This window comes from Brachypodium distachyon, chromosome 4 (assembly GCF_000005505.3).
Source record: "Brachypodium distachyon strain Bd21 chromosome 4, Brachypodium_distachyon_v3.0, whole genome shotgun sequence".
NCBI classification, from domain to species: Eukaryota; Viridiplantae; Streptophyta; class Magnoliopsida; order Poales; family Poaceae; genus Brachypodium; species Brachypodium distachyon.
This window is the reverse complement of record NC_016134.3, coordinates 37,776,273-37,898,168: the sequence shown is the minus strand read 5'-3', so window position 1 is coordinate 37,898,168 and position 121,896 is coordinate 37,776,273. Positions and strand designations below refer to the sequence as shown.

General features: G+C 45.8%; 14 protein-coding genes and 1 pseudogene across 18 annotated transcripts; 9 read left to right on the top strand and 6 right to left on the bottom strand.

Moving 5' to 3' along the window:
• Positions 1-564: 564 nt before the first annotated feature.
• LOC100823516 (protein transport protein SEC23) lies at positions 565-10,023 on the bottom strand. Its single transcript, XM_003578194.4, has 14 exons — positions 9,839-10,023; positions 8,370-8,942; positions 8,052-8,267; positions 7,725-7,898; positions 7,042-7,203; positions 4,816-4,958; positions 4,069-4,144; positions 3,805-3,980; positions 3,621-3,702; positions 3,304-3,381; positions 2,398-2,559; positions 2,047-2,310; positions 1,776-1,880; positions 565-920 (listed from the first exon to the last, which is right to left on the bottom strand). Exons 2-14 carry the CDS (start codon positions 8,877-8,879, stop codon positions 780-782), a joined length of 2,289 nt encoding a protein of 762 aa, XP_003578242.1. The 5' UTR covers positions 8,880-8,942; positions 9,839-10,023; the 3' UTR covers positions 565-779.
• A 2,875-nt stretch (positions 10,024-12,898) lies between these two features.
• On the bottom strand, positions 12,899-14,306 carry LOC100830860. The gene is made up of 3 exons (XM_003576561.4): positions 14,147-14,306; positions 13,855-14,061; positions 12,899-13,742 (listed from the first exon to the last, which is right to left on the bottom strand). Exons 2-3 carry the CDS (start codon positions 14,050-14,052, stop codon positions 13,191-13,193), a joined length of 750 nt encoding a protein of 249 aa, XP_003576609.1. The 5' UTR covers positions 14,053-14,061; positions 14,147-14,306; the 3' UTR covers positions 12,899-13,190.
• A 2,360-nt stretch (positions 14,307-16,666) lies between these two features.
• On the bottom strand, positions 16,667-18,560 carry LOC100830550 (annotated as a pseudogene).
• Positions 18,561-21,418: 2,858 nt separating this feature from the next.
• On the top strand, positions 21,419-22,291 carry LOC104585110. Its single transcript, XM_010241084.1, has one exon. The coding sequence runs from the start codon at positions 21,419-21,421 to the stop codon at positions 22,289-22,291; it is 873 nt and encodes a 290-aa protein (XP_010239386.1).
• Positions 22,292-37,517: 15,226 nt separating this feature from the next.
• LOC100823207 (cyclin-dependent kinase inhibitor 6) lies at positions 37,518-38,729 on the top strand. The gene is made up of 3 exons (XM_003578193.4): positions 37,518-37,750; positions 37,899-37,997; positions 38,483-38,729. The coding sequence occupies exons 1-3, from the start codon at positions 37,662-37,664 to the stop codon at positions 38,550-38,552; spliced, it is 258 nt and encodes an 85-aa protein (XP_003578241.2). The 5' UTR covers positions 37,518-37,661; the 3' UTR covers positions 38,553-38,729.
• Positions 38,730-38,976: 247 nt separating this feature from the next.
• Positions 38,977-50,966, bottom strand: LOC100822900 (prostaglandin reductase-3). The gene is made up of 18 exons (XM_003578192.4): positions 50,116-50,966; positions 49,666-49,839; positions 48,977-49,158; positions 48,454-48,559; positions 47,175-47,251; positions 46,302-46,389; positions 45,326-45,515; positions 44,539-44,665; positions 44,372-44,452; positions 43,435-43,536; positions 43,167-43,262; positions 42,955-43,029; positions 42,379-42,498; positions 41,955-42,083; positions 41,131-41,208; positions 40,621-40,707; positions 39,670-39,756; positions 38,977-39,578 (listed from the first exon to the last, which is right to left on the bottom strand). Exons 1-18 carry the CDS (start codon positions 50,168-50,170, stop codon positions 39,528-39,530), a joined length of 1,905 nt encoding a protein of 634 aa, XP_003578240.1. The 5' UTR covers positions 50,171-50,966; the 3' UTR covers positions 38,977-39,527.
• A 151-nt stretch (positions 50,967-51,117) lies between these two features.
• On the bottom strand, positions 51,118-63,999 carry LOC100822589 (prostaglandin reductase-3). Its single transcript, XM_003578191.4, has 18 exons — positions 63,732-63,999; positions 62,574-62,747; positions 61,727-61,908; positions 60,692-60,797; positions 60,291-60,367; positions 59,594-59,681; positions 58,658-58,847; positions 57,559-57,685; positions 57,399-57,479; positions 55,527-55,628; positions 55,268-55,363; positions 55,052-55,126; positions 54,622-54,741; positions 54,180-54,308; positions 53,711-53,788; positions 52,934-53,020; positions 51,980-52,066; positions 51,118-51,769 (listed from the first exon to the last, which is right to left on the bottom strand). Exons 1-18 carry the CDS (start codon positions 63,784-63,786, stop codon positions 51,719-51,721), a joined length of 1,905 nt encoding a protein of 634 aa, XP_003578239.1. The 5' UTR covers positions 63,787-63,999; the 3' UTR covers positions 51,118-51,718.
• A 10,179-nt stretch (positions 64,000-74,178) lies between these two features.
• On the top strand, positions 74,179-79,786 carry LOC100822279 (probable protein phosphatase 2C 69). Of its 2 annotated transcripts, none has more exons than XM_024463047.1 (9): positions 74,179-74,879; positions 75,328-75,499; positions 75,934-76,087; positions 76,151-76,214; positions 76,866-76,973; positions 77,192-77,317; positions 77,398-77,642; positions 78,644-78,846; positions 79,550-79,786. In XM_024463047.1, the coding sequence occupies exons 1-9, from the start codon at positions 74,670-74,672 to the stop codon at positions 79,723-79,725; spliced, it is 1,458 nt and encodes a 485-aa protein (XP_024318815.1). In that variant the 5' UTR covers positions 74,179-74,669; the 3' UTR covers positions 79,726-79,786. The 2 variants fall into 2 exon arrangements, with proteins under 2 accessions (XP_024318815.1, XP_003578238.1); XM_003578190.4 differs by lacking the exon at positions 79,550-79,786 and adding an exon at positions 78,963-79,355 and having other exon boundaries at positions 74,183-74,879.
• A 3,014-nt stretch (positions 79,787-82,800) lies between these two features.
• LOC100830243 (probable BRI1 kinase inhibitor 1) lies at positions 82,801-84,634 on the top strand. The gene has a single exon (XM_003576559.3). It carries the CDS (start codon positions 83,105-83,107, stop codon positions 84,020-84,022), a length of 918 nt encoding a protein of 305 aa, XP_003576607.2. The 5' UTR covers positions 82,801-83,104; the 3' UTR covers positions 84,023-84,634.
• A 1,837-nt stretch (positions 84,635-86,471) lies between these two features.
• Positions 86,472-90,017, top strand: LOC100846859 (protein disulfide-isomerase SCO2). Its single transcript, XM_003578185.4, has 3 exons — positions 86,472-87,042; positions 87,132-87,258; positions 89,703-90,017. The coding sequence occupies exons 1-3, from the start codon at positions 86,629-86,631 to the stop codon at positions 89,774-89,776; spliced, it is 615 nt and encodes a 204-aa protein (XP_003578233.1). The 5' UTR covers positions 86,472-86,628; the 3' UTR covers positions 89,777-90,017.
• A 201-nt stretch (positions 90,018-90,218) lies between these two features.
• On the top strand, positions 90,219-91,028 carry LOC100821971 (calmodulin-like protein 1). Its single transcript, XM_003578189.4, has one exon. The coding sequence runs from the start codon at positions 90,295-90,297 to the stop codon at positions 90,844-90,846; it is 552 nt and encodes a 183-aa protein (XP_003578237.1). The 5' UTR covers positions 90,219-90,294; the 3' UTR covers positions 90,847-91,028.
• Positions 91,029-92,403: 1,375 nt separating this feature from the next.
• LOC104584686 (polcalcin Che a 3-like) lies at positions 92,404-93,494 on the top strand. Its single transcript, XM_010239938.3, is given in 2 exon segments — positions 92,404-92,745; positions 92,748-93,494. Coding segments are annotated over 2 exon segments (318 nt in total). The 5' UTR covers positions 92,404-92,598; the 3' UTR covers positions 92,919-93,494.
• A 2,419-nt stretch (positions 93,495-95,913) lies between these two features.
• On the top strand, positions 95,914-96,661 carry LOC100821051 (probable calcium-binding protein CML15). Its single transcript, XM_003578186.3, has one exon. It carries the CDS (start codon positions 96,065-96,067, stop codon positions 96,353-96,355), a length of 291 nt encoding a protein of 96 aa, XP_003578234.1. The 5' UTR covers positions 95,914-96,064; the 3' UTR covers positions 96,356-96,661.
• A 9,914-nt stretch (positions 96,662-106,575) lies between these two features.
• LOC100821653 lies at positions 106,576-108,182 on the top strand. Its single transcript, XM_003578188.4, has 2 exons — positions 106,576-107,416; positions 107,755-108,182. Exons 1-2 carry the CDS (start codon positions 107,006-107,008, stop codon positions 107,785-107,787), a joined length of 444 nt encoding a protein of 147 aa, XP_003578236.1. The 5' UTR covers positions 106,576-107,005; the 3' UTR covers positions 107,788-108,182.
• On the bottom strand, positions 107,437-113,562 carry LOC100846549 (probable LRR receptor-like serine/threonine-protein kinase At1g67720). 4 transcript variants are annotated; one of them, XR_002960534.1, is made up of 10 exons: positions 113,118-113,562; positions 112,480-113,029; positions 111,895-112,361; positions 111,659-111,794; positions 111,433-111,504; positions 111,280-111,348; positions 111,122-111,193; positions 110,914-110,985; positions 110,704-110,795; positions 107,437-107,576 (listed from the first exon to the last, which is right to left on the bottom strand). XR_002960534.1 is itself a non-coding variant. In XM_003578184.4 (9 exons), the coding sequence occupies exons 1-9, from the start codon at positions 113,191-113,193 to the stop codon at positions 110,768-110,770; spliced, it is 1,542 nt and encodes a 513-aa protein (XP_003578232.1). In that variant the 5' UTR covers positions 113,194-113,562; the 3' UTR covers positions 110,447-110,767. The 4 variants fall into 4 exon arrangements, 1 of the variants encoding a protein (XP_003578232.1); XR_002960533.1 differs by lacking the exon at positions 107,437-107,576 and adding an exon at positions 109,442-109,994; XR_002960532.1 differs by lacking the exon at positions 107,437-107,576 and adding an exon at positions 109,442-109,936.
• Between the last annotated feature and the right edge of the window lie 8,334 nt (positions 113,563-121,896).

Below are 121,896 nucleotides of genomic sequence, written 5' to 3'. Positions count from 1 at the left end.
CCATCTATTTATCTTAACGAGTTTTTAACGAGCGCTCACGAACTCTTAACGAACCGAGCCAAACAATGGTCAATCGTTAACGATAACGATCTTAACGAACCGAGCATCTCGTTAGCCAGCCCTAGCAGCTCTGCCCCACATTAACAAGCAAGCAGCAGCTCAACGGCTTGTACTTGGAGGAGCTAGAGGGGTGGGGGAGAGCAGAATAGGGAGAGGAATGGCACTAGCAAGCAAGCAGCAGCTTAGCTCCGTTAGGGATTTGAGGAACATGGCCACATGGGTGGGGAATTTTTGTAAAGGCAGGGGGATTGGTGGGGCCCGCGTGCCGGAAGGGCCGAATTGCAAAATCACCGCGCCTAACTGTTTCGTGAGACGTACAAATATGTAGGAATACCGTACCGGTGACCATATGTGAGATATTTTGTCAAGTTCAGTAACCGTAACTTTCAATTTCCAAAATACATTGATTAAATTGAGAATACAAATCAAGTACAGTTACTCGGTTGCATTTTACTCAATGGCAAACACCGCTTTTTCCTAAAGAGAAGACAGGTAGATAAGATATAGAGATGAAGCTGCATTGTTTAAACGATGGCATCTTTTTACTGTGATCACTCTTACTCTTATTGTACTAAAGAAATAAATTATAATCAAATAGTATACGCATGAACCTCACACTACAAAGTAGAAGACATCATAGACAAGAATGAAGAATGTTTCTTACTGTACAGCAGAAGAGATGATTGGGGGTTAAAAAAATCTGCTCTAGCAGTCATATCCTATTGGACTGATAGCCGCTGGAGATGGTCCATGAAGACCTCGAAGCTAACATCATCCGTGAAGATGACGTCCCCTCCAGGAGAAGGATTATCAGAGTTATATGCAACGGATGGATTTAGCTTTGCCAGTAGAAATCGAGCCTGCAGGTTAGAAGGAAAGTAATATTTATCATTTTCCAGTACAAGAAAAGGGCTAGTTAGCAATAGAAATGCAATCAGAAAGGGCTAAGATATTGGTTTGCAGCCCTTGCGCATAGAAACCTACCCATGTACTCTCTCCGTCCTACATTAAGTGACTCAAATTTGTCAAAATATGGATGTATCTATGCTTAAAAAGCATCTAGATACATGTAAGAGAAAGTCACTTAATATGGGACGGAGGAGTATGTTAGCAATTGGTCATATGGACATATGGTATCTTTCTTATCCAGACATAGAAGTTGAGCTTCTAAGACAAAAATAAGTCCATTGCTCACACTGTAATACACCAAAACTCAATATATCTACCCAGAAGCATTGTGTGAGCATTCGTCCAGAATAAGTGTCGCATTTTTTTTCATCAAAATGAGCGAATCAACACAATGGTGTGTCTACATACATACGCATCTAAACAAAATTGTGACGGAGTACGAAGTACTTGGATGGCACAGTGTGGTACTCTAGCATAGTACCAAGTTCCACGCTACAGTGCTATACTGCTATACGCAATTAACATACCACATACTAATATCGCACAAGTAAAATACTTCAGTAGCATTATCAGGTAACATGGTGTACTCAGCAGCAATTTTTGTCACGTGTCACTAACGCCTCATTATTTCCACATCCCTTTTAAGAGCTCGTAGAAATGGTGCTGCTTTTTGTTGTTACTACTTCTATCTTAAAGTTTTGGCTTGGAGTTGGACTGAAAAAAAGTTAGGCATACTTGCTACGCCGTACCATACTTGACTAGCCCATGAACTATCCAATTGAAAGACAAGAATGCAAAAAAAATACCTGAGATCCATATTGGTCACAGACAACCAAACGGGGAACAGGAAACCGTTCCTTGATTATTGTACCAGCTTCCTCGTGTGGAGCTTTTAACAACTGAGCAAAAACCTGAAATCATGCACAATTAAGCACTGCGAGATAACTAACTATAGCATGTACCCTACATTGCAACTGAACCATTGCAGGCCAAACAAAACCTTTTGTGACCATTAACTTAGATCAGTGTGCATCTGAGTAAACCAAGATTAGTCTGCCATACTTGACAAACTATTACCTCATGGCCTTCTTGGTCTTGGTAACCGGCATTTCGCCATTGTGCAATGGTTATCCCATGGAAGATGACAACAGTAAAGTAAGAATCCAATAAAAGGATCTTGTCAGCAGCAATTGCAGTTACATCCAGGAGAACTGGCGCTGGCCCTGATTGAAATGAGTAGGATATGAGTGAAGGCTGAATCATCGCAACTGCATTGCCTACATTTTCTCTCTCCAACATCATCCTAAAATATGCAGTTTCATCGGGACTATTATTAAAAACCTGCATAAATGTAAACAATTCAGTATGTAAACATGTAAATTTTCAATCTTTGAAGCATCATTTAATGAAGAAAGGCAAACCCTCAACCTGAACAAACTGAGAACGCCTCAAATTAAACATAAACTGGGGAAATATTGATAGACGTGTAGACAAACTGAAGGATGAAGGTGTTTCCTTCTGATAATCTCCAAATTTAGAACATAAACGTATCAACGCTCGATCAAGCCATCTTATTGGATCAAAATCGGCCTGAAAGAATCCAGATAAGATAATGTTATATATGATTGAATTTACAATTATTCGAGCAGTGAATTATTTCAGATAAACTTTGTGATAAACAGCTGACTAACAGCATATAGATGAAACTAACTGGTTCACAAGTATTGCGTCTAGCAAGTCATATCCTTTGCAAATCCTTCCAGAAGCACCTAAGACATAACCTAAATATTCCATGGCTCTATGTACGTTGTACACGACAGACAGGTGGAGGAACATGTGAACATGCATGGAGCCATAAGCTTTTGAAGTTCCAACCCATACTCTTTTCACAAATAATCGATCGCCTTCTGTTTTGGTTTATGTTTAAAATCCCTAAGGCAGGGCGATATGAATTGCATTGTCTATTATAATTTATGATCTTATATGAATTGCATTGTCTCGCATTCAACTATCTGACGCAGCCATGCCCAACGCGCTACCATCACTGTGCTGTTGCTTCAAGGGTTGGTGCAGGACTGGGGGGAAATGGGAGAGAGACAAGGTGAGAAACAGGCCAGGGGTGTTGTGCCCGGTTTCACAGTTCAGGGGGGTGATTTGGACTTCACAAACAGTTCAGGGGGGTAAAATGGACTTCTAACAAATACTGCTAAAAGCCATATTGAAACCAGAAACGTGTTCAGCTTGTGTGCAAAAACAGCTAAAAACAAAGTAGTATAATATTTTCATTAACTTGTAAGTTATTTGTCAATTTCATGACATATCTCTTAGAACTACCTCAGTTTCCATCTTAAATGAGACCAAACGTGCTACAACTGCAGCAGCAGCTTCTTGATCAAAGCCATCTATCAGTTCCTGAAAACACAAAAAAAAGTATATAAAGAAAGAAATAAGTATTTAGTTCAAAAGAATAACAAGGAAACGCCAGAAAACACATTGGAAAGGAACAGGCATAACTGCATAAGCAATATGTCTGTTTTCGTGGCATGGATTATTTGTTCATATCAGCAAACTTAACTCGGCTGACTAGAAGAAAAATCACCACAAAGTCATGATTACGATTTACCAAAGTGTTCAGAGATAGACAAACTTACCTGCACATTATCAGAACTAGAAGCCCATTTTCTGGAAATCGTAGTAGCTCGTAATCTCATCTGGCCATCATGATGCTGATAGCTGAATATGAGACCGTCAAGTCAGCCAGGTAAGTACATCTAGGGCAGAATCAGATGCTTATCAATATCAAAAAGGTATAAAGGAAATAAAAATGTTCCTTACTAGGTTACGAATTGTAAATAGAGCTGGTTGCTTGTCGACTGAGTGATTGAATCTGGGCCAACTTTTCTCGAGATATCATATACAAAGCAGAGTGATGTTTTCTTGTCAAGACCACACATCTTCCAGGCACTAGTGTTTCCTTGACCGATAACAGTATCTGCAGAGAGAGGACTTTTCTGCATAAGATAACTGCAACATTAGAACACCAAAATTACATAGTCTTATCATTTTATAAGCTTTTAACAGTTAACAACACGGTTGTACCTTCTCTAGGGAAGTACAAGGCCCAATAATTCCTTGAATCTTTATGTCTTTTGAGCAGTTGATCTCAAGAATACCACTGTTAAGTCAATATTGAACATATTAATATAAAATTATGAATCAAAATGTCACCTTCATACAAACATTGGATGTAATTTTTTTTAGAATTTTAGGGTTTTGTATGTTATTCAAAGCCAAAACATTCTCTCTTTTTTAAGCCAGAATTCTGGAGAGGTTCCAATACAACCTTATGTAACTGTGCATGTTCAGAAAAAAAAAACCTACATGGTATTATTATCAATGTTGAAAAAAATAGGAAAAAAGAAAGTATTGGAAAACACCTAGTTTCAAGGAAACAATAATCAGCTTACACAAATTTCTGAATTTGAGGTAAATAAAGGACCTACTCTGTGCCTGAAGGCAGATTTGTTATTTGCAAACATCTAGCCAGTTCAACATTGCAATCAATGAACTAGCTTCAGTATTATAAATAGTGCCTAGAAATCAGTCATGCCATATTTAAGCATGCATGCAACTTTAGAGGATAATATCAAGTTCTAAAATGAGGAACCCTCACACTAAGGTAAAAAGGAGCGATAAGATCCAGTAGTTTGCCAGTGGATAAGTGCAGATTGCATGTAGGTTCAGAAAAGAAGGTGACTCAATTCTAGTCCATATCTCTCATTTTGAATATAGACATTAAAGAAAATTACAAAACCCATGCCCTCAAAATAAATCGAGCTAGTTTACTTGAATGATAGCCCAAGGTCGTCCTCTGTTGATTGAAAGATGCGGAGAAGCGAGTCTTTAAAAACAGAGTGGCCAAAACTTTCAGCAAGCACAACAATTCCCCCAGTCTTCTCAATTGCAACCTTCATTTCAGCAACACCGACCTGAAAATTCAAACATAACGAAGAAACTATTACTTCAGAACAAAAAACCATGCATCTCAATCGATGCACAAAATATACTGTACAGAAAGGAAATTTTCCGTGGTTCCGCTTGGCAGTGTTGTAGCTTTTCAAAAGCACATGTTTCCGCAAATTTTCCTCTAACTAAGTTCCATAGTGCATCACAGCACCACAACTGCAGACAGGCCCAATTAATAACTCTGATTGTCCGTGACTCCGTCCTCCTATGAGCATCAATGGGAGCAACTGTGTAGTTTCTTACTTTTTTACAAGAAAACATTTGAAACAGTACTTCTGTTGTGGTCTCTCAGTAGCTATAGGACTCACATGATAACAGCTAAGCTAATACCTTACATACAATGGCCACCGCTTGCAAAAAAAAAGGGGTAGCAAATGTGAATCACGATGTTACTTGTTCAGGTCAGGATTCTAGTTGATATCTTAAAATTATTCTGATGCATTGACATACATATGTAATAATGTTAAAGATCGCTTTGAGAAGCGGCTGACCAGCTGGAGAAAAAAATCTCTCATATGGGGCACTCCTAAAGACCAGGGGGTTAGGTATTTCTGACTTAGAAGTAAAAAATAAATATCTTCTGAGTAAATGGCTTTTCAAGCTTCTTTCTGAGGTTGGTGTTTGGAAATTGCTTTTGCATAATAAGTACCTCGGCCAGAAACCCAGCTCCTTTGTTAAGGGCCGTCCCACGGATTCCCATTTTTGGGTGGGGCTTACACGGGTCAAGGTCTTTTCCTCCAGTTTGGGGAGTTTCAGGTGGAGAATGGTGAATCAGTCCGCTTTTGGGAAGACAGGTGGTGTGGGGACTTGCCATTTTGTTATAAGTACCTCGGTTGTGCAACATTGTTCGGAATAAGCATGTCTCGGTGGCTTTGGTTCTCGGAGTCTCTCGACCATATGTTAAGTTACGTCGAACGTTGCTCGGCCACCATCGTGAGGCGTGGAACCAAATTGTTGATTCTGTTGCTTTGGTCCATTTATCAACCGTGCAAGATTCCCTTTAGCGGAGCCTCCTACCCCAAGGGATCTTCTCCATTAAGTCAATGCATTCAGTGCTTATGGACACACGGGTCCGCTTTAGATCAATTTACTTTGGCATTCAAAGCTTTCGCTCAAAATTAAAGTGTTCCTTTGGTTTCTTTGCCAAGAGGTTATTCTGACGAAGGAAAACTTGATTAAGCGTAAATGGCAAGGGGACACTTGTCGTGTTTTCTGCTTTGAACATGAGTCTATCCAACACCTTTTTTTTATTGTGTGATGGCTAAGGTTGCCTGGAGAGCAATCCATTTTGCTTTCAATATTTTACCTCTGAACAATATGGCTCACATTTTTCGTCCTTGGTTGCGGGGGGTGGACAAGAAATTATGTTCCCTCATTTTACTAGGGGCTACAACAGTTTTTTTTGTCTATTTGGTTATGGGAACATTGTTTTTGATAGAAAGAAAGTGACCTCTTGTATGCAGGTGTTGCTCTTATGTACAAATTGGATGCGATCATGGGCGTTGTTACAGAAGGTGCAGCACAAGGAACCGATGTGTTTGGCACCAAGCAACTAGAGTGGATCAGTAGGGAGTTTATGTACCTATTTGGGTGGTGTGCTAGCTCAAGGTTACTTATTTGTAAGTCGATTCGATGTGTGGCCTACTGGCCTGTCACACTTTTTGATGGGGTCATTTGTTCTCAAGTTGTTGCGAATAATGTAAGACTCTGGGCTATATGCATCCTGGATGTAGAAGCCGGGGGTAATAAAGCATCCATCTTCTAAAACAAATGTAATAATGACATGGACTTTCAGCATAAGAAATAGTAAAATAACTAAAAAATATATCAAAAATATATACATGAGCAATAAACAAGTGAGATACTAATAGCTACCAAATCAAGGAGAAAAGGGTGAAATCATCAAATGACGCATTCCGAAAGCTCATTTTTATCCATAAAAGTAGCAAATATTATAAATGCAATGATAGGAAAAACATTTACAGGTTTAACTGCACAAAAGCAACATCTGTAAAGAATGGAACGAGTATGAAATAAGCAACAGACCTGGTCGACTGCACAAGCAAACAAATCCAGCACGTGTCCTTGGTGCACAAGTTGCTTGGCAATCTGATCATAGAACTTGACAGCTTTATCATAAAGTGGAGCCGAGTCTTTATCAAGGTCTTTGTGTGAGCGAATTGACTCTGATAAGGATTTGGATACAATCTGGAAAATTCACAGAACAGTCATAACAAAAATTATATTATGCCAGAAAACATATAAAAGGCACATGCATAAATCATAAAAAAACTGTGATATGAAAATCATAAATGACATGAGTTCCAAGCAAAACTAATAGGCAATTGGACAAAGTACAGTGGTGCATATTGCGGTCCTTTGATGGAGTATGGCCTTGCAGAGAGTTGCAGTAAAACCAGTGAGCATAGCATGTTTACCTTTTCTAGAAAGAAACTATACTATCTTGCGACAAAACAAAGGTGGCATGTTAGAACATGAAACTATAAGGATAGTTCCGTTTTCTATATTCAAAGCACTTCATGTTTGAATATAAAATGGTAGTGATTCTCAGAACATCGAGAGCACTGTGAACCATTCACGGGAAAGTATGGTGTTAAACGAGCAAGCACCTTACAAGTTCAACATCTAAAAAAATGTGAACCTATAACTGCAATACATAACCAAATAGCTCAAAAAAGTGGCAATCATTCAATATAATTTGGACTTACAGAACCAGGTCCCTCTGTAGATGGACCACCAACAAACGCCATGATCCTAGCACCTGATCCAGGGACACAAACACCCAGGAGACTGGCTGCCACACTTAATGCAGTTCCAGTACATCTTGATGCACGTTGATCAGCTGGAATATGCCAAGGGTCCTTTTGCAACTCTTCTATAACCTATACATACAGTGGAGGCGGAGCAATATCATGGACTTGTCTTCTTCTTTTTTGAGGCCATGAATATCATGGACTTGTCACATTGAAAAATGGAGGACATTATCTATTGTATGGAAAATATGATTTCCTATTGTGATGCTGTTGATTCTTAACTGAATTAAACACAAACTCGCACTCCGAAGCAGGCACCAAGAACCTAGAGATGCTCTCTGATGAAAGACCATCCCTAGTTCCAGCTATTACCCCCGTGGCGGGCTTTTGTTTGCCAGCAAAGAAGCACATTTGCTCCAATATTTGTTCCTTGCTGACCTCCTTTGTTCCTTTGAACACATATGACTTTGGCAACAAGCCAAAACCCAATTCATGCACCTACATCCACCAATAATGAAAATACATTACTCAACAAAACAATTGAATAGATAATAAAACATTTAGGGATAGAGAATTAATGAGAAAATACAGAACTATTACCTGTACATATGTCCCGAAAGTAATGAATCCAATAAGGGAATTATCTGGCAACAGCTCAGCAGTTTGTGCCAGTGCAGACTTCAAATAACCAATTTCTTCCTCTATCATGCAAGTATCCACAACAAAGATGAAAACTGGAGGCACCGCAGGACCTGTTTCAGGAGTGGATATGTACTCTATAGTGGTATGCTGAGGAAAGAGTTCTGGAGGTAGGTTGTTCTCTGAGATCGAGGAGTAATGTTGAGGGAAGTGATTGCGCTGAAAGCAGAACGGGCAGAGCCAGATCTTAGCGTCATAATCAACCATGGAGAAAGGGTTGAGGATGGAACGGCACATGCGGCAGCGAAGGGGGGAATATGGGACAACTGGGACATTAGGAATTGACTTCAGAGGAGTATAGATGGCAGAAACAGGGACCACACAGCTTGCAGCATCCTCTCTTGTGCCCGGAATAACATTCCATGGCATCCTTATCCCATCCAGTGCCTCAAGGTCAAGAAATTCAGACATTTTGTATACAGCAGTCTTGTATGCTAATTATGTCGGGCTTCCACAATTAAAACGATACCCAACCTGCAAAATTCAAGTTAATAATAAGTGAAAAGTTAGTGAGCATAAGCAAGTGCGAATAGAGAACAAAGACCATAAAGGAAAAAACAGCGCAGAAAGATATTGCAAAAGGATGCCAGTCACCCAATCCAATCTGCTAAAATACTACATCTGATGCAATGGTTATTCTATACCTATAAGCTACAGTATTGCACTTTCCTAGTTAACCCATTTCACCAAAACTAAGTTGCTGGCACATTGCTAAATTTCAGTAAACAAAGCTAATGTAACCAATGTTTAATGTCCAATACAGGATCAAAACAAACTAATTTATTTGAATACTTCCTTTACACTTATGAGCTCCAGCCTGATCATACAACTTCGAGAATCAAGCAGAAATATAGCATTACACAATTGCTAGCTTAGCTCACAATGCTCCATCGCTTCGAGCAACTCGCAATATCAATCACTCGTGATATCTCTACACTGCGTACAAAAATGAGCTCCAAGTAGCCGCACGATCACAAGATCTTTTTACACGAGTGCCAAATAAATAACCAAATGTGCGCTGTGGCGACCTGCAGCACAAACACCCAACATAACCAAAACTCTCAACTAGTTGCATCGGTTTACATAGAGAAGTCATTTTTTTCCTACACGCACCGTTTCCCCCGGATTGTGCCTTGTGCCACAAACTAGTGAGGGTTCATTCCAGTTTGTTCTATGACAAAACCACCGTAAAATATTCGAAATTTCGTTGATTACCGGCAACCCACCGCGCCTACAGAAGACCAAAATGTTTCGCACCTAAACAAGACGAACCCTAGATCTCCCCAGACAGCATCTCCTTGAGAAAAAGGAAAAAGGTAGGAGCGGCAAGCAGAGGTAGTAGAGAAGTGAGGACTGAGGAGGTGGCTCACCTGCGGATACTACAGTACCGCAGGAAACCGGAGGGTGGTCGCCTCCTAGTGCCCCACCGGCGTCGGTGTCGCCGGAGTTGGGGGAGGAGGCGATCGAGGCGGCAAGGTGGAGGAGCACGCGATGCGATCGGGATTCAGGAGACGACTCCGCACTCGGCCGGCAGGCGGAGGACGAGAGGGGTGAGGTGGCGCCGGATTAACGTTCTTGTGGGCCCAATGGTCCGTGATGGAGCGCTCGGATAAGCCCGCTTGTGACACGCGAGGCCAGATCGTGCGGCTCGTAAGAGGCATGCTCGCGTGGCCTGGTCTGCTGTTGTTCTGGACACCGGGATATCGCATCGGGCAGATTTTCGCACACAACAAAATGTTTAGAAATATTTAGCACTTTCGTTCAAAAAATGAAGTAATTTGACACATTTTTTGAATAACGACTTGAATTTATTGGTTTACGGCGAAGCCAGGAACCACCTGCACCTGCGGCTAAGTTCTCACACGCACAAGTGGTCAGAAAAAGAAGTTCTCACATGCACAAATTTATGATGATTTTTTTTTTTTGCGTTTTTAAAGAGCCATTCTACATTATTTTTACTCTACCTGAGGCTACAACGGTAATTGCCCAAGGCCTGTCTCCTCCACTGGTTTAAGGACCAAATTACAATGGATCAAAAACTGAGACGGATAACAATGATAAGGATTCCGAATGAAAATAGACGTTACCGGTCTCTTCGAAGTCAACATCTCTAGCCACTTACTCGCAAAACAAAAAAACATTAGCCACTCTTGTCCAACATATGAGACCATTGAACGGATTCTGGTTAGGGGCACGCTCCTCGCAAGATGGATTGTCAAAGCCATTATTTCATTGTCGAATCATTAAATCGCTCACAACGACATGTTTTACAAAGTCATGCACTGAATCATGCCAAACAGGAGTGGCATCGCATCCAAGCATCGTTGGCAACTAAAACATCCTTATGGTACAGACCATTGACTTTGACTTAATTGGGGGACACCGGCGTCATAGATATTGGTGTGGAGGTGATTACTCTTGCCACCGTTGTGTACGGCGTCGATGTGCAAAGACTAAACTCACGCATGTGCACAAAACATTTTAGTCTTATAAAGATTTCAAAGATGGGGTCGATCGGTCTACCATATTTTAAATATTTTTACATATGAAACTATCTTAAAAAGATTCTGGAACTTTGAAGCACCATAAAAACACCTATACATTTCAATCTTTGGTGGTGGTACATCTATAGCGATGAGCACAGTTATTTAGCTCGTTCTTGAAGATTCCCCGAAATGCTTACGGATAACCATGAAGAATTCCCAATGAAGGGAAATGGCCAAAATACCCTTGTAAAATGCACCAAAAGCAAAGGAACAAAACCGTAATCTTGTATTGGCTCTCTGCTTCTTATTAGGAGTGAAAATAAAATAAAAAATCGTGAGCTTAATGTGTACACGATAACTTTGCTCAACTCGGTTCAAGCCCAGACGCAAAGTAGTCAAATCGACCTGGCCTTTTCAACTCATTGAGTTAATGAATTTAATGAGTGCTAGTTAGACTATCAAGCTCATTATATCATGAGGCATTAAATGGATTGTGTATTCATGCGAAATTGCTTATTGAAGAAGTTTCCCCCAAAAAGCATGAATATATGTGGTAACCGGTTATCATACACTCCATCGTTTCAAATTAGTTGTACATGTAACCTTTTAGAGACAAAATAGGACAAAAAAAGTACCACTTGATTCCCATCTTTGGATTCCCCCGCAATTTATTGCACCATGCATTTAATATTCCTCCAAACTCTATTTAGTGGCAGCTCCCTTCATCCAGTTAGATGATAGATGAAATTTGTTTGCTAAAAAAAGAATGTGAAGTGGTCTATTTTATGATTTTTACATAACTTCCAAAAGATCTTAATCTTTTACAGGCCTTCAAAAGTATAAGTTGCTATCTATTTTCTATGTGTATGATTATGCTCTTTTCCATAATTATTTAAAAGTACAGAATGCATTTCAGCTATTAGTTTGAAAAACGGGTCATGTGTATTCAGGTTTTGAATTCGACCCGTCAAGTATGAGGAATACTCGAACACATGGCCAGCTACGCTATAGTTGGACAAGTTAAAGATGTCAAACCTTGATTTAGGACAAACTCAAATTTATAGACATTTCAAAACGGATCGAGGGAGTACTATTTTGGAGGGGGGAAAACGGTTCAGGTGCATTCAGGTTTAGAAACTAGTCCAACACATGGCCAGCTACGCTATTCTCTGAAAGTTACTGGTAGCTTTCCTCCCTGAAGTCAAGATTTTGTTTTGATATGTAGGTGCTTTATTGAAAGCCTCCACTTCAAGTAACATGATATTTGCTAGCATGACTTATCATATCTTGCTATGAAGAAAACCTTCATGTACTCGAATCAACTGTACCTAGGAAGTCTAATCACTTGTCTTCAGTTCATTGTACTCTGCTTGATTATTCAACTGTACTGGTTGTTTGATTATTCAACTGTACTGGTTGTTTGATTGGTCACTGAAAGCATATAAAGCGTCATTCCTGAACCAGTCACGCTATGCTCTGCTTGACGGAAGATTGGTAGAGACTAGACCGGCGGTTCCCCTCTCTCCACAGTCAAAGCTGAGGCTGTGAGATCTCTGCGGCACAGACTATTTTAGGCTGATAGGTGAAACATTTGGTTTCTGAATTCTGAACAAGATCGTTTTGCACAGAATTTGTCCCATCGTGTCAGTATTCAGATATCTTAGCTGTCGACTGTCAGGATCTGCATTGTCGACAATGTCCAGCGCAGTGGAGTGCTCGGCCGGCCCCTTCGAACGACGACTCTCGAGACGCCACTGCTTTAGCATCCTATTCTCCTTTTGGTCATGTCATTTCACGAGTCACCGAGTAAAGTTTACAACCGTGCGCCTGCAGCTTCACTTTATTTATGCCTTTTCTGCGTTTTGTGGTGCAGAGTTCTGTCTTTACCTCATCCAAATGGAACAAAGAACTGATTGCACCGAAAGCCATTTCCAGAAGAGAACAAAGGGACTCCAAAAAGAAATGGAAACAGAGCCATTCATGCTGCTCTGAAATCTCAAATTACACCTGAGTAGTTATTGATATCACTATTAGTTGCTCGGACACCTGGAAATTAAATACAGATACTTCCACGGAGATACAACAACAAGATCACAAGAAGCACTCCCAAATCATCTCCTCAACTATACCTGAAAACATGCCAACATCGTCGTCACATCTCAGCGGTATCTGCCACAGTGGACGGTTCATTGTGTGCAAGGTTCTTCCTGATTAATGGTGACGCCGGCCCGGTGGGTTAACCAGTGGTAGCGACCTTGTAACCGCAGGCAGGAGCCGGGCTCCGGTCAGGCCGGCCGCGCGGCGAGGCTGTTGCGCTGCTGCTCCGGTTGCGCCATTTCCACGAGTCGGCCGGCGTGTTGGGCAGCGGCGGCACGGCGGGGCGGCGGCAGAGCCCGAACGGCCACCCATCGCAGTTCCGCAGCCCCTCCCACGCCGCCGGCGACGGGTGGTCCACGTCCGCCGCCGACGACGCCACGGTCGCCGCCCTGCTCGTGCTGCGCGTGAAGAAGCTCTTCACCGAGAAGTACGCCTCGCTCTCGACGCCATCGTCGTCCGCCTGATCCATCTCTCCCTCCTCCTCCTCCTCCTTCTTCTTCTCCCCTTCCTCCTCCACCACGATGCAGTTCTTCTCGGGGCTCGAGAGCTTCTCGAGGAGGACGCTTCTTGCATCGAGCGGAGTGAAGGACCAGATGAAGGCGCTGGAGAGAGTCGTCGGGGAGTAATACTCCACGCTGGACCTTGATGAGCGCCGCTTCATCTCCCGGTTCCTCATCTCGTTCAGTACCACCTGTGTGCACGCCAATATCAACGCAAGAACACGCGATTGATTGATCACCTAGCTAAGCTAGCAACAATTAATCAGAGCATCCATATTCGTTGCTGCCAACAAATTAACCTACCTGCTTCGTGTCAAGCGCGTCGTCGTCGTCGTCGTCGGTGTCCTCGCCGGAGCTCCACCCGGCGGCGCCGGGGATCCGGACGCAGGGGACATGGCAGTGCGCGTAGGCCTCCCTGACGAGGGACGAGAGGGACTTGCAGTGATTAGCAGTGGCTGCTGGGAGCCTGCTGGGGTGGTAGTCGTGCGCCAAGCAAGGCATCGATCCCTCCTGCAAAAAGCTTTGGTGTTAGCTTGTGCAACGCTCATGCGATCGATCGATGCTTGTATATATGCGATCTCTGGCGAGGGAGTACGTTGTGCGTATAAATGGGATCTTGTCGCCGTGGTGATCGAAGAATGGGTTTGTCGTTGTAGAGGAGCTAGCTATCTACTAGCTAGGCCGGGATGTGGACGCGCATGACAAGTGCCGCGCAACTTAAAAGGGAGGCTCTAGCTCTCCATGGATTGCGTTGGAGTTTGTAATCCTTTGGGTTCAAGGCTAAGTAACAAATATTCGAGCTTTGGAGCTCGACACCGTACTGGAAACTGCGGCCTCGAGTTCCAATCCAGATAGAATTGACTGGATTTTCTTCTTCTTGAACTTCTTTTCTCTGCTTAATTATGTACGTCGTGTTTACGTGTTCGCGTACGTATCTCCGTGCTCCAAAAAGGATGGAAAATATGGAAATCGCATGGTCGATCGCGTATAAGTACTCCTACTAGATACGGCTTATACGTTATTTAATCCATCCACAGGGGGCTCTTGAATCTTGATCCGAGGTATACCAACCAAACCGGCCTTTCAGGTGAAATGTCGCCGTTGGATAAAACCGGCCTTCTTGACTAGTACGCGCGCGGGCGTACGTATGTGGGTTTTCAGTTGCCGCGGCGGCGTCAACTAAGCCTGCGTGCTTCGTCGAGTCATCGCCATCGGTGCAGTTTGCTCGCCGCAAATGATGATGTGCTGCCGCTCGTCGTCGTGTGGCCGGTCGATCGGTCGGTCCGGGTGGCCGTAGTTCTCGCGCTTCTCTTGAAGCAAACGCTAAACCACAAAACCAACCTCGCACCCACCTCCGTGCCAAGCGTGAGTGAGATCGAGGCGGAAGTAAACCAAATAAACGTTAGCTGCTGCCGTCCATAGGGTTAGGGTCGACACACGCAACGATGGTGAGGTCATCGGAGCACCGAGGAGATGAGAAAGCTACAAGGCGTATATATATACGACTCTTTTTCGAGGGCATACGAATCCTTTCCTTCTCGCAGAAGACGAAAGGGAAAAAATTGAGCCTGATTTTTTCTTTTTGCGAGCCAGCATTTCTGATGGGTTCGATGTAGCTTTCAGGTGCAAGGGAGGAATCAAATATCGAGGTGCGCAAAGATCTGTTTCGCTATCCTGGTATGCTAGCTAGGGATCTTGAAAATGCGATCCTGAAATAAAATGCTTCGATATATGTCCCCTGGAATGCTTCGGTATGCTAGGAATCTTGGTCCTGGTGTTTCTTTTTCTTTTTTTGTTTTTCAACTATAATCTGTAACTAACACAATCTTCTTCTTGCTTAATGAACAGGCAGCACTCTCACCTGTTCTTCTTAAGAAAGGAGAAGCTTCAGTGAGAAGTTCACGATGAGCGCGGTGTCCTTGCTTAATGAGAAGTTCTATGCGCATAACAAAAACGCAAGTGGAAGTAGAATAGATGAGAGGTGTGACCACGTACATTGCCGTGTAGAGGTGACTTGCCGGTAACGGTAGATGATGTAGTCTTACAAACAACATAAGGGTGGTTCAGTGTCTTGCCCCCCCCACCCCCACCACCCCCGCACGAATACTTCTAATATGTTTGGGAACTAATTGAATGAGGTAGACAAAAAGACTAAGGCTCACAAGGGTGGAAGTGTCTGCTATTTGTTGGGCTATTTGAAAGTACAGGAATGATATTATTTTTAACAGATCCAGACTTGTTCACTTTTTGCAGGTTATCTACAAAGCCACCGTTTTGATCCGTCTTTGGTCCTTCCTCCTCCCTGTGGACAAGCGGGAGCTTTCGGCTTCTGGGTGCATCAGGATGAAGACGGTCGCACGGGATATATCCAACCGGACTGGCTGACAGCATGTTGCTAGACTTCAGGATGCATAGACGGCGGCTTCAGGATTCTTGCTTTATTTGTCTTATTTTTGTTTCGACTTTGTGCGACCCATGATTTGTGTACTGTGATGACATAACGTTGCAATAAAATGGCTGTGTACATCGCTCCGATGCAGAGGCCGGGGAGCTCCCCTTTTCGAAAAAAAAGTCTTACAAACAACAAATGCTGGTAGATCATCCGTTGCCAATAGTGTAAAACACTGCACGAAGCAGTTCTGCATAGAATATAGGATGCTGTCCTTGCTTAGCAGTACAGATACAGAACAAGGTGCTGCTGAGTCAGCTGAGCTAGTAGTAATTCAAGCAAGGACGGCAACTCATTAGGATTTTCCTTTTTGTTAAGGGACTTGAGAACAGAAAGCTAGCATCGAGTCAAAGAAAATGAACACTATAAGCATTCATTTCTGCTGTTGTACAGGTGAACACATGACTGAAAGGAGCTCAAGTCATTGTTAAATAAGCAGCAATAACCAAATGAGATGTACCACCAATAACAACCAAGTGAAAGAAAATGGGCAGCGAACATTCAATTTTTGCTGTTGCACAGGTGAACACATGACGGATGGGAGCTCAAGTCAAAGTTAAATAAGCAGCATTAACCAAATGAGACGTACGGATAACAACCATATAATCACCATTAATTCCCAGCAGCCAGCGCCTTGAATTGATGAAGGTGGTTAGGTGAGCACAATGGTCAAAAATATCATTTACCACATTATAACCATCAGGTGTTCACATACATGAGAAAAAACGAATAAGCTCACGGTACGCTGGAGGATGATCAGAGATATGTCTCTTCAGAAAATAAGACATAACCCATAACATGTTTAAATGGATCATTACGTTTTATTTATAACCAGTCGAGTTTTAAGAGAACACGAGCCACATCCCAGAACAATGGATGCTGATAAAGAATCAGATGCCTGCACTTCTATTTCTCCATCTTCACTCACCAAAATTCCCATATCACCAAGTTCACAAGAAGTGATCGAAAAATAATCACCACACCCACAAGCATACAATAGCTCCACAGCATCAGCAGAATTTTCAACAATCATGTCCTCAATTTGAATATCCAATGCAATGATTTCAAGGCTCTGTCTGGATGATTGCAGTTGTTTATCGTATTCTGCTTTAGATGTAGGATAGCGTAAGATTTTCCATGCTTTCTGCACACTGTGAAAATCCTGTTGCTCATCGGAAGACACAAATCACTTGAGTGGTCTCTCTGCTTTGTCAGGATGTGTATTTAAAGCAGCAGACTTGTATGCCGCACGAATTTCATCATATGTAGCATCTTCACCCACAGATAGAACTTCATATAAGATAATCTGGCTGGAAATGTTGCTGCCTTGTAGAATAGCAAAAGCTGGATTGCTGTCACTGGACTGCAGAAGTTAGAATAAAAAACGCAGGAAAACATGGAAACGAAAAAGTATGCAGCTCCATAATCACTTCGTCACAATATACATGTGAGTAAGAGCAGAATAGTATTTACCATATAATGTAGATTTCTATTAAAAATAACAATGTCTTCAGCTTTTGTAATGATCACAAACAGTGTTCTATCAAGACGAACCAGCTTGTGAGCGACTTTGGAAGCTCTATACCAATTCTATGTTCGATACTGCAGTCCTTAAGAAACAGATGACATCCCAAACCAGTTACTTTTTAAACTCCATTTGAGAGCAACCTACAAGATCAACATAGCTACAAAAAGTCAAAAATTGCAAGGACCAATGACCCTCACTATTACCTCATCCTACAAATCTATCCTAATAAACTCTCAAATAATTTGATCCTTACAAACACCACACAATCACCTGAACTAAAGTATAAACATCAGGTTTTGATGAAAACCATCACATGAGTGTAAGAAATAATAAGTACTCGGTATCAGGATGGCAAACTTTCCTCTTCTTTTTTTCTGAACAAAGATTTCAATAATACAGTTTTTTGGCATGAAGCAGTAATAGGATTTCCTTATGTCAATCATCACTGAATGGCAAGGCATGTCAGGTGGCCATATCTAAAAGGCATGTTAGGTGGCCATATCTAAACTGAGGGGCGTACCTACCTGGAACTAAATTTTAGGCCGGGCGCAGTATTATCCATTACAAAACAAAAATGACACTAGATAGAGCCAACTTAAAGGTGCCTTTGAATTCAGTTTCCACGACCGTTTTCCAGGGTTGAAAGAATTTAAAATGAAATCGTGCCAAATATTTCTGCTCGAGCTCTACACCAGATTGCATACTGACGTACTCCTCGAACAAATCGGTGCACGCATGCTAATTACTACTGTATCAACTTATCAAGGGCAATATCAGATTTCGAGGAGTATCAAATTACCCGACTAGTGGCAGACTCGAGCGCTGGCTCGGGCTTCTGCAATCAGACCGCGGCAAGATCCTCCAGTCCAGGTGCACGCAGATCGAGGCGATCCCCAGCCAGCCAGCCCTTGCCGCGCGCCAACGCCCGCCTGCCGGCCGCCACACGACTGCGCCACCGGCCGCCTAGGGTTTTCGCTGTAGGATAACTCGACTAGGTTTTTTTTTAGGTGCTCAGCTCAGGACCTCAGGGCGCCGGGTCACTGGGTTTCGAATCAGCCAGGCGCTACCGTGGGTGGGCTGACCGAGATGGGCTGGGCCGCCTTATTATTCCTCCGCCGAAGCCCTCGCAAGTCCAAAGAAGCCCCAACGCACATCACCTGCGAAGAGACGTTCTAAAAAAAAAAAAAGAACGGTGCAGCAGCTATGTGGTACTCCCCATGCCAAAATACATGCCCCCCAGATTGCTAAACAAATGTACATAGTTGGTGTGATGTGTTCCACGTCATTTAAGAAAGACAATAAAATATGTTGTACAATAAGTTATTTTTTAATATCTTACCATTAATGTTTAGATAAATAAAATTAATTAAATGAATATAAGAAATGTGAAATCTAGTACTTCCTCTGTCCCATATTAATTGATTTAAATTTGTCTAAACATGGACGCATCTATATACTAAAATACGTATAGATACTAGCAAAATGTCCGTGCTTTGCTACGAGATTAAAAATTTGTGGCCGTGGCTCATATTTTTAAAATTTCTAATAAATAAGATTTATCTGACAATATAATTTTTGAATTTTTTTTTATCTTGATAGTCATTAAAACCAATCAAGAATAGTCAAAAGATCATGATACATATAAAATGAGCGACAATTAGATGAGTCAGTAGCCATTAAGAGGTAGTATTGTTAGAGTTTGTTCGAGTAAACTCGCGACCACCAACCCAAATCTTTATAAGTGTAAAAACATGTAATATTTTGACAGTTAATATGAGATGTTGGGAGTAGTACAATGAGAAATTTCCTTTAACTTTGCTTATTTTTTTCCTTATGAATAGAACATCTTTTAATTAATTAGGAAGCTCGGGTCGTTATTTATTTCTCTCTTTTCCACGTGAACAATTATTTCACCTCCATTATGCACGCCTTGAGGCCGAGCTTCATAAGAACTCTTCCTACAGTGCGGTCATGTGTGCACTGGTGAAAAGTTTTACGTGCCATAGCTCCTGCCTTCCTGTGGATGTAGGAGGAGTAGGACAAGCCGAACAACTTGTCCGTAGCAACCGCCAACCGGCCATCCGTACCACAGTTACACCCGCATGTCACATGATCGATGGAATCCATCAAGATCAGCCGCACCTTCGCTTGGCGCCCGATCGAGACCCACCAACCGCCCGCAAGCTTGCTCGCTACCCATCAAAATCAGCCGCACATTCCTACTCATTTTTCATTTTTCTCCCGCGAACCCCACCCACGGCCACGGGCACCACGAATCCACGACGCATGGCACAGTTGGCACGAGTACTGCACGACCCACCCTAGCTCTCCCCAGCGCATCTACTACGGGTACTACAGTACATTAAAACAGAAAGTGCTCCGCGCCCACCGCTCCACGGCCGCATTCCCGGGAGAGCCTGGCGTGCGCGCGTAGTGGCGCCCCACGCCCGCGGTGCCTTGCCTGGCCAGCAGGCACCCCGCGCCCTGGCGACACGTACTTTACACGTCCCCGCTCCCGTCGTCTGCCTTCCTTCGCCTGTGCCGCGCCGAGCGCTAGCTAGCGTTGAGGAACCAACCCCGGGTGGGGTGGTCACCGAGTCGTGCGTCCCCTACCGACTCCTGTTGACTCGTTCCTCCATCTAATAGTTTGCTATGGGTTCTTATCCATTGAGCCAATATAAAGAAGAGAAGGTTACCCCTTGTACGTATACTTAAGATCAGAAATTAATAAGAGCTCATGTTTCTCTTTATTTACTGGTGTTCATTTACTTTACTGTACTTCGTGATTGTGTGTGTGTTCGACTACGATCTTAGTGTGCAACCTCGGGACCGGCCAGCCAACAGGAGTCGCACAACACGTTATCAGCACGAGCCTCTACCCCGAGCCTTCATCGAGACTACCCCAAGGAGGCTATCGACAAAAATCACGGAGGTATTGGATCTGAAATTTTATTGCAAAAATTGATTCCTCTCTGCGTTACGATTCCGTTTTTGCGATTAGTTTCTTTTCGTTGTATTTCACCTCAAGAATGGATTTTCCTCGCGGGTCGCTTGCTGATCAAGTCGCCGGCACAATTGCCGACCGATCCCGCCGCATGAGGGACTTGTTGACCAATTCTTGGGGGAGACGGCGCCACGCCGTCGAGCGTCGCACCGCCGGCCCCCGCAGCCATGAATGGTAGCGAGCTGTGCTGCCCAAATTTTTCCATCGCGAGCGCCGCCCCCGCCAGTGCGCCCGCTGCCGCAGCCTTGGGCGCGGGCTGCAGCCGTGCTGGGCATGAGAGCGTGTCGCCGCCGTCCGGCAGGCCGCCGCCTCGTGCGCGCAGGCCCTTGCCGCCCCGGGCCTCGGGCGCACGCCGCCGCCACCTTGGGCCCCCCTGCCGCTGCTGTGCAGCCGCCGCTGCCAGGGGAAACCCTAGGGGCTGGCACGGCTGGCCCAGCTGGGCCGCGAGGGATGGGCCGGCCTCTGGGCTAGAAAAAAATTGGGGGCAATGGGCTGGCAACCCGAAATGCTTTTTGGGCCAAGAATTTTCCGTTTTAGTCTGGGACGTTTTAGTAAATCACACTCATTTTATCCCTATTGTGTTATTTTGCATATATGTCCCTCGAACTGTCTGTTTTATCTAAAATCACATAATTAGGCCAAAATTGCTTCGGGAATGTACTCTTTTTGCGTATCTTTGCCCTTTGCACTTGCTTAACATGTCACTAATATTAACATGCTTTGATTTAGCTTTTTGATGCTGTAGGTTAATTATTCAAACACTTTTAATCGTATTATGAAGCATAGAATCACATGTTTTTAATATTGGAACGCCACATTAAACCACAAATGTATTTTTCATCGCAATTATGTATTGGAATCTAAATGGAATCATGCATATTTGCAGATGTCGACAATCACCAAGCGCGAGTTTGACGAACTTGCACAGCATGGTGGTAACTACCTTGCATGGGCAACTGATGTGGAAATCTGGCTCGAGGGTAAACAACTCTTGAGCCCGATTGGCCTGGGTGGCAAAGGTGCCCCTGCCGCCACGTCGGCTGAGAATGCCCAGGCTTTGCACTTCCTACGCCACCGCCTCTGCGCCACACTCAAGATTGAGTACATGGCTGAGCGGAGTGCCTTAGCCTTATGGACCGCCCTCAAACGATGGTTCGAAAGACTGAAGTACTCCACCCAGCCCCAGGCAGAGGCGGAATGGGCCCGGTTGAGTTTTGTGGATTTCCGGTCCGTTGGTGAGTACAACTCGGCTTTACACCAAATTTGTACTTGTCTTCAGCTATGCGGTGTTACAGTCACCGATAGCCAGAAGATTGAGAAAGCTCTCTCAAGCTTTCATTCGGATGCCATACAGTCCTCCCAGAGCTACCGGCAGGCGAACTACAAGGAATATTCTGAGCTGATCGACATCCTCCAAGTGGCTGAGGCGCATGACGAGGTTCTAAAAAAGAACTTTGTCGTGCAAGCACTGGGGGCTAGTGTGCGCCCAGAAGTGCAGGCCAACGCTTTCAAAATCCGCAAGCCCCTCAAGAAGAAGAGGGGCAAGAGGGGCAAGAAGGCAGGAAAGGACAAGAAGGAGGCCAAGGTGCCAAAGGGGCCCCAAGTGTGTTTCAGGTGCAGCGGGAAGTCTCATTATTCCCGCAAATGTCGCGCACCTCAGCACGTAGCGGATGCTTATAAGGAGAGGAAAGCACATGAGGCCAACCTCACCATCTATGGAGGGGGAGGATCTGTGGCGCCCCAAGTGGCGCCGCCATAGATGATCCCTACACCGCCATCCTTGGCGATGTTACATGCATCCACTACTGACACCACCACACCGATGGATGTTGAACCCTCGGGGAATCCTCCATCTGGTCTGGACTTGGGAGACGCTGCAGCACTTTTCACCATGGATGACGTCACCGCAAACGACATTGCGTTTGAGGTCAACGGTCTCATGGAAGAGTCTACCTAGCTTGCTTTATTCCTTTATATGTGCATGGTGGTGTGTTTTGATAAATTTGAATAATTGGTTTATTGTAAGCTCTACGAGAGCAAAAAATATTTGTTTTATGGCGATTGGATGTTGAATTCATTCATTAATTCCTTTATTAATATTGATGGCTTGTTATGTTCTGAAATATATGTCGCATTTACTTAATTATGTTGCTACTTCCTCGCTTCATGAATTAATTAGATGCTATATTTTAGAACACGTGGCGCTCGAATGGAGGAAACGTGCCTTGTGGATAGTTGTACCACAAACACCATCTTGAGAGAAACTCCTTATTTCGAGTCCATTAAAAAGACTCTGGGGAGTATAATGACTATCGCAGGGGGCGAGTCAAAAATATTAGGCTCTGGACATACTCCCCATGAGAACAACTTTGCTCATTGAGGAAGCATTATTGTACCCAGAGTCGACTCGAACTCTCTTGAGTTTTAAGGACATCTGCGCAAACGGCCTCCATGTGGAGACTGATGGTGATAATGGCAAAGAGTGCCTACTTATCACAAAGTGCGATGCCCACGGTAAGCATGTTGTTGAAAAATTTCCTTCATTCGACACTGAGCTTTACTACACTAAGATTGTAGCGCCGGCCGTGTACACTGCCTTAAAGACTATAGTTAGAAGTTCTGAACTATGTTGCTTATGGCATGATAGATTAGGCTACCCGGGTATTAGAACGATGAGAAATATAATTAACAACTCAAATGGGCGTGGGGTGAATGTTAAAAATTTCCCGAATCATGATGATTTCGTGTGCTCGGCATGCGCGACGGGGAAATTAATCATTCGACCATCACCATTGAAAGTGAGGGATGAAATCCCTGCGTTTTTAGAACACATCCAAGGGGATATATGTGGTCCGATTCAGCCCCTTTCAGGGCCGTTTCGATATTTCATGGTGCTCATAGACGCTTCATCTAAATGGTCTTGTGTTAACTTGTTGTCTACACGAAACCATGCCTTTGCCAAGTTGATGTCGCAAATCATACAAATGAGGAATAATTTTCCGGATCATCGTATAAAGTCTATTCGAATGGACAACGCTGGAGAATTTTCTTCAAAAGCATTCGATGATTATTGTATGGCACTTGGCATTAAGGTTGAGCACTTTGTACCGCATGTCCATACGCAAAATGGACTAGCGGAGGCATTGATTAAGATGATTAAATTGATTGCCAGACCACTCCTTCGGGGTTGTAATTTACCAACCACGTGTTGGGGGCATGCAGTGTTGCACGCCGCAAATCTCATAAACTATAGACCCACGGCCTATAACATCCATTCACCTGTCCAACTAGCGCAAGGGTCGGCACCAAAAATTTCCCACCTTCGTAGGTTCAATTGCTAGGTATATGTACCGATAGCACCCCCTCAGCGATCAGCAATGGGACCGCTCCGTAGGGATATACGTTGGTTATGAGACTGTGTCAATAATCAGGTATCTGGACCCATGACAGGAGACTGTCATACGGCCCGCTTTGCTGCTGCATTTTTGACGAGGATCTCTTCCCGACTTTAGGGGGAGGAAATCAACCTCTTGATGAGAAAAGTCGAGAATTGACGAGGCAAGCCACGGGGATCCACGCAAATGACCTGCGCACAAGTGAGACACATAGAGACGTCCAAAAGATAATAGATTTGCATGCTTTAGCGAATCAACTGCCTGATCACTTTAGTGACTTGAGAAGTGTGACAAAATCACATGTGCCTGCGCGCAATGTACCGGAAATGGTAGAGATACCCAAGGATCCTGTGGGTCTACCCGCTCGAGTCCAAAGGCCTAAAAGGACGAGAAATCCGGTTCCTCAAATCCCAAGTACTCGGGGATGCCCGACGAAAAAGGACAAGGGGGATTTATCACACGGTTACTAAAAAGCCTCGAGAGAGTGAGGGGAGCCAATTGAGACCTGGCACAAGTACGGAATCTCCGGCACAAGGAATCCCGGACTTTAACCTTCCAACAGTGGAAGCACCCAGCGGAGATGTGAGTGCACACATCGGCACGGAAAAACAAAGGACCTCACTCCAGGAATGTGAAATCCTGTGGAGACAGAGGATGCGCATGATGCGCCCCATGACGAAATGCCCTGTCATCGCACGGGGCTCCGACACCGGGGGCGTGCTGGCACACCCCCTTTTAGGTTCGGCAGGGGCGTCGGGGATCGCTCCGGCGATCGTCGGCGTGGCCGATGGCCTACATAACCTGCAAAGTAATATACCCCAGATGCATGCAAGCTAAGAACACATGCACACACGTTTTTACCCAGGTTCGGGCCACCCAGAGGTGTAAAACCCTACGTCCTGCCTGTCTGAACTGGTATTAGCTATTGATCAAGTGTTTACACGTTGCCGGGGGGAGGGTCCCTAGGCGCTCTCTTTTTGGCTAAGTGCCCTTTACTGTTTTAGGCTACTGCTAATGGCCCCGGGAGGTGTCCAAGCGGGAATATTCCCCGAAGCCCCGCTAGCCCTTCCGGGTTGGTAGCTTGCTGGGCAGCTCGTGGCCGCTGTCCGGGACGGAATCCTCTCGGGAACTCGGAGACGGGGCCCACGCGTCGCGCAACGGTGGTACCTCGGGAGCCACTGGTGTGACAGTAGCTCCCGGGCGTGGGCCGGCATCACCTGTTCCCGGACGAGCCTTTCCCAGGTCGGTTGCCGGGCTACGCCCCCAACCGACGCATGGGCCCCGATTCACCTCGGGCCCACGTCCCTTCGTTGCCCCTAGCACCACGTCGTTACAGACGGAGTAGTGGGCCCGTGATCTGCGCCCTAACTTCCCCCTTAAACAGGGAAGTTAAGGCCACTCCGCGCATTACTCGTTTAATTAGGAGTTATCCCCGCGCACCCGTAGGGTACGGAACCGGCTGTTACCAAACGGCCGGGTGTTATAAAGTTCTTACTGTTGCCGAAAAGGGGAAAACTTTCTGCCCCCCACAGCCTTCGTCTTCACCCTCCTTCGCATCTCGCACCCAAGTTTTCTTGCTAGCTTCCGCCTTCGCCCCCCATGGCGCCCCCCACCACCAGGAAGGGAAAAGAGGCGCAGGTCTCGAAGAGAGTGGTGGCCAGTAAGAGTGAGGCGGCAACCAAGGCAGCCGCCGCCAAAGAACAGAAGAAGCGGGAGATGCGGGCCACGCTCGCCATCTACCGGCCTGGCTACAACGGCGAGGTGCTGGACTAGATCAGGCATGCTGTCGCCTCCAAGTTCAGCGAGCACGGGGAGACCCTGATCTTCCCGGCGAGCGCCGAGCACCAGGACAATGACTTCCGGGTGTTCGCGCGCTTCCTCCTCATCGGGCTGGTGCCGCCGTTCTCGCTGTTCCTCCATGCATTGATGGAGTCGTACCAGCTGCAGGTGGCGCAGCTCCACCCCACGTCGCTATTTCTTCTCGCCACCTTCCAATTCCTCTGCGAAGCGTTCGTGGAGGTGATGCCGTCGGTGACGCTCTTCCGCCACTATTTGTACCCCCGGATTGACAACGCGAGAGAGATGTCATCGGGGGTGGTATTCCACGCCCGCGACCAGATGAAGTCCGAGTTCATCGTTCGGTCGGGGAAGAAGATTGAGAAGGAGTGGCGGGGCGACTGGTTCTGGGTCCGAGTGGAAGACCCCCAAGAGTTCATCCTCTCACACACGGAGCTACCGCAACCCCACAGCGGCTGGCAGGACAAGTACCACCGCGACGCCGATCTCCTCCCCATCGTGGAGAAGATCAAGGCGCTGCAGCTAGCGGGGCTCACTGACGTGGATGTGGCGCGCACCTTCGTCCACCGGCGCATCGCGCCGCTCCAGCTGCGCTCCCGGCCCGCGTGGATGTACACGGGTCCAGGGGAAAGAACACGCCTCCATCAGGACGACATGGATTTGGAAACCCTCAGGACGTGGGTGAGGGGAATCTCCGGCGAAACCTTCCAAACAACGAAGTTCCCTCAGGGGGTCTTTTCCCTCCATGTGCCGGCAAAACCTCAGAACGAAGTGCCGGCAACCCCCTCGGGGCCGGGCCCTGATTCCGCGGTGGCTTCGCCACCGTCACCCTCGACGCCCCGGGACGCAGCGACCCAGTGGGCACCTACGGTGCCGCCCGCTCGGGGGGTCTTCCGGGGCTTCGCGCTCCGGGGCAACCCCCCGAAGTCCAACTCGCCGGTGGGTGCCAGCAAAAGGGGGAGGAGCGACTCCCCGCCTGCTGCGCCGAGCAAGAGGGGGCGCGCGGATGCCGGCGGTGCCGCTGACCCGACCGTCACAGGGGCTAGCGGCGCCGTCATCGCGCCTGCCGATGACCCAGCCCCTTCAGGGGCGGGGCCGGCAACTGGTACGGCTTCTTTGCTCCTCCTCTGCTGCATTTTTTAGTTGTTAGTTAATCATACAAACGTACCTTCTCTTTCAGAAAGTGGAAACTCGCCCACGGCAGGCCCCTCGGAGGCTCCCGCCGGCACCGGTGAGGCAGGGGAGACCCCCCTCGCAAGTCCACCTGCCCTGCAAGGTAATCGCTTTGGCTACCCTTGTCCTCTGCCGGTAACTCTTCGACTTGTCCATCCTCACACTTCTTGTTGCTGTAGGCACGAGCGCGCCTGCATCGGGAGCAACTGCTACCGTGGTTGATCTCGACACTGTCGTCAAGATCACGGGGGCAGCGGAGGAGCCGGAACCGGCTCTCGCACCAATCCCTACCGCGCCGGCGACAGCGGCAGTGGTGGCCACCGCCACCACCGGGACAGTGCTCGGCGACGCGCCTGCAGCCGCGGGCGCGCTGGCGCGGGCTCGCCTGCTGCCCAGCAAGGAACGGCTCCTGCCGGGGGCAGGGAGGCTTCTCCAGCCCCGGGGTCCCCGGGCGCGGCCGAAGGGGAAACTGCCGGGAAGGACGACAGGACCCGCCGGAGCAAGCGGGCGACCCCCCGCACAGCCCTACAACGGCAGCGGGGGCTTTGTCGTCCTCGGTTGCGCTCCCCAACACCAACCTCGGCACCCTCACCGGGCTGGCCTGGAATCCTATCACCTTGGATCCGAGCATCTTCGAGCGGGGGCACCGGTTGCTGGACGCCATCAGGGACCAATAGCAAGCCTTCGTCACCTCTTTCAACGAGGTGAGGAGCACCACACTGTTGCCAAAAGCCAACTCGACGAGGTGCGGGAAGCCATGGAGAGGGAACGGCAAGAGCTCTCCCGGCTGCGCGAGGAGACGCGCCTTGCCAAGGAGGAGGCACGTCTTGCCCGGCAAGCTCTGGAGGACGCCGAGGAACCGGTCGTTCTGGAGGCCGAACTCCACCGGCAGCTGGAGGCCCACCGCACGAAGCTTCAGGGGGAGCTGGACTCGATGGCGGCAACCCTCGAGGCGACCAAGAAGGAGCATGCCGGGGTGCTTGCGACGGCCCTGGCCCGGCTGGACGAGAAGAGCGACCTGATCGCCAACTACCGCGGCGAGATTTAGGGCCTTCGCGTCAAGCTGGAGGTGCAGGTCAAGGCCACCGAGGACATGGTGGGAGCAGCGGCCCGGCACGAGATCCAGCTTGGCTCCGCCAAGGACAAGGTGGCCAAGCTTGAGATCGAGCTGGCCACCGCCCGGGAGGAGCTTGCCAAGGCCGGCGAGGACAACGCGGCCAAGGCCGCAGAGCTCGCGAAGTTGGCGGGCCGCCTCAGCAAGGCCAAGGAGGCTACCGTCACCGCTCGGCTTCACCACGGCACGCTGATCGGTCAGCGGAAAATCGAGACCGAGAAGCTGCTCAAGATTGCTCAGGCGCTGCGCGATCTGCTGCCCAAGTTGGAGCTGCAGGCGGCTGAGGTGGACGGCACAGATGTCTCGACGTTGTTGGGGAAGCTTGGGGCGCTCGACGTCTGGATCGCCCAGTACGGCGCCAACGAAGTCGCCAACTGCGCCCAGGAGGTTGCCGGGACAATCCTCTCGAGGATACACCTCCGGGACCCGGGGTTTCCCTTCGAGTCTCTGCTGGACGCCTGGTCGGACAGCGAGGACGAGCCCACGCACACCCAAGCGGTGCGCGGGTTCGTCGACGAGGTGGTCGAGCGGATGCAGCGGAAGCCGGACCCCGAGCCGTCCACCGAGCCCCCGACCGAAGATGCCGGCAACTAGTTGCCGCAGCCCTCAGCCGTCCTTGCTGCTTTCCAATGTTCCTTCTTTTGTTTGTTTTTCATGCAAGTGCGGTGCTTGGCGCTGTTTGAACAATTATTTTTCCATTAGCTTATGTAACCGTTCAACACTTAGACAATTCAAGCTCTTTAATTTGCTTAAATTCTTGTTCCTTGTTCCCGGTGCTACCTCGCGGGGTGACTCCCCTAGCCTTTGCGTGTTTTGCATTCTGTTATCGGGGACTCGTGCGCCTCACCCTTGACCAGACCAAGGATCCGGGACGGACCCGCAGTGCCGACCTGGGGTCAAGCGGTAGCGGGGAGCCACTCCACTTGCGGGGTAACTACTCCAAGCCGTGCCCTTCCGGGACGGACCCGGGAAGCCACACGGGGAGCGTACTCCCCCCGCAAGCATCCTTCTAATACTCCGGCTACGCGCAGGATCCGAGGCCACACCTGGCGAGACAACGTTCATTTACTTTCAGTTCTTAGTGGGTTCGCCATTTACGTGTCAGTACTTAACTTCTCGTTCAGTCTTGCGCCCGAAGCGTTCACTGGAGGCACACTCCGGGCTTGCTATCCCTGCAAAGTGCCTGTCAAAGGGAAGCAGCGGGGACGTCGCGGCCACCCTCGCTGCTTGGAACAAACCCGCCTGAGGGCCGCAGCAGGGACATCGTGGCTTCCTCGCCACCATCGCTGAAAGCGGGCGGCAAGGATGCCACGATGTTCCCGCAGCAGCCCTCGCTGCATGGGAGCAAAACTGCTCGAGGGCCGCGGCAGGGACGTTGTGATGGGCCGGAACGGACGGCGAACACCGGCACCGGTGCCATCACAGCGTCCTCGCAACGACCCGCGTCTATAGTGGGGCTCTCTTAGGGGAATGCGGCAGGGACACTATGATGGTGCACCCGTCGGCGCGAGGCGCGGATGGCATGCACCACCATAGTGTCTCCGCGGCAGCCCCTGCTCTTTGCGGAGGTGTCCTCTGGAGGGATGCGGCAGGGGTACTGCGGTCGTGCACCCGTCGGCGCCGGACACCGATGGAATGCACCACCACAGTGCCTCCGCGGCAGCCCTCGCCCAGGAGCCACTCGCTTGAGGAGGCGCGGCGAGGGCACGGTGACAGTGCGTGAGATTCCACCTTTTCCTGCAGATTAGATTCTTACCAGGCCCGAGGTGCTGCAATTTTTTTTCGAAATTCACGAAAATACATAAAGCAACACGAGTAATCTCCTGCCTCGCAGCCCCCGGGCACAGAAGGGTTGATGCCAAACTTGGATGTGAGCACTCTATCTTCCAGCCGGGGTGCACGTTGCGGGGAGCCCAGCAACTGCGTGCCCCGTGATGCATGTTGCGGGGGACCCGGCAACTGCATGTCCCATGATGCACGTCGCGGTTAACCCGGCGACTGCACGCCCCGTGGCGGAGTGATCCGGCAACGGGGTTTTCGCTTTCGAGGCTCCAGCAGCCCCCTGCTCACAACCAAGTTTGAGAAGACACTTCCGTGCACCAAAAGCAGGAGACAGAAGAAGGAGGGAACACACAAAAAAGCAAGGCAACTTTAAAGTTCTGAAAAGAAACACTTATCTTTATTCACAATAACTAGTGGTTTACACACGGGGGCTGCCCGGCTACACTAGTTCGAGAGGTATGCATCGGCGGCATCACCTGAGGGTCGGGCTCCGCCGCTTCACGGGTAGAACTTGCGCAAGTGCTCAATATTCCAACTATTTGGCACCGGCAAGCCATCTTCGGTTTCCAACCGGACAGCCCCCGGTCTGGTCACCTGCACTACCCGGAAGGGCCCCTCCCATTTCAGAGTCAACTTGTTCCCGGCCTTCGTTCCTTGTATCCGGCGCAGGACAAGGTCTCCGTTCTCGAGCCCCCGGGGACGGACTCGGCTGTCGTGGTAACAATGGAGTCCCTGCTGGTAGCGCGCGGCTCGCACAGCAGCCCGGCATCGAAGCTCTTCGATGAAGTTTAGATCGTCCACTCTTTGCTCGTGTTGGCTGGTGTTGCCGTACGCGCTTACTCGGGGAGATCCGTGGTTGAGCTCGAGGAGCAGCACCGCTTCTGCCCCGTAGACAAGGGCGAAAGGAGTTTTGCCCGTTGCCCCGACTAGGTGTGGTCCTGATTGACCACAGCACGGGCTGGAGTTCTTCAACCCAGTATTTCCCGTGGCCCTTGAGCTTGTCAAAGGTTCTCGTCTTGAGCCTCCGCACCACTTTTACGTTGGCTCGCTCCGCCTGCCCGTTACTCCTCGAATGAGCAACGGACGCGAAGTGCAACTTAGTGCCCATGCCGTCACAATAGGGCTGGAACATTGCACTCGTGAACTGCGTGCGTTGTCGGTGATGATGCCGTTAGGCACACCAAACCGGCACACAATGCTTTTGAAGAACTTGATGGTCGCCTAGGCGGTCACCTTCCGCACTGGTTCCACTTCTACCCACTTGGAGAACTTATCGATGGCCACGAACAAATATTCGTAACCACCAACCGCTCTCGGTCGCTTGCCGACGATATCATGCCCCCAGACCTCGAACGGCCACGAGGAAGGGATGACGTGCAGGGCCTGCGCCGGCTGGTTGCTCTTCTTCAAGTGGAACTGGCAAGCCTCGCACGTCCTCACCAGCCGCTCCGCGTTGGCCGGGGCCGTGGGCCAGTAGAAACCGTGCCGAAACGCCTTGCCGGCTAAAGCCCGGGAGGCCACATGGTGTCAGCATGTGCCTCGATGTATTTTTTCCAACAGTGCGCGCCCTTCGTCTCGCGGCACGCAGATGAGCTTGACCCCGTTTGCACGCCTGCGGTAGAGGTTTCCATCCACCTCAGTGTACATTTTGGCTTGCCGCGCTACTCGTTCCGCGACAACGTCATCTTCCGGGAGAGCCTCCCCTTTCAAGTAACGGGCGATTTCCACCGCTCAGGGAGGGATCTCCCTGCCAACGCATGCCGCTATATCAGCGGCATGGACCCCTGCTGCGGGGGGGGGGGGGGTTCCTTCGGTTGCCGGAGGGGCGTCCCCAGCAGCCGGCTCGGGGGCGACTGAAGGAGCCGCTTGCTTTTGGCAGAACACCCCCGCCGGAGGCTTCCGGCGCTCTGCTGCCATCTTGGCCAGCTCGTCACCAGCGAAGTTATCCTTCCGCTTGACATGCTCGAATCGCAAACCTTTGAACTTATGTTCTAGCTTGCGGACTTCCTCCACGTACGGTGCCATCTGCGGGCAGTCGTAGTCCTTGTTCACCTGGTTGATCATGAGCTGGGAGTCCCCGCGAACAACTAGGCGCTTGATGTCGAGAGCGATCGCCGCCCGTAACCCGGCGAGCAAGCCCTCGTACTCCGCCGTGTTATTGGTGGAGTTCGGGAAATCGAGCTGGACAGCGAACCTCAACTGGTCCCCTGTCGGTGACTCGATGACGACCCCGGCGCCAGCTCCTTGGAGACTGAACGCGCCGTCGAAGTAGAGGACCCAACGGTCCTCGTCCAGCTTGCCGGGCAGGCTGGTCTCCGGCTCATTCTCTTCCACGCTCGTCGACGTCCATTCCGCGACGAAGTCCGCCAAGGCCGTACTCTTGATGCTCTTGGAGTTGATGAAGTGGAGGTTGAACTCCGACAGCTCCATCCTCCATTCGGCCATCCTCCCGGTGGCTTCACGGTTGGTGAGAGATCGCTCAAGGCAGAACCCCGACACCACCGTGATGCGGTTCGCCTGAAAGTAATGGCGTAGCTTGCAGGACACAAGGAGAATCCCCAAGAGGAGCTTCTGTACTTGCGGGTACCTTGTTCGCGCGTCGCGCAGCACCGTGCTGACGAAATACACTCGGTGCTGCACTAATCGCTTACGCGGTGCGGAAGCTGCCAGCTCGGGGGTGGTCCCTGGGTCCAAGGCGGTTGCTGGGGGCCGCTCAGCCCCCTGCCCCGCAGCCTCAGTCCCTGGGACATCTTCCTCCCTCTCGGCAACCAGCACCGAGCTGACCACCTGGTCAGTCGCTGCTAGGTAGAGTAGCAGCGGCTCGCCCGGCTTGGGGGCGACGAGGACGGGCGGCGACCTCAGGTACTGTTTGAGTTCCCGGAGCGCCGTCTCGGCCTCAGGAGTCCAGTCAACTAGACCCTTCTTCTTCATCACCTTGAAGAAAGGCAGGGCGCGTTCGGCCAGCCTTGAGATGAAGCGTCCCGACGCGGCAACGCAGCCGTTGAGGCGCTGGACATCTTTCACCTTGCGGGGAGCCTCCATCTTCTCGATGGCCTCTATCTTGCTCGGGTTCGCTTGTATAACCCTATGTGAAACCAAGAAACCAAGAAGCTGACCGGAGTTCACACCGAAGGTGCACTTCTCGGGGTTCAACTTGAGCTTGATCCTGCGGAGGTTATCAAACGTTTCCCGCAGGTCATCAATCAGCGAGTCCCCGTTCTTCGATTTGATGACGATGTCATCCATGTAGGCCTCCACGTTGTGGCCTAGCTAGGGCCCAAACATTCGGGCAACGCGCGCTGAAAGGTTGAGCCCGCGTTCTTCAACCCGAAAGGCATGCATGTATAACAATAGCAGCCAACCGGGGTGATGAACGCTGTTTTTTCCTCGTGTTCGACCGCATCTTAATTTGATGGTAGCCGGAAAAAGCATCCAGAAAACTCAGCAAGTCACAACCAGCGGTAGAATCAACTATTTGATCGATACGGGGTACAGGGAAGGGATCTTTGGGGCATGCATGATTAAGATCAGTAAAATCTACGCACATGCGAAGCTTGTTCCCTGCTTTGGGCACTAGTACAGGGTTAGCCAACCAAGTGGGGCACAGAACTTCCCTGATAGCCCCGGCAGCCTTGAGGTTGTCCACCTCCTGCTTGATGAACTCTTTACGCTCTTGTGCTTGCCGCCGAATCTTCTGCTTGACGGGGCGCGCGTCCGGGCGCACCGCGAGCCGATGCTCAATCACCTCCCTGGGGACTCCGGGAAGATCCAACGGTTCCCAAGCGAACACGTCGGTGTTATCCCGGAGGAAAGTGATGAGGGCGCTTTTCTATTCGGCAGTAAGGTTCCCACCGACGGTGACGGTGCATCCCTTGTTGCCGGCTTGGAGGGGCAGTTTCTTCACCTTGGCAGCCTCCTCCCGGAGCTTCTGCCCCTTGCCGGGGCGCGAGCTCGAGCCTGCGCTTCCCCCGGCAAGCTCTTGCAGGGTGGCGCGGGCCTTCTTCGTTGCCGGGGCATCGCCCGGCGAGCTGTCGTCTCCGGCAGCGTCTTCATCACCGGCGTCAGCTGCGGCGGCGACCCTGACGACCTCGCCAACGCACCAAGCCGCGTACTTGAGGTCGCACCTGATGGAGAGAACTCCATATATGGACAGCATCTTCATCACGCCATACGCGCAATGTGTAGCCGCCATGAACTTGATCAGCGCTGGCCGACCAAGGATCCCGTTGTAGGGCAACGGGGTGTGTGCCACGTCGAACACTATGTGTTCGATCCTAAACGCTTCCCGGGACCCGAAGGTTACCGGCAGCATGATGCACCCTAGTGGGCGCACGATCCCGGGGTTCACCCCCCGGAACGGGTCAGTGGGCTTCAGCTGCTCCACCGGCAACTGGAGTTTCTCCACCAGCCTGGCGGACAGGAGGTTAAGCCCCACTCCGTTGTCCACCAGTACCTTGGTCACCGTCATATTGCTGATGATTGGTGAGACAACGAAGGGTATTACCCCTGAACCCAGCTGCCGCACTGGGTGATCGTCAGGGCTGAAGGTGATCGGCACATGTGACCACCTCAGCGGCTGTTGCGGCTCTGTGTCCGGCAACAGCGCGCACACGACGCGGGTGAGGCGCTTCACCGCGGCGTGGGATGGGAGGGCATAGGCTCCCCCATGGATGCAGGCGACGCCGCGAGGCTCCTGGAAGCCCGGCTCGTCGCCACAAGTGCAGTCGGACTCGCGCTGCTCCTCCGCGCGAGCCCTGTCGCGTCCCCGGGAAGGGCGCACCCGTCCCGCGCGTGGTTGGCCGCGCCCCCCTTACACAGGTGCCGCGGTGCATGCATTACAAGTGTCGATCAAGGAGACATGCCATTCCCCCTCGGTGAGCTGGTGGCATGCATGGACGCCACCTCCGCTGCTAGGGGTCTAAAACTCTAAAGGTAGGACTGGACATCCACTGTTCACCTGATTTGGACGGGTAACGCCCCTCCTGTCGGCTCATTTAATGCGCCGTGCGCCTCACTCCTCGCCCTGGTGAGACTGCGCATCCGACGCCTGCCACGCGCCCACGTGGCGCCGTTGCTCTGTCCGCTGGGCCCCACCCTTGTGGCGGGAGCCTGCGCTCGGGAACTCCCCCTCCCGGGAAGTCGCTCCCCGGGAAGCGCCCAGGCCAAACGCACCCGGGAACCCCCCTCCCGGGAAGCGGCTTCCTGGGAGGTGTCCAAGCGGGAATATTCCCCGAAGCCCCGCTAGCCCTTCCGGGCTAGTAGCTTGCCGGGCAGCTCGTGGCCGCTGCCCGGGACGGAATCCTCTCGGGAACTCGGAGACGGGGCCCACGCGTCGCGCAACGGTTGTACCCCGGGAGCCACTGGTGTGACATGCCCATAGATTATGTTAACACGGGAGAATCAATAAACCGAGCGACTGCTAATGTCGACATAAACTTTGCTAAGAAAATTGCCGCAATCATCGATCTTGACCCCGAGCCTAACTCGCTCGCTGATTGTAAGAAGAGGTCGGATTGGAAAGATTGGCAGAAGGTAATAGCTACCGAATTATTATTTCTGCACAAAAGAGAGGTTTTTGGACCTGTGTGTCGAACCCCTCCCCACGTACGGCCTGTCAGCTATAAGTGGGTATTTGTCCGCAAGAGAAATGAAAATAATGAGGTAGTACGGTACAAAGCAAGGTTAGTTGCTCGCTCAGGGGTTTACTCAACGACCTAGGGTCGATTATGAGGAAACCTATTCCCCGGTCATGGATGGAATTACCTTTAGATATTTGATCTCAATGGCAGTCAATATGGACTTAAAAATGAAATTGATGGATGTTGTTACTGCTTACATGTGTGGTAACTTGGATTCGGACATTTATATGAGGATACCTGATGGTCTCCCGGTTCTGAACCAAGACAGAGCAAACAGAAGTTTATACAGTGTTCAACTCAGGAAGTCACTGTACGGACTTAAACAGTCGGGTAGAATGTGGTATAATCGCCTGAGCGATTTTCTACATGAAAAGGGCTACACGAGCAATGAAAATTGCCCATGTGTATTTATACGGCGATCCCAAGATGGATTATGTATAATCTCGATATACGTAGATGATTTGAATATCATCGGTAACCTGAGGATATTGAGGAATTAAGTTCCTACTTGAAGTCGGAATTTAAGATGAAGGATTTGGGTAAAACCAAGTTCTGTCTAGGTTTGCAACTGGAACATTCCCATGATGGGATTCTAGTGCACCAGTCTACCTACACTCAAAAGGTGTTGGAAAGATTTGGATTTGACAAGGCATATCTTTCAAAGACTCTCATGATTGGGCGGTCATTACAGCAAGACAAGGACCCTTGCAGGCCGAAAAAAAAGGGGGAGGAAGTTTTGGGTTCAGAATTTACTTATCCGAGTGCTATTGGAGCACTCATGTACCTCGCGAATTGTACACGGCCGGACATTGCGTTCGCCGTCAATTTGCTGGCTAGGTACAGCTCTCAACCTACCAAAAGGCATTGGAAAGGTGTTAAGGATGTCTTTCGGTACCTGCAAGGGACCAAAAATCTTGGCCTATTTTACAGAAGGAATCAAGACCTATCTTTGATAGGCTATGCCGATGCTGGGTATTTGTCGGACGCGCATACATCCAAGTCTCAGACTGGATATGTTTTTCTATGTGGTGGAACTGTTTCATGGAAATCTTCAAAGCAAAGTCTTGTATCGAATTCGATGAATCACTCAGAAATCATAGCACTATATGAAGCATCACGTGAGTGTGTATGGCTTCGACGGATGGTTCGCCACATTCAGTAGACCTATGGGCTGAATACCGTCCAAACCCCCACCATTATCTATGAAGATAATGCAGCTTGTGTTGCACAAGTACAAACAGGTTATGTGAAGAGTAATCTCACCAAGCATATAAATCCTAAGTTTTTCTATGCACATGAGTTGCAAAAGATGAACGAGGTAAAGGTCTTCCATACTAAGTCGTGTGAAAATCTTGCTGATTTGTTCACCAAGTCAGTACCAGCATCCACTTTTGAAAGGTGTGTGCGTGGAATCGGTATGTTAAGACTTAGGGAGATGCAAGGTTCGGGGGGGGGGGGATACTTCACATACTCATCGTTAAATCTTGATCATGGCCATCAAGTACTCGTCTTGGAGATTCAGTAGGTTATACTCTTTTTCCCTCTGCGAGTTTTCTTGTGTTTCTCGCATGAGGTTTTTAACGAGACAATCTGTGCAACATAGCAACGTATGCTATGCTCTCTTTCTTCATGTGTTTTTTTCACTGGGTTTTTTCGGAGTTTTTGAGGCATATGGCGTACGGATAATCGCCCAAGGGGGAGTGTTGAGGAACCAATGACGGGTGGGGTGGCCACCGAGTCGTGTGCTCCCCACCAACCTCTCCTGTTGACTCGTTTCTCCACCTAATAGTTTGTTGTGGGCTTTTATCCATTGAGCCTATATAAAAGAGAGGAGGCTACCCCTTGTACGTACACTTGAGATCAGAAATTAATAAGAGCTCATGTTCCTCTCTACTTCCTGGTGTTCATCTATTTTACTGTATTTCGTGATTGTGTGTGTTCGACTACGATCTTGATGTGTAACCTCGGGACTGGCCCGCCGGCAGAAGTTGCACAACAGCTAGAACCGGAAGCTGTTAATTACGGCTCGGAATCTCTGGCCTCGGCCGGGACGGCCCACCCATAAGCCTCCACGTTTTCCCACCTAATCCCAGCGTTATCCCCTCCCGTTCCCATCCCACCCATCCCGTAACACCCAACGACTCTCACGGGCGCGTGGTTTAGCCTCGCCAAGACGGAAAAAAGAGAGAGCTAAGCCAAAGAAGAAGAAGAGGAAGAAAAAAAAAAGGCATGGCCGCCGCCACCGCCGCCGCAGCCGCGGCCGTCACGGCAGTGTCGAGCTGCAGTAAGCGCGACAGCGACATTGTGGGCGCCGACCTGTCAGTATCTCACTCTCCTCCTCCCTTGCCTCGAAGCTGTGTACGTGTGTGCTCCTGTACATGGAGTTTTGTTTTGTAAACGCCGTGGCTAATAACTTCTCTCTTCTCCTTGCGTGCGTGCTGTCCCTTGCCTTGCGCATGCATGCAGGCCCAAGAAGGCAAAGAAGGGGAGGTCGCCGCCGGAGGAGGAGATGGAGGCGTTCTTCGCCGCGGCGGAGAGCAGCGTGGCAAGGCGCTTCGCGGCCAAGTGAGTTACACATGCGTTTGCATTGCATCACCGATTTCAGTCAGCTGTGAGGCTCGGACTGTGGATTTATTTATAGCTTTGAGGAGCAGCAGCACGCACGGCAGTGGGCCTGTAATTCTGTCAGTGTGGTGTTGCGCTCGCAGACGGTGAAAATGCCAAGCCAAGTGTTACTCCAGCATGTGGCTTGCCCTGCGATTCTCTGTTGCAGAGTGTTGCTACTGCTTCTTTTTCTTGGAAAGGAACGTTGCTGGCGCTAGCGTAGGATTTGAGCAAAATCCATCCACGGATAGGGAGATTTAAGTCCTACTGGAAAAGAGGGGTTTTCATGCTGGACTTCAGTAAAGAAAAATCGAGTTGCGGTAGTGGTAGGAAATTTGGAAGGACAAAATTTGACCCAATTTTAGTTATGTCAACTCAGCTCAAGCAATTATTTGCAAATATCTTGACCAGTGTTGTAAGGTTTGGATCTTCTGGTTTTGTTTAAGGTACAACTATGACGTCGTCAAGGACGCTCCGATGGACGGTCGGTACGAGTGGGTCCGGGTAAGCCTGTGAAGATGCCGCAACAGCCAGTCAAGTGTCAGGCTGTCAGAAGCACAGGCCACACTGTGTCCTTTTAATCATTCTTTTGTATTTACCCTGTCATGCTTTAGCTGTAATTATGTTCACATGATGGCTAATCCTGTAAAGCTCACCATGCAAGTCAGTAGATGTTTCGATGTTTCAGTACTCTGTGCTTTAACTTGTACGTTTGTCCGAAGCAAAAGTGTCGTTATGTGCGTAAATTGTCCTTTTCTCCAATTTCATCTCAACCTATCAGACGACAATCATTTCAATTTTGAACCGTACTACAAAAGAAAGTTTCTTTTTAAAATATCAGATATCAGAAGAGTAAGGTAGGCCCTTGTATCTCTGTGTCCATATTGGTCAGCAGGAGTAAGAAAAACCTGGTAGTTCTACAGATTACACCATTCAAATAGAACCTGATCACCATGATATACACCAACTCAATGTTTTACTCTTCCATATACTCAGTCTTGCCGTACATCAATAAACAGACATCCACACAGCACTGAGGAAATATAGTACTCCCTCGGTCCAACAAGAATGTCTCAACCATCAAATTTGAATGCATCTATACACTAAGTCATGTCTAGATACAAACAAATTTTAATAAACTTGAGACATCTTTTGTTGGACGGAGGGAGTCTCCCTCCGGCCGGAATTACTTGTCACTGATTTAATATAACTTTGTACTAAATCTAAAACAAGTAATATGGGTCGGAGAGAGCAATTATTCATATGATTGACCCAGATAGACAAAAAAAAACACTAAATGGAAGAACGTCAACGCTGTCTGTACCTGTAATCTACTCCCTCCGTTCCATAATTCTTGTCGTTGTTTCAGTAGTTCAATTTTGTACTAAAACAGTGACAAGAATCATGGGACGGAGGGAGTAGCATTTATCCACTATTACTGTGCAATACTCTGAGATCTTGAAGATGCAGCTCATATGGTATCTGTAAAGACTACAGCCTAGCAAGGGTCTGACTGTATGCTGGATCAACGCAGACAACCACCTGAAGAAGTTCCAAAACAAAAAAAGGTAATGTTAAATACAATGACAAGAAAGGCATTTCTGTTGTTGTGAGTTTATGGGAACGGTGGTACCTTGCCAACGCTCCTGCCAGAATGAAGATATTCTACCGCATCCGGCACGGAAGCAACACCTAAGAATTTCTTAGGGTCAAGAGAAACCTGTTGTATGTGGTGTGCAATAAGCTAAGTTAGAATAGAAAAACGTATTATGGAGAGATATAAGCATCCAGTATTGATTCAGTCAAGAATGTTTCGAAATTAAGATTCCCTTTCTCGTTAAAACAGGCGACATGGCAACTGGGACAGTGCTATCCACTTTGTCAATTGCTTACAATAATATTACAGGAAATGTTTTTAAATAGGGGACCACTCAACGCTGGTCGGGCAGAGCGTGGAAAATCAGCCCCCTTCCCTGATTCTTTGATCAGATTAAGTGATCAATTTGGACCGTTCAATCATCACAACATCAAAATCTTGATCACAGCATTTTTGGTGCATATGCAACATCGTTGCAACATACCCCCTTGGTTGGTTGAAGAAAGTGCGTAAGTGTTGCAATATTTCAAGTACACACACATATTTTTTTTATGCAGCAAATCATTGAGAAAAAAATGATGGCAGCATATGCAACACAAAAAACAAACGTATGCAACAACACAAAAGCAATTTTGAGAACCGAGCTAAGCGGCCTCCATCCATCTAGAACCGAGGGAAAGTGGAGGAGGAAGGGCAGTGGACTGTGTTGGGGTGGGGTGGGGGGGGGGGGTGTGTGGAGGAGAGAGCGGGTCAGGGAGACGTAGTGAGCAGAGAGCAACGCGCCCTGCTGACCAGTCCGATGATATCAATAGTTCCCTTCTAATTGACAATCTTTGCTTTGTGTCTGTTGCTAAGATTTCTGCCCTGTTATCAAAAGCAGGTCCTTCTTGAAATATTCAATCCCGGCATAACTGTCTGGTTACTGCCAGTTCATCGGACTATCATCACCAAGAGCGCCAAACAGAAAATACACAATATAAAACATACCTTTAGCTTCCCAGACGTATGCAAGTTGAAAAGCTTGTCAAGATGTTCTTGCCACAGGTCAGCATATTGAATCAAGAAAAATCCAGCCTGAAATTAGAAAGGAAATTAAAAGCCCATAATTTTAAGGAGTACATGAAAAATAACTATACAGGATGCAGATTTTCTATGTATATGACTTAATGTCTGCCCGTAGATTTTGCAAGTACGCATTCAATTTTGTGGAAGTTGGAAAGTTGAGGTGGTATACAGCTATGTAAGTTGAATAAGGTTGCTACACCTATTGCTATTGTGTCCCGAGTTTTCACACACGCTAAGCGCTAACTAGAAAGGCATAAACAAACTTATCTGGATCTATTCTGTCCAATAGAACACCACATTTTTTAGTGATGATGTGGTTCATTCAGCTTCAAGTTTAGTAAGACTATTTTTTTTTCATGAGCAAATTATTAACAAATCTAAATGCAGTGCATGCAAACTGAGAAGTTCGGGTGTTCTGCTGCAAACACATACCACAGTTTGACTTTTTCCAAGAATCTTCTCGCACAACCCTTTGTAGTTCTGTGGCTTCCATCCATCCTCTCCTTGATACTAAAAACAGCTTATATCAATCCACGAATAAGCTAAAGTTCCTATTAGACATAATTATAAGGACAAAAAGGATAGCTACTAGCAGTGACGGAGCTTGACAAGATATTAAGGAGGGGTAACCGGGCTCATTTTGTATTAATTCTTTGTACAAAAGACGATCTATAGCTTGACAATTACTACTCAATAGAATATCAATATGTTATAAAAAGATCTCAATTTGGTATTGTCGGGGAGGGGATTAAGGTAGCGCCACAAGTGATTACCAAAACATAATATTCCTCCGTCCAACAAAGGATGTCTCAACTTTGACTAAATTTGAATGCATTTATACACTAAGTCAGATCTAGATACATCCAAATTTTGACAAACTTGAGACATCTTTTGTTGGACGGAGAGAGTAGATAAATGACCTCCCTACTGCCCCCACCAAACCCCCCAAAACACACTAGGCGCTAGGCATACTGCAAATTTCCAACTATTAATGCAGATGTATATTGTATAATGATTGATCGAATCAATAATTCAGTGTAATGACACTTTCAGAATATTTTTAGAGGGTATTGCTTTACTCTCTTAATGAGTTTGTGCAAACCAGGTCCTGAACTGTTTATTTGATTAAAATCCATGAGATATTCTCTTTAGTGAAGGCATGGAACAAAATAACCATATTAGAATTCCCCACTAACGTTGCCATTCAAAGTGTTAAATTGGTAACAGCAGGTCCGGAGGATGGAAAACATTTGTACCTGAGAGATCATACCAATTACAATGAGACGTCCGTGGACTCCGAGTGCATTCAAACATAAGTCAAACATTTCCCCACCTACGGATTCATATATTATATCTGCACCTCTCGGAAACTCCTTTTTCAAGACCTGGAATGGAACAGTCATTCCTAAACTTATTCAGATGAATAAATGAGGGATCAGTGTATTGTAAGTTCAAACTGATCATTTCAGCATTACTAGTGCAAATAAACATTCTCTACAGACACATTGCCTTCCAACAAACATTATGCAATATATATATTTATTTATTTTTGCATAATTTTGTCAAGTACAACTTAAGAAAAAGGAAATCAAGCATGAGGACAACACATAAACCACACATAATAGCAAAATCATGTGCAAAACAGCAAAGTGTGAAAAGTAAAGATGGAAGAAATCATACATCTTTGATCTTTTCATGTTGGTAGTTGATAACTCGATCAACTCCTAATGAAGCCAGAAGTGCAGCTTTACTTGCTCCACCACATGTGGCAACAACCTTGTTGCCTGCTAGCTTTGCAAGCTGTGAAGTAATTGAAAAATAATCAGGAGTCAGGACACACGGATATGGTTCAGGACTAAAATTCAATAACATTCGCCCCTCAAGAAACAATATGGATAGAAGCTACAGAGAGAGTAAACCGTAATTGCTTGACAAAACGGAATAACATCTAGACACAAAAGGAGATGCCAGGATGATGATCTTGCCCTGTCCTAGAAATATCATATTCGAGGCATAAAAAAAGTATATTTGAGGGCCCAAAACATGCCCCGGTGCTAGTTAACCATGACAGACAAACTACACATGCTCCAACTGCATGAAGTAGTTATCTTGTGCAAGTTTTAATAGGAAGTGACAATTAAGCACTGCCCTTATACCACACATGTAAACTATAGAAGTAGATGAGAAATTGGCTTTATATCAAATGAAATAAAGACTTAGTTGATGCTATCAAAATTCAAAATGCTATCAGCTGACCTGAACAGCAAATTGTCCTGTTCCACCAGCAGCAGCTGTAACTAAAACAACTTGCCCAGATGTCATTTGACCTGACTAAAGGCAGCAGAAATCAACTCATATCAGACCAGGAAGGAAGTTGTATTCCATAAGTGAACTTAAATTTTGGTTGACCGAATATGAGCTCAAAACATGGTATACAACAACCAAAAAGAAGCTGCATTCAAGATAACCTTTTCAAGAGAAATTGAAGCAGTCAATCCTGATGTTAGCATAGCGACGACTTCGGGGTCTGGTCTTGGCACCGGGAGGAGATGTTTGGCTGGAACCTTTTATCAGGAAGATGTAAGGACAAAAAGTGTTGACTGACAGACAGAGATAACAAATTCAGAAGTAAAAACTCAACAAGGTGGTGGTGGGGGGGGGGGGGGGGGGGGTGGGTCATTCAAAAGAGGGAACATATTTAGTTGGTAATTTCTGAAGGGACATAGACTCCAGTACCAGCATAAATTCAGCATAGCCCCCGAAGGTCATAAGGGCCACAGCAGCGCCAACTTTGATATGTCTTACTGAATCTCCAACAGATGCAACAATTCCCACAGCCTGCACAGATTGGTTTTTACAGATAAAATATATTAGTTTCTACAGTAAGAAAAATGTATGGACAAACATAGAAACACCATATAAAATCATAGTAGTGCAAGTTTGTTTGATGTAGGCATAGGCATACGATTGAGTTTTCTGTTTACTTCAGTTAGATGGTTCCCATATCATTAGATCATATTGTTAATTAGGAACTCCTTATGTACAGGGAGGAAATGTGATGTTTTGTGGTTAAGCAGAAAATAAAAAAAAGATGCCTTTGTCACGATCTTTTTCTCCACAAGCATCCCCAGAGCCTTGTACCTACACCAGGAGTAAGAGTCTCCTGACTGGCCGATCAAGAGCGAGCACCCTATGGCTGCCCTTTGGGCCATTACCCAATCAAGCATATGGCATTGACAGATTAACCTTAATTATGCCATGACACAGTTGTCCTGAGGAGTTATTGACATGCTTTATTTTTTCACAACATGGTAGATGTTGTAGCAGAAGGCTGATAACCATGATGTTGTTATAAAGTTTTTTATATGCTTGCAGCGCCGAACTATCAGAGGCATTACAATAATTGGGAATTCAAGAAAATCATTTTTTACACATAATGGCATCCTACATTTTTTTTACTTAAACTGTAAGAGCTGCGGGATTGCAATCCGACAGCATATAGATATATAATTTTTACAAAGTGAGACACCAAAGTGCGACCTTCAAAGGATCGAACTCTGGTGGGCTGCTAGCACACCTGGCTGGCTGACCACCCTAGCTATGCTTGGTTCTCATGGCATCCCACATTGAGAATGCTTCTAAGTTTAAATGGACACATGGGAGCATCAGTCACCTCAAAACCAGCATCGAATGGAAGGTATGCAGAAGCTTCTTTAGCATTACCACTGAAATAACGACCAGAAGTGAAGTTCACCTGAAACACATCATTAACATCTACGCAAGGTTAACAAATGGGAAATCAAAATATAAGTAACTGAAAATACAAATGAAAGGACTTACATCGCTAGCATTTACACCAGCATATATTATTTTAACAAGAGCACAGTGTGGTTCCAAGGGCAATCTCAGTCGCACACGATCAAGTTTTGTTGCATTGCGGAAATTATGGCTGAGTGTGTGAACAACTCTACAGAAGCATCATTAAAAGACAAACAACTATTAACGAACAAAATTAACACATTTTTCAATATGCACATTCACATTCTAGCGTGCTAGGATCTAACAGAGATTGCTATTTAGGTAGTTAACCCAGCATTTACTATACAAAATAACTTCAGACTAATTCGGTTCTACCCTCAACCATATCATATTCAGCCATTATAGACGATAAATAGCAAATATTTTAGAAAGTGACATTCATATCATGCCCAAGAAACAGAACTCCATGGACAATCCATATTTTTCTGTACAATAAGGTGCTCAGCTATTTGGTCACATATGTACCGCAAGTGTTACACATTTTAAGGTGAAAAAAAGCAAAATGAAAGAAACTGTAATGTTGCCTCACATGAAAATGAACAGGGTTCAGAATGGGGTATAGTATAGGATATCTAAATATGTAATAAGATCATAACCTACAACGCATGGCTGCAGTTCTGTGCAAAAAATGCATGAAGCCTGTATACTGTGTGCTTAAGGGATCGGGTCAGAGAGTGGCTTTAATCATTTTAGGGAAGGGTTCCGACAATAAAAAATAAAGAAAGTAATACAGAGATGTTGTTTTGTTTGTCAGACTATTCCACAGGCCCTTTGAAGAATATGAATATAACTTAGCAGGACTACTTACATCTTCTCGAAGAATTCAGGTGTTTGGATGCTGGGAAATCTGTTCTTTGTTAATGCCCTTTTTGGCTTCGAGGAATACACCAGATACTTATTTTCTTCCTCTGATGTTGGCCAGTATACCATCCCTCTTCTTTTAGATATCCAAAGGCAAGCACCAGCCTTGGTCTCATCTTCTATAAGCTCAAATGCACCTAATTCAGGTAGAACGGGTTAGTGAAGATAACATGGAAAGAAAGATAAAACATCATATGCAAGAGCTATACATGTCACAAAAGGTCACTGGATATAAACAATAGTGAAGTACAAATAGGTCGCCAAGCTTTCACAGGTCTGCCACTTGGGACATGAACTTGAGGGCTGAACTTGTAGAAGGTAGTGAAGGTAGGAAAATCATACCTACCGCCTACCTGGCAGGCTGGCACATATGGCCAGAATAGCCAATTTGACCGATTCAAAGAAAACATATAAAATTTAACAGTTCAGTTCTTTAATGTAGTGATATTTGAAAATCAAACAAACCTGAAGACCTCAGTTCAAGAACACAACTGATAGCGAATTGAGCCATGGCTCACTGGTAAGGCTTGCTTTGCTGCAACCTGCTCACTCGGGGTCCAATCCTTGGATTGAGCACCGGTGTGTATCACTTTCACACGCATGCGCGTTCAGTGGTAACCCGTGTGTCCCGCATTCCGTGAGGTATGTAGCATAAATCATGGATTTAAACACGCATGTATGTGTGGGTGTGGTGTGAGTGAGTGTGCGTCCTTGTAATCTAAAAAAAAGGAACCCAAGTGATATATTGTTGGGACATATTCAATTTCATCAATCAGAAATACCCAGTCTCAACTGAGCCCCATAACGATTCACCTACGGCTCAACAGGTGCATATAATCATGACATGCCAATTATGGCCAAAAAGTAGGTGATCAAATGAAATAATTAATTACAAGTTCACAACTATGTGAGGAATATTATACCATTAACAACATCCTCCATCTTCAAAAAACCACCAAGCGCATCTACTAATAGGTGATTTACTTGTTCTCCCATATTAGTTTGGACAAACTGCATACATCAGTCCAGTATATATGTCAGGATAAATAACACATGAAATATTTCCATTGTTAACCTTGAAAGAAATGATGCTCTGGTCTGTTTACCGCAAATCAGTGGCAAAGCCACACTACAAGCTGTGTAGTCAAATGACTACACAGCTTTTTTGGCAAAACCATTATATTGCAAAAGAAAATTACATGAAAAAGAATGCAAAATTATAACACATGTATCTTGACATCACGGCTTAAATTGACATCACATGCTCAAATTCCTGGCACCGCCACTGCCGCAAATATAGATAATGACTTGTAGAGTCTAAATATATTCCAGTTGAGAGCAACTAAAAAAAATGTGGATATCAACTGCCAGTGATATCCACCAATTTTTCTCAAATGGAACTATCTACAAAGTTAGTCGTCCAAGCAGGAACGCTGTTAGTTTTAAACTTTTCAATTATGTCCCATACAAATTTAACTCAGGCAAAGATGATATTAGCTGTGCATAGGTCAACTTAAAAGAGCTATGATCAGGGCCTTAATAGTGCTCTTGCTCTGACCCTTGAGAATTGATATATTGAGCGGTCACACTGGCTGTTCAATCTGCGTTTTTCCTGTTTTTGTGCAAATTTACACAATGGAGAATACATGGTGTGCGCTGCAGTACCATTCTCAGGTTAATATTTTTGTAGAGTTGCATGCACCTAACCAGTTTGAATGTAACTACAATAAATGCAAGTCAACGGGTGGGTTGATGACAATGGAAATGTGAAATATTTCCCTCAGCTTGTTTAATACCTCAGGGCAGATCACATTGACACGAATACCATGCCGTTTTAATGGAGCAAGTGATCTCGTAAACATAACCACACCACCTGCAAAGGATGAAGTTTCAGGAAATATTGTGTACACATTGTTTAAACAGATATTACAATGTATAAAAGGAATGCATAGTTATATGTAAAAGTTCAGCTGATTTCAGCACTGAGCATTTTAAATCGCCAAAATGTAAACTTATGTACAAGTTGAAGTTGTGATTTGTGAATGCCTAATTTGTCAAACTTAATACAAAAGCAATTCCAGTGTGCCCGTATGGCATACACCAATTTATCACTGAGCAGAGTCACAAAGCAAAATATAATGAAGCAGCGGATATGCACTTGAAATTGGAAACATCATATTTTAACACAGAAGCAACAGCTGATCAACTTAATGCAGTCCATTTTAATTAAGTGCAGACATTTGCACATGAAGATCGCTGAAAAGAAACGGACTTCTATAAATATGTACTTATGTAGTCCAACTAAAAATTTAGCACATAAATGGCGCTTTGCCAACTGGATTTACTAGAGAGCTAGGAAGATAAAGTAAGATAGCACATTCCCATCAAAGCTTTTTTTTCTTCTGAAATATCATTCCAATGAAACTTGAAGGACAATTCGATTACTATTTACTTGTTACCTTGGCTGAAAGAAGAAAAGCACAAAAATCAAAGAGATACAGACAGCAAAAACATAATATGAAAGTACAGACAATGTCACTGCAAGGTCAGTTTACAAGGATGATCTGATACCATTTTATCCTTCTTATTTTGCAGAGTTTACAGCATATCTACTTTCGTAAAGACATGGTGACTTTTCAGCACATTGATCACTACCTTTTAGGAATTTATCAATTATCATTAGTACAGATTTAGATACCAGCTTAAGTATTTATTTTTGTTCTACTTCTTACAAAGACGCAGCTTGCCTCTTACCACATCACAACTTACACACAAAAAAATATTAAAGCCAGGATTTTAAGTATATTACTCCCTCGTTTTCACAAAGGTTAGCGTATTTGGTTTCGTTAAGACAAGGCTTTGACCAATAATAACTTTATTAATATGTAATTTATATGATAGGAAACCGCAATTATTAGCAAGAACTTTTGAATATGAATCTACTGTTATAAATTTCATGTCTTAAAAATATATATTAATAAAGTAATTTTTGGTCAAAGACTTGTCTTAACGAAACCAAATACACCAACCTTTGTGAAAAGGATGAAGTACTTAATATTTGAAGAGAGATCAAACCTTTTGACCCACTGTAGATGGGTTCATAGTGCATAGGATATAAGCCCGCAACTGAACCAATATTTATTATGGCACCAGGCTTCTTCTGTGATCGCATTATTTGAGTCTGCGGTGAACAAATCCAACCATAAGTAGTGTACATGCGCCATTGGCAGGGAGCAAATATGAATAGCCTATCTGGCAATTGAATTATCTTTTGAACAAATGAAGAATTAAAACTCCATGAATAATCCAAGCCTGATTTTTTCAATTGTTTTCGGTTCGAAGTTATTATTTTACTTCTTGCTCTTAAGGAAATCATAAGGACATGATGTATTATGACAAACAAAAAATATGTCACTTTCCTTTCTACTAAACAACTATAAACTGTATCAACATAAAATGAAACCATACGTATTTACCTAATCATTTACGGAATTAATAAAGGGCATAAAGTACCAGCACTCACTGTTACTGCAAATAGTTAGAGTTACTAAATAAATCAACATGACAAAACTACTCCAATAGTTAACAAGAGACTTACTGCGATACGAGTACAATCAATAACAGCGACAAGATTCACATTTACTGCACGCCTCCATGTGCTAGTTCCATTGGATGTATCGTCAGAAAATAATGATTTATTGACAAATCCAGCACAATTGATGCAGACGTCTAGTCCACCATATGTGTGTACATGTTTCCGGAAGGCAGCAGCTAAATCATCTACACATCAAACCAGTGTTACTTTAAGATCATGGCAAACATGCTGTGCAACTTTTAGTCAAAGGTTGAAAACCATAAAGCAACTAATCTGATGTCCGGTGACATAATAAATGACACCACAACAAAATGACCAGTTGAAAAGCAGTTTGAGACTTCTTGAAAGCAAAAGGCAATACATCTGTTAATCCATTATGGTTTTGAAAGATCCTAGACAATTCCTTTGGAAAAAAAATGCTATGCCAAAAATAAATGATGCTTATGACAAATGAACTATATTTTATGATCATGGCAAACATTATGTCAATGAACTATATTTTATCTAGAATGAATGTTGAATTATGCCAGCCAAATTTATCGGATGCCATTAATTACTTCAGTTGTGACGTTATGTTCACTGTTGCCTCAAGTTCTAGCATAAACAAGCTACAAGTGTGGTCTTCAAAGTTATACACTATAGCAAGCAAATTAACTGCCACTACCTGTTTCTGCTTAAGAAAACACTCCTACCTGCATTGGTAACATCACACTTGATGAATAGAGCAGATGGAACTCTAGAATCTCCATGAAACTGTTTGCTTTCCTTCAGAACTAATGAAGCAACTTCTCCTCCATTGTCTTCAGAGAAATCGACAATAGTCACAAACAGACCCTTCTGTGAAAGAGCAATGCAAAGCCCTTTCCCTTAAAAAATAATTAAGAACTGTCAGATCATGCAATAAGAAAGCAAAACATGTAGTCCCGCACGAAATCAAATTAATCGTGACTTTTGAGGCATAGGTATTACAGAGGACGAGGTGAATCACAGAGGGGGGACCGGGGGAGGGAGAGAGAAGAGTGAACTACTAGTGAAGAGTTTGCAGCGCATGGCGGGCCAGGCTCCGGAGGCCGTCCCACGAAACCAGGCAGGCTACTAAACATGCACACACAGAGAGAGGGAGAGAAGGATCTGTTCCTTACCAATGCCGGAACCCCCGCCCGTGACGAGGGCCGACATGCCGGGGTTCAGCTTCATCGCGCCGGCGCAGCGGGGAGGCCGGCAAGGTTCTGGCTAGGATTCACAATGGAGAAGGCGAAGGAGACACACGGAGTGAGGCGATGGGGCGGAACCGGGAAGGCACTAGAGTACATACACAACTCGCCCAGCCGACGGAGGTGCCGAGACGGGGACAGGCGGCGACAACTAGGGTGGTAGGCAGCCAGCGAGCCACGCGGCGGCGTTGGCGGCGTACTCGCCCTCTTTCTCTTGTTAACCCCGTCAGTCATCTTGCCTCGCTCCGCTTCTCTCTACCGTTTGGATTGTTCGGCGAGACGGATTCGAGTTTGGAGCGTGACTGAAGCGGCGGGCCGGACGTGCGGGGGGAGGAGCAGGGCGGCGTCGACAGGCGGCGACCCCGTCCTCTCTGATGGTATGATTTACCTCCTCTGCGACTACTACGACTCGCCGTTCTCTCCCTGCGGCGGGTCACACACATTGCTCTGCCGGCGAAGAAGATTCTGTAAATCGACCCCTGAATCTGTAAACGGCTACCATCATGTACTCTCCAACGCTTTTTTTAGTTCAAACAAATGAGCCAACATCGTTGTCACCCATCATTTAGACCTAGAATTATGAAATTAATTTTGAATTTTAGATACAAACTTGTTTGGTTGGTCGGAATTGTTTACATGAATTCAAATTGCATTTTTTTGGAATTGTCCCTCACTCAACAAATCCATGTAGTAGATAAACATGATTTTTGAACCCGGAATACAAATTCAACCAAATGAAATAAAATCAAAAATTTGAAATGAAAGGAGGAATGCCAAACGAGTTTCTTTGGTTGAGCTAACAAGGATCAGAAGATACCTTTAAGTGCCCGTTTAAATCTAGCCAAAACGTCTTGTATTTAAGAACAGAGATAATATTAATTACTAGCATAATACATTTACATTGTTAAGAGACTAAAAAATTAAAATACATATACAAAGAGAATTTTGTATTATTATCTAGTAGATCATATCATCAATATTCATCCCCATCTTAGTAATTTGAGTCAAGTTACGTGATCATTACAGACTGCCGTCACTAATTGAGCCTTTTGTAGAGTAAAGAAATTACACACTGTTTTTTTAAATCTATGATCACGTGAATGACCCCAGAGTACACGAGCGCATCAACCATTCGGCCCCAAGGTTATGCCAAACAAACCACCTATAAACATTTCTAGCTATTCAAGATATGTTTTACAGTGAACATGAAGGACAGCGTAACCACTGGACCGAGCAATTTACTCCAACATAATTCTAGTATCTGTGATTATATAAACTTATTTGATTTCCATATACTGTCTGCCCTCACGTATAAACTTATTTGATTTCCATATACTGTCTGCCCTCACGTATAAACTTATTCGATTTCTATACTGTCTGCAATACAAACTAATCAGACAACCGAGCTGCACACTTGACTTCACGCAACTACGCTCTATGTGCACGCACTGTGCTCCTCTAATGTACGCATTTGCTGCGTCATACTTCGCGATGATGAAACATGACGCATCTCATGTCTGCACACAACAGACTACAGCTTAGCAAGGGTCTGGCTGTATGATGGATCAATGCAGACAACGACCTGAAAAGTTCCAGATGAAAAATGGTAAGCTGCATTAGAGTAGCAAAGACCGAGAGCTTCTAAATTCTCATGTTGTAAGCAATAAGGTTGTAATTTGAAATCAACCTCTTAACTTTAATGGAAGCAGCGCTGTTGCATTTCGTCAAAAAAGAAAAGGAAAGAAAGAGTAGACGAGAGTAGGCTCGTTTGTTGTTATAGAGACAACAGTACCTTGCCAACACTCTTGCCAGAATGAAGATACTCTACAGCATCCACCGCGGAAGCAACACCCAAGAATTTCTTAGGGTCAAGAGAAACCTGTTGTATATGATTTGATATGTAAAACTACGTCAGAAGGAGAAACAACCACATACCTGTGTAGTATGATTCTATGCGGTAAGGAGCAATTGCTCGGTGCAGGGAGAGGTGACAGAATGGCAATTACCATACTGAGGTAATCTAACGGGAAACTAAATAGGAAACTGGGACATAACAAGGAAAAATAGCTCAGCCCACAATAAACCCTTCATTAGAGAACTAAGTAGGCTGGTGATAGTACTCAGGTGAACTGACGTGTGTTGTGTTTTCCTCGTTTAAAATAATATTATGGAGCAACTTTTTTTTTCGTGTGAGGATAACATTAAGAAGATGGCTATCATGAGACCAGACTAAAAAATATGCCTCCAAATTTTTATTTTTATTTGTAAGCCGATGTGTTCGGCCTTGATGTCTGGCATCTTTTTAATAAAATATATCTGTGCCCATCCGAGGATGCAGAGGCCGAGAGCCCAAGAGGTTTTGCCTTCCTTTTTGAAAAGAAAGAAAAAAAAACAGTAATACCCAAGCAATTTGGATTTGGTGATCCTTTGGCCTGTTGCCAAAATTAAATAGGCAATATTCTTGCCAAGGCGAAAGCAAAGGTTGCAAAATTGGTGATGAAATACTTGAAAAGATAATCAACCCCAGCATGGCAGTACCCCTCCTTCATGACATGAGGGAACAGCATTGGCAAGCCACATCATTGCTTGCTCATATTTTGGCAATTGTTTGACTTGTGAAAAGTACATAGTTTAATAATGACCAACAACTGGCAAGGTAAATTAGAGTATGTATCAAAAGATCCAAAAACCCACAAGTTTTTAACTGTCATCACACAAAGTAGCAAAGATATACTGTGAAGCATACCTTTAGCTTTCCAGAGGCATACAACTCAAATAGTTTGTCAAGATGATCTTGCCACATATGAGCATGCTGAACCAGGAAAAATCCAGCCTGAAATCAGAAAGGAAACAGTTTGTAATGTTTTGAGACAGGTATGGAGCCCATAGTTCTAAAGAATACACTAGGACAGGGTTCTATTCATCCAAATCTATCCATACATCTTAACAGCTATCTTGTACAGTTTATGAAGTGTGCATATAAGTTTTGAGCAAGTAGAAGTAGTTGTAGTTGTAGCTTCTGGAAAGTTTCATATCTGTTACTGTATTAAGAAGTGGTATTTCTAAACCTAAACCTACATAAAGAAATTCCACAAATAGCTAAATCTTGGTGCTCGTCTATTGCTTTGTAACCCGATTTTTCCGAACATAGTAACCAAAAAATGAACTCAGTACCATGCTTGCTCTGATATTTCTGATGGGCTAAATGAACATCAACAAATTTATAATACTACGTAAGAACTGGCTGGATGCCCCCACACATTACTGAGGGAACTTTGTTCTTTAATTCTTGCCGAGGGAACTCATGAGGTATTCATAGACCATACAACAAAGTTTAAACACAGCTGTCCATTATTTCTTTGTAACCAGATCCAAAAGCTAGAATTTACTTGATGATCTGGGTCTATGAGAATACAAGTTTTGGATCAACTTTCTTAGCAGTTTCCTGCTTGGTTTATTGAATGGACAAAGCCAAAGGCAGTAAATGCCAACCAAGAAGTTAAGGTGTTCTGTGCACACATACCACAGTTTGACTTTTAGCAAGAATCTTCTCACACAGTCCAGTGTAATTCTTAGGCTTCCATCCCTCCTCTCCTTGATACTGAAAAAATATCAAAGTTGTTCACTACCAGTTGGTATCAGTTCAATCATAGGCTATATGATACTTGATAAAATCAGCTATAAGGGAAAACAGGAACAACCGACACTAATTAAGATAGTTCACAATAGATCAAAGAACTTTCCTAGGCGCGCTCCATGTCTCCAATTTTAAATGTAGATGCATGATCGCCCGATGTATATAAACAGTTAGCAAGGAAGCTTCATAATATTGTCAGGAGAATGATTCTTCACTCCACTAAATGAATATATCAATCATAAAGCAACCACAGTTACTGTGACTATTACCTATGCAGGTAAGCTTTTCACCAATATTTTCATATTCCCAGCTAATAATTCAAACAAACATAATTTCCAGAAGCTGCCAACATTACCTGAGAGATCATACCAATTACAACGAGACGTCCATGGACTGCGAGTGCATTTAAGCACAAATCAAACATTTCTCCACCTACAGATTCATATATGATATCTACACCTCTTGGAAACTCTTTTTTCAGAACCTGGAAACAAACATTCAAAATAGATAATTACTGAACATATTGAGAAGCAAACATTGTGCATCATCTACGGCACGTGAAAAGCTATAACAGTGTAAGAAGTACATTGCTTGGAAGATTCTATCCTGGTAAGAAGAGATCATATACAAACACACAAAAATAGTGGGTATATGAGCTAGACAATATATCCAGAACATTTATGTAAGATTACAAATATGAAATGATATGCTACAAAAATATACATGAGCACACAAGCAACACATTATAACAAAATCGCATTTGAAAGTATGAAAAGTAGGGCCAGAAGAAAGCTTACATCTTTGATCTTTTCATGCTGGTAGTTAATAACTCGATCAACTCCTAAGGAAGCCAGAAGTGCAGCTTTACTTTCGCCACCACATGTGGCAACAACCTTGTTGCCAGCTAGTTTTGCGAGCTAGTGAAGTGACAGAAAAAACACTTAGAACTATAGAAATATGGTCCAGTACTAAATTCTATAACAGCGCTTAATAAAACTGAATAACATACAAACAAAAGAGAGAACCTTCCCATGTCCAGGAAATATCATATGGATGGATGACCAAAACATGTCCCCAAATGCTAGTTAATTATGAAATAGTCTTGTGCAAGTTTCAAACGGTAATTTCAATAATTAAATACCTCCTAAATAAACTGTTGAAACAGATGAAAAATTGAGCATTATATAAAAAAGTCATATTACTAGGATCAAAGTAGCATCAGCTAACCTGAACAGCAAATTGCCCTGTTCCACCAGCAGCTGCTGTAACTAAAACAACTTGTCCAGATGTCATTTGACCTGCCTAAGGCAGCAGAGATGAACTTAGATCAGATCCGTAAGTAAGATATATTATAAAACTGAACTTAAATTTTGGTTCACTAAATATGAGGTCATAGCCACATGGCATACAACAAAAAGAAAATGAACTGTGTATCAAGATAACCTTTTCAAGAGAAATTGATGCAGTCAATCCTGATGTTAGCATAGCAACGACCTCAGGGTCTGGTCTTGGCACAGGAAGAAGATGTTTGGCTGGAACCTTTCATCGGGAAGATGTAAAGACAAAAAAATTGAAACTGACAGAGGTAATAATATTCAAAAGTAAAAAATTCAAAAGGCTGGAGATCATTTCACTCAACGAAGGACAAGGATTGGTTGGTAATTTTTTATTAACAAAATGACGTGGGCATAGACTGCAGTACCAGCGTAAATTCAGCATAGCTCCCAAAAGTCATAAGAGCCACAGGACTACCGACTTTGATATGGCTGACTGCATCTCCAACAGAAGCGACAATTCCCACAGCCTGCATATATTAAGATCTCATGAGAATTTCCTAATTTATGGCAGCAACTTATTTAAGCATCATAAGGCAGTGTAGCAACATCATATAAATATAAGAAGTGCAAAAAAATTGATGAAATATGTAGCATGTTGCTGTTCTATATTTTTCTTAAAGTACCAGCTGTAGTTTAATCGTGATTCAGTCGATCACAACACAAAGAGTTATGAGCATGATTTCTTGTTTTTTGTATTATGTGTCCAGATTTGTCAAAAGTTAACGTAGGGTCCAGACTTGTTAGAAACCAATCAGATTAGATCTATATGAACTGATCGGTATGGAAAACCAATTAAGAAAAGAAAGAAACCAATCAGTAATTTCTCAAAACAAAACTGGTGGGCCTGCGATGATGAAGTCACACGATTAAGATTAATTTATGAGTTGGTAACTGGGTCTCAGCTGGACATCTCGAATAGACATCTCAACTCGACTGTTTGGACTAAACGACCATCTGACCACTCCTCTCAAATCTCAATGCATAGCAAAATCCCCCTCCATGACGGTGCCATCTAATACAACTGCCAGCACAGCAATCTCTATTTCGCTGGGATTTAGTTCCCACTTCACTTCAGTTTAACTCCTGTTTCACAACAGTTTGATATTTAATCGAGGTTCACTTAGGTTTAACTCCTGTTTCAAATCTCACTCCGATTTTATTACCGTTTTATATTTCAGTTGGTTTCACTCACTCCGATTTAATGAGAGTTTCACTCAAGAATCAGATCTGACTATGGTTTCAGTATGAATTAGTGCAGAACAATTTTTAAAGGACCAGGTGGAGTTATTTGGGAAAGGGCCTCACAGGTGGGATGTGAGACCCCGTCCCATAGATTTTTATTTTCTGTATCAAGTATGTGGAGCATGTCCTTGTACTTGTGTTCGGCTCTGTTTGGCATTAAGGTGGATTTTAGTGAGCTCATTTGTCTAACCAGTTTTTACCTATTTTGCCATTTGTTTAACCAAAAAATTCCTACTTCTGTGGTTATTTTTTTTGCAAATAATTGTAAATAAATTACGCACAGCACAGTTCATAAACAGCAAACAAAGCCCTAATTGTGTGTGGCATCTGCTCGTGAAGTGATGATTTACTTCTGAGTTCTGATTCAGAAAATAGTTGCTTACATTTGCCTCTGACAATCTGATAGTAAGATGATGTGCTTCTGATCCAGCATGAGCCACTTTTGTTTCCCTCCCTCCAAATTTGTAGTGTAGTAGACTAGTGTGATATTTGTAGCATGTCAACAAACAAATCATCAACTAGTTGAGTACTAGTCGTGACTAGTCTATGAGCTAGTAACCCAGAAACTCAACTCGATTCTTTGACTCGTAAACCCCGCCCACTGCTGTGAGCGAGTTCATACTACAATTAGTTCACACTGAACTATCAGTGGCATTGTTATGATCAGGAATTCTTAATAAATATGCAAAAAAATAACATTATTTGCCCGCTATTGGTTAAAAGATTTCGTTTGGATGAACTGCAAATCTGCAGTTGGTTTGCTACGAATAATGGCAGCCATAAGTGTATTAAGCATATAGATGGATCCAAAAATCATTTATAGTAACTCAGTAGCTTTTTTTATCTCATATCCCTATCGCATGAATTCTGGAGTCAAAAGATGGATGCATATGCTGTGCTGTCAGAAACTTAGAACAATGGTGTAAGTAAAGATCTTAAAAACATTATCAAACATTGAGCATAAAATTAACATAACATGTGAGAACATCAATCACCTCAAAACCAGCATCAAATGGAAGGCGTGCAGCAGTTTCTTTAGCACTACCACTGAAATAACGCCCAGAGCTGTAGTTTACCTGCAAGACACCATTAAAAACTTCCAAAAGTTAATCATCCAGGAAGAGAAGGAATTGGAATACAAATCCAAGGACTTACATCACTAGCATTTACGCCAGCATATATTATTTTAACTAGCACATTTTGTGGTTCAATGGGCAATCTCAATCGCACACGATCAAGTCTTGTAGCATTGCGGAAATTATGGCTGAGCGTGTGAACAACTCTACAAAATCATTGAGACAGTCATTAATAAATCAAAGCGAATATTGAATTTCCAGTGTGTGAAACATAGTAATTGAAAGGGTCTTGCCATTACAGGAATTTTCTAGCATGCGAAACATGACTGACAAGCAATACCGTGTTGACATCTGATCTTACGTAGTGCTAAATCAGTTTTGGATACTTTTGCTGGGCTACCTCTAAGGACATATTATATTGAGACATCACAGGTCATATACAGCATAGATTTCAGAAACTGGCATTCATATCACCTTTAAGAAACAGCATTCAATGGAAATTCAGACAGCGTAATGAAGATCATTTTGCAGTTATCCAATTTTAGACGTAAAAGAGTACATAATACAATATCTAATTACTGCATAATCAGAGAGATCGTTACAAAACAAAAATTAAGGGTGTTTTCTACGTATGTCAGCTTTCAAGTGCATATGACAAATGTAACTAACGTTACAGTCAATGCTCAGCCATTTGGTCACGTTCTACTAGCAAAAGCAAGCGCTGAGAATTAACAAACTTAGAAGTTAGAAAAGAACACTAGAACACATATCAGAATATCAGAGATTTGCCTTCAACCCACGATCCATGGATGAAAATAGTAAAATAATTCTGAGACCAGTGTTCTCAAACTCGAAAGGACTTCTCTAGAGAGTATGCCAGTACGGTGGCATGGTAAATATGTTAGCTGGGGTATACAACACTTCTTTCTTTTTGAGATCTACCATGAAAACACTTTTTTTTGTTGGAAAATACTGCAGTGCTATGAAAATCACGTATCTAAAAGTTTTTCCCTTTCTGTTTAACGGATTGAATCAGTGACATTCACAATTTTAGGAAGGATACATACAAGAACAACTTAATAAAATACTGGGATTAGGAGGTTGTTGTTTACTTGAGCATATTCCACAAGTGCTTAGAAATGGATTAATATATCATAGCAGGGCTGAGGACTACTTACATCTTCTCAAAGAACTCAGGTATTTGGATGCCAGGAAATGCATTCTTTGTTATTGTTCTTTTTGACTTCGTATAATTCAACAGATATTTTCTTTGTTCCTCCGATGTTGGCCAGTATTCCATACCTCTTCGTTTAGTTATCCAAAGGCAAGCACCAGCCTTGCTCTCATCTTTTATAAGTTCAAATGCACCTAACAAAAATGAAAGGGGTTCTTTTCAGATAACATTAAAAGAAAATGAGAGAACAACATATGCAAGGGATGATATGTCCCTATCACAGTAGATACCTAAATTCTAGGTCGTTAAACAGGTATAAGGAAGTCATGGCGGGTGGAAACCACACGTACAAGAATTTACAGTTTAGACTTTAGACCTTTAGCCTTTTGATATTTGCAAATTGGCAACCCACCCCATATTTTTTGAATCTCGTCAACTGACATCCCATTGATCCATTCCCACATTCAGTTGGTCAAGCTGTCATCAATTGATATCTAAACAGAATATAGATAAAATAAATGTTTAGGACTCATTGGTTTGACAAACTAACAGGCCTTTCAGCGCGTGATATTCCCAAGAAAACCAGGTTCTGGTGATTTCATACTTGCATGTCAACCATCTCTGCTAACAATGCAAAGTTTTCCCTGCCATTACTCACTTATACAAATTGGAGGACCTAAACTAAAGTAATCAAGCTTGAAGACCCAAGTGAGCTATGTATCTTATACGATTTAATTAATAAACTCATAAAAGTTTTATAAAAGATCTATGCCCATGCTAATTCTCATCATTTAAACCAACACATCTCAAATAACATTCAAACAATTCATCACAGGCCCAAAAGTACCATGCAGTAATCGTGAAACATAAATTGTGGTTTCAAAAGCTCAAATCCGAAGACATGCTTAGTTACAGCTTAAACAGATGAGAGATGACGTACCATTAATAATTTCCTCCATCTTCATGAATCCGCCAGTTGCATCTACTATTTTGCGATTTATTTGCTCAGCCATATTAGTTTGAACAAACTGCATAAATCAGTCCAGAAATAACACATGAAAGATAATCATTACCTTGGTCCCTTCCAGCTGTTAATAATGAGACAAAATGATATCCTAATCTGTCTGCAATAGTTACTTCTTAGATTCTAAATTATATGCTAATCCATGTAAATTGCATCAAATTGTCCATATTCTCAGTTTTTTTCTAAGATGAAATTATTGATAAATTGGGGCATTTGGCCCAGTTAGTTGATTTTGCAGTTTAGCTCAACTACATGTCAATATGGATTTACCTCGAGCAAAAAGATAGAATTATCTAAGATTTCATGTATGCATAGTGGCCCTAAAAGTTATACAGTATGTCCCTGGTACCTGAGAAAATAGTCACACTGCCTTGTTAATGAGGTCAATGAAGTAAACATCCTGTCCTACCGTACCATTGTCAAGTTAATATCTTGACAGACTATAAAACCTATCAGCAGATTCTCACGAGATTAGGACAAAAGTATACACACAGCGCTAGCTAAACTACTTCAGTGAATGCAAACTCAATATGCAGTAAAAAAACAAACAAATAATCATGTTATATTATGTGCCTCCTGTCATGCAATTCATTAATCGGTCCTTCATTAATACCTCAGGGCACAGCACATTCACACGAACACCATGGCGTTTCAATGGAGCAAGTGATCGTGTAAACATAACAACACCACCTGCCAAAAAATGAAATTTGAGATCACACAGTGCACACAAGCTTCAAACATATCATACAATATAAAGAAGGAATATAAAGTTAATATCGGAAAGTCTGGCTGGCTAGTGGCTACAGCGTGGCACTATTAACATTCTATATGATCAAAATGCTAACATGTGTGCAAGTTGTGATTGCACATATCTTGGACCATGTAGAAAAAGCAAGATTGCTATTTTCCACAAAATCAACATTCAGAATTAGAATCCAAATTGGCCTTGCAACGGCACTGTAATGAGCTGCCTGAGAAGAAAAGGTAGAAGAATATACTGGATAGTGTATGAACCTTTTGTCCCAGAATATATTGGATCGGCGTACATAGGATAAAGGCCCGCTGCTGAACCAATATTGATTATGACACCAGGCTTCTTCAGGGATCGCATGATTTGACTCTGGTGAAGATATCCAGCTATAAGTTTTGTGCATATGGCATTTGGATGAAATAGACATAAGTAACATATTTGGCAATTGATATCATCTTTTGAATTGTTGCACAAATGAAGAATTCAAACTCCAATAACTGCCATCGATACAATATATCATCATCTTCTTGATCCCAAGGAAACCATAAGGACAATCCACATTAAGACAAAATCAATACCTCTGAACTTCCTCCAATAATGGTTAATGAAAACAAAGAACATAAAACCTTCTTTTCACTTAAACAACTGGATCAACAGATAAGGAAAGACTGTGCAATTTTAAATTATATTTATATGCCTAAGCATTAAAGAGAATACACAGCATTCAGTATTACGACTACATCCAATAAAAAATGCAAGACCTTTCAGAATTTACATCGGTCAAATTTTATAGAAATAATTACTAACATCCAAAACACCAGATTGATAGTACTCCCTACATTCCAAAATATAAGCAATATAAATTTTGTCCTAAGTCATACTTTTTAAAGTCTCGACAAGTTTATAGGGAAAAATATCAACATCTAGGATGCCAAATCAATGCACTATGATATGCATATAAATATTTTACAGTGTATCTACTGATATTTATTTGTTTTTAGGTGTTGATATTTTTTATTTAAACTTGGTTAAACTTTAAGGAGAAATTTTATGTGCCTTATAATTTATATCTTAAAATGGAAGGAGTAACAAATTTATCATGAAATAGACTTTTATAATGTACAATAATTTTTATGAGACAACATGTTTGTACAAAAATAGATGGTCAAAGTACCATCTTGAAGACCGTGCCACTGTCCAAAGACTTACATTCTGGATCCGAGGGAGTACAAGTTAACAGTTTGAGTGACTGAACAAATAACATGACAATTTTATTCCAATAGAAATGATAGACTTACTGCTATGCGAGTACCATCAATAACAGCAACAAGGTTCACATTTATGGCATGCCTCCATGTCCTAAGTCCATCAGATCTATCATCATAAACTAATGTATTGTTCGCGATTCCAGCACAATTAATGCAGATATCCAGTCCACCATATGTATCTACATGTTTCCCAAAAGCAGCAGCAAGATCATCTGCATATCAAAACAGTGTAACTTCAGGATCACAGCAAACCTGAAGCGCAAGCAAAATCGTGCTTTTATTTAACACTTGAAACTGTACTGCAAGTAATCTGCATATGGTGAAAAAGTAAATCACAAGATTACAACTACAACAAGAAAATGACCTGGGTTCCAGAACAAAGAGAATTTATTTTGATGTTCTGACACACATAAAAACGAATGAATAAAGCTAGGTTCAAAAAATTGATGGTTCTATAAGCAAAGGCAAGAAACACTGTATTGATGCATTAGGTGGTAGAGCTAGATACTAGTTACATTTCTGAAATATATAGCAGGGACAATCACTGTAGCTTCATTACACAGTATTTTTCAGCTAGTACTTACAAGTTAGAAGTCAAAAGATTAGATGTAACGGCGAACATAAATCATGTCTATAATGGTATGGGATTGCATTACATATTACTGAGAATGCAATGCTTGAGAAATCTAATGTGCTAATGGAGTCACATTTGTCTTATCACAATTTGCCAGTCTTATGAGATATGCCGTTCAATTAGTTGAGTTCTCATATTTGCACTTTTGCTTCCAAAGTTCCAATTGACATCAACAAACAGTTCAAGGATTACGTACTCAAGCAAATTAACTGTCTTGCTTGCTTCCCCAATAAAAATTCTTACCTGTATTAGAAACATCACACTTAATGAATATGGCAGACGACACTCCCAGGTCTCCATGGAACTTCTTGTTCTCCTGTTGAACTAGTGAAGCAACTTCCTTTCCACTCTCTTCAGAGAAATCTACCACAGTCACAAATAGACCCTTTTGTGCAAAAGCGAGGCAAAGCGCCTTCCCTTGAAAACATTAAAACAAATGTCAATATGGTAAACGCAATGTACTAAAATCGTAGTCCTTCAGCCTCCCCACAATCAACTAGATAAAAAATGGGACAAACTCATGCTTCTAGTATTCAGAGCTCTATGCTAGGATCAAACTTTATGAGTGCTGACTTCATCTTACAAGCATACCATCTTACAGAGGGGTCACAGCTGCCACCATTTCAATTACTGTAGATCACTAACAGGATGAACTTGCGCTTGTAGTATTCAGTACTCTATGCTAGGAGTTTACAAGTGCTGGCATGATCTTAGATGCGTACACATCTTATAAAGGGACCACAGCCGCCACCGTTCCATAGAACTCTTAATTGTGAAAAATTACAAAGGCACAGAAGAACAAACAACGGGAAGTTATTTAAATTTAATCCTTCACTGTAATAAAGTTAAGAATAAAAAAGGTGACAACACGCTCCTTCAATTACAGTTCCATGGACATCACATTACAAGTTCAGAACACCATGAAAGACATATTTACTACTCCCCCCGTTCCTAAATGTAAAAAGTACTACCTTTGTCCTAACTCAAACTTCTTAAACTTTGACCAAGTTTATAGAAAAATCTACCAACATCTACGACTCCAAATGCATACATTAAGAAGTTTGACTTAGGACAAAGCTAAGACAATTGTCCGGGCTTTCAAGACAGGAACCCATCAGTTCAAAAAAAGAAAAAAAAAGGAACCCATCAGTTCATCACCGCCAGTTCAAGTACTACCCAGCGTAATTAATCCGCTCCTACCCAGTTCCCACATCAAGCTCCCACCAACAGGTCCAAACAAGCACAAAACCAGATCAAAGGCCAACGCGCAATTAATCATCCCCCACCCCGTCGCAATCGCAATACACACGCCGAACAGCTTAAGGCGCGTCCGGGCCAAAAAAAAAATTCGCGAATCGGACGCAGACGCGCAGAGGAAAGACTAGGAGAGGAGGGGCTCACCGATGCCGGAGGCGCCGCCGGTGACGAAGGCCGACATGCCGGGCTTCAGCTCCATCTCGCCGGTGGGGGACGGGGAGACCGATCAGCTTCAGGCGAGGAGTCGCGACCGGAGAAGGCGAGGCGGAGTCAGATGAGAGTTGAGACGGGGTGAAGTGGTGGGTACGGAGTTTGGACAGCACGGCCGGCACTGCGGAGCTACCGAGATGCGAGGTGTGCTTGGCAGCTTGGGGACAAGGTCGTCTTGTCCTCCGTTTGATTTCTTTAGGATTTAGGAAGAGAGATTAATCGGATATTCGGATTTGGGGCAAGACGCGTGCTCTCCGCTATCGACGACGCAAATGGGGTGATCCAACGGTGCCGCACGCAAATTAGTTGAAGCTGATCATTCTTTTTCCTTTTCAAACACCGAGACCGATTACACGGTAAGGCCTTGTTTGGCACTGCTGTTTTTTTTTCTTCTTCTGTTTTTAAGGTATTATACACTTCAAATTAGAAAATACTAGAAACTCCAAATGATCGTTTGGTACAAAGATTTAGAGGGGATTATCCCTAGTTTTACTTCACAAAACACTTCATTTTTTAAACAAATTAAAACACTTCTAAAAAAAACACTAGTGTTTTGATATTTGAGTGGTTTGGTTATTCACTCAAAACTCGCAGAAACACAAAACACTAGTGTTTTTTTATAAAAAAAACATAAGTACGAGAAGTGTTTTAATTTGGTACAAAATGGAGTGTTTTATGGGGGGAAACTAGTGATAATACCTTCTATACCTTTCCTACCAAACAACCATTTGGAGTTTCCAGTGTTTTCCAATTTAGAGTAAATAATACCTTAGAAAACACCACAAAAATTCTAGTACCAAACAAGGCCAAAACTTTCAAAAACCCAAAACAGTAGTGACTAAAAAATACAATACCAAACAAGGCCTAAAAGTACGCACAAAATCAACAACGCTGGTCTTTTGCAGGCGTTATGCAAGCGTGCGTGGTGGCTTCGCGGTTAATTTTGAATCAAAGGATTTAAATCTATAAAACTATTCTAACATAGACCATCTATCGAAGGAATGATGTCATCACGAAAACAAACTATCTCTTCGATTTACTTTGAGAAAAGAAAGCGAAATAATAAATAGTGGACTACACAGTAGTATATACATTTGCATTGTGTTTCAACAAAGTCTTCAATGTACAGTCCTGATCTTTGGTAGTAGCAAGATAGAGTGGTGACCCACGACCACACTCTATGTCGACCGGCGCTCCTTTTGAAAGCAGGAACTCTGTTGCCTTGCATCGTCCTGCGTTGAATAAAATGACTCCATAAGTCATGTGGCTAGAAACACCGGATAACTTAATGTATAATAGTTAATAAGAAGATAACTACTAGTATCATGACTAAACGGACAATCCAAGTGGAGCACGCGCCCGGTTGTCTTACGCAGCGGTGCTTCTCTGCACAGCTTCAATGAGATGAGTGAGTTACATACTAAGTCCATGCAAGAAATCTTCCGATACATTCATACGCTAAGAAGCTTTGCTACAGCTAAAAAATAAAACGGCACCCTATGCAACAATGAGTGCAAAACTCAAATTTTGAAAATGATTCAACTTCAATATGTTAACCATTGGGTTCATGATGCCGAAGACTTAAAAAAATCACGTTTGGGTTTGTTTCGACGTTTTTTTTGGGTCCATGACAGTTACAGGGTTATAATATGTTACCAGGTAACTAGAAGGCAGTTTGTAGGGTGACTCTGAATAATTAGTGGATAGTGTCGTGAAACATCTCTTGGTGTGGTGGTGGAGACGTGGAGTTGTGGGTGCATGATTTCACCCACCAGGGTTCAAATCTTGTTGCTCACAATATAATTTAGGGGTTTCCCCTACCGTCTTTGCCTCAAAAATTAGTGGATATTGTCTCATCTGTTATTAGGTGTTGTAGAAAAATAAAATCCTTATATGGGCCGGGCCTTAAATCCTACGTGGCGACGACCAAGTCAACGTTTCCCAAGCACGAGTCAAGACGCCCACGTGGCGCGGTCAATCATACGTGGCAAGGAAGACAAATCAACAAGTCAAGTCTCTCATGCCATGGTCAAAGGGTCAAATGAGTTAGAGTAGGGGGCAAGAAAGGTGTGCGATGGGGCTTTTGGTCCATGGTGGAGCATGGACCATCCCTCACTTCCCCCTCATGGTGCACACAAAAGATATGGACCAAAGGAGCTACTTTTACCATTTTGCCCCCACTTTTCTCTCTCCCTCAAGGGTAGCTATGATCTTTTGTCATGGACCCCTAGGCTATAAATACCCCCATGCGGGCATGCACCATTCACTCTCACTTGAATAAACTCAAGGGGAGAGGGCTAGAGTGCCCCTTCTAAGGTTCGCTCTCGCGCGCCGCTCTCGACTGAAAGTCGATCGGCCTCGAGGAAGCCTTCAGGGGACTCTAGTTTCGAGGCTCTGAGCTAACCTTGGTTGGCACGGGCTCGAAGGAGAAGGGGTTGGGTTAGAGTTCCGAGGGTATCCTAACCTCGATACTTGGAAAGACGCATTCGGTCCAAGTACGAGGCGGCCCCGACGAACCTCTCGCCAAAAGGTGTCTTGGAAAGATCCGCTCGGCCCAAGCCCTTGGCTAACAACCCCCTCGAAGCCTTTCCTAACATAGGATTAAGTCGCACCCGCAGGGTCGATCGAAACTATTCAAAAAATATCGACGTGTCAACTTGTCCAAGTGTACGGCGACCTTCGCTATAAGGCCGGCGTACACGCCCTACTTTTATACCCGCACTTGTGCCATCGAGCATTGACACCCCTTACTCTAATTGTTGTCGAGAATAACAACAACATTAGGCATCTTCGCATTGTCATGCTAGCCCTGAGACTGTAATACTAACGATTTATCAAGCCCCATTTGAGTATTGTTACGCTCTGAAAAGTGTAGAGACGAAATTCGATAGCCTGGTAATACACTGGTTATAACATTACAATCCATCACTAATAACATGACAGCCCATTTATTAGAATCTAGTAACTATTGATGCAAAAAAAAATAAGATCATCAAAACATACCAACATGAGATCTAGTTTTGAAGCCCTTGTCACAAAAAACGTAACAGTGAAAACGGATTGCCAAAAAATATTTTCAATTTATATGATGGTGGGAATCTTGCTGATATCACTAATTTGTAATGATATGCATGCATGCATATAGAAGGGAGTGAAAGGGCATTTCTCTCCTAAGTAGTTTTGGTGGTGATGACAACGAGTTTTGTTATCTAATTTTGTGCTAAGCATTTCAGGTTTTATAAAGAACTCGACACAAGATGAATTGTGGACCCTCAAAAAGGAAAGAAGCGTAGTGGTGTTTAGCGGCTTTTTCGGTTGATTTGAGTCGTAGACATCCGTACTATTAAGAGGGGATCCACAAGGGAAGGTAATGGGTGAATCAATTTCACGTACACAACTACAGCAAATTGCACCCAATAAAAAGCCTACCCAAAAAAATGTGAGAAGAAAACATTTTTCTGAGGGTGTTTCTGGCATCACAGGTGCTCTCTGTTAGTCCCGGGGGAATTTGCGGAACTTCCGGTGAATATTCGGAACTTCCGGTCAGCCGAAAGTTCCGACTATTCAGCGGAAGTTCCGTCCTACCCCGACCTGTGCTTAACGGCTCGATTTTTGGGAACCCACTTATATACCCCTTCGTCCCCAACGAGCCATGTGACCGAGTAAGCAGCCAAGAACAGCCCCACTCACTTCAAGAACACCTCAAGCTTAAATCTTCAAGATCTCCCTCCCTAGCCACTCATAACTCTTGATTCTTTGAGGATTGGAAGAGAAGATCTTGTTCTAGGGTTTCACCAAGTCAAAAAGTTGATTCCCCTTGTTTTCTTTGTGGATTTCGTTTCTCTTGTGTTGTTGGGAACCCTAGACGGAAGCGGTCACCTCGAACTCTCCCTTGGTGTGTGAGGAGCTCGGGGCTTGAATTGGGAGTCTCCAATTGAGTTGTGGAGTTTGCCCCGGTCAAGTTTGTAAGGGTTCGGCGTTCGCACTCAAGGAAGCTATTAGTGGAACTCACCTCACCTTTGTAGTGTTGTGAGAGCTCATCCTACCTTTGTGGTGTGGTGAGTTGGAGAATAGAGTGAGCCTTTGTGGCGTCTCTACCTTTGTGGTAGAGCACTCCTCCAAACGGAGACGTACATCGATCCCAATATGTGGAACTCCGGTGAAATCTTCGTCTCCAAGTGTGGTATCATTTCTCCTTTACATTCTTGCTATCTATTGTTGCTTCGGTTATTGCATTTCATTCTAGGGTTGCATTCAGTTTAGAGAATCTAGAAAGCCCTAGGATTAAGTGTTTGTATCTTTCCAGAAAAAGAAAAGCTAAAATTTGTATCTCCTATTCACCCCCCCTCTCTAGTCGACCATACCGATCTTTCAAGGAGGACATACACAAACAATTGATTTAATTTTGTACTCCCTCTGCTCTTAAATGTAAAAACTTTGACCAAATTTATAGAAAAAATCTACCAACATCTACAACTTCAAATTAGTTTTATTAGATCAATCATGATATATATTTTCATAATATACTTATTTGATATTCCAGATGCTGGTATATTTTTCTATAAGATTGGTCAAACTTTAAGAAGTTTGATTTAGGACAAACCTAGAGCTTATATTTAGGAACGAAGGGAGTACTAGGCTGCATGCTTCGTGGTGCAAATTGTTGGACTGCCGTACCGGATGACATCGCAGCACACACTGCTGCATATGTAACAATGAAGGTAACACACCCAACATTGACCATTTACATTCCTCAAAAAAAACATTGACCATTTATATATGAGAAAGTATATCTATTGGATCAAATCAAGAACAACAAGCATAGTGTACTTTCGCTTCAATCTATAGTATTACTTTTGTACTGCAGTGCCCATAGTCATAGTGTCATGCACCTTACCACACCTAATGGTTGGTATTGCAAACAAAATAAATGTGACTGGTCGTGGCACATGCGTGTTTTGGGGGCGGGGCGCAGGAGCAACCTGCCACGACGGCATGGTGAAGAGTTGTGCATCAGTTGTCATCTGCTTTCATTAGATCACCGCCACGAACAAGGACATACTTGACATTAGAAACATGGCCAGACTGAGCAGAGTTCATGAACGGTGTCACACCTACAATAGAAAGCACAACAAGAAAAGTTTGCATACCCATACTGCCAAACATAGACATAAAATCGACCAATTTCCAGAAGAAGGACAAGAGTTAGATAATGACCTTCCCACCCAGAGGCATTCACATCTGCCCGGAGTTCCTCCACCAAGTCCAGCAGACCAATTCCATCCGCATTGATAGATAAAATCACAGCTGGATCGTCAAAAGTCCTTGCAATAGCTTTCTCCAACAGTAAACAACAAAACATCACCATAGTGAGGAAGCAAATAACTAATCAACTAACTAGAAAACCAAAAGATATGGATGGCAAATGAACCTCACTAGGTAAGGGAACCGATGAATGACTTGCTGGACACAGAGTGCAAAGACTTGAATGCAATTTTTCTTTTGAGAGAGACAAAGAATGGAACCGCAAAGTCATCACATTTACCCACTGCAAAGACACGTCTTAAAGAAATGCATCGATTGGGATCATGTACTCTTCTAAAAAAAAATTGGATCCTACACCGCTTTAGACAGTCCAAGAAACCCCGATATTTATAGCTAATTTCCAGATAAATCTAACAGTTGCAAGGCCATCGCGCATTATATCATCAGATTTTGTAGCTTGTGTGTGGAATTATAAATGGTACAGAACACGGTGAACACTGCATGCAGGAAAAGACTCGGATAACTTACTCACAAATCCGCAATTACAACATGAGTGTCAAAATTGACGACTTAAACCTTGACAAACAAAGTGTAGACAATAGTAATAGTTATAAGAACTCAACATCATACCAAACAAACGTGTTTATTTTTATTTTTGAGAAAACCAAAATGATTTGTGCTAACCTGGGATCCTAGGCTGTCTAGGAACAATCCAGAATTTTACATTGCTAACGCAACAATAATACCATCCATCTAGTATGACACATGAACACATACGCACGACACGGAGAATCTAGTGCTACCAGAAACTTGATCATCATAGTTGGCAAAAACCTAACCGGAAATACGACGGACTCGCAACAGTGAGGAAAAGCACAGCAGCATGCATACAAAAAGGAGAAGGATACCTTTGAGACGGCCGACGTTGCCCCTGAAGGCTGCCATAATGAGAGCGCCCTCAACTGCACACACAAAGCGATAGGCGAAGGGTGTTGGAGAGAGATCCCCATTAGAGACGCAAAGAGATGGAGAGAGAAATGCAGGAGGAAATTGAAGGCTCGACGTACCGCTCCTCTCGCTGGGCATGCGGATGAACGGTGTTCGTTGGGTGGCGCCATGGCCCGATAATCTCGCGAGGACGCGGAAGAAGACGAGGCGGCAAGGGAGGAACGGGGGTTTCGGGGTTTTGGCCTGTCTCGGGTGACCACGGAGGCACGAACCACCCCCAGGCTTGTCTGGGCTGGGCTCCTATGTAGGGTGGGGTAGTGGTGGAGAGATTGCATGTGAGAGCGAGCGGGTGTAGCGGTGGTGATCGATGGGATTGCCTCTGCGGCTCCGCCCAAGCAGTGGACGCGCTGGCCATGAGCTTCATCAGTTCAACTCCATCGATTATGTTCTCGAATTTGGTCAGGGTTCATCCAGTTCTTGTATCCACAGTGCGTGACAACTAATGTTTGGAACGAAAAAATACTGAATAAATTGTGGAGGTTTGATGTCCTATAGAAAAAATGAAGGATACGGAATTAGGATAGGATAAAGTTGCCAACCTAAGGAATCATCTTGTCTCATTTCTACGCAATAAAAAAGCTTGAATTTCATGTTCAACTTCCTCCAAAAACAAAGTAAATCAATTGTATTCCTAAAAATCATCTTGCTTGTTTCATACAAACAGAATGCAGCTGCAGTAAACTTTCCTATGGAATCCTTTGATTTTCATGTGAAAAACCTCCAAATCGACAAAACCCTTAGGTACAGTTCGGTTACACCCAGCCCGGTGGAGATCAACGGGAATTACTAGATTTGTAGATCATTTTCCCTTCAATCTCCTCTAATCCCGGCAGGGAAAACTGAAAACGAACGAGGCCTTAGGGGTGTTTGGAACTAAGGAAGTAACAATGTCAGTCTTCTAGAAAGGGGAAGGTTTCTAATGCTTTCCAAAGGAAACAAAACATTAGCCCACACCAAAGGTTTACGTTCTCTTTGCTCATTTCTTTGTTTTCAATTTACACTCCACCATACTCCTGTGTTTTCTTCTTTCCATGTTTTATATTCCTGCGTTCCAAACTGACCGATCGTTTTGGAGGGGATTGGCGGGGCCTTGGGCCGCGGGCCCGGCTATGGGGACGACTCGGACGAGGGCGATGGTGGAGTTTTTTTTTGGGAAGGGCGACGCGCGATGGTGGAGGAACTTTCTTTTTCGCGAAGGACCCAAACGAGGACAACGGTGGACTTATCTATACCACTATATTAATTTGGAGTTGGTGGTGATGGTACGGTCGCCGCCGTAGGTTAATTTCGTTAAATTACAACCAATATGCCACTGCCCGATATTTTCTTTTCCTCCAGTTAAAATTACAACCAATATGCCACTGCCCGTTATTTTCTTTTCCTCCAGTTAAAATTACAACCAATATGCGACTGCCTGTTATTTTCTTTTACTTCAGTTTTTTTCACGATTTCTCCTAATCCGTCTTACAACCGACGCCACCACACCCGCATGCCGACCTCAACGGCGCCATGAGTTGCCTACACAGAAAACAAAAATAAATAGTTTGTGATTTTATTGATCCGTAGCAACGCGCGGGCACACCTGCTAGTCAATACCAATATATTAAATTAGAGTTGGTGGTGATGGTACGGACATCGCAGTAGGTCTTTTCATCAAAATTAAGAGGGATATGCCACTCCTGCAAGAAAAAAAATGTTTCACTTAGTTGTTGTCAATCCCTGCAAACAAAAAGGCCTCCCGCATCCGAGCCATCTCCCCCAGTCGTCGACGATGACCAGCAAGCTCACAAGGACGGCCACCCCCGCCGTGTAACCCGATGGGCCCAGCCCGTCAGCTCCTTGCAACGCGACATGCCCATCCCTCCCTACGTAGCCCCCAACAACGACGATGACCAGCAAGCTCACGAGCACTGCCACCCCCGCCGTGTAACCCGATGGGCCCAGCCCGCCATACCCGCCGGCGCTCGGCCATTGCGGGTCGCTGTCATCGTCGTTGTTCACTTCGGCTCCTCCTCTTGCGCCGTCTCCCTCTATTGATCGTGGCGCATGAGGGAAGCCACCCGAACCTCACTCTGGCGAGCCATCGGACCCCTACGGCTGTAACGCTCTAGCGTCACTCCTAGCAGCTCTCTAGCCTTCAAGACTGGCCCCACAGATCAACACATGTCTTTCCAACGCACTTTGTGCTCACTCATGCGCTCCCGGGAGAAACTTCCCGGTCGGTCACCCATCCTCAAATTGCTCTCGGCCAAGCACGCTTAACTTTGAGATTCCTTTCGGATGGGCTCTCGGAAAAGATGGTATACCTTGTTGATATGAGTATTCTATCAATCCTATTAAGCCGAAGGCCAGTGTGTCACAACGGCTCCCTGTTTCCCACCTGCAGCACCGCCATGACGACGATGTCTACTCTGCCACCACCTCCGCGGACGATCCCAACCGCGCCACAGCCTCCACGTCGGAAGACGCTGCCGCCGACCTCCATCGCCGTACCGCGCGGCCTCGAAACCAGGGTCACCCACCATCACCGCCACTTCGGCGCCACCTCCTCCTCCCTCTATCGCTGGCGAGCAGCAGCCAGTAGAGCCGCCGCTACCATTGTTTCTCCAGAACGGAAGGAACTCTCGTGTCCTCGTACATGGGGCACCCTCCAAGGCCCACTGCCTCCCCAAAACCCTAAAGACCTTAGGCCACTCCCTCCCTCTTTTGGGCCTAAGCCAAACGAGGCCACAACCTCCCCCCCCCCCCCCAAGCCCCAAGCCTTTTCTTTTTTTGAAAATTATTAAACTTCTCAACCATCGGCCTAGATCATGTATTTTATTGTTCGTGGCAACGCGGGGGTGGGAAATTATCTCCTCAATGTTGCAATCGGTTAAAGTTTAACTTAAGTGTGGGATCCTACATAGCCGAGCATTTCAGTCAAATTTTTTTTTTGACTATGTGGTGTTATATAAATTTCGGAAAGAATGCATTGTTGTCTTCTTAGAAAGTAGATATATCTTGAGCGTATCTTTTTATTTTGTTGTTCCGTAGCAACGCACGGAAACATTGCTAGTCAAAGTAACTTATAGACTTACAAATTTTTGTACTCCTTCCATCTTCAAATTTTGTTAAAGTTGAGACATCCTTTGTTGGACAGAGGAAGTAGAGTTTTTACAAATTTGGTCAAAATTTCTGACTTACGACAAAGTAAGAACATCTTATATTTGTAAACTGAGGAAGTACTACTTTCAGCGTTGTCTGATAAATGGGTATTTTTTAACGTTTGGCTTATAAACCAAAAACGAAAGTTTTGGCTTTTGAGTTGATATTGTTAGATGCTCGTATAAACAGAAAATTAAAGCTAGCATGTGCGCTTATTATAAGCAAAAATCAAAAGCCACGTCAAGCCTAAGGATCCGGTGTGTTTACAGCGGTTTGCACATACATTGTGTTTGGACTTTGGAGTTAGGTAGAAAACAATTTTAAACTAGCTATTTTCGTTCAACCATGTAAGTTAGTTCCAATTTACTATCCTGGACAACAAGCATGTGTGCCGCTGACATAATTGCATGCTTCATCTTTTCTCGTGGAGCTTGTTATCGGCTTGAAGCCTTCAATCGCCTCTCGACTTAATAAATCCCCGATATAGTTAGACACAGTTTGCCAACTTTCTCACAGCATTCAATAAAACCATTTAATAGCTCATTGAAGAGAGCTTTACGAAAAGCATAGTTAAATCACGATACTAGTTCAATTTATGATTGAACTTATTAGTACTCTCCTGGTACACCACGGAATGCAGACTGGGATCGGGTGACACGCATCCGCAGCGCGCATTGAAAGTCGCCTCTCTGCAATGCAATCCGTGTCACCGTGTGTCCTGATGGGCCTAAACGTCTTTTTAAAGAAGAAAGAATATGTTACTAGTACTAGGGTACGCCAAATCTAACTGGGACTTTTGCTTAAAAACCCAACTCGACCTATGTTACCAGAAAAATACACCGGTTTCAGTTAAAAACACCACGCTGGCCACCACTTCCTGTTTCGCCGGCGCCGCTCCGCACGTGCTGGCGTGCACCTGACTGACCCCGTCAAACTCAAAACGCACGCCACCGTGCGTGACAGCATCGGCCGGCTCGGCCGGCCTCCTCCTCTCGGGTTCTCAGACGCCGCCGCGGCCGCCGTCGCCCCCACCTGTCAAACACGAGAACCCCCGTCCCGAAACACCACCTGGACGAACAGCCAACAACAACACCACGCAACACAGAGAGAGAGAGAGATCGGATCAAATCAGAACCGCATTTGCGCGTTCGTTCGTTTTCTGTAGCTCCGATAAAACCTGAACGCCCGAGCCCCAGCGCTCGCTCTCTCCTCCGCTCCCCCAAATCTTCTCCTCCTCCTCCTCCTCCTCCTCCGAGTCAATCGCGTCTCGCTCACGTCCCGCGTGGCGTCCACGATCGCCACTCGATTCCGCGTGGATTTTTGTTTCCTTTTTTTCTCTCTCTCTCTCTCCGTTCCGGCGTGAAGCGTTGTGGGGAGTTGGTTAGCGGCTGGGCGAGCCTGGTCCTCAATCGGCTTGAGAGTCGAGGGGGTTTTGGGAGGCGGGGTGTGATCGACATGGCGATGGCGGCGGAGGCTGGGGCGGCGATGACGGTGCCGCTCGGCGTGCTGCTGCGGCGGGAGGTGACGAGCGAGCGGATGGAGCGGCCGGACGTGCTGTGCGGGGAGGCCACCCGCAGCCGCAAGGGCGAGGACTTCACCCTGCTCCTCTCTGAGGCTGGGCAGCGGGTCGCCGGCGACCCGTCCACCTCCTTCTCCGTCTTCGCGGTACGGCATTGCCCCCCTATGCATGTCTACAAGATCCTAGAATACCTCCCCAGAATCTTGCTTCGGAGACATGGAGTCCAGTCCTGTGGACGATGGGCGTCCTGCAACTTTTCTCTGTTGCGTTTTGGCAGAGTTGCTCTGTCTTTTTTTGTTACGATTTCTTGTTCTTCTCTGCATGTGGTCAGTTCATGTCGCAAGTTTGTAACCCCGCAGCGCTGCGTATGAAATAGTGTATCTTATTCTAAGAAAGTAGGAAATGTACCTTTGATCCCAATGATGATAAAGGCTAGTTTGGGTTTACACATAGTGATCGTGTCTTAAATCTTAATTTGATCTTCACGTTGAGCAGTGCTATCATTTGATTTATTTAGTGTCTGACTGGCTGTATTTTAACGGGGAGTTGTTTGTTTCTGTTGATTGATCAGTGATCACTGTGTTTTGTTGATAGCTATTTGATGGGCACAACGGATCTGGAGCGGCCACATACACAAAGAAGAATCTGTTGGACAATGTCCTGCGTGCTACTCCTTCGGGTTTGAGCAGGGATGAGTGGCTTGCAGTGCTTCCACGTGCACTTGTTGCAGCATTTGTCAAGACAGATAAAGATTTGCAAGCATTAGGTAAACCAGGCCTATCCTTCTTTAGCTTGTTGATAAGTTTCCAGTGCGTAATTAATCCTTATAAGGAAATAGGCATACGCTTCAGTCTTCCGTATGACTGTTAGTGGCTTAGTGCACATGCTGTTACTATTTAGGTACTCTTTTAAACGTGGAATTTTTCCTGATTATTACAGGTGTTGAACTATTTCCTTCGGAATTCATGTGAAATTTCTGTATTCCGATCAGGGCGGTAGCAGTTTGTTTGTTCTTAGTGACAACATAAAGCTGTACAGACCTTTTGTTGTCACTGCAGGTGGTCAATTAGATGTGACACAATCAGATATATTGTTCAGTTCATTGTCTATGGGCTTTTGCTTAATATTTCTTTTTTGACACCTGTAAAGTTGAGTGCTACTTTAATTTTATTTTCTGAAACATTCTTTTTTCTGTTTCAGCTGAAACTTCTGGTACAACTGTCACATTTGTGATAATAGACGAGTGGGTTGTAACAGTAGCATCAGTTGGTGATTCACGCTGCATACTAGAGTCCGCCGATGGTTCACTATACCATTTGTCAGCTGATCATCGCTTTGACTCCAACCGAGATGAGTAAGTTCTGCCTCTGATACGATTATTGAGAATTTTTAAAAACTATAACAGGTTCATTTACAGGGTTGAGCGTGTTACTGCATGGGGAAGCAAGGTTGGGAAACTGAATGTTATTGGTGGTCCAGAGGTCCGTCTCTTTCACTCTGAATCTGATTTGCTCTTGAGTTTGCATGTGCATTGTAAATGTGCGGTGTATAAGTTGCATGTTACCGTTCTGACAATTCACATTTTTTATGCCATATGTTGTCTTTTAAGTGCACTCCTTGTCACTGTTAATTAACTTCCTATCAAACAATATCTTTGCTTATGATATGACGGACTAAATTTCTTGTGCTGCTTGTTTTCAGTCATAAGGTAGTTCCTATTTTGAGCTGTACCCTTTAGGTTTTTTTATTTGTTTGTTATATTATTATCACTGTCCTTTGTATGTAAAATTGTAGTGTGTTTTTTTTGCGGCTAAAATTGTAGTGTATTCATAAACCCTTTTTTTTCAATTTTAGAGAACTTTCACCTTACGTACACTATTGTGTTTATTTCAGGGTATCTACATTATTGTAAGCCCATCCATGTTTACCTTGATTATCATGTGTATTTAATCCACTATGTGATTTTCCAAGAAACTTTTTTCTTTGAGAAACCATCCAGTCTGTGATTGGATAGTCTTAGTTTAATACTCCCTCTGATCCATAATCAAGACACTTCTTATGGATTGGAGGGAGTATATTTGTTTTGCTTGTTATAACCTTTCTGGTTCCGAAACTTATTGTTTTCTTTTCAGGTTGGTCCTTTAAGATGCTGGCCAGGTGGCTTGTGCCTATCTAGATCAATTGGAGATATGGATGTCGGTGAATGCATCATCGCTGTTCCTCATGTGAAGCAAGTGAAGGTTTTGCTCATTTGAAAATTCTTCTCTGCTGCATATGTCTTACTTCTCAAATATTGTGTCTGTGACTTTGTCAGCAGATATTACCTCAAATTTTCTTTTTCTTTGAGATAGACTCTATAATATTCTATATCATTTATTGTTCATGGTGTATCTGCTTTTACGTCTAACCGCTGCAGAGTGTGTGACACTATTTAAACTACATTCCATCTTCTTTACAGCTATCTAATGCTGGAGGTAGAATTATCATTGCAAGTGATGGCGTATGGGATGATTTGACATTTGAAATGGCTCTTGAATGTTCTCGTGGATACCCTTCCGATATAGCTGCCAATCGAATTGTCAATGTAACTAATTTATTTTCTGTTGATTAATTGACTTGAACTTGTTTCTCTCATTTCATGATATATTTCCTTCTTATCTGAAGGAAGCGATCCTACCTCGAGGACTAAGAGATGATACCACTTGCATCGTGGTGGACATACTACCTCCAGAAAAACTAGCTCCTAGTCCTCCAACAAAGTGGCAGGGGAAGTTCCAGGGGAAGGTTGTACTCAACAATATGTTCCGCAGAAAACATCCAAATGTCTCCTTTAAAATAGATAGAGAATATGCTGAGCCAGATGTAGTGGAAGAAATATTTGAGGACGGGTCCCCTATGCTTTCAAAAAGGTATTATGTTAACCAACATTCCAGACCTTCTTTTACCTGTGGTACTAAGAGTCTATAATAGTCTAAGATAAAAGGACATAAATATTCCAGTGAACAGTGTTATGATTTTCATTGTTTTGTACAGGCGTGTACATTAGTAGATACGTGAACTTGAAATTAACAGAATGCTAGTTCAGGCAAACCATATCTTTAGTTAACTGGCACTACTGTCAATACAATGCTGATGTCCTGATGAGTAACATACCACTGTAAATATGTAACAGAATAGATGACAAGGGAAGAGACATTTCCGTACTGTAGGCTCATCTGTCTTAAATTTGTAATTGCTCCAGTTACCTAGATCGTGTATTTGATTCCTCGATTGTCTCATGGGAAACGAACAGATCTTGCTGTCTGCTAAGGGATTAGGAACGGAATTATTGGAAGCAGCAAATGAGTTGGCACTGCTGGTTGGTGGTGTCAGCCATCCAGCCCATTTATGTTTCCTTTTTCGTGTTAATTTTCATTGTCTGCTGGTTCCTTCTCCAATCCCACTACACTGGATTTGATCCTCTTCTCTGTTGATGTCGTCGGGCCAACCAGAAAACCAACTATCTGAGTAACATAGTGTAGTATCGATCATTATACCATTCTTATCAGCAGCATGAGAGCGCGTTCTCCAAAACCAAAATCCGAGTTCTTTTTTATTTGAGGAATAAAATTTGAGTTGTTAAATAGGGTTCAATAGAGGACTACATATCAGAGTGGATATGTTGGAAGCGATGGTTAGTTATAAGTGTAACTAGTTGATAGTCAAATTCCTTTTGGGTTCAAGCTAGAGGTATACTGTTTGCATAAGTCTAGGAGAAGATTTTAAGTCTTTCACTGAACTAATATTCTATCGAATATTCTAGAAAGATGATACTATGTTTTACATTTAACATGCAAGAAATCTTCACATTTTCATTTTTCTTGTACACCTCATAATGTTTATTTCTTCTTTTCTTATTCCTGAACTACAGGCTCACTACAGGATATGCACTTCAGAACATGTTTGAACCCTCCAGCTGTGCAGTTTGCCAGCTAAGACTAAGAGCTCATCAGGGGATTTCCATACACGCCAACCCACTGCAACATGAAAAATTGCAAGGTTGGCAAGGTCCTTTCCTTTGCCAAAGCTGTCATGAAAAGAAGGAAGCAATGGAGGGCAAACGACGTCCAATAGGTACTAATGATAATTGCCATCCTGGTTATGTAAAATACAAATCATTTTTACCACTCCTAGATATTGATTATCTAATTACTGCTAAATTGCTCTTTGCTGCCTATTTGTCTGTTCAGATTCGTCTACGGCAGATGTCTTTGGTCACGTGGTGCAGGCCTGATAGCTGAAATCATTCTTTAATAGACATTTTTTTCATTACCAGGAACATTAGTTAGTTGACCGCATAGTATTTTTTATACCTTGACCATTATAGTCAAGTAATACAAAGTATTCTTGACAAGAGTTAGTTGGAGATCCATTGGTCAGTTGGACCAACACAGAAAAGTGCACGTCGTTCAAAAGAAAAAGCAGTCATTAGAATAGCTTTACTGTATAGGGGTTTAAAGGATCACTAATGTTTTTTTGTAGATGAGTTCAGTGACGATGGTTGAGAAAAAGAACGATTGTTTGAATGCTTTAAACTTACATTCTTTTCTTTTGAAATCTACACTTGATGAGGTATTTTTTCCTGTTCCAGACTTTTAGTCATGGTCAGCGAAATTAGAACTATGCAATATGAACTTGCTAACATTCTACACACACAGTTTCAGTATATGAGTCCTGGAATACCCTGTTTCCAACTAGACATTGAGAAAGTGCAATTGATATGTTGTTTCCCCTACATGGAACAAGAGGTAAATTGATATATTTTGTTATTTAATAGGTTATGCATCGGAAACTCAAAGGTGCACCTGGGGAGCACCTGCAGACATGCTCGTTGGTGAAAAAGAAATACAATGTTCCGAATGTGAAAGAAAATCAATTCGAGAAAACAAATGTGAAAGAAAATCGAAAATGTTCGATTACTATATACTCCTATGTACTTGCCATTTTTTGTGAAAAAAAATCATTATCCGCCCCATATAAATATTAATTATCTAGTGCTTAAAAGTTTGTTTTCTATGCCAAGGGTGTACGTGTTCATTTTCCATCAAAATCTATCATAAGAATCCAGAAGACATGAACATCAAAGACCGAGGAATAGGTTATCACGAGCAGGTTTTCTCAAAAAGTTGCTTTAACTGGCAAACCGAATTTTTTCTGGAAAGGTGAAATACCGGTACAACCAGAATCAGCTGTACCAGTCCAGGTAAACAAAAACGACATAAGGACATCCAAAACGTTGATTCTTATTTGAAACTGCTGACGTGCAGTAAAAAGAAATACTCCCTCCCACCGGATTGCACTAAATCTGCGACAATTCATTTAATGTTAATCTTCCGATCCATAACAAGCGTCGTGAATTTAATACAAAGTTATATCCTTTCGTTTTGAAATAAGTGACATGGATTTATATAAATTCGTCACTTATTTCTGGATGGAAAGAGTATTAAAGTTATATTAGCAAATTATCTAGGATCAGTCAGAAAACAGTATAGACTCTACTACTGCTGTGAGTGCCGATGCGCTGAGCAGCCCTAGGCCCTAGCGGTCACTGGCTAATCAGTCCTGACAAATTCATCTTTGTGAAGCAAATCAACGTGCCAAAACCCCTGGGCTTCCGCCATCTGAGTGCGCTTCACTGGCTTTGCGACAATCACATGGGCGGAAAGTGCTTAAATCCAATGTCATTGGAGGAAGGTCTATACATGAGCTTTTTAGGCTAGTCCGACTCCACTTCAGTCTGCGCATGTCGACTAGCCTAAGAAAATCATGCATAGGACTTTCTCCAATAGCATTGGATTTAAGGCTTTTACGTCTTTACCATTGTCACGAAGCCGCGCTTTCATTGATGTCTTTTGGGTCTTCTGTCAGGCTTTTTTTGACAATTTGTTTCGAAAAGTGTTATTTTTGTCAAAACCGGAAGCTGTTGGCCCAAAAATTTCCAAGCAAGACCGGGCACGGTACAGTACGGACCTACAGCCCCAGCCAGACAACAGCTCACCTACTGGGATTTGCACGCATCACCTGCTTTCAATGGATTTGCACGCAGTACTGGGACTCGCTGCTTTTAATTAAACAAACTATAAAAATAAAATTATAATCGAATTAAACTTGGAAGAAACAAAAAACGGTGCTACTGGTCTAATAGTAGAGTGCTCGGCTCGGCTCGGCTCTGTGCAAATTGTGAAGACAAACTACGGAGTAGATTGGCACCGAGTCATGTGAGCGTGTCCTGTGGACAGTGGACCGGACCCGACCGCGTGTGCGGGACTGCTGGTGAGCTAGTCCTCCTTGTCCACTCCGGCTGACGCGCATCATCCGCCACGTGCGGGTCGCTAGTCTACTTGTTTGGATCGACGAGCGCTTGCATGCCACTGCAATCCAGGAAGACTTTTGTGCGCCAGATAGATGATGGCTGTTCGCCGTGTACCTCTGGCGACTGGCGGCGTTAGATTAGATCGGCCTGCCAAGAGAGTACTCCGTCCTTTCCATAACAAGCATGGCTGCATCAGTCTTACTATTACAGATCTTCGTGCATCCCAGCTTCTGAACCGTGCCTGCCTGATCGATATGAACATCGCAAACGACGGCAGTCGGCGCGGTACGTACGGCACATCACTTTATTGGTGGCATTTAGTTAAGTTTGCTACTGATGCGAATCGCTTTCACGAAAGCTAGACTATGAGGCAGGGACAGGAAGAAGAACACAAAAGGAGAAGGGCCCATCGCAGGTTGCCATTGTCTCAATCATACACGCGCGGCGCAGTACAAAACAAAAACATCATTCTTAACCATGCATGCATGTGAGCTGGTTCAGATCCTATTCTTAGATCTTAGAAATAGTGTTCTTGACAATATAGTTCTAAACTTATACTGTAATAGACATCTCTTGATCTGCATGCTTTATTTTGCAACATTAATCTACACGTTTTAAGTAGTGGTATCGGTAAGCTAGACCGTGGACTCTGATGGCATATTTGGGCTCTAGCTACCTCCTGCAAATTCTGCAATGCGTGTGCCTGCATGGCCAATTAACAGCGGCACGAGTTAGCGGTTTCTGGAGTCCGAAGCATGAACGGTGCAGACTGCAGAGCTTCGTCTCTTTTTCTTTGCGCAAGCACAGCTTCGTCTCCCGTATTGTTTTAGGCGAGGAAACTGCGGCGGTGACCACAATGTTTTGGTTGGCTAACCATGCGTGTACTACTGGCTGTTGGCTTGGCGTTATGGTCCGTATGGAGCTACAGATACATGTACATGTCAATCGATCGATACGGAACCTGCCATTGAACGTGCCACCGATCGACCTGTACTGTGGTCCATTTCGAATCATCACGAAATGATACCTTGCTTGTCATCCCAGATTGCGGCATTCTACTGTTGAGATGAAGTGTCTCATGGTTGGTCGGCCAAGGCTGAGCTTCTAGCTTGGTTCCTATGTATTAACACAGGTACTCGGTAATATCATATACTCTATCAGACGTGGTCTCATCAATAAAATGGGGCGCCGGGGGCAACCCCTATTTTTCTAAAAGAAAAATCATATACTTTTAAATATAAGATGTAACTTTGTCCTAAGTAATAAAAATAAAGTTTAACCAATTTATAGAAAAAATATCATCATCTTGAAGTTTAACTAACAAAGTGAACATCATATTTCTATAAGAAAGATACATTTTTCATCTCCCAACTTATCAGAAAGTTTGATTTTTTGGTCCACTAAAAAGCATTCGAACATTTAACGTCCCCGACCTTTGAAAGCCGGACACTTTACATCCCTCCGTCGATCCGAAGCGGTATATATATTGGTATATATATTTGTCCACGTGGCCAGTTTTACGTACCGGGTTGACACGCTACTACGCTAGCTTCAAATGGCGGAACCTTCCTAATCGGCAGAAAAGCATGGAAACACTAGTCTTGCTATCCACCTCCAACCGCGATACACAGCATCATCGATGTTAGGAGGAATCTGCCCCTAAAATCAATGATATATGATTCATCTTTTCTATTTGAACAACAATCAGACATTCAAGAGGCCGCGCTGACTGTTTCTTGGATCATCGTTTTAGATTAGTACACTATTTTCCGTCAACGGGTCCCTTTTAACGCGCAGCTTTCTCTTAAATGTACCATTTCTCGCTTTATCAGCTTGCTCTTCTCTTCGCCGTACTTCTTTCTTCACTTCTTGCTCCGCAGTTCGCACTCACTGCTGCTTCACCCCCCGTTCCTAACCTGTCTCTCGAGCGCGCCATGCACCAGGAGCGACAGCTGTCGACGACCTAACCTGCTAGCTTGCCACCCACACGCGCGCAAGCCGCAAGCACAACCCAAAGCCATGGGCACACCACGGCCACAGTCACCTCCTCTGTCGTTGAAGCCACCCATCATACCTCTGCCTCCCCCACCACCGCCGCCGCTCCCCCCGTCGCCGCCCCACGATTTCTCCTTCTCCTTCTCCCTTTCCCCTCCGCTCCCTTCCTCGCCTCCGCCTTTCCACGTGCACCTCCCGTTTCCGGTCGTCGGTGACATGTCCCGGACGCCACCACCTCCCCTCGGCCGCGTCGGCAGCGACCTCAGCCACAACAACTACGCCAAAGCAAACCACCATCGGACGTCCACAACGACCCACGGCAGCAGTAGCAGCAGAAGCAGCGACGACAAGGACAGGGCCAAGAACAAGGCCTCTCCTTTCTTCTCCGGCATCGGCCTCGGCAGCGCGTGGAGATCATCAGGCGAGAGAAGCAGCAGAGATCACACGGCCGGCACCGGCAAGGCCGAGGACGACAAACCGAGGAAGGGGAACGTGGGGCAGCGGGTGAGGAAGTACATGGCGTGCCTGGTGGAGCAGCTGCTCGCTTCCTTCTCCAGGCACGGCGAGAGGCACAGGCGGGAGCAGCGGCGGCGCCGGAGGCCGCACTCATTCTCAGTCCCAGGGAGTGGGACGGTGGGGGGCGCCGCCTGCACGAGGGATCAGCGGGAGAGGTGGAGGAGGCAGCAGCGGCGCGGCGGGCAGCTGTCGTCCGCGCCGGCGTCGCTGCGCGCGTCTCCCGTGAACAGCGGGCACCTGTCCGTCGGCGGCGGGTCCGTGAAGGTGTCGACGTCGTCCGAGGAGAGCACGATGGAGGAGCTCCAGAGCGCCATCCAGGCCGCCATCGCACACTGCAAGAACTCCCACCGAACTGCAGCAGGCCAAGTAGCTGACGCCCGCGGCCCGCCCGGGCCGCCGTGCACGGTGCACCTGCACGCAGGCTAGTGTACTATAAATCGACCGATCAATCGCCATGCGCGCGCGTACGTCTCTCACTCGATCAAGAAACATCAGTAGTACTACAAGTATGCATATCTTTTCGAAGCTTGACTCCTGCGGAAGCTTATTAATTCGTGGCTGATTACGGAAATTTCCTCTTGGGGGGAAGTGTTAGAGTGTATCATTTGGAGGTTTGAGCAGCAGTGTAAACAGCAGCCGGTTTTCTTGACCAGTAGTTGATGTCGTTCAGCAAGTCTCGGGCCGTTTGAGACACGCTACTTGATTTCCAGACAAATCCTGATAAGCCAGATAGCAACTCAAAGCTTAATCTTGAGACAAATCATTAGTGGAGTAGATCCCAGCAGCCCACCATGCACTCACCATACATATATACTCGAGGGAATATTTGGTGCCCCCAACCCCTTAGGTGCTGCCATACTAGGTGCTACGTTAGCACGGCAGCACCCTTAAAATGTTTAAAAAAATTTCTACATAAATTGAGTGGATTCATAAGATGTGTGTCTATCATCTTGCAAAGTTTCAACCCAAACTCATTGTATGCATAGAAAAACAAAAAAGACAAATGGAATCATGAATAGTGTCAGGAATTTTACCTTCTGTGTTTTTGTCTTCTTGCGACCTATTTACATTAGGAATTTTTGTCTTTTGTGTTTTTGTCTTTTTTGTTTCTCTACGCATATAATGAATTTGGGTTTGAAAGTTTGCAAGGTTGTAGACACATATTTTATGAACCCACTCAATTTGTTTCGAAATTTTTAAAAACTTTTTAGGAGTGTTACCGTGCGTTGGTAGCACGGTAGCACCTAAGGGTTTTGGAGCATTGAAAATTCTCTCATATATACTCCATCTGTCCACAAATAAGTGTGCTTTTGGGTCTGTTCTGAGTCAAAGATATTAAAGTTTGAGCAATTTTATTGGAAAATACAACAACATTTATGACACCAAATTAGTATCATTATGACCTGTTTGAAATGTAGTTTCATAACATATGAATTTGATATCATACGTGTTGCTACTTTTTTCAACAAAGTACATTTATTTGTGGATGGAGGGAGTACTGTACAGTTTTTTCTTTACCCTTTTTTCTTTCTAGAATGCACCACACCGCGGGTGTATCATCATATCTCAAAGAAGAGACGAAAGCCACGCCCATCAGGTACAAAAACAGAAAGGAAAAACAAAAACAAATCTCCAGGAAGCCATTCGGTCGACCGTCCCATCGCGTGGAACACGAAAACTAGCTGTTGCAGGCACAAGCACCAAAATGATCGATACGGAGTACCATACAAATTAGTAGTGCTAGTAATGTTAACATGAAAAATGCAAGGGCACTCTGCACGTACGCGAGTGGAAACAAGCAGCTAGCTGGTGGGCGTACTACTACCATCGTACGTCCATCGAGCCCGCTGTGTGCGTACTCGGTCCCTTCCTTTTTAGTTGACGCCTTACCTTTTTCTTGGTACGACGCTACGCTAGTCGCCGATGGAAACTGGTGTGTCTCGCCGTTGTGGCAGCGAGCAGTCCTCTCAGGCTTCTCCTGCTAATTCTCTAAGGAAATATGACATTGATATACTCTCTTCCATAGATCTCAATTCTCAGATCATCAAAAGGACAGAGGTGTCAACAAAAATAATACTCCCTCCGATCCTAAATTGTTGTCGAAATATTACATGTATGTAAACACTTTTTAAGAATAAATACATTCATATTTGGTCAAATTTAAGTCAAAAATTTAGGATCAGAAGGAGTAATTCAAAGTGCACTATCATTTGGAACGGAAGTCCAAATTACGAGCAATTTTCATTGTGTTCCTCTCTACGAGATATTCAAAACAAAATCTCATGTCGATATTTTTTTTGGAAAAATCATCACTTTTGTACTGCTCTGATTAATCAGGAGCGGAGCTAGGGGCGCGCAGGGGCTAGGCTCCGCTAACTAGTCCGATTTAATGAAGCGTTAACACTGTTCCAAAGGAGAAATTTGATGAAATTTGGTTCCGCCTCTCCCAATGCTCCGCCTTGATGTCATCTTTTAACCCCGCCGCGTAGGCAAAAATCCAATGTGACGTCATAATTAAAGAAGAGATATATTATTGTTGCATCTCATCATAGATATTCCCTTCGTCACAAGTGACTCAAATTTGTTCAAATATGGATGTATCTATATCTAAAAAACGTTTAGATACATGTAATAAAAAGTCACTTAACATGAAACGGGAGAGAGTACTAGGGAGTATCCCTTTCAAAAAGAAAAAAAACGTGGCTACACGTTCACCACGTTCGTGTCAGGTTGGCTCGGTGGGCTGTGACCGCATAGTAGTTCAACACAAATTCTGAAACGGTTCGATTGCAGGCCGTGGAAAGCCTGGGTTTCTTCCAAGGTTGTCCGTAAGCCAGCCCGTTGCCCCACCGGCCGCGACCCATTACGTACGAACGATATCTCTCTCGCCTCGCCTCCACCTACCTATCCCCCTCATTCTTTCCTCGCGCTCCTCGGCGTCGCCACATCGTTACTTCCCCCGCGACGACCACTCCACTCTCGTCGCCGGCGATGACCTCCTTTTCCCATACGCAAACCCTATCCTCACACCCATGAATCCTCCAAACCCCGCCCCGCTCCTCTCCTTGCGCTCCAACCCCTCCCTCCCGCCCCCCGGCCGCCACCGGCGCCCCCACCCCACGCCGCCGGCGGCTGCCAACACCACCGGCGCGGCCTCGCCGCAGGAATGGTTCCGCCCCCACCGCCCGACTGATTCCGACCCCTCCACCTCCGGCGGGCGCGTCGCGGCGCGCGACCCGGGCGTGCGCGTCAAGGCCAAGGAGGGCTCCGAGGACAAGAAGAAGGGGGAAAGTAAGAGGAGGTGGTGGGAACGGTGGTCCGGGGACAAGGAGAGCTACCTGGTCGACGACGTGGAGCCGCTCCCGATACCCTTGACTATTCCGGGAACTGAGCCGATGTCACGGGAGGAGCTCGACCGCCGCCTCAGCTGCGACGTGAAGATCGATGTGGGTGGCCCGCAATGGAGTATTTTCTGGTGAGCTGGGATTCTGTGCCAATTTAATCGTGTTTGTGTGTGTGTGCCTTTGGATTGAAGGATTGCAAGATTGTTTCGTACGAATGGACGGGCAAGTGCCGGAGCTGCCAGGGGACGGGACTGGTGAGCTACTTCAGGAAGAAGGGGAGGGAGACCATCTGCACATGTGTGCCATGCTCTGGCATTGGTGAGATTCTTTTTAGTCTTAATTTCATTACACTGCTTTATTCTGATTGTTAGGAGTAGACTAGGGAAATGAGGGAGATGTAGCAACGCTATGCAGATCTTGCGATGTTGGAAGGATTTAGCATGAATCAAGGCTTGCGATTTGTGACTCGGTGTGATGTTGTTGTGATGAATCCTTTCTTTAGAATGATTATTTACCCCTTGGACCTCCATGCTTGTTTTTAAGTTGCAGAAGCAATATTATAAGTATTTCTGATATGACAATGGCAACAGATTCGTGGCAATCGTCCATATAAAAGCAATGTGAAAAAACCTCACATTTAGAACTGGGTCTCCAACTCTCCATGCACATTTCCCTTTTCAAGTACCTTGGCAATTGAAGCGTAGTTAATAGATTTTGTGGTGCTCCAGAGGGTTCTTGAAAAAACTTATGATACTCCAATAATTGGTGCATGATATACAATGTACTCCTCACGAAGCTGAATGATTTTGGGCGAGATGAGGTCCTGCATTAACTAGTTGTACATACGGTGCTACAGTTGTGTGGCTCTACATGTTGTGAATGAACCACAATAGAACATCTGGGACTTCTGTTAACCTAGAATCCGATGTTTTTGTCTTTCATGCCTATTTTGGAATAGCTGGATCTAAGCTATCTTGTTTGAATTTAACCATGTGTGGCCATATCACTCATACCAACGGTATAAAAATATTCCAACAAAAGAGCAACCGTAGACTGTTTTGATAGGGAGACATGGTCTAGGGGCATCCTGTCATATAGCTCTCTCTGTTTACTATATCTGTCATTAGCCGACCATGCCCACAGATGAAATTAACACTAAATCTCAGATATAGTTAATGAGAAATGGCCATGTATGCCCCTAATAAATGACATCCGACAACCACTTGACAACTTCTAAAGCATGAACGTAGGGTTAAGAGCGAAAGTACTGCATTGACTGCCTCTTGAGTATTGACTCTGGATTGCCTCAATGAACCAGTTTTTGAAATAGACTCCATATTGAAATGGAGGGAGTAATAAAAGCAGATACCATTGTTCTACAAGTACTATAGAGAAATCTTTCCGGACATTCTAACAACAAAGTAAAACTTCCTACACTTGATTCAGTGGTCCCTGCACCATCTTATAAAGAAATTAATCAACACAGACAAAATCTGGAAATATTTCTTGCATACCTCATCCCCCTCTTCTTTGTACCCATAACCTACTTGCATAGCCCCCCTTGCCCCTCTCAGTTATGCCTCTATCATGTCAAATATCAAAAGATGATGCATGTTATCAAACACAACCCCAATATATTTCTTTTGGATATACTCCGTATTACTTTTCTCAAAAGTCGAAACCTAGCATGGGCCAGAAAAAACAAAAGATAAGTTGATGGAAGCCTGGCGAAGTAACAGATTTGAAAGCAGGGAGTGTATATATGGGTATAACTAGAACCTCCATAAAATGATTAGATGAAAAGCTACCTTCAGATTTGACTGTTTGCTCAACCAGCTGTCTGAATCTAAGCTAGCAGTCTCACCCAGCATGGAAATTTCCAAGGCTGTGGTTGAGTCCATGCCAATTATCTCCGACCTTGAAATGGCATATGAATGTCTTGTATGAAATGGCAGATGGTCCTACTTAGATGAAAAGCTACCTTCAGTTCATTCTCAGTGCTTCCCCACCAAGCGAATGAAATGGCAGATGCCAGATGGTCCTACTTAGGCTGGACCAAATTGCTCCATACAAACCATATTCCCACACTTTTGAGTCCAACCAACCAAAGCAGTGTATTGGAGATTACGTTTCTCTATGCTATCGGCTATATGAGAAAATGTTGGAAAAGGGGCAAAACACTAGCGCCCTGACTGGAATGTTGTATTTTTTGTGGGAGGTCCAAAGTTGAAATATAACATTCGGAGCAGGGCCTAAAAGTACAAAATATTATGAAATTGGATTCTTCGAAACATAGGGTACGGAGAATCTTAATCCAAACCAAATTGCTTCGATATGCCATCAGGTTAAGGTGACTGGTTCTTTCAGTGGAAGCTTGAACATGCACCAGTTGTTAGACCTAATTATAAGGGCATCATATTAACTTATAGCAAGCAAAACTCCCCTGATGAGATTTGTGTACATGAAGGTGTGTCTTTGGTGACACATAATTGTAATCCCTCCGGCCAGTGGATGAGTGGATTGGTTGATGCTGCCAAATTATGTAGGCTTTGTTTGTCATGGAACAGTAAATAGTTTGGGCTAATCAGATTTCCCAGTAGAGCTTGTGTGTGTTAACTTCTTATGTAAAAATAGAGATCTTGACATCTCATCCATGCCATGGTGCTTTTTTGCTACCTATGCACTGTTTATTCCTCCTGGCAGAAATTTATGTGCTGACTTCTTTTTATGTCTGTTGGATGGGCAACTTATTAATTTTGTAGGTTACGTTCGGAAAATTACATACCGCGAAGGAGCTGAAAATATGGACGAGTTAGACAATGGGAGACCACCATAATTTGATGGCGCTGTCTGTTTGGCAGCGTTAATTTTATTAACTGGTGCTGAATAGATTGTGTTGCAACCTTTGATGGCACAATCTATTTCAGGCACGGTACAGGACTGGATTCCATTCTTTAAGCATTGTAAACTTGCCTAGTTATTGTACCCTTTTATTCTTCACTTACAGATGTATGATCACAATTATAAAGAAGGAAAGAATAAATTTCAAGAGATTACTTGGACCAGTTTTGAAATAACTTTTGGCTACAGATCATATTCTTGTTTTGCATGTTGGCGTGGTCCATCGTTTGCCCTCTTTTCTGGTTTGAGATTGCTTGCAATGCAAGCTCTAGAGGAATCCCAAATTCTGTTAACCTTCTGCATCAGTCAGGCATCTGTATTCTGGCCACCCTATCTCGTTTCAGCACACGGTACCTATAAAACCTTCATGAAGGGCACAAAGGGGCTAGCAGGACAGGTCAGCTAGATTATTTCTCCATCATCTCAGGACGCTGCAGCAAATCAGTTGCAAAAATGTCGCACCTTAGCATTCTGACCTTCAAATACAATCTAGCGAAGCTCCAGTTCAAGCCTGCCCGGCCGACCGGACGGCAGCTGTCCTCCAGGGACCGGCAGCCCTCCGACCTGATGATGTACAAGCCTGATGACGAGGAGATGAAGAAAGTCTTCAACAAGATAGCAGGCGAGCCAGGCCGGATCTCCAGGAGCGATCTCCGGGCACTCCTGCAGAGGTTCGAGAAAACCGACCCTGTCGGTGACGCGAGGCGGATGGTCTGCGCGGCCGACAACAACAAGGATGGGTACATTGACCTGGAAGAGTTCATGGAGGTGCACAGGAGCGGCGTGCAGGTGAGGGACATACGCCGTGCGTTCTTCGTGTTTGACAGGGACCGGGACGGCAAGATCAGCGCCGAGGAGGTGATGGACGTGCTGCAGAAGCTGGGGGAGAGGTGCAGCCTCGAGGAGTGCCGGAGGATGGTGAAGGAGATTGACAGGAACCAAGATGGGTTCGTGGACATGGATGATTTCATGGACATGATGACTGGCCCAAGAAAGAAGCCTTGAGCATCCTGACGTAAAATTGTGATCATGCCTACGTAGTACGTACTCAGGTCAATAAATCTACCAGGCTGACCGATGCTGCTGGTTTAGCTCGTCTCAATTGCGTGTAACAACACTAGAGCTTGTAAAACATGATGAGGCAACATAATAATAAAACGAGTACTCGTGTATGTTTGCAATCTTAACCAGCGCATAGATAGAATTGAACAGCGTCGAGTATTTGTTGGAAACAAAACCAGGATATGGAAGGAAAATAAAAGAAAAATTTGTAAGCTCTCTGTCCAGCTGCATGGACAAACTGTATGCATGTGAAGCTCATTTGTTCAGACCAATGTGTTTCAATTGCACTGGAGACCATAGCACGGTCGGCAAAACTTGCCGAATCTTAATTACGGTCGTAAGGGAGTAACTGCTGTTTGATCACGAAACGCTTGTAATTTGATAGTATCCCTTCCGTCCTGTCCTGAAATAAGTGACGTGGATTTGTATATATTTTTATACAAATCTTAGTTACGGTCACTTATTTTAGGACGGAGTGAGTATATCATTTAAAAATTTCCAATGCCGCTTACAGAATCTTAATTACGGTCTTATATTCAGGAATCCAGTTCCATCTTTTGCATGCTTGTCAGGATAGATTTTTAGAAGCGCACTTCATTTCACCTTGTAGCTAGATTCGCAGATTACATGCTGGTATGTCCTAGGTTCGAAATGCGTGTATGCTTTATAAATAAGACCAAGAAAATACTTTTCCTCTGCTTCATTTTATAAGATATTTCAGTTTTGTTGTAAGTCAAAAACTTTACAGTTTGACAAAGTTTATAGAAAAATCTGCTAACATCTTTAACTTCAAATTTGTTATATTATACTCCCACCGATTCATAATAAGCGTTTCAAATTTCGTACTAAATGTATCTTTCATGATTTTTTTATTATACTTATTTGATATCGTAGATATTAGTACATTCTTCTACAAGCTTGGTTGAACTTTAAAAAAAGAAAGGACAAACCTAAAACATCTTATAAAGGAAAAGGGAGGGAGTCTTTTTAGGATTCTAAGCAATATATCCATTTGGCCAGTCAGAGGGATCCACGTGCAACAGATTCTTGATTCGTTCAACGTTCACAGATATGGTCTCGCGGGCTTATCCCAACAGATCGTATATGCTTGGTTCCACTAAACTTCGTGGTGGAATTCTACTTAAGCTGTCAAGGTAGCAATGCGTGTAAATGAGGCAAGTTGGATATATGTTCGAAGGAACACGTACGTTCTGTATTTGCAAAAACTAATCCACTCTAAATTCAGAGGTTATTCAAAAAAAATGAAGTAGGAAATTAAACGGTCATGAGTCGCTAGATGCAGAGACGCAGATTACGTAATTGCTAGATTGCCACTCATGGAGCCGAGCTATTACTCAAAATCTATTACCGTGAGTTACTGTGTCCGATCTTATCATGCCCCTAGAATCTCGATTCATCAAACACAGACCTGATAGATACTAGGGAGCATAGGGCTGGAACTGGATAGGGAAGCATATATCTCCGCATACATGTCTTCTTTCCGCAGATGCGTACGTTGAGGCAATGAGGCATGGAGCTAGCTAGGGCCGGGTGCCGCATATATAAGAGCAACCCAAGGCAAAGATGCATATAGCTAGGCTCATCCACTCGCACCAAACCTATATAGTACGTAGTGCGTACACGGGTTAAATTTAGACGTCGATATCTCCTGCATGCAGTAGTCAGTTTGGTGCGATGGTATCTTGTTTCACCGTGATGCCCTTCAAGATGAGCCCGGGAGGATGCCGCGACGGCAGCAGCAGCAGCAGCATGACGGCGGAGGAGTTCAAGGGGTGGCTCCGGCGTTTCGACGCGGACCAGGACGGACGCATCAGCCGCGACGCGAGCTGCAGCGCGCGATGCGGGCGCTGCGGGTGCGGTTCACGGGGCGGAGGAGCAAGCGCGGGATCGTCTACGCCGACGCGGACGGCGACGGGTGCATCGACGACGGCGAGATCGACGGCCTCGTCGAGTTCGCGCGGACCAACCTAGGCCTCCGGATCGTTGCCTACTAGCAGAACAGAGTACTCTGCTGTGCTGAGTGCTGACCGGCCGGTCGGTCCAGCGCGCACGTGATGACTAGTCTGTGGACTCAATCAATATAAGGTCATCTCAGATGCGGAATATGGTTAGTTGTTGCTACGAGTCGACGCTACCCGTTGGGTTCTCGGTCATTTTTTGTTTCTCCGTGAGTCTGTGACCACCGTCTGTCCAGTAGAACATGCTCGGTGCTTCCATGGTCGTTATAGTACCTAATTCATGACAGCACAATCAAAAGTTGTACTCCATCTTTAAAGTGACAAATCCATCTAAGCCTTCAAAACATCACATGGGCTAGTGCTGCACATATATATGCACGTACTTACTGGGCTGAGTACTTCATGTGTAACAAGTACTCCTAGACTAGATCTTCAGTTAACAGAAGGACAAACCTCTACAGCCGAGCACATCGATGTTTTCTTTTAGAGGAAGCACATATGGGCTATGCCAGCTGCTAGGGAAGCAAGAAACCAGCAAAGTTGTAAACTCGGGAGCCTGCTAACCCGTTATTGTGAATTTGGTCTGCATAGGACATAGCGAGTGTTGTTTTATGTTGGGCGCTTGTGCAAATTCATCTATTGCTCTACCTACAACATGTTGGGCCTGCCCTCCAGAATTTTCGCGGCCCAGAACGGTTGCCCAGGGCAGGTCTGGTTTATCAATTTGCAAATGGTTAAATCTGTGTATCAGATTTCATATTTAGGTTTTTTAGTTTAAATCCTTATCTGGATTTTGGAGCGTGCTTTCTACCACGCCAGCCTATTCTAACCATGTTTTTTTAGCAAAATTCTTAGGAGGGCACACCTTGCGGGTTCAAAAATGAAGTCTTTACGGTTACTTGAAAAGATACCATTCCCCATCCCAAGGGGCCCAATACTCGTACCTAGTGATTCATGGTTTCCGAGCATACCTCCACGACCAAACAATCATGCATACAAGCACGGGCGAGGCACCAACATATTACCCCTCGACAGGAACATAGGTATATTAAATAGGACTGAGTTCATAACTACCGAGCTTTATTTCAAACCTATCTTTGATTAGGCCAGTACTTTTTGGCTTCCAGAACCGGCTTCTACTAGAAGCTGCCCTCTCTCACCTTCCTGGAGAAGCCGTCACCTAAATTTGATTAGGCTGTCAAACTAGTTTGCGCTAAACTACTTTGGAAACCTTGGTAAATCTGAAATGCGGCTTCTCATGGAAGCTATGTGAGGGCAGCTTTTAGGAGAAACTCAGGTGGTTGGTTTCTTGTGGTGGAACCAGTTCACTCAGGTTCAAGTCCTAGACTTGGCATGGGTGCTCGCATTTCCTGAATTTATTTCAGGCTTTAACCGGCGTTGTGCTTTTAGTGGGAGTGACGTACCCATCAACTATGAGGTGCCTGTGGTGACTTCGTCAATCTCAAGATGATCGGCCGGTGGCTTAGTCTCTCGGAGATGATCATAGAGATAGGGTGTGCGTGTGTGCATTCATAGGGGTGAGTCTACGTGTGTGTGTGAGTGTTTGCATCTGTACCGTGTTTCCTAAAAAAAACCATTCCTAAAAGCCGAAAAAAACGCAGCCTTAACTTCTTAGGGTGCATTGGTAGAGAAAAGGGAATGAGCCTATTTCACATCCAAAAAGTTGTACGAATTGGTTCTCCAATTCATAAGCTGATGTAATCATGTAAGCAAAACAACTCACTTTTGTGAAAAATGATCTTTAACCTAGACAATTGTTCAATGGGACGAATAATTAATTTAATATTTTTAGTTTTTCAATCATGATCAATGAAAATAATGGTATCGCCAATGTACTATAAAATAGACTGCCCAAGGAACCAATGAAACTTGATGCCAAGAGACTCGAATAGCTTACTAAGGAGTTACTATGTCCTAGTTTGGCATGCTAAGAAGTTTATGTCCTGGTTTGACTTTACCATGTAGTTAGATGGGTATGTCCACTTCCACTTTGTATTTTGTCATAAACGATGCAATAAATTTAGGTTGTACAGTCGTGATGCAAAGTCTGAGGGCAATAAAGCTTCCATGTTCTAAAAGAACACATTACACATGATTGTCGTATTTGATGATCATTTTTTACATTTGCATATTCGCTGCACGCTGCCGGTGGCGTATGAGGAGTTTGGCTCTAGATAAGGGCGGAGAATTGGTTGCTCAGAGGAGTTTTGAGTTTGGTTTTTGCTGGAACTAACTTGTTTTCCATTTGTTATTTGTTGTGCAGTATTTCAGTAACATGTGTTGTAAGTTTGTGGTGAATAATACTTCCTCCGTCCCATATTAAGTGACTCAAATTTGACTAAATATGGACGTATCCGGGGAGCTTACTCTTTTCGAAAAAAAATAAGGAACATGATGGAGACAGAGGCGTTGGCACTTGCAACATGATCGAACTGTGAATCAGGTTGTGTTTGTTTATCAGTTTCATGGAAAATAAAATTGAGAGCCAAAGCTCCTCAACTCTTAATTATAATTTTGGTTGAAGAACGTTGAATTTTGAAATATTGTACACCTGTACAGGATTGGAGAATTTTAGACGCGTGTACGTACAATAATTGAGGCATAACCTTAGCATCATATTCCATCTTTTAAAACCTTATCATGCCCGAATTTCTATTGTAGAAAATCCAATGCGCCACTTTGCATATTCCCACATTGGGTGGCAACGCATAGCCCGTGTTGCTTTACACGATTCTATTATTCATTCATCAATCACCCAAAATTGCATCTCCAACTTTTCTTCCACCTGGTGCAGATTCTTGCCCCTTTCAACGAGCATCGCACTGGGCCTAGACAGATATCTAGATAGATGGAATCTACAACGCGTGAGAAATAAGCTAATCTTTTAGGCAGGGTCGTCGCAAACCGTGATAAACGTTGCGTAACCCTGGAGGTACAGGCGTGCGCGCAAAAGCTAACGATTTCGGCCTGTAATTTTGCCTTTGTTCGCTCATTATATAAGAGCAAGCGGGCTAGACACGCTGCTGCACACATTCTCAGACGCATATACACAGTAGTACGCATACACCTGCTGGACATCTCCTTGCTCTCGCTGCTGCACAGGATTGAGAGTGCGTGCCGGTGCCCGGTTAACTGATCGGAGCAGAGGTCGTCGTAAGTCCATGGCGATCAGGAACATGACGGTGGCGACGCGGTCGCTGGACGGGGACATGACGGTGGACGAGTTCAAGGAGTGGCTCCGGCGGTTCGACGTGGACCGGGACGGGCGCATCAGCCGCGACGAGCTGCGGTGCGCCATGCGCACCATCCGGACGCGGTTCACGGGCTGGAGGAGCAAGCGCGGCATCGAGTACGCCGACGCGGACGGCGACGGCTACATCGACGACGGCGAGGTGGACGGCCTCATCGACTACGCGCAGAAGTGCCTCGGCCTCAAGATCGTCGCCTACTAAGCTAGCCAGCTGCTAGTACGCATGAAGCTCTCAGCTAAAATTAATAAGAAGCCCTCCATCGTTTGCTGTACCCCTGAATTAACCCTATGCCTACGCATGTATTTGCTGTTTATCGTGTACTCCTGATTAGCTGATTTTGCACCGTGCCTGTGCGTTTGTGATGTATAGTACTTGCTCTGTGTGTGGCACACTGGCAGTCCGGCACACGGCAGCTGGCAGGCTCGCCTTGCCTGTAGCTGGTGGCATGGTTGCCGGTGGTGTTAATTTGCTCCATCTATTCGAGAAATTGTCAGTTTTTCTTGACAATCTCTGGCGCCTGTTTAAATCTTGAGCAGTTTTTCTGTTCTGTATGAAAGGGCAGAAGGGGAACGCGCAGGATAGGTTTTTTTCCTTTTCAAGAATGCAACTCAGTGGGTGCATCATCAATATAAGAAGGAGAAAGCCAGAGGCCAGTTACAACACCGCGAACGGCTACGACGTCACTGAGTAGCCAAATAAAATAAAAAGACTAACGGGTAACAAGCAACCTACACGTCAAGGAGGCCGCAAACGACGGGCCACTCCCAAAAAGCCCGGCGTTCTCCCATCTCGTTGTCTCATCGCAAATGTTGAGGAGCAACTTCCGAGCCGACGGTGAAGCACCATTGAAGACCACATCGTTCATGTGGCACCAGATGATCCAAAACACCAGTGCGACCGCCATCCTATAGCTTTTGATTACCCCCCGACGGCCATTGATGCCCGCCCACCACAATCGGAGATCAGTGTCAGCACTTGGCCTCCAACCCGCACAGTTCCACGCCCCAAGGATACACTCCCAGACCTGTCTCGCCACCACACACCCCAACAAGAGGTGAGGGAGGGTCTCCGGCTCTTGTGCACAGAGCGGACAATGGGGAGGATGAGGAAGCCCCCGTCTCTGCAGCCGATCCGCCGTCTAGCACCGGTCCTTCGCCGCCAACCAAACAAAGAATTTACATTTACCCGGCACCCCAGTCTTCCAAACCTGAGCCGCCAGCGGGTCTGCGGTCCGTCCGGCGAACAGGTTCTTGTACGCTGATCCGGCCGAGCAAGAGCCACTTGCCGACCAGTTCCACACCAGGGTGTCCTCCCACCGCCCCTCAACGTCACGATAGGTATAAAACCAAATTAGAGGGACTATGTAGGGTTTTGCATATGCCGAAGTGAACCAAAAAGTCCGGCTAGTCATGTTTATACTGGTATTGCTAAATTTAAAAGATCTGGTACTCCTTTTTCTTCAAGGCTTGATACTAATACGGCGGAAAACCAATGATAAACCAAACTAAGAGCAAGTATTTTCTAAACATCATATTTGTGCCGAGTTGGAGGAGGGAGAGAAGAGAAGGACTACAGATTAAGAGCCAGCTATGTGCTCCAAGAAAGAGTAAATTTCAGGGAACCATAGTTTTTGGCACATTCGTTTCACCGAACCTCACTTCTCGCTAATTTGCTCGCAGAACCACAATTTTTTAGTCAGTGTCTCAAGTGCCAAAACTCGCAGATTAGGCCGTTTGATGGGATTTCTTACATGGGAGGCCCACCTATCAAGTGAGAGGAAGCAGTCCGGCAGAGGTGATGGTGTCGGACGCGGAGGAGATGACGACAGCGGCGGAGACCCCGACGACGTGCGGCGAAAGGACCTCGTAGCAGATAGTTGCGGGAGCGGCGGCTGAGATTGGTGGTTGCGTGCTGCTGGCGGCTGAGAAGACAAGCAGGATGTAGCTTTCTTCGTCAACTCCGGCCAAAGCTCCATTGCGCGATTCCTAGCCTCCGCTTAGTTTTCGGCTCTGGCATCTTGTCTTTTAGCTTCACCTTAACGTCGTGGATTATCGTGACAAGGTATGCTCGCAGATATATTGTCCAGGCGTGGACATAGCCGCCGCCACCCAACGTCGCCATCGACCTGCTTTATAGAGTCCAACCAAGCCGCACTGACCGCGTCATCATGGAATCTAGTGAGCTTCTCTTCATTTCCCCAAAAATCAAAAGATCGAAATCTATAAGGATTTTTGCTAAGGATTCAATTCATTTGAATATTTCGTCCACTCCAACCTCTTGATAGAAATCATTTGTTCTTCTTTCGGAATCAAACAAACTTTGCTGCAAACGATCCTCCATTTTTCCTAGACTGGCCACACTATCTGGCGCGGCCTGCACATGGATGGCCCCGCTGTCACTCTAATTTCTCTCTCTTTTTATTTGGCGCAAGAAGACAATATGCATGTATGTTGTGCGTGACCATAATTAGCCAAACCCAACCTTCACCCTTTTGATCTTTCGGAACATCATCGCACTCAAACCCCCTTAATTTAAGCTCCAGAGATTAAAGTAACCAGGGTCGGCCAAATTATGCAGACAATGCAAAACCAGTTTCCAGCCACTTTGCCCCCAAGATCGGAGACCAAACAAGGTACAGCTCACACTTATCAAGAAAGAAAATGCCCATCATGAACATATAAAATACTCCATATCGTCCATATTTGGACCGATGATTGCCTGTGACCATGTTCATGTACCGAGCGTCATCCATACTCTGTCTACTTGAGGCCTGCAGCTTAATATGTGGAATATCCATATCGTTGATTTTTGTGCTAACTTGACCGTTACTTGCTTAATTTTTTTCGAAAAGAGGAACGCCTCTGCGGCACATGTTCTCGCAACCGCAGTCATGGACGGGCCGGTTGCGATTGGACCCGGATATACTACTATCTCGATATGTGCTCTCGCAAGACCTGACCTGGCCCGCCATTGGCCGGTCAAACTGGACGCCGACAGGGGCGCCGGTGCAGCTCCAAGCACACGCAAACCACGGGGCAGAGGAGCCCTTGCGTGCATACGCGCGCGTTCAGCAACTTTAGGCGCGCGCCTGGAGACCGGAGTAAAAACGGTCCGGTCCAAGTGCTAACCTTTCAAATAGTCAAATCCTACCTCGCTCCGTCCCATGCACGCACACAAAAGCTTCATGCTTTTTCCCTATTTGAGGTAGATCCAGCCATCGCTACCTGCAGCCTGCATCTGCATGCATCAGCTCACTTTATTGTTTGCTTCTGATCGATCGATGAGCCAGCCAGCCATGCATCCAGGCACGCATGTCTGCATAGCTACACGAAAAAAAAAACCCAGTGCACAACTTTGTCATTCACATGAAAATATATGTGATTTCATGAAAAAAAAATACCCTGGCGCAGAACTTTGACATTCACATGAAAAATGGGAAAGAGAAAAAGAGACAAGGAAAAGAGAATAATAAGGAAAAAAATGTTTGCCGAGTGTTTGGATAAAACGTTCGACGCCGTTTGTGGCACCGTCAACTACGGCGGTGGCTTTTCCGAGTGCTTTTTTGTTTGCCCATTGTCCTTCTCGAGACACTTGTTTGCTTTTAACGAGTGTATAAAGCAACGTTCGGCTTATCATGGTTCTTTGCCAAGTGTCTGATAAAATACTCCTTTTTGGTTGTAATTTACGTCTAAAGCCCTATCGGTTTCCCTTGGGCACTCCACTGGTTTAATTAATGTCTTTGGTTTTTATCCTCTAGATATATAGTGCGGTCGTACTATTGAGTACTCCCATGGGTATAGCTACACAAAAGGCCAGGGACAGGGTGATGCTTTACAAACGCGGAGTGAAACACTGCGAGAGCAAGGCCATGATAACTTAGCCAACCGCTGCCAATATTTTTGTTGTCATTTATAGTCATTCCAATAACCAGCATATGTAGTACAACTAGCTATTAAAATATACTCCCTCCGTTTCATATTAAGTGATTCAAATTTATTCAAATATGACATTATCTATACTAAAAAACGTTTAGATACATGAAATATTTTGACAGTTAAATATGAGACGGAGAGAGTACTTAATTTATATATGGCTGACGTTATATTCTCACAAAGTTTCATGGAGGCGATGCTGAAGTCGACTCTTAATGTACGTCCTGTTTTTTCCTCTCTTCTTTTCCTGTCTCTTCCAACTTAGCAAAAATGTAAATGTTTAAATCCTTTTCACATAAGTTTATTACTTGCTCTGAATACACTCCGCCACGGAGGAAACCTGGTTATGTACTCCAGTCCAGGTTAGCCGGGAGACCATTCGTCCGAGGCTTCACATGGCGAAACAGTAGATAGCCAATGCCCTGCCCCTGACTGCTAGACAGCTAGAGAGAGATCGAGAGAGCAAACATGCACTGGACTGGCCAGTGCTTGGCTTGGTTACCCCCAGCTAGATGCTACTCCTACATGCTAGCGGATCAAGGCCGACACGCGACATGCATGCTCGCGGATAGGTACGGTGGCCAAAATCGACATACGGAGTGGATCACTACGTACGGACGTGTGCGTGGCGCGTCACGCAAGGCCTTGGACGTCAGCTCGTGTCTGGATCGGTCCCTCCAATTTGGCGACGGTGCCGCGCGGTCGATCTCGCAAAATCCAGAATGGTGCCGCACACAGTGCTACAGCCTGCACATCGATCCGTCGCCGCCGGGCCGGCCAATAAGCTGCATGCGCAATATTCTCGGCGCTCTCCGCGCCGTACGTTTCAACTCAGGCATGGCGATGCTTAAATGCTTAATTGACAAGGGAAAGGTGGATGTTCCATAGAGCATCTATGCGCTTTTTGTACCTGCAGTCGGCCAGGGCTCGGTCGTACCAATTTCGGCCCAATCGGAAATGTAATGAGACTCGTAAACTTCACGAAGAATGCCGATCTGTTTTTGGCCGAAATGTAAACCCCAGCTTGCTTGCCGTACGTCGCGGGCGAGGCCACAGTGATCTTGTTCTCATCGTACGATGCTATTCATCATTCCGCCCGCTTTGACCAGGGACCAAGAATTAAAAGCACGACGCATTGTCCTGGTCGTACTAGCCAGTGTACCGGCCACCGGCCAGCAGGAGTCATGGCCTTGCCCTCGTACTGTACATATCTTCCCGGCCGGTCCATGCATGCATGTACCTACTTGTACTAGTTTGTGAACATCGAATCAGACGGAATAACGGATCGATCGTTCTTTACAACATCCATGTTAAGATAGATGGTATCGGCTTCGTTTCCTATTACTTAAGTTTCAACATCTGTATTTTCAGTGTCCATTGTCCAATGGCGCTTTTGTCTTTGTGTCATTAAATCTACCTCCACCTTCTTGTATCACTAATATATTTGGTCGGTTGCATGCAGGCTTCAGGGAGTGGATAAATTACTCACATCTCTTTTCCTTTTAATGGGGGGTGGGGGGTGGGGGGAGGGCTTGTGCGATTTGCTGGTCTATCTGAAATTGTAAGAATGATTTGGTGTTTCGTAACATGAAGTGTTTAATTTCTTGCAGGTTATTCTCCGGGCATCCCATTAGCTCTGTACTTGGTCTCTACTGCTTCTGACGGAGGCGCAGGAATCTATGAAATCTAGGCACAGAGGTTCTTGAACCGATTTCGATGGCGCACCGGTCTTAGGCTGGAAGAAGCTTGATTTGTTCCTTTCAGCATTTCATTATGGCTATTTGAGACTTTCTTCGAATGGTTGTATGCATCAATCGATGCAGAGACCGGAGGGTCCTTCCTTTTCGAAAAAAAAAACGTAGACGCGTATCAGCTTCCTTTTCTATTCATCTATCTAATTTTCTTATACCGCACCTCGTATCTGTCGGTAGCGCACAACACCTACTTACAGAGTTCAAATGTGACTGGTGCTAAAAAATTGCGAACATACCACTTTTGTCAACTGTCAATTTCCTTAAACTCTGACCAAACTTATAGTAAAACGTATCAACATATAAATGTGTGAAATCAAGGTATTATAAAAAAATTACAATGCATCTAACAATACTCATTTGAGACGAAGATATATATTGATATTTGTTCTTATGTGTTTTGCCAAAGTTCAGAAAATTTGACAGCCAACAAAAATTTCACACCCTATGTTTTAGAACGGGGAAGTAGTACTTATCTTCAGCATCTATTGATGTATTTCACAAGTTGGATGGTACTATGCACTAGCATGATGAACTTGATATAAGCAATAAAAGTGGTTATGCGTACTGACTGATGCAGAATATTCTCTTTTTCAAAGAAAAAATAACTAGCGCTGGGTTGGGTTCAATTAATTTAACCCATTAAATAGAGATTTTTTTTCCCTTTTCTATGTCGCACTGAAACCTTGTTGTTACTGTGGTTTCATTATCAATTTAGCCGGGGCCCTGTTTGTCTAAAGAAAATCCCTATTTTCAACGTTCATCACATTAGAACTGTCTCCAATATGAACCTAGTGCTCCTGTTGACTAGCTTCACCACTGAGATCCATTAGAATCTACACGGATATACGCACGACACCTTGACAAGTTCACGCTGTGGCTGATTAATGGGCAGGCAGTGCATGCGATCGAGTAATTATCCAACAGGTAAAGCCGACAGACGAGTTTACTATAGCAATGTGATCGCATATCCACACACCACGTGCTATAGCCCCGGACGGCCGCAGGCCTACGCAGTTGATTGAGGATTTTACTGGCCAGATGCATTTGAATATGCCATGGTTTTGCCTTTTCTCTAAAGAATATTTCATGGTTAAAAGAGTTAAATCCATTTGATACTCCCTCTGAATGTCGTGCAATGAATACCAGACTGATTATTTTTGCGACCAAACTGATACTCTCTTTTTTGCGATGAATACCGAGCTGATGCGACTAAGTTATAACGTACGAACGTACGTACTCCGTATTTTTAGAACGTACTGAAGCTCTGATTGACGAGTAGCTATAGCTAGGTCTAAATGATGGGTGACGGATTGTATTGGTATCTTTTGATCTTCTCTCTCTTTCTCCGTATTACCTCCCAGTTCTTGCATGGTTGCATCATGCAACTGCACGATCGAGCTGGGCGGCCTGCAGGCTCTCAAGGCTTCAATTTTGTAGTACGCATGGCAGGAGCTAGCAGAAGTGCAGATGAGTGCCTGCATGTAGGTTAATTTGGTTGTCTTTGTCACCCGACGATGGACGGACGGATGGGAAGGCCGCGCAGAGCGAGCTAGCTAGCGGACAGCCGAGACTGGGAGACCGTACGCCCCAGAGGCCAGGGAGGATCTTCCTCCCGGATCACGTGGTCTTTTCGAGCTTATCCCCTGCCGGTCAAAGCCCCCGTCAAGTTGCCACCACCCGTCTCCTCTGCGGACGCATGTACGTCTACAGCTTCATCTACTGTTAGTACTGTATAGATAGCAAAGTAATTAATCCAAAATATGTAACTGAGCGTGGCCGTACGTTCTTGGAGGCAAAACGTTCAAACGTTGCAAGTATTTGGCGGGGCGCTGTCGTACGTGGTGTCTCCAAGACCATCTGTTTGAGTCAAGCCATCGGCCACTATTTAATCCAGCTTAGCTAGGTTTGGCCACTCGGGGCTAGACACTGTGGCGCCGGCCAGTCTGCGTTTCACGTGCCAACCGACCAGAGTTACGGCGTTATCAGGCGGGACATATACTGATATGCATAGGAATTGAAAACCGGAAAGATGGCACGGGGCGGCAGAGAATGTTTGTGTGGTACGGAGGTGTTTATATGTGTGCGTTGGCTTCCATTTGCACGAAGGAAACTAGCATGTGCTTTCGCTTGTCCGGGCATGAGGAGCTTTTCTAGTATCTGCAATGCAATCCCCCGTTGATTTCTCTGTAACACTGCTTAGTTAACATCTGTGTGACAGCTTGAGAGGGCTCAGGGCTGCAGTGTACGTGCGCGCGTGCACGCACCAAGACAAACAAGCAGTCCAAAATAGATGGGACTTGGGGAAAAGTAGGATCATTAGTCGATCGCGTGCCAGTATGCATGTCTTGTACGATGTCATGAATGGCAACAACTTGCTCAGGGAAATAAGTGTTCGTTTATGTGAGGTGTTAGTACTTGGTTAGTGTTTTGTTTCCAAGTTTCACTCAGATCCTAATGGTAACTAACGCCTTGCCGGTACCTATAATGCAAGCTAGATGACTCAGCTAGTTATGTAACTTCTATCCGGACTCAGAGCATCTCCAGCCGCTGGCCCTAAAGGACGCCGATGCCCAAAAACAGATCCAGTCGCCCCCTTATTTCCAAAATTTAGCTAGCGCGGCCAAATAAATCGGCCGAACCCAACCCACGGGGAGGTGAGTGGGGGCGCCGGTGAAGCAATTTATGGCGTGGGCCTGCCTTGTCAGCGCCATTTATCGCCCTCACGCATTAATCGCCCACCGGTTTCACCTCGGCTTCCCAGGCGAGTAATGGCGGTTGCCGGGTCAAACCGCCGCCTAGTCTCATCGGCTTCCACGAAATGTCACCAAACTTTATAAATATCGCCTAATTTGATGAATTATCGCCTAGTTTAAATTTGCTTCGAATTTACTATCGGAGGCCTGACTGGGACGCATCAGGCCTCCATATTTTTCTTTGCGCCCCCCCCCCCCCATATGGCCCAAAAATATGGCAGGCCAAACGCCATATGGGGGGCCGAGTGGAGTGCAGATGCTCTTAGGGATGTGCTATATAGCTTGTCATATGCACACTACTTTAGCAACGAACACCCTCTCTTTGGGAGGACCAAAGGAGCTAGGTCAATGTCTCAATGGACACTTGCATTTTGTGCACCTATATAAAAAAACTCAGTTACAAACCCAGCTTGCTAGGGGATATGTACAATTTACTTAACAGTGTAGGCTCTGTTCGCTAGTCTTAGAGCCAACTACGTCTTGAAGTGGTTCACAACTTCACATAAACTTCTATTGACATCATGGTGAAGTCTTGAGCTCTACTTCCTTTTTTGTCTAGAAATAAGAATTAGAACACATAGTATGCAACACCCACAAACCCAAACACTCACATAATGCGAGAAAAAAAAATGGAGCCTCGAGATTGACGATCGAAGCCACCTTTGACGCCATGTCAATCAACTACAACACTGGAAAAAAAATTGATCCATCTCTATAAGACACATGATGTCAAACTTAAGGTTTGGTCCTTGGTGGGGAGGAGGGTCAACCATCCTACTAACCACCCAAACAATGTTGGTTTTGAACTCTAGACCTCTTTGTTCTGAGTAGTAACTGTGTACACGTGTCAACTAAATTAGTGTTATTGATTTGTAATTATAATTCGAGGGTTTATGATATATTGAAAGCTTCGAAGTTAATCATGACATGATACTAATGGGATTGATTAGTAAATTGTTGGGACATAATAAATTTCTTATATGGGCCGGTCATGAATCCTACGCAACGAAGACCAAGTCAAGCTAGGCACTACGCAAATTAACAAGCCTACAAGTTAGGTCAACAAGCCAATGGTCAAGAAGGCTAAAATAAAGCGATAAGACCCATCCACGAAGGGGAAGGACCTGATCGAGAAGAGGGAAGGCTTGAAGCGTGGAGTAAATAAGTCCAAGAAGGAGGGGAAAAGAAGAAAGGAAGGGACTAGATGGAAGAAGGTCGATGAATAAGGCCACCATGGACCATCTCATGCACCACTTGATCCATGGCAAAGCATAGACCAAGTTTTACCTTTTCTCCCACTCAACAGTAGCTATGGTAATTGTCATTGACTCCTAGCATTATAAATACGCCACATGGGTTTGTACTCTCATATATTCATCACATCTGGAATTCACTGAAGCGGAGAGCACCACCCAAGGAACCTCGCTTGGTTTCGATGGGTCAAAAGTCGAAGAGCTTCACGCTCTCCTTTCGATGTAGCATAGGAGAAGGTCTCACTTCACGAAGTGACTGAACCTATTTAAAAAATGTCGTTTTTGTCACTCGTTCCAATTATATACCGGCCTTTGCTAATAGGGGCGCGCAGCATACACACCCTGCTATCATTTACACCCAACAATACTGTTTGATCATCTCTTAATATTGTCATAAGGTGCCCACTAATTTTTCATGATTTTTAGAACTTTTACCATTTCCATCCCTTAGCTAGCACTATACTACTATCTCCGTCCCAAAATAAGCTTTCATGTCACTTATTTCGGAACGGAGGGAGTAGTAATTAAAGTCACATACCATTCTACATATTTCTCAGGCAATGTTCCTGCAACAATGTGTAATGACTCATAAAATACTCCCATTTCGCCCCAGCAACAACCCTCCAAAGTCCAAAGAAGCGGACGCATCGCCCATGCGTTCTGAGCCTCACCGTGCGACCGACCTGGAAACACTGGAAACCACATTAAAATCTCTTTCGGTCATATCCATATCATGCTCCACGGCAGATCTAGATGCTATGCTACCCCGGCCTCAGCGGCCTACGACCTATGCCTCGACTCACATTCCGCGTCGCGTCCATCCACCCGTCCCATGCATAAGCGCAGACGCAGTTGCCCACAACCAAACTGGGCCTCTTCAAGATCGATCAATCTCCCTCACTTCCTCCCCATCCTGCTATATAACCCCAACCCCACACTACTCATCGCTCACCTCACATCTCTCACCAATAGCAAGTACATCCATTGGCCACCCACACATTCATATCAGCAGCTAGATAGAGAGTCACAACTGCTAGTCACCACTCCTCTTCTAGAGGTAATTAACTTAAGGGCCAGCAGCTGGTTCGCCTACGGCAGAGCAGCACAGGGGCGCTAGCTAGAGAGAGGGGAGGGAGAGCTGGCCTCGTGAGGACAATGCATGGCATGTGTTAGTGTTAACATGTACAACCCGCCGGAACACCACCAGTCGTCGTCGTCTTTCATGGCGCCGCGGATGTCCTTCTCCAGCGACTTCGCCCTGGAGCCGCCGCCGTCGTCGGCGCCGCGCGCGCCGGGGGACGCGGACTTCGAGTTCTCCGTCGGCAGCCGCCCCATGATGGCCGCCGACGAGCTCTTCTCCAAGGGCCGCCTCCTGCCGCTCCGTGAGGCCGGCCCATGTCACGGCGGCCGCCCGCCCCCGTCGACGCTGCGCGACGAGCTGCGCGCCGACGACCGCCACGGGCGCGCCCCGCGCCGGTGGAAGGAGCTTCTTGGCTTCAAGAAGGCGCCAAAGAAGGCCCCGCCCGCCGACACTGGCGCCGGCACGTCGTCGTCGGCCGAAACCAACCTGGTAATTAATCGCTGTCACATCTTATCTTGACTACGTACCTCCGCTAGTACTTACATCGTACCACTCTCTGCTATAGTGCTATCCATTGTCCCACTTGCTTGTCGCATTGATATTTTTCGAATCTTCAAAACCACCTGCAACCTGCAAGCAAGCAAAGCCCCTTGTGCAGGAGTAGGACTGTTATGTAGGAGTACAATTTCTGCATCCAGGATTTCTCAAAGTTTGGAACCGGATAAAGCATCGTATACGCTCCTGTACTTCATAACAGAAAGAATCAGATTGCGCAGAAATTTTAGCTTCTATATAGTGACAACAAATGCATGCATGCACATTTTCAGGATCTTGGAGGTCAAGGAGGCACGAGAGAGTGAAGCCGTAACAAACGCATGCGATGACCAAGCGAAATGGGGACATCCGGAAGATTAATCACTCCATCATCTGCTTGTTGATGATCTGGCAGCTCGATCGATATATCAGCTAGCGCTCCGTTAATTGGAGATCGACAGCCCTGTTTACCCTCTTTAATTTGTTACCCTTTTCTTTTGGTGTAAAAGGGAATTTTTGTTCTTTAGCTTTCGGTCTGGTCGTCACCGGGTAGATGAGCTCATGGATGGTTGTATTGGATGTGGTCAAAATTAACCCATCTCTAGTCTCTAGCTAGCTAGCTAGCTGTGGCTCCGAGTTTTTGTATTCAAAAGGGGGGCAGTTAAATGTATTTTTCCCCACATGGTGTGGTCCTTGTACGTGCTCGTTGTTTAGCTGTTCCCATGCTTGTCTGCTATCGCCACACCTCTCCCGGCCCCCTTTCTTTCACTCTGTACAAAATGTTTTGCAGCTTTGAGTTCAGTGAAGGCCTGCTGCCTTCTTTCAACACTCTGTCGTCACATGCACGATTTAATCCATCAACCAGGGATGCATGCCCATTTTTGAACCATGGTGCGCATGCATGCAGCTTAGCAAGCAAGCTGGTCAAAGCTGAGCTGGCCCGTTACAAAAAAAAAAGGATTCAAACATGACTGCAAAGTTAGGGACGTAGCAGTATAATATTAGACCGAACGCTTCCAAAGTTTGAGCCGGTTGCGGCGTGGGGAAAGCCAAAGGCGACAAGGTGCGCGCTTATATGTTATAATTTACTACTAGGAGCTATAGTATCATGGATCAACCGCGAGTCGATCCGCTAACTCCTCTGTCATCTTCCGGAGACCGGAGGGAGTAAAAAGGACACGGGCCAAGCATCTCCAATGTCGAAGACAACTGCATCTTAAACAATAAACAGACCTCAAGGTCCAGGCCATGTATATCATGAGAATGAGTCTTATTAAGATTATCATTTGTTTATGCCCGGCCCTTTGGCTTTGCCCCATCGGTAGACAACATGGCCGGAACTTCATCCTAACCTAGCTACCGTTGCGCCCGGTAAAAAAATACTCTCCTCCTACCTGGCGATCTACGGCCACAGTGTTGAATTCAATGAGGTGACTTAGCTGTCAATCGTGCAGCACTGCCGCGCGCCCCACCTCTCGCTCCTTGCCATCGTGGCAGCTGATCTCCCTCATACTCTCACAGACAAAAACAAATGTCTGCCCTGCCCAGCCCAGCACAGCAGGCGGAAAAAAAGAGAAAGAAATTCATGGCAGTGGCAGCGAGAGGAGAAGGGGGTCCGGGGGGTCCATCCGCGGCTGCAGCTGGCTGGGCTGCCGCGGCATCACTGATCGCTCGCTCTGATTTCTGATTTGAAGGGAGCGGGTCCAAAAGCTGTGGCGGTATCTTTGATTCGGGGCGTGGTTAGTACGTAGTACAGTGCAGTGCAGGCATGCGTCGCGTGGCCCGCCCGGCGAAAAGGCCAGGTGCTTGCTTTGCTAGCTCGCTCTGCGCCTCTGCGGTGCGTGTTGTACTCGGGGCTCATCTTGGTCAGATTGTGTTGGGAGAGTGGACTAGAGGGATCAATGTTGGTGGTTGAATCTCCTACTGCTGGGATACCATATTGAATTGTATGTGTCATCCATCTAAACCAAAAGCCTGAGCTTACGGTCAATGTTGGTGGTCTTATTGAATGGCCTCCAGCTCTGATGAATTGCATGTGATAGCCGTCTGAACCAAAAGCCTGAGCTTATGAAAAAAGGATAGACAATTTACTACTTCAACAATACCAATAATACGCTGCGCTCGATCAACAAGTACAGCTCCGTTCCTCCTCATCCTCAGTAATATCTCTGCAGCTTTTCCCAGTCTGAAGAAACGTTTGCTGCGAATAGAGACACTCAACAACAGTTATCTTTTTTTTAGCGAACAACAACAGTTATCTTGACGCTTCGGCCTAGGCTTCCATGTTCCTCCAATCTGGGCCTAAACTTACCCAAGGCCTGTGACAAAGGACCTTCGCTAAAGCGCTTAAGGCCGACTCAACCATCCACGGTTGTACAGGGCCAATGCCGTTTTGTTCTGGATCGCGACGGGGTGATGCTCGGCTCACGAGGACCATTTGGTGCGGTCCACGCCGTAAATCCTATCACACCCCCACTGACACAGGGATGCAGCTTATCAGGTGATGGGCCGGCCCATTAAAAAAATCACGTACCTCGAAAAAAATGCAAGACAACCTTTATGACTATGAAACATAGTCGAGGGATGATGAGTGGGCTAACAGAGCATCAATATAAAAAGGAAAAAATACTCTTCCCATCCCATATCAAGTGTCAAAATATTACATGTATCTAAACGTTTTTTAGTATAAATAAATGCATATTTGGACAAATTTGAATCACTCAGTTTGGGACGGAGGGAGTAATATAACAAAGTAGTTGCAGGTTCGACTTTCTTTTATCGTGCCGACTTTTTGTTCTTTATTTTTTTTCCTTTTTTCTCTTTAATTATTTTCTTCTTTCTTTCCAATTATTTTTTGACATTTGAAGACAAATGAGAAAAATTACAGATGTTATGTATGCAACCAGGGAAACTAGCTGTGCACAAGACATAAGGAACAGCACTACATCGACATACTCTGTGTTGAGTTCCGATCCAACATCACTATGGCACAAAAGAGCAAGTTTTTTTTTTCATGGGGTACGAGCAAGTCTTAATTGTTTTTCTTGTTTGCCTATGTAACAAATTTACACCTTTACTGCTTTACATACAGATAAATAAATTGAATCATGTACCGCACAGTTCATAGGGTACGGTAACATATACTAGAACACTTTTATCTGCCAAAAAGAAAATACAAAGAAAGAACAAAACATTGGCAATACCAAAAGGGCAAAAGAAAAGAAGCAAACACCAGAACTTACGATTGCCAGCCAGATATGCGTGTCCTCATTCTCATACTATTGTTTGTCCCTTGTAACATTTTTGTTAGCTAAGGGTATTGCCAGGCGTATACCTGTCAAAATAAGAGAAATTTGTCGTCATTTTCACTGCAGGGATGTACGAATCACAAGCTTAAAAGACAACGTTTGATTTTCAAAGAGAGAAAAAATGAAACGCTCTTGATCACTCACTCGAATGTAATGCCCATTCTGTTCTTGAGGTTGCTTGGAATGATGCCCTGTAAATTGTTATTCTGCACAAACCTGTGAAATTAAACAATACAAATATGGCGGATGAGCTCAACTGCAATAGGTCAAGTTGGCAAGATTGTAGCCGGATAAGGATAATGTAGCAATAACTTGTGTGTGTTGAAATTCTTTGCATATTCAAGCCACTTACAATTCTTGAAGCTTTGGAAGAGTTCCCAGCGATTGAAGAATCGGCCCTGTCAGCCGGTTGTTCTCCAGGTGCCTTCAGGTCAGAAATGCAACGGGTTAGTTTATTTGGAACAATCAGTGGCACAATGTAATTAGCTAATTGCGCATGTTTGTACTTACAAAGAAGCCAAATGATGTAGCGGGCTCATATCTGGAATTGTTCCTGTCAGATTGTTCCCCGCAAGCCAACTGAAATAAAACATTTCTCCAATCAAACGCCCAACTTTCAATTTTGCATGCACACCTAATATCAGTTTGAGCCAAGAGGCTTACATGCTCGAAATTGCAGTCAGATTAGCAATGTGGTCAGATATTGACCCTCCAACATTGAAATTTGTGAGGTTGCTGCAGCAAAAATGCACACTGCCTTGTTCAGAGATTGAAAAAAAGAGAGAGGATAAATGTTGATCTTGACATTCTTTTTCCACTGTTAGCTATAGCTACTACATACGTAGCAGTACCCTTTTATTTGTAAGAAACCTAACTAGTGGTAACTTACAGGGAAATTACTCGAGCAAGCGGTTCTTGAGAGCAGGCAACACCCGTCCATGAGTTACCCTGGGGCAAGCAAGGATCGCCTCTCCAGTCTGATGGCGGACTGACGAAGCCTCTCGCGAGCGCCTCCATGCCGATCACTGCACCAAGATCATAAATCATGGATCAATTGCATTGTTACAGAGAGCAAGCACTGAAGTTAGCAATGACGTGTGGAAATCTGTATTGATCGGTTATTACCATCTCTAGGATTAGTCCTCCCTCCGAGCGGAACAACCATCATGAGCTCCGCCGCATTGATCACCGGCCCGACCGGCGATCCCGGGGCAGGCGTCAGCGTGATCTTCGTCTGCCCGGAGAGCGGCCATTGGGCACCGTACAGCATCGAGCCAGCCGTCGACACGTTCAGACCGGCGAAGAACGCCTGGCCGTTGACCGCCACGTCGAAGACTCTCCAGCTGAGCGGGCTCGGCGTCCGGTTGTCCTGGAAGTAGAGCGCCAGGTAGTAGTTCGCGGCGGGGAGAAGCGCCGGCGGCCACTGGAGCTCCAGGGTCTCGCCTCGGCTGGCCGTCACGCCTCTCCGAAACACGTCCTCCGGCGCCTTGTTCCACAACGCCGCCGGCTCCACGCTCCCCTGGCTCTCCACCACCGGGCGACTCCCATCGCTGTACGGTTCCCAATACCGGTTGAACTGATCGCCCGGGTTGCTGATAAATTCGCAGGTTGCGCATGAATCACATGATCAAGAAAACGCACAATAAATCTGCAGCAGAGACTTGTGACATGAATCACCATCGTGATCGATCCCGTGGCTTAATTAGTTACCTGATGACGGAGGAGCCGTCGTGGCCGAAGCTGTGGCGCGCGATCGTGCTAAGGGCGTAGGACGCGAAGTCGGTGGAGTTGTACACGGAGTCCTCCAACGGCACCACCTCGAGCGCGGAGATAAAGGGGCTTTTCCCGGGCGCGGTGGCGGCGCTCCTGGCAAGGCAAACGCTGACCTCCTTGCCCATGGCGCGCACCACGGCCTCGTAGTACGTGGCGCGGCCCATGGCGTAGTCGGCGGCCGTGTCGACCTGGCTCCAGCGCGTGCCCTCGATGATCTGGTCGAACACCGGCGGGGACTCGCCGCCGTCGAAGCCGCCGTAGAAGTAGGTCGTCCGGACCAGGTACTTGGCCTTCTTCTCCGCGGGGAGAACGTAGCAGTACTTCCTGGCCGAGGTGTCCGGGAAGTACCGGAGCGACGACAGCATCGGCATCGTGCCCGGGGACTTGATGTCGGTGGCGTTGCCGACGGTGACGAACCGGCCGTCGGGAACCCATGTCACGTTCCCGGCCGCGTGCTCGGAGCCCGCGCCGCAGTTTATCTGGTGCCCTGTCAACGAATGCAGAGGAGGTTTGTTGGTTGGTTCGCTGCTCGACGATTCGAAGAGAGAACCGAATCTTAGGTGACCGAATTTCACCTGGCAGAGCGTCGGCGCCGTGGATTTGGATGGCGGCGCCGACGAGGAGGACGGCGAGGAGGGAGAAGGGGATCATCGGGGGAAACGCTCCGATGGTTGGGGATGCAACTGCAATGATCGAGCTGCGATGCGACGACTCTGCGCTGCCGGCTTGAGAACTCTGTTTTGTTTTGCTTGGGCGGCAGTTTCTTCACAAGTTTCCTGCCTTCAAAATCCTCCTTGCATGACCCGTTCCAAGTCCGACAGCTGCATCGAAGGCTTTTGCGGCAGGGCAGGCCGCCAGGACATAATCTAATCTACGCGTAATTGGCATCTTCCCCCGGTTTGGGTCCTCCTGGGCTCGCCATTTGCCTTTGCTCGGATGGAAAGCGCCTGGGGAAACTGGGTGAGGCAGGCAGGCACTCAAGACGGGATTATTCGTTGCTTCTCGTGTTTCTCCGTGGACGTGGTGGTCGATGTTTGTTCCTTGCTTGTACCAATCGAGCCAAGTCATTCCTATCATCTTTTTTTCTTCTTCGATTCTTTCGGGGGACGTGCAGACGTGCTTGCATCAACTGCTACACGAGGCGCACGGGCACAGCCGAATCCTCAAAGCACCCCTGTTTCGTTTCACGCGGATAAGACTTTGGACAGGCTAGCTGCAGCTCGATCGCTGCCTGTGTCGCGACGTGAATGATGGGTCGGTCGATCAGCGGAACATGGCAATGATTGACTAGCAGTCTAGCACCCTAGACCCTGATCCCTTCATCGGTGCCACCAGAAACGGCGGATTTGATATAAATTAAATGGAACCGGAGATCGAAACTGTTTAGGGCTATTTTATTGCAGGAAAAATGCATGCACATCACACCATCGCTCTGGACTGTGGTCCGGTAGCCAAAGGTCCGGTAGAGCTGGGTTAGGGCGCGCAAAACGTGTTGACGGCGGTTTTCTCCTCGTGATGTCACATTAGATAAAATCTAACGTGAAATAAAATGAAACGAATAAAAGACATAAATTTTTTTTTAATTAAGAGATGATCTCTTTAAAAAATAATAAGACAAAGATAAGACAAATTTACCATTTTCTAGATTTCATCTTTTCTTAGCATTTATTTAGTTAATTTTAGGGGGCAAAAAATGTGCGGGAACGAGGCTTTTGGTCCATGGTGGACCATGGACCAACCCTCACTTTTCCCTCATGGTCCACACAAAAGTTATGGACCAAAGAGCTACTTTTACCATTTTGTCCCCACTTTTCTCTCTCCCTCAAGGATAGCATGGTCTTTTGTCATAGACCCCTAAGCTATAAATACCTCCATAGGGGCATGTACCATTCACTCTCACTTGAATTTCTCAAGGGGAGAACGCTAGAGTGCTCCCTCTAAGGTTCGCTCTCGCGCGCCGTTCTCGACTGAAAGTCGATCGGCCTCGAGAAAACCTTCTATGGGACTCTAGTTTAGAGGCTCCGACCTAACCTTGGTTGGCATGGGCTCGAGGGAGATGGGGTTGGGTTAGAATTCCGAGGGTATCTTAACCTCGATACTTGGAAAGACGCGTTCGGTCCAAGTACGAGGCCGTCCCGACGAATCTCTCGCTAAAAGGTGCCTTGGGAAGATCCGCTCGGTCCAAGCCCTTGGCTAACAACCCCCTCGAAGCATTTCCTAACATAGGATTAAGTCGCACCCGCAGGGTCGACCGAACCTATTCAAAAAATATCGACGCGTCAACTTGTCCAAGTGTACGGCGACCTTCGCTATAAGGCCGGCGTACACGCCCTACTTTTATACTCGCACTTGTGCCATCGAGCATCGGCACCCCTTACTCTAATTGTTGTCGAGAACAACAATAGTGGCGCCGACCGTGGGGAACCCTCGCCGCAATTGAAGATTTAATGGCCCTGACAAAGCCTACTTCATCGGGTCCCCAACTTGCCGCGAAGTCTACACGGTTGCAAACAAAAAAAGCAAGTGCCTCGAGGGCTCTCGAGGAAGAAGGAATCCTCACCAATCCGGACGTCGCCGCAAGCATGGTCGCCACGACAGAAGTCGCGATCGCCCCTTCGCTACCGGCCGTCCCGGAAGGAACCGAGGTGCTCGAAACCGTCGTAGGCGGTCCCTTGACACTCACCAACGTGGTGGCAAGGATCGGCGAGCTGCCTACGGTTGCCGCCCCCGCAGGGGATACGGAACTCGGCATGCCTCTCTCGATGGGCTTCGCGCCACCTTTCCTACAACCAGTAGTGACCTTGCCCTCGGAACCTACAAGAGAGGAAACAATGTGGCGTCGGGAGGATCCGCGCCGAAAAACCAAGGAGTCCCGGTCTACGACCCCTCCAACCCGTGATTGCCTCCACCGGCGCTCGCCGCGATCGCCCATGGAGCTCCTTGGTATCACCCCTATTGGGGGCTTCCGCCGCAAAACGCTCTCAAAGTCGCTCACGCTCAGCATCAACCTCGCTTTGCGAGTGCCCTGCAAGCGCCCCTCGCTCCCCCCGTTGGGGCCGAGCAAGGTGGCAACCAGTTATCACCTCAAGCTGCGCCTCGCAGAGAACGAGACCGCAGCGTGCATGGGAACGAGCAAGTAGCGGAGTTCGGAGCCCGTGCCGTAGGCGAAAGGAATTCCCGTCGACGCTCCGACCCCCCAAGAAAACGCCGAGATCATTCTACGAGCGACCCCTCTAGCGACGAAAGCGACGAGAGAGGACCTCGCCACAAAAGGAACCAAAAGAATCGGCCGACTTGCTACCCGCTCACGCGGGAAATCCAAGACGCGCCTTTTCCGCCAAGGTTCAAGCCGCCTACGATACGACCGTACAACGGGGAATCGAATCTTCTTCAATTCTTGGACGTTTACTCCACCGCAATATGAGCCGCCGGGGGAGGACCCATCGAGATGTGCAACCTCTTTCCGCTCGCGCTCACCGGAATGGCGCAAACTTGGTTTTATAACCTGCGGAAGAACTCCGTGCACTCGTGGGAGCGCCTCCAAGAGGTCTTCATCGCCAATTTTCAAGGAAACTTCAAAGAACCCGTGCAGGCTCATGAGCTATACACCGTGAAACAAAAGCCGGGGGAGTCCCTCCGAAGCTTCTTCCATCGCTTTGCGAAGGTGCGAAGCCAGATCGCCAACCCATCGTCAACCACCGTGATCGACGCATGCATGCAAGGTCTTCTCCAAGGAGAAGTAAATCGGGCCCTAAGTCGTAACCCGCCGAAGACGACCGAGGAGCTCTGTCGAATCTTGCAAGAATACACCCGGGGCGAAGACGGGGACATCGCCAAGAAAGACGTGCCACGCGCCGATCTTGAAGGAGCTCCCTCGTCCGACAAACCCCCCGCGCCTACTTCGTCTTCCAAGAAGAAGAGGAGGTGGGGGAAAAGGCCCCCGGCGACCAAGCCCGGTAGATATTCGCCGTCGAAGGACAAGCACCATCCCAAAAGACTTGGCAACCCAAGAAGCCACCTCGCCCCGACGAGGGAGGAACTGGAAGATGCCTCATCCACAACTCGGCAAGCCACAGCACCAAAGAGTGCAACACTCTCATCACGGCTCGCGAAGAGTTCCAGGCACGAATGCAAGCCCGGCGCAAGGATGAGAAGACAGCTGAGGCTCCGCGCCCCGCCAATGTCCTTGTCGCTGACCCAGCACCCAAGGAGCATAACCTCCCATTCCAGGAACCCGCACATCACATCGGAGTGATACTCGGGGGCTCTGCCACGGGACAGAGATCAAAGCGGCAACGCAAGGAGTATGCTCGCGAAGTCAACGTCGTGGGAACCTTCACCCTGACACCACCGCCCAAGTAGGCGAGCGTGCCAATTGCCTTCACCAAAGAAGACACCAAGGGGATACGCTTCCCACATGACTACGCCCTCTTTGTGATGGCGATCGTCGCCAATTGCAAGCTCAAGAAGATTCTTGTGGATGGCGGAAGCTCCACCGACATCCTATATCTGAGTACGTTAAAGAAGCTGATGGAGCCACAAGGAGGATACAAGAACGGCTCGCTGAAACCATCCCTTTATCCCCTCACTGGCTTCGTGCCGGGGAAATCCATTCAGCCGCTCGGACAAATTGAGCTCCTCACGACCTTCAGAGACGCCACAAATCATCGGACCGAGCTCGTACGCTTCGACGTGGTGGATATGGAGGCCTCTTTTAACGCCATCCTCGGGAGGACGACACTAAACCGTCTTTGCGCCGCCATCCACCACAACTTCTTGTGCATGAAGATCCCGAGCCCGAAGGGCATGATAATGGTCCGCGGCGAGCAATCTTCCGATAGGAAGACGCTCTACCGCCATGAGACCAAGTGCGCTGAAAAGGGAGAATCATCCAAGAGTATTAAGATGCTTTCGAACGCGGGAGCATCCGAAACCAATCACTCGGAGCGCTACATCCCTAAGCCCCTCCCCAAAAGAGAACTCAAGGAAGTACGTGTCTCCCAAGATGACGCCACGCGCATGGTGTCGTGGTGGTGTCATGACAGATGCCATAAGATGGCTTAACTTGGGGCCGATGGACGAAGGAGGATCCGGAGGAGGGAGGACGTGAAGAAGAACACGCACGATTCACACAAGAACACACAGATTTACCCAGGTTCGGAGCCTTTTTGCCGAGGTAAGACTCCTACTGCTGCTTTGCTGTTTTAGCCGAGATAGGCAAGCTCTACAATGGCGCTCCTTGAGCTGTATTCTTGAGTAAGAAGAAGAAGAAGGGGAAACCCTAGAATGTCTAAGTGCTCGATCCCCTCTCCAGGGAGGTGTAGTGCTCTATTTATGGGCCAGGCATGTCACATTGACATGCGGGCTGAGTCTAACGTCACCTTCCTTGGGCCTCGCCGGGCGTGCGGCTCGGTTCCCTCCAGGCAGTACCGCAAGGGACAAGACAACTTTACTTCTTCCTGCCAGCCTGCAATAGGTACAGCTATCCTCTGCCGGCTTCCGTCATAGATTCCCTTTCGGTGCTCCTTTAGCGTGGTCACCTGACTCCGGTACGCAAGCGCTGACTACTTTTCTGAGATGAAGATGGCGCTGCTTTACTTTGCACCGCGTGATCAGGATAAGACCGTTGAAAGACCTCGGCACCGCCGAGGTCAAGGGGCTCATACTTATCCTGCAAACTTACAAGATAAGAAAACTATACCGGCATACGCCCGGGATGCCGGCTTATCGTTAGTTTAACTTTATGATGCCGGCATACATTGCTAACCGGCTTTGCCTCCGTTATCTCGGCTAGAGTTGTGTCGCCATGACCCTACCCAGGGTCATCCTCCCGACACTAGTCCCTGAAGCTGTTGTGGTCCGGCATAGAAGTATGTCGGGCTGCGACAGTTTCCCATAGACAGACCACTGACACCTACCTGGGTCCAGCCGAGAGGTTGATGAGAAAATCCGCCTGGAAGACGGGGTGAAGAAGGGCAAGGCGCTCGCTGCCCAGCTCGAGACTCGCGCCACCTCCGCCGAGTTGGAGGATGCCGAGAAGGCCGCCTTGCTCAAGGTCGTCTGGCATGATGTCGGCAAGATCGACAGCATGCTAACGAGTAAGTTGAATCTCCTCATTCAGTTACTTGTTTGAATAGTAGCACTAACATGCCGAGACTCACTGCCATTCTTCGGTCTCTGCCAGAGTTCTTCCCCACATCTGTTGAGCATGCTCAAGAGACCGTGAAGATCGCCCGCCGGAAGAGGGATCCGACAATGGTGGCGGGGGAGCCCTTCGAATGGGGCTTGGTGGACCACCTGGTGAGCATCGCGAGCCGGGTGAACCCACTCAAGTCGTTCGACGTCAACATGTTGAACGCCGGTATCCGAGCCTTCCACGCGCTGTGGCCGGGAGAAGAAGCTCCTACGGATATCCCGGACCTGGCGAAGCGCCTGCTGGAGACGGAGTCCCGACTAAACGACTGGAGGGAGTCGGCTGCATGCATCGGCGCCGTCGAGGTGTTGTCGTTCGTACTGTCATGGTATGATGGCATTAACGTCGACGTGTTGCTGTCGATGCGGGCCGGCTCCCCCTATCTGACGGATCCGGAGTTGGTGGCCAAGCGCAAGGAGCGGGCCTACTCCTTCATTCAGTATGCCGATGACCCAATGCGGCGCCGCCACCATCGTCCCTCGCCGTAACTCGGCTTTCCCAAGGATCCAGGGTCTTGAGTCATGTAAAAAATGGCTCAAGACCTTTTTCTATGTCAAAAACTTCTCTTTGGCCGACAAGATCAACCTGCCGGGGTTCGAAGTCGGCGCCCCGAAAGAGAAGAGGAACTAGTCCTTCAACCCTAAGGAGATCAATCCGGAGGTCAACGAGATCCATACCGCCATCATCGAGCTCAAGGAGGAGGGGATGACGGCCGACGATCTCCTGGCAACGTTTGTGTATCGGCGGCTGTGCCCGCTCCAGCACCAGTCACACAAAATGTGCTTCTACAGCGGTCAGCTTTACCTGGACCGAGTGTCTACAGTCCGGCTTGACCAGACTGAAGTCCGGCACCGGGTTAAAGCGATTGCAGAGACCAGCCTGCCGAAGCAGTGGAGCTGGGGTATGCCGGCGTATAGCCGGAAGCACCGAGCGCCCCTGGTAGGTTTTTCGTTTATATGTAACTTCTGCTCTCGTCCGATATAAGATTATACCAGCCTTTCTTTGAATTAACTCGGCGGCACCTGATTTTTCTCTGCAGAGGTTCGCCCGTCAAGAGAATGAAGACGGGAGATCCCCGGACAAACGCTTCGCGGCCCCGCGCCTGACCATCGACCATGAAGATCCGGATTCGGAGCACTTCATGCCGATCGCTCATGCCGGCCCCCGCCGTACGGAACGTAAGAATCTCTACTATCGTCATCACTCCCATCAGCACCTTCTGCTATCGCAGAATGCCTTTTGGTTTGAGGAACGCCGATGCAGCTTTCCAACGCCCCGTCAGCCTCATCCTCAAAGAACAATTGGGGAGAAACGCCGAAGTCTACGTTGACGATGCCGTCATCAAAAGTCAAGTTGTGAAGACCCATCCCAAGGACCTGGAAGAAACCTTCGACAATCTCCGCAAGTATGGCATAAAGCTAAATTCAGAGAAGTGCGCGTTCGAAGTTCGAGGGGGAAAACTCCTGGGCTTCCTCGTCTCTCAACGAGGGATCGAGGCCAACCGGGAGAAAATCCAGGCCATCATGGAGATGGAGCCTCCTCGCTCGGTCAAAGATGTGCAACACCTAGTTGGAAGAGTGGCGGCCCTACGGCGATTCGTCGCTCTGTCAACCGAGAAGGGTCTTCCTTTTTTCAAAGCTTTGAGAAGCCTCGACAACTTTGAGTGGACCGACGAAGCTCAAAGGGCCTTCGAAGAGCTCAAGTCCTATTTGTCGACCCCTCCGCTTCTCACGAACCCAAAGCAGGGGGAGCCTTTGCTCCTGTACCTTGCCGCGACCCCGGTCGCAGTAAGCGCAGCACTCGTGAAGGAAGAAGACGGGTCACAACGCCCGGTATATTACGTGAGCGAAGCCTTAGGGGAGCAAAGAGTCGATACACCCAGATCGAGAAGATCACATACGCCCTCCTCATGGCCTCTCGAAAACGAAAACTCCGTCATTACTTCATGGGCCACACCATCATGGTGCCAACTATCTTCCCACTTAAGGAAGTCTTCGGCAATAAGGAGGCCACCAGAAGAATCGCCAAATGGGCAATGGAATTGGCCACTTTCTCGCTAGAACTCACGGCGAGAACGGCCATAAAATCCCAAGTCCTGGTTGACTTTGTGGCCGAGTAGCATGCTCCACTATCCCCCCCCCCCCCCCGAAGAAATCACATCGAAGATCGAGCCCCCCCGAAGCACATTGGATAATGAGGTTCGATGTCTCCAAGCGCCTCGACGGCGCTGGGGCCGGAGTCATACTCATCAGCCCTGAAGGTAAGATCTTGGAGTACGCCGCTCATCTTAACTTCAACGCCACCAACAACATGGTAGAATATGAGGCGCTACTTCTCGGACTTCGACTGGCCAAGGCCATGGGAGTCCGACGCCTTCTCATCCAAGGAGACCCAACTGGTGATAAACCAAATAGAAAAGTCATATCAATGCCTTTATGAAAGGATGAAGAAATATATCGAAGAAGTTCGCAAGATGGAACGGTATTTCCTGGGCATGGAGGCGCGACGCATTCCACGAGGAGAAAATCACCTAGCCGACAGGTTAGCCCGAACGGCCGGTTCCAAAGAACTGCTGCCACCGGGTGCATTCTTCGAAATAATTCGCACCCCATCCATAAAGGAAGAAGCCAACGCCCTTGATGAAGCTTCGAAGACCAGCATGGTCATCGACGCTCCACCCTCTTGGATGACACCGATTATCCGTGCCTTGAAAGACGAGGTGGACGAAGAAGCGGAAGGCCCAAGCGCCAAAACTCTGCTCGCAAAAGCCAAGATGTACATCCTCCTCGACGGCATCCGATACAAGAATGGAGCGGCCGCATTGCTTAAATGCATAACTCCTGACCGAGGAGCCGAGCTCCTATGGAAATCCACTCAGGAATATGCGGCCACCATCTTGCGCCAAGAGCCACCGCGACAAAGGCTCCGCGTCAAGGATTCTATTGGCCCACCATGGTGCAAGACGCAATCACCATATTTCGGAAATGCGAGGCTTGCCAGAAAATGGCTAAGTCAATCCATACGCCCGTGACTTCCCTGAAGAACACCCCGATAACATGGCCATTTGCACGCTGGGGAATGGACCTCCTCTGAGCTTTCCCCGCATGCAACGGGGGCTGCAAGTATCTCATGGTGACGATTGATTGCTTCTCCAAATGGAT

Bases quoted from the DNA above. Each gene is read 5' to 3' on its own strand.
- LOC100830243 (XM_003576559.3), top strand. From the start codon at position 83,105: ATGGGCACACCACGGCCACAGTCACCTCCTCTGTCGTTGAAGCCACCC.
- LOC100822589 (XM_003578191.4), bottom strand. From the start codon at position 63,786: ATGGAGCTGAAGCCCGGCATGTCGGCCTTCGTCACCGGCGGCGCCTCC. The intron at 54,309-54,621 runs GTAAGCTTTCTT...GTTTGTTTCCAG, and splicing joins AGCATGAAAAGATCAAAGAT to GTTCTGAAAAAAGAGTTTCC. The intron at 53,021-53,710 runs GTATGTGTGCAC...TTCTGATTTCAG, and splicing joins TTGCTAAAAGTCAAACTGTG to GCTGGATTTTTCCTGGTTCA.
- LOC100846859 (XM_003578185.4), top strand. From the start codon at position 86,629: ATGAATCCTCCAAACCCCGCCCCGCTCCTCTCCTTGCGCTCCAACCCC. The intron at 87,043-87,131 runs GTGGGTGGCCCG...TTTGGATTGAAG, and splicing joins GCTGCGACGTGAAGATCGAT to GATTGCAAGATTGTTTCGTA. The intron at 87,259-89,702 runs GTGAGATTCTTT...TTAATTTTGTAG, and splicing joins TGTGCCATGCTCTGGCATTG to GTTACGTTCGGAAAATTACA.
- LOC100821653 (XM_003578188.4), top strand. From the start codon at position 107,006: ATGGCATGTGTTAGTGTTAACATGTACAACCCGCCGGAACACCACCAG. The intron at 107,417-107,754 runs GTAATTAATCGC...GCACATTTTCAG, and splicing joins CGTCGGCCGAAACCAACCTG to GATCTTGGAGGTCAAGGAGG.
- LOC100823516 (XM_003578194.4), bottom strand. From the start codon at position 8,879: ATGTCTGAATTTCTTGACCTTGAGGCACTGGATGGGATAAGGATGCCA. The intron at 8,268-8,369 runs GTAATAGTTCTG...TGGTGGATGTAG, and splicing joins CTTTCGGGACATATGTACAG to GTGCATGAATTGGGTTTTGG. The intron at 3,382-3,620 runs GTAAGTTTGTCT...TTGTGTTTTCAG, and splicing joins CTAGTTCTGATAATGTGCAG to GAACTGATAGATGGCTTTGA.
- LOC104585110 (XM_010241084.1), top strand. From the start codon at position 21,419: ATGTCGACAATCACCAAGCGCGAGTTTGACGAACTTGCACAGCATGGT.
- LOC100830860 (XM_003576561.4), bottom strand. From the start codon at position 14,052: ATGCCTTGCTTGGCGCACGACTACCACCCCAGCAGGCTCCCAGCAGCC. The intron at 13,743-13,854 runs GTAGGTTAATTT...GCGTGCACACAG, and splicing joins ACGCGCTTGACACGAAGCAG to GTGGTACTGAACGAGATGAG.
- LOC100823207 (XM_003578193.4), top strand. From the start codon at position 37,662: ATGGCCGCCGCCACCGCCGCCGCAGCCGCGGCCGTCACGGCAGTGTCG. The intron at 37,751-37,898 runs GTCAGTATCTCA...GCATGCATGCAG, and splicing joins GACATTGTGGGCGCCGACCT to GCCCAAGAAGGCAAAGAAGG. The intron at 37,998-38,482 runs GTGAGTTACACA...GTTTTGTTTAAG, and splicing joins GCAAGGCGCTTCGCGGCCAA to GTACAACTATGACGTCGTCA.
- LOC100822900 (XM_003578192.4), bottom strand. From the start codon at position 50,170: ATGAAGCTGAACCCCGGCATGTCGGCCCTCGTCACGGGCGGGGGTTCC. The intron at 44,666-45,325 runs GTAAGTAGTCCT...ATGCTTCTGTAG, and splicing joins CCTGAATTCTTCGAGAAGAT to AGTTGTTCACACACTCAGCC. The intron at 39,757-40,620 runs GTATGTTTTATA...CACATACAACAG, and splicing joins ATACGTCTGGGAAGCTAAAG to GTTTCTCTTGACCCTAAGAA.
- LOC100821971 (XM_003578189.4), top strand. From the start codon at position 90,295: ATGTCGCACCTTAGCATTCTGACCTTCAAATACAATCTAGCGAAGCTC.
- LOC100822279 (XM_024463047.1), top strand. From the start codon at position 74,670: ATGGCGATGGCGGCGGAGGCTGGGGCGGCGATGACGGTGCCGCTCGGC. The intron at 75,500-75,933 runs GTAAACCAGGCC...TTTCTGTTTCAG, and splicing joins TAAAGATTTGCAAGCATTAG to CTGAAACTTCTGGTACAACT. The intron at 78,847-79,549 runs GTACTAATGATA...GTTATTTAATAG, and splicing joins GGGCAAACGACGTCCAATAG to GTTATGCATCGGAAACTCAA.
- LOC100821051 (XM_003578186.3), top strand. From the start codon at position 96,065: ATGGCGATCAGGAACATGACGGTGGCGACGCGGTCGCTGGACGGGGAC.
- LOC100846549 (XM_003578184.4), bottom strand. From the start codon at position 113,193: ATGATCCCCTTCTCCCTCCTCGCCGTCCTCCTCGTCGGCGCCGCCATC. The intron at 111,795-111,894 runs GTAATAACCGAT...ATCTTGGTGCAG, and splicing joins GAGGACTAATCCTAGAGATG to TGATCGGCATGGAGGCGCTC. The intron at 111,349-111,432 runs GTAAGCCTCTTG...GTTTTATTTCAG, and splicing joins CTGACTGCAATTTCGAGCAT to TTGGCTTGCGGGGAACAATC.